Source organism: Onychomys torridus, chromosome 6 (assembly GCF_903995425.1).
Source record: "Onychomys torridus chromosome 6, mOncTor1.1, whole genome shotgun sequence".
Classification (NCBI taxonomy): domain Eukaryota; kingdom Metazoa; phylum Chordata; class Mammalia; order Rodentia; family Cricetidae; genus Onychomys; species Onychomys torridus.
This window is the reverse complement of record NC_050448.1, coordinates 78,118,557-78,240,452: the sequence shown is the minus strand read 5'-3', so window position 1 is coordinate 78,240,452 and position 121,896 is coordinate 78,118,557. Positions and strand designations below refer to the sequence as shown.

Genomic DNA, 121,896 nt, shown 5'->3' with positions numbered 1-121,896 from the left:
AGCTGAATTTTGTTGGCAGTTGTGGGAGATGATTTCCACAGGAAATAAGTAGAAGGTAAGTTAGTGTCCAAGGTCTGGAGGGCTGAACTTGACCTCTAGAACTGTTCTTGGTCCTGAACTAAGGGTCACAATCTGTAGGATTCCCAGTGAGGTGAGGTGACTTTGTGGACAGAATGTGGGCATATGGTATCCTGTGGGAGTCATTATAAGTTTCCTCAAGGGTGGGATCCCTGTCAGCATTACTCAAAGCAATCCACAGCTACATGACAATCCCTATCAGAATGTAAGTGATGTTTCTTAAGGAAATGGAAAGACTTACCCAAATAATAAGTATGCATTTGTGGGACTGAGGACCAAATTCAGAGCCTGATGTATGCTAGACAAGGGCTCTACTGTATAGCTGTAAGTCTGGTAAAAGAACGAAGTTGGAGGAATAATACTTTCTGATTTCAAATCTTAACACAAAGCTATGATAATAAAAACAGCATAGTACTGACAGAAGGACGGATGTGGGACAGTGAAATAGATTAGAGGACTCTGAAACAAACAAACTGCTGCTGCACATGTGGTCAAACGATTTTCATTCACACAATTCAGTGTGAGAGGGTCAGTCTTTTCCACAAATGGTGTTAGGGAAAGTGGGTGTTTGTGGAGTGGATTCCTTATAGCATGCACAAAACCTAACTTAAAGTGGGTCGAGGTCTACATGTAAAAAAAGGCTTAGAGGAAAAACATTGGGTCTGGCACTGATTTTTTTAGATATCAAGGGCACAAGCAACAGGAGAGCCAAACAGTCATCAAAGCTTCATCAAAGTTAATAACTTAGGCATATTAAAGGGCGTGGTCAGTAGCATTAAAGGGCAGGGCCTTCAGAGATGGTTAAGTGGTTAACAGCACTTGCTGCAAAATCATCGTGATGATGGGAGTTTGGACCTAGGACCAACATAACAAGTCAGGTGTCCCACCTGAAATGCCTGTGACTCATCTCTGAGGGAGCTGGTGCCCTCTTCTGGCCCCTGGGTGCCTGCAGGTGCAAGCACCCCCCACCTGCTACCCAAAAGCAAAACCAACAATGGGAGGTCATTTTGTAAAACACATACCTAACAGAAGATGAGTATCCAGAGTATGTAGAGAACCCCCACAGCTCAACAGCAAATGAGCCAATTCAAAATGGGCAAATAATTTGAATAGATATTTTTTCCAGAGATGCTAAATGGCCAATTAGCACATTGATGTTCAGCACACTAATTACTAGGAAATGCAAATCAAAACCATAATAAGGCTGGGGCTGGGGCTCAGTTGGTAGAGTGCTAGCCTAGCACACACCAAGTCCTCAGTTTGATTGCCAGCACTGTAGAAAACAAGGCACTGTGGTGAATACCTGGAAATTTAGTACCCACAGTGGAGGCAGAGGAATGAATGATACATAGTTGGGTTACATGAGACTCTGTCTCAATTAGTTGACTAATTTCCATAATAAGATATCACTTTACATTTAACAGCATGGCCACTGTAAACAATAGCAACAACAACAAAACCACCCTGGCCAAGATGTGGAGAAATCAGACATCTTATGTACCCTGGATGAGGATATATTAAATAGTCCTGTTGCTATGGAAATAAGGATGGTGGTTCAAAAAAATAGATTTTATAATCCTGCAATTAATTCTACTTTTAGGTATACATGAGTTGAAAGTAGGAATTGAAATACTTTTGTATACCAGTTTTGAGAGAAGCATTATTCACAATAGCCTAGAGGCGGAAGTAACCACGTTCCCACTGACAGATGAACGCATAAGCAAAATGTCATGTCTACACATAATGAAATATTAGCCTTAAAAGGAAGCAAGTTCTCACACATACTGCAACATAATGAATCTTGAAGATATGCTAAGTGAAATAAGCCAGCCATAAAATGGCAAACTCTATGATTCCACTCATGTAGGGACCTAGACTTGTCAGATTTATAAAGACACAAAGCAGAGCTGTAGTTGCTAGGCACTGGGGGTGGTGAGTGGAAGGCACTAGGTTTGGGTTTTGTAAGAAGTTCTGTGGGTAGATGGTGGTGACGAGAGCGGCAGACCACTATGCACAGTGGAACTGAACTCTTGTGCTTAACAATCATCAAAACGGCATGGGTTTTGTTATGTATATTTTACCACAGTTTTTAAAAGGCAAGGGCAGAAGAGAGGGGGAAGGGGAGGAACCAGAGTTGCAAACCTGAGTGAAATGGACTTTTTTGAACAGGATTGTGTGTAAGCACCTCGGAGAGCTTGTTATGAAGACCCATCTTCTGCGCCCTTGACCGATCTCTTTTTGTCCATCAGTGCTGTCATTGATCGGTACTTCGTGGCCACCTCTCTGTCACTGTTCATGTTGCTCCCTTCATCCTTGAGCTCTGAGGGTGATGGTTCCTGAGGAACCTGTCTTTGAGGCCCTCCCTGCCTACTGGTACCCACTGAGCGGTGGCAGCTTTTAGCAGTTTCTTTGCATCTCATTCTGGGTACACGAGCATTCGGTAATTAACATCTCATGCCCGACCTCTCTGCCAGGCTGCATCTGGAACCGCAGCTGCTTGCTAAACTCCGCTCCAGCATCTCCAATAGTTTGGCCCAAACAGGACTCTGGTTTTCCCTTGTTCTGCTGTTCCTGGCTGCAGTGAAAGACGTGGATGACTTGGGTCTCAGGTGTATAAGATATACACTAGGAATCCCTTTCCCCTGCCTTGCTTCCGGCTCAGCTCAACTGCCAGCACTCTTTCTTGTCCCAGCTGTGACCGCATCCTGCACAGGCATCCTGGTTTCCCCATCTACTGTTTGTTCTTGGCTCTTTTTCTGAATCAACCGTTCAGTAGCTATCACTCTCCACAGGCTGGTTATGTTCGCTGTGGTCTTCCCTAGGGCTACTCAGTAAATATTTCCTGTCTTCTTCCCTTGTGTGTTCTGCGAGGTCACACGGGTAATTCTAGCGATGAGTTGTGAAGGAACAGTGACATGAGTCACTTTGCTAGAGCACATAGGCCAATATGATGCCAGTGTTCTTTTCCCTCGGGCATGGTAACGAGCAATGTTTGGAGATGTTGGCTGCTCTGTCATCTGGTGCCTCTGGATAAACACTGAGCAGGGCTCCCCTTGTTGATGTGATGGGCCCATAGGAGCGATGAGAGATATGCCTCTGCTGCTTCCGGCCTCTAAGAGCCAAAGGTTGTTAGTGCAGCGCAACCCAACCTGTGCTGATGAACAGTGACCCTGTTAGTTTTTAAGGCTCTAGTTAGAACTGGCGCCTCAGTGCATTCTGCTTGCTTGACCAGATAGGAAGGCAGAAGAAGGCACAGCAGCCTGCTTGGGCATCAGAGCACTTATTCTCAGCACGTGGGTCCCCTATAGAGCAACAGTAATTCAGATGCAGTTGTGCAGAAATGCATGTACCTTCCACTCGCCTCTCTACAGGCCACCTTCTAAATTTAATTACAAGCTTGGGGTAGACAGAGAGGACATTCTGTTAAGTTGGAGTGTTCTTTTAAAAATTTCGAGTCTACGATACTTTTAAAAAGTATTTGTTTTGTTTTTGTTTGTTTGTTTTGTTTTCCTAAGGCTTTGCCAACTTGTACTTTTATGGGAGTTAGGAGTATTTCTCTCCTGGAAATACAAACTACAAAAGCATTGTACTTTCCAGCTAGGAGTGTGACCCATTTCCTCACAGAGGCTTCAGCATCTGTAGAGGCCTCCTGTGATGCTGAATGGCTGAGGGGCAGCCAGGTCCCATGTCCCCAATGCTCTGAGCTGCAGCCTGACAGCAGGCAGGCAGGCCCCAGCCTGTTGTGGTGCCCAGGTGTCCTTCGAGCAGAGTGCAAACCCAATGGCCCTTTGGCCTGTCTCTGACTCTGGAAGTGGCCATCAGCGTACATGAAGAGAAAAACAAAAGCTATGCTGTGCCCTGTGTGTGTGCCGCCTGCTGAATCCGGCAACAGAAAATGACAAGAGAAATGGGCAAGAGACAGAGATTTAATTGAATAAAAACTCCAGGCTGTGACAGGGGTGGGAGACACAAAGCAGTAATTAACAACATAATTTTTTAAAATGATGATACAATTAATTAACATCCTGGGTAAGTGCAGAGGGGGAGGGGAGCATCTCTCAGCCAAGAATCACTGCAAAATGAAGGAAAGGAGAATCTGGTGTCTTTTGCAAACTATGTGCAAATGACCTGGGTTATCACAACTTCAGCAAAGCTTACCGCCATCCCCAAGGGGTTCCTTGCACTAGGGGAAGCCAACAAGCCAGTCAGCTTTGAATTCCAGTCTATTCTGCATCAGTTTCCCACGAGTTCTCATCTGTGAGGGAGGGATCCTGGACAGATGAAAGAAGAAGCCTGTGCATATCATTCATGCTTCAGGATGAGGAGGACTGATCTGGCCTCACTCGGTGGAGACTTGAGGGGAGGGAACCCGGGAGCTAAAAGCCTTCATGGAGTGGGCTTCCATGCCTAATGTATACCAAAGCTGATGGAACTAAAGAGGTTGACCAGAGCATGGTTTCCTGAAACCGTGGGATGTTCACTTATGGGAGAGATTATCTATGACATAGAAGGGTCTCTCAGACAGGCAGTGTTATTCCATAATTCATGCAGACCACACCCTCCTCTCTAAAAGCTTAGAACGGAGCATCCCACCTGCCTGGGCATGCATTTGGAACTCACTTCTGGGAGGATGGAGTGCTCACACTGGGTCATGTTCCTTATGACCCAGAAAACTCAATGGTCCCCTCCCCAGTTGCCCGGCTGTATGGCTGCAATGGTAGCCTCGGTGCGGCCCAGCTAGAGTCAAGAAACTCAATGAAGTGGGACGCTTGTCATGACCTTGTGGGTTTTCTCCATCTTAAGAATACTTCCGAATAGGGGACTGCCTGAGTAGAAAGGCATATCAAGATATTTGGGGAGAAAGAGCTTTACACACCAGCCCCTAGCCCAAGGCTCATACTCAGTGGAGTCTAGACTTATCTACGTTTACTAAAAAAGTGGACTGTTTCTCTTCCACAATATCCTCTTGGCTCATTCCAATCTGACCACTCCTCCGGATAGCAGACAATGGCCTAAGGTTAGATCAGCAGAGAAACTTGGTGGCTTGGCTTAAAATGGGGCTACGTTATTAAATCGCTACTCCTATAGTATGGGGCATATGTAGAGAGTAAGACACAAGGGATGAGGGTAGCTTGAAAGAAAGAAGGGGTTTTCCCCAGCTGACTGGCTTCCTGCAAGTCTTACAGCGCTGAAAATTGGTACCGTGTAGCCCCAAGTTGGAGTGGTAACTCACCTTCATGTGTTTGCTTTAGACTGAGCAGATCACCCTGCTTCCAGGACATAGTGGGAAGGCCACTAGTCACTCAGTAGGAATGTGCTATTATAAATACAGTCATTTGTTTTTGTTTTCTAAACTGAATTTGGCCTAAGGTAGAGATCTAATAGAAAAACAAGCGAAGATCCTCTCACTGAGACAGAAACAAACAACACAGAATACTTACTAGTTAATAGAACTAAAGTTTAAGGTAAGTTAGTGACCCAGAGTCGGAACTAGTCTCTGGCTGACTGGGTTCCAGCTAACAGGAGGCTCTTCACAGACAGGCAGACTTAAAAATGTGGTTTGGATTTCAAAATGCCCCATTCAGATAAGAACACGTTTTCTAGATTTTTCTTTGCTCTGTTTAGGCATTTTAAGCAGCTGCTTGGTGCTTTGTGGAATTATAAAGCTATGTATAACACAGAAATCATTCTGGAACATATGCGCCTCCTTTCTTTACAATGAAGGTTATTTTTGAGAACTAAGCTCGTGTTTTCAAACAAATGTGATCATTAACTGTGGCGTGTTGGAAAACATATGGCGTGGTTAGTTTCAGCGGGACCGTTCCTAAGGAAAGTGCTAAGTTCCCGCGAGGAATCAAAACGTTTCCAGTTGGGGAAAGAGGGGAGCAGAGATCTCCCACAGAGTCACAAACATGGCAGAGGTCTCATGATTTCAACATGGGACAAGAGGACCACGTCTTGGCTTGTGTCACAGCAGTAAAGAGCTCCCAAGAAGAACAATCCACCTCAGACAGGCTCTGAGATTGATAGGTCCCATTCTTGCAGGACGCTGAAAACAGGGTCACAGCTCCAGGGGTGAGCTCTTGGTGGAGGCACACTTTCAGATTCAGTCTGCCTTTCCCCAAGAGACCGCTTGTTTTACATTGCAATTCCCAGAACCCACTTCTGGGCTCTCCACTCTGTTTTATATCTCTAACCATTGTGTTTTTCTTTCTTTCTCGACAGCAGACCCCAACAAAGCGGAAAAACCACGAAAACATCACCTTGGGAGACAGAAAAGACTAAGACAGGTCTGATCACAAAGGACGAGTGTCTCGGCCTTGCCCTGCACGGGAGCAGTGAAGACCATGGGCTGCAGGCAGTGGCTGCTGCGGCGGCCATCACCGAGACTGCACAAACACTGTGTTTAGACGACCCGAACAAGTGTGAAAAGAACGTTGCTGAGTCCCGTTTGTGTGGCTCGGCTGTGCGGCTCATGGTGTCGGAGGTGGTTTCGGAGATGGGCATGAGCTCTCACTGTCGAAGCTGGCAGCTCGGCCCTGCCACTGTGGGGAGGAGAAAGCCCGGTTATTGATTGCTGGGAGGATTGACATCTCAGATTCGCTGGCCCATGCACTGTGTCCACCTCTCCCGGCCTCAGTAAGCTTTCTAGACCTTTGCTGACAGCCATGCAAGACAAAGACACAAGCTCAGAGCTGTTTGCAAAACTTGGTTTTTTAGAAAAGATCTACTGCAGACTTAATTTCAGCTTCCTTTACAATATGGAGAGTGTGTGTGTGTGTGTGTGTGTGTGTGTGTGTGTGTGTGTGTGTGTGTGTTTTAATTCTGTGTTATGACTGAACCATTTCTGAGTGCTTCAGCCATTTTTCACACACTGAAAATCAGATTATGTTAGCAGCAAAGAGAGGCAGCATGTGCCCTTACTGCCAAGAACCTGCGATCATGAATTATGAGTGATTTGTCTGGGAGCCGTTAACACAGGAAAAAGTAACCCTGGTGCTGCTTTGGTTGGGGCTCTCTTCTTCAGTCTGAAGGTATCCTATGAGCTTCTGCACTGGCTTGGGAAGGGGCAGGAGGTGAGGAGACACAGCCCTGCCCATCCCCTCTACATTCCACCTCCTGCCCCTCGGAGCCTGGAGCCCCGTTGAAGTGGGTGATGTAATGAGGCGTAATGGAGTGAAGGAGCAGGCAGAGGATGGATGGACCTGTGCCTGGAGCCATTACACCCTTCTTCGGATGAAAAAGCCAGTCACAGCTTTGTGATGTTTTCTGGGCAGAGATCTGACCCTGTGAATATTCCTGACCTATCTGGAAGGGCTTTAACTTCAAAATGAGTCAGTGTCCACTGTTCACTCATTCTTTTGTGGCTGGGAGAACCAGTACTTTCTCCTTGCCTGCAGAGCAGGCTCCAGAAGGAACGGGGAGAGGGAGAGAGGGATGGAGAGGGAGAGAGGGAGGGGAGGCAAGAGGAAGAGAGAGAGAGAGAGAGAGAGAGAGAGAGAGAGAGAGAGAGAGAGAGAGAGAGAGGACGCTAAGTGGTCTAGATGACTTTCTGAACCACAAATTCAGCCCCTTTCTGCTTCTCATGAGCTATAGGACCTCTTTCCCGAAGAGATGGAGCTGAGGGAGCATGCATTCAAATGCTGTGGGAGGAATCCAGGACAGCGTTCCCCTTTCTCAACAATTTCCAGACGGAGCTGAGATACCTGAGAAGTAGACCGTTTAACTTCAGTACTGCCTCCACAGTAAACGGGACGCCTACAGGGCCAAGCAGAGTCCATGCTTCTTCTCTGGGTTACTTTCTCCTTAGTTCCTTCCTGTACAGTCACACTGAAGGTTTCTACAACCACCTTAAGGGCTGTAGGTGTGGATGACAGCCATGGCATGCCCCTGACCTGAACTATCTCAGTATGTCAGAACCAGGGGTGAACTTGGGACACAAGTAAGCAAACAGAAACACAGAGAAGTCAAGATCCAGACAGTTAGGGGCAGAGCCAGGACCCAGTCAGGTCTCCTCACTCCCGACACACTGTCCTTTCCAGGCCATGCTGCCAAGGTGCTGGCGTGTGACTACCCACTAGGGGAGGAAAGAGACACACAGTATAAGCCGAAGCCTAACCTCTTCAGGTCCACACCAGGTACTTACTCCTAACTCCAGTGGCTGTCTCTCCGCTTGCAGCATCCACGTGAGTGAAATCACAACCGAGGGGTTCCCTGCTGAAATATTTTAGATACATAAATGCCTGGTTCTTGAGCCCCCTGTGACTTCTGACTCCAGTGTTTCTTAACCAGAAGGTGACATGAGATGGCTCCTTGTGTTTCCATTCAGCGGAACTCCAAATCACTCCCTTCCCACCTCTAGTCAGTGCAAGGTACACAGCAATTATGGGCTTCTCCCCTGGGTAAGCACGCCACTTAAACAGCCTGACCCACAGGCCAGGTCAGAGTCGAAAACACGAGATGACTAGGCCAAGGGCCTTGTTCCTTTCTACAGCAGCCCAGAGAGTAGTCACACAGAGAATAGCTGTCTATTCGGAACAAAGGAGGAACACTAGCTCCGCTCCTGGCCCCTGATTTTTCCTAAGAAGATAAAGGGAAGAGATGGGCTTCATGGACAATGCAAAGGGCAGTGATTCCAGCAGACTTATCAAGGTGGCTCTGAAATGACAGAGAACCTGTCCCCAGCACACAGGGAGCTCGCCGTTCTGGGGCAGCTGTGTCCTTCCTACTCAGGTCCTTTGCTGTACTGAAATGGGTAATGTTCCAACTACGATCTCAGAATCTATGTCAGATGATCTGAACATGGTCCTTTGTTGATGAAGCACCTTGAATAAGGTCACTGGTCAAACCAGCTGGGGAGGAGGGGGCGGCAACCGTGACATGTAGCGCTGGGAGGGAAGGGTAGCGGCTATGGCTTAATGGATTTTTATTCATGAGAGATCCAATCAGGGAAGAAATGCCTGTCCAGTTAATTTGTTTCCCTCAACCTTAATTTTAAACCCCAAATAGTCGAGCGCGCAGGGTGCTCTCTGTTCTCATTAATAAAAAAGAAATGATCCCAGCGTTGGAAACTCCACGGAGAGAGGTGTGGGACAAACACACAGGGCTTTGCAGAGATTGGGCCATTCACCATCTCGAAAGCCGGGAAGATTTCTTTATGGGTTACGCAAATACAAGATCTGAGTTTGTAGCTAAACAGTCCCAAAGAGGGCAAGATGTGAGCTCACGGGATGTCTGGAGGACACAGGTGAGAAGAAGCCCCGGGACAGAGTGATGAGGTCTTATTAACCAGGCAAGGCTGTAGACGCAGTTTTAGAAAGGTGCTTTAACTGTGGGTGTTAAGAGGGGCAGTTAAACCACACTGGTGTGGACTGCCGGAGTCCTAAGCTGCTGAGACAAATGCCATCTTCAGCGTCTCCTCGCAGAGAGGAGCAGAAGACAGAGGAGAGCGGGCGGAGGAGGGGTGCTCTCTCCCGGCCGCCAGGTCAAGGGAAAAAAGTAAACCCAAAGGATATGAATCAATTTAATCTCTTTCGTTTTCCATATACAGTTACTTTCCCTTTACTGTCTCATCAAATATTCATTTTCAAGGGCTTTGCTCTGCTTTATCTTGCCTTTGTCATCTGGACCAGACAGTTGGAGTTTCTCAAAGAAAAGGCCCTTGGAATCAATTATCTGGCTTAATTAGACAGTATTCATCATGATTCCAGGATCGGGGCCTGGCATGTCTGGGGTACTTTGCACTTTGCTCCGGCCAACTGGCCGGCCGCTGCTGCTCTGGTGGTGTCTTTTGTCAGAGGCAGGCGGGAGGGCCTGGCAGCGGTGACTCTCTATTTCAGACTGCAGATTAAAGAAACAGCTGTGATTCAACAAGGAGGTTCCTGGGGCCATTCGCCCCTGCGAGTTAGCACCCATCAGAACAGCTGAGATAGGGTGTCTTTTCTTCTCATTTATCAACCCAGAAACCAAGGAGGGCAGTGAACTGCTCAAAGTACGGCACACCAAAGGCCTCTTATGGCACATTCCATGCCAGGCCCCCAAGCGACTTGAAATTCTATTCTGAAATGCCTCCACAATATTATACCATGGGATTAAGGCATCACATCGTGCCCTTGGGTTGAATCCACATGGACTTTGGTGGGGCGTTAGAATGGCTTCAGGTTGGCTAGTGTTTTGCAGAGAGGGCAGGGCTCCACCAAGGGAGGAGGGGCCCTGGAGACTGGTCTCTCTCACTGAAGTACCACAGGTGTGGTAAAAGCGAGGCAGCCACAAGCCTGGATGGGAAGCCCTGAGTCGGCAGGGTCTTTGGCCTATTCCTGGATTCTGCCTTGGGGCTTGGGCAGGTACGCTGGCTCCCTGGAAGCCACCTTCTCCAATAGATTTCAACATGTCCAATCCCCTTAGCTTTTGTTCTTTCTGAAGACGACACCTTGAACAATAGTTGGGACTGCTGTACCCACCCTGAGAAAGGAAGGGGGTCTGCAGGTGTGCCATGCCTTTTCTGACCGGAGCCGGGAAAGTGGGTTACTCTCAGAGGCCACGTGGAAGAAGGGAGAACTCTTTAGTTTGGAATTACTGGTTTCCTATTTTGTACAGTTCTCTAGACATAGTGAGTGCCTACTAGGATGGAGGAATTATCACCAGGCTTTCCAGGATGAGCTGGGTATGAGATACTGAAAAGGAAGCCGAAAGCTTGACTGACCACCCCAGCACCCAAATCCTAGCACATTTGAGGAAAAGCAGACCTGGGGACCACCAAGAGAAGAAAGGAGAGGGGATTTAGGGGGATGGTATTTTAGGGTCCAGGTTATAGGAGGTCTGGACAATGGGAGCCAGTGGTGGTTCTTCAGAAGGGCAGGACCAGGAGCAAAGTGTCCAGGCAGATGTGTCCCGAGTCTGGAAAGAGCACAGGAGCTTTCCTCTGTTGGGTTTGGTGCAGGTTGGACAGACAATAAATATTCCTCAAAGCTGCCATGGAGAAAGGAATGATGGGCTCAGAGGAGGCCAAGACTGGAGGCCTGGCTTTGTTAGAATGCAGGCCTCCAGTTTCAGCCAGCGGGTGTGACACATGACACCATACTCTCTCCTAGCTACTCTAAGAAGCAACGTGCAGCAGATAGAAGCGTGTTCTCTGGCTATCTCCGTGGAAGAGATGGCCTGCCAAGCAGGAGCTGTCTGGAGCCTCGGGGAACTTACTGTTCTGATGGGGGTGGAATTCCTTGCCAATTCTGACCTCATCCCCTTGGGGCTTACTCCTACAGGACTAAATTGGCCCAGGAACTTTTGAAAGCTTTTCAGGCCTGGCACAATGGACTTCCGGGAACTTCTTCAGAGTTCTTACTTTCCATTAAGAACTCGGTGTTGCTTTTGAACTTTGTTATTTTTTGAGGCAAGGTCCTGTGTAGCCCACATTGGCCTCAAACCTGCTATGAAGCTGAGGATGACCTTAAGCTATGAATCCTCCTGCCAAACACTGGGGTTCCAGGTGTGTGCCAGCTCACCTGGCTTTTGGCTGTGCTGGAGATCGAATTCAGGGCTTCATGCATGCTAGGCCAGGAGTCGACTGAACTGTATCCCTAGCCTATCACTGTGACTTCTGAAATGCTCACAATGCTCAGGGACTTTTTGCCAGGCAGCCTCCATCTTCCTTCTCATCGGTGTGTTATACACTGGGTGTTCCCCATGTCCCTTTCCATAAAAGGAGGTGGACTCCCAGCAGCCGTCTGCCATTCTCCAGCCCACGCCATCATGCAGTAAACATGCCAATGGCCAGGCAACCTCACCCACCTCTTTGAAGGATTTCTTTACCTCCACCAAGGAGTGCCAGTGTGCAATAGGCTTCCGTGGGTATGCCAGCATCTCATTCCAGTGGTCCCTGCCCAGGCCTTCAGCATTGATCCCCACTCTACAGACTCCTATGATCTCATTGTGGCCAACTCTGAGGGAGAAACAAAGGTCTTAGTATTGGTCATTCAAAATGCTACCAGAAAGAGGGGTCCTTTGGGAGAGGGACTCTGTCTAGTACACCTAACTCAGAACCATGAGCTCTGAAGATCAACGCATATCAGGGTCTTCATCTGCCGGTAGCCCTGAGGCTTTGCCCAACCTCTTCTGGTAAGGGACTTAAAGAAGGGAGCAAAGGCTACAGACTTACTTGGAATCTCAGGAAACAGCGGCAGAAGGCCCAGCTGGGTGTTAGGAGCCTGACTCTTCACTTATTTGACTTGGGAAGCATGGTACAACCTCTCTGGAGATCCCACCACTTGGAAATAAACCAACCTGCACTGAGCATCATTTCTCCATACTAGTGGCTAGGCTTCGATTTATTCACTCGGCAGGAACATAAATCATCCCTCAAGTATGTTCGTCAAGCACCTACTATGCCTGAGAACTTGAGCTAAAAATCTAAGGTTGAGGCTTTATTGTGTGATTTCTGCATCCTTCAGCTAAAACGATGCTTGGAGAAGAGTCATGGGAGATGAAGTGGTTGAAAATGGATCTGAGCCAGCCTTAAGAGGGAAGAATCCAAAAAAGAAAAGAAAGGGGGGGAGTTAGTGGGATGGTAATTTGGGGTCCAGATTATTAGAGGTCTGGACAATGGGAGCCAGTGATGGTTTTTCAAGAGGGCAGGACCAGGAGCAAAGTGTCTAGGCAGATGGTAGCTGACTTAGGGCCAAGGGTGATGAGGGCTGCAGAGCCATCCTGCAGGAGAGGAGATGCTAGAGAGGCATTTGAAAGGGCAGAAGATGGGGCGGGGGCTTGGCAGGTAGGAGAAAAGTAGTCCGGGATGAATTCAAGCAAGCTGGCAGGGTGAGTCACCCCAAATTCCTATGTGTTTCTTAAGTGGAGCCAATTTGAACTGATGGGCCTGAACTACAGGTCTAAAGTCAAGGGCTCCTATGCCACATTGGAGGGAAGTAACCACTCTCCTCTGGGAAGGCACCTACCTATCATAGTCCATAACGGAGATGAGCAGGCTCACTTGGTCCATATTTTCTGGGGGGATGTCAAAGATGATGGCCTCGTTGTAGACAGGGTTGAGGGTATTCTTTTTTATGGTTGTTTTCTTCTTTTTCAGTCTCCGACCGTCACACAGCAGGGACACTTTGACGTAGGGATCTGTGCCAGTAAGGACAGTGCAAGAACATAGTGTGTTTAACAGATCGTTGTTGTTGTGTTTGTTTGCTTTGCGACACAGGTCCTACTCTGTAGCCCAGGCTGGCCTCAGACTCACAACCATCTGCCTGCCTCAGCCTGCCCAAGTGCTGAGATGACAGGTGTGCGCCATCAATAGACAGATGTTCTTGAACAGCCTTTGCCGCAGAGGGACTGAATCTCTGGACCCACTGCTGCTCATCAGAGGGGATCGGTGGGTTAAGATAATTAAGTCACCTTGTGTTTATGTAGAACACCTGTCTCTGAGGACGCTCCACACTTAATAAATGCAGTCTTTAGCTACCTTTGTGTTCTTGGGAGAATGCCTAATGGTGTGTCACTAATAGGAAAACTAGCCTCAATTTAGACAGGACACTTGTCGATGGTTATGTAGTTCCCAACCCTGAATCTCAGCTGCACCGTGGCTGGAGAGCTCAAAAGAGCACTGAAGCTAATAAAGGCTCTGTTTTTTCACCTATACAGAATCATTTCCTCTGGAGGTTTGCCAGCTTTTTAGCCAAAAGATAAAGGGGGTGAAAATGGGACTGGGTGCTGCCCAAGGAACAGCCACGTGTTAGAATGAAGCCACAGCATCAGTCACAATGCCACTCCTGTCCTCCCCACTCGAAGGCATGATTTTGGGTCCCACTGTCCCAGTAATCTCATTTCCATTTGGAATCAAGAAGCAGGGAAGTGGTCCTGCCCGCTGCTTCCCTGGAAGCCATTTCCTGGCCACTTCTGAGCAGTGAAGCAAGGAGGAACGGTGGCCAGGAGAGTGAGTGAGCAATCCCCAGAGACTCAGGGCAGCTGGCTGACATTTTCTTTCTCAGTGGGATCTTGGATTCTCTCCATGCTGCAAAGAGATGTCTCTTTATTAAACTCCCATGTTCCTCCTAATCTTCTCTCCCCTTTAGCTTTCTGAATGGGTATTTCATGGTCATCTTTCTACCCTGAAATTTTCTACTCATCCAAATGAAGGGACACCTATTATATCTCATAGCACAGGTGTCTCAGTCACCATCATAATTAGTATTTATGCTGCACAGCTCAAGAAAGAAGACAACTCACAGGTAATAATAGCTTTGAGACCTCGATGTGCTCAGACACCTTCCTGTCCAGAAGCCAGGGCGCATGTGAACCTGTTAGGAGGCACAAGCCAAAGTAGCCCCTCTTCTGGCCTTGTAGTTCTGAGGTAAGCAGCTGTGCCTCCTGGACCCCTGAGCACCCACTAGGCCTCAATACTGTTTGGCATCATGTAGGAAAAAGAGCAGATGAAGGTTCCACTTAGAATAAAAACTAGACAACCACGAGATGAGCCCAACCGAGCTCCAAGCCTTGAAAGCATTCTCCTAGACGTCCAAGTGAGCTGCTGACTAACCAGTATGACAGTGGCAGCTGTGCCTTAGCCACAGGGACACTTGGGTTTATGGAGGAGCTGGGGAGACCATGAGGAATTTAATCAACCTTCTGTCCTGACTATACACTTTCAGGGCCCTCCACTCTGGGGAGCATTTGGTAAAGAGGAAGAAGTGTTGTGAGCTTGTATGCTACCATTGTCTGGTTCCCACTACAGGCTCCTTTCCCTAGAGTTATTCCCTCGGACATTGGTCAGGTCACCACAAGTGGAGAGAGCCAAGCCCAAGACCCATCTTTAATACTCAAGTCTTTCCAGCTACACACTGCTTTAGAAAGTGTCTCTGGGTTTGCGCCACCTTGCTCCTCCTCTATTTCTGGGGTCAGACACTCCATTCAGAACACATTTCCATTTAAGGAAAATAGAGGCATAGTTGCTTGTCCCACCAGCCACTGGGCCGGTGCCTTCTTTCTGAGCTCTGTCCATCCATGCAAGGAATATCTGGTTGATAGCATTCAGCGAGCGGATTTCATTCTGCAGGAACTGAGTTCTCACTAGCATCCAAGAGGCTCATCAGAGAGCAGAGATGACTGCTCCCCAGGGTGCTTCTGGGAAATGTTTGTGGTGTTGAGTGAAATGGTGGCCCCAGATGATCCTTGAGGTCTGTTCTTCTCTATGATGCCCTGAGCACCAGGGGCCTAAAACCCAGCACTGTATTCCTGCCTCATTGTGTGGGAGTCATCAAAATTCAGCATTTGGAACATGTTCTTGTGATAAGAGATGCCTATCACCAGGTTTACTTCCCATCTCCCCTGCAAAACATTTATCACTGATATCTCCATTTCATAGGCAGAAAATGGAAGCTTAGAGAGATTAAATGATTTGCCTGGGAGTTGATCCCAGGCCTGACTCCAAAGTCACTTTTGACCACTAGATACAAAGCAGTGTAAACCAAAGGCTTCGGAGGCAAAAGGGTTAATCCACTTCTGTGGCATACTAGTTTTTCTAATTATTTTGTGCCTACTTTTATTCTCATGGTTCTAGGAAATAGGCTCACGTAGTTGATCCTGGGCTAGTTTGGATCAAAGAGAGTAGGAAGGTCTTTGGTTTTAGAGGGCAGTGTCAGACCTCTAAGTCTAGAACACAAATTAAGGAGCTCTATTTTCTTTCCACTTTAGTCCAATGTCAGACCTGTCTGGGCTGAAGGCAACCACAACCTCAACCTCACAAACAGATGAGGTATCATGAGGTGCCCTGGGCATGCGGGTATCCACTTCATCACCTTGGGCCAGACATATATGCTATATGTAAATTCATTTATTCACTGTTCACTTGCTCATTCATTAGTCCACATTTCATGAATGCTTATGATGTTTCATGCATTGCTCCAGAGACTTGCACATATCAATGAACAAAATATGCATCTCTGGTGCAAAGGAGGCCCTTGCATTTACAGAATCCAGCTGAAATTTAACATAGGCTTCCAGTCCCAGGTAGAGATGAGGGGAAGCTGTGAGGGAGAGGTTAGAACTTAACGTTAAAAACAATCCCTTCACCCCAAACCTTCTGATTTACAGCAGTCCTTGTTATCATCTATGGCTTCACTCCGAGATCACTCTCTAGCACATCAAGTTGATTACAACAGAGAAGACAGTGTTGGGGACTAGGGCAGCAAACTCCTATTTCCCTTAGCCGCCTTGAGAGTCCTTAGTGAATTTCTGTCCTCGTGTGCACTTATTTTGGTATTAAAATGAAATCTACATTGGCTGTATTTGGGGGAAGCTGGCTTGCTGTTGCCTGAGAGCTTTTTCCCATGTCAGCAGAGGTTCATGACGCTCTCTGCTGCATCCTGATGTGAGTCAGATGCTTTGGGGGAGGAAGAGCTGCTTGGGGGCCCTCGGTGAGGGCTTTGAGGACTCAAGTGGGCACTGCAGCGACTGTGGGAGGCTGGAGCAGGGACTTGAAAGGATTCAAAGAAAACTCAGTTTCCAAGTCCCCAGGCCTCTTCCTCCATCTTCATAAGCTGTACCTGGGCCCAGATGTTTTCAGCTGGACCATCAGCCTCTCACTCATTTTATTCTCTGCCATGGAGGGTACTGAATCCAAGAAGCAAGTACTCTCTCTAGCACTGTGCTACATACCTGGTTCTTGTGTTTTTTGGGACAGGGTCTCACTACATAGCTCACACTGGCCTTGAACTTGCTATTTGCCTAGATGGACCTCAAACTGAAGTCTTCTTGCTTCAGCCTCCCAGATGCTAGGGATTCAGATGTGTGCCACTGTTTTTTTCCACCATCATCATCTTTTCCTGGCACTTGTAATCATATTTCCAGGAAAATAAATAGTGAACACAAAAGAAACACTTGGAAAATTATTTTCTGTATTTTCATTCAAGGTCAGATATGCCTTCTGTATGGTTTTACCCTGATAGTCAGAATCATTTCAAGAGCCTCTTGGATGGAGGTCTTAGGAAACAAACCAAGCCTCTTCCCATATTCAGCATCCGGATGCAGCCCCGTGTTCTCTGGGAAATTATCTGGAAGGCTTCACTAATACACATCTCAGGGCAGTTTGAACTGACAGTGGGGAAGGAGGTGTCCAGGCCTCAAGCTACTGCTTTGTTAACTCAAAACACAGATAAGTTCCCTGATGACAGTGGTTCTCAACCTCCCTGATGCTGCAACCCTTTAATACTGTTCCTCATACTGTAGTGACCCCCCCAACCATAACATTATTTTCATTGCTATTTCATAACTGTAATTTTGCTACTGTTATGAATCTTAATGTAAATCTCTGATATGCAGGATATCTAATATGCAACCCCAAAGGGGTTTAGAACAGGTTTAGAACCTCTGTCCTGTGGCAACCTACTGAGCGGCAGGAAGGATTGAACCTCTTGTACCACGCCAAGTCTGCAGGTTTCTGCAGCTGCCTTCACACAAGCGTCTCCCCATGGCTGGAACCACACTAGATTTCTATTCAGCGCAGCTGCTGTGGTGCTAAGACCGAGCAGGAGCTTTGCAGGAAAACCACAGATACTTGAACCCAAATGCACTTTGCTTTCCAGTGTATCCACTCCTTTGGGGAATGCAGTTTGCAGACTGTGGCCCCAGGCCTGGGTGAACCTGCTAACACCTACATTCCAACTCCATGTAACTTCTCTAAGTCCTGGAGCCCCATATTAACTGGGAAGACTGCCCTTCCCCGAGAATGAGACTAATAAGAACAGTATCGGCTGAGTGCCTACAAGTGTGTGGATTACTGAGCATATCCTGAATTTGACCAGGGTGCAAGATTGACACTCCCCCTTTTCAGATTTTAAAAAACTGCTGCAGTTTAGAGCTTGAATGTCCCTCCAGGATATTGAAGCCTGGTCCCCAGCCTGTGGGACTAGTCATGGTAGAAACCCTAGGCTCCTGGGGACATGCCCTTGTAAGGGATATTAGGACCTTGATCCCACTCCTCTCTCCTTGTTTCCCAGTTGATACGAGGGGAACAGGCTCCCCTAACAGGTCTCCTTGCCATGAGGTACTGGGCTACCACAGGCTCAAAGCAAGAGAGTCAGATGACTATGGGCTGACACCTTTGAACCTGTGAGCCAAACAATCTTTTCCTCCTTCTAGTCAGTCATGGCAGATCTATGCCTATACAGAGGCAGAAGACCAGTACAGAATCCATATCTTTACTTGGAAGGAGGTGGTAGAGGAGGATTCAGACTCAGGCAGTTTGCCCCCTAAGGAGAGTGGCAACTCTTGCCCTTTCTTCCTGAATACTCTTCTAAATCCTTCTGTTTGGACTTCAGGGAGGCCAAATGATAAGCCCCCGGATAGGAGAGGTACCTGAGTAGCCTGTGATGTCCATTGCCTTGAGATTACGACACTTGATCACTGTGAGGGTGAGCCTGCCTGCTGTGGGCAGGTAGCAGAGCGAGAACATGATCTCTCCCAGGTCCACACTTTCCTGCAAAAGAAGCAGATGAGAGAGCAGGTAAAGCGTCCTTGCTTTCCAGGCAACGGCTGTGGGGGAACTCTGGAGCCCAAAGTGTTTGGAACTGCAGGAGTCAATGAGTTTAAGACCCACGGGACACTTCTCATCTGGGGTAACTAGGAACCAAGGGCAATGATTACAATAATGCCCCTTCAAATACTCACCTCTTCAGTCTCTCTGTCTCTCTCTCTGTCTGTCTCTCTCTCATTGTTTTAAATTTTGAGACCAGTTTGAGGCTCACCTCAAACTTGCTCTGCAGCTATGGATGACCTTGAACTTCTAATTCTCCTGCCTCTACCCTCTGATGCTGGCTGGGCTTACAAGCTTGCATCGTCCTAACTGGTTTCTGAGTTGCTAGGCAAGCACTCTGTCAACTGAGCGGCCCGGCAGCCCATCCTTCTTGCTTCTGATCAGATTCTGGCCCCATCTTTGTATCCTGCTTTGGACACTAGCTCTATGCATGCATGCCATGCTGCGGACCTTTGGTGTTTATATGCCCTTGCCCTGTTACTGAGCTTTCAATGTCCCATCTATGCAGTCATGTGGTCAGAACACGCGCTCCAGCCCCCAGATTGTTCTTCTCCCAGGACATCTGCAACTCTTTTCTGCTCTGTTTCTCAGCTTATTGTCTTTCATGACCCGGCTGCCATGGCCCCAGGCTCTATCTTCCTGTCTAGAAGTAGGCGTGCAAGGAATCGATACCCTGCTGAGGCCATTCTGCCTACCAGCCAGATGTACACTTGCCATCCCGTGCTTTATGACCCGCTTCACATCCAGTTTGTCCTCTTCCCTAAATGTGATGATCCTTCAGAAATACACACGCGCTCTGTTGCCTCTCCACCCCAGAATCATCCTGACTCAGGATCTCCGGAAGCTTCTGAGAGAGCAAAGAGTGTCCCTTCCTAGAAAGACATGGCATCTTTCTAGAAAGGTGGCAAGCATGCCCATCTGTTGTAGGAGAGAGAGCGCCTCAACAGACTGCTTTCTCTGCCTGCTTCTATTTATTGAAAGGGGTACAGACGGCTTAGAATTCAAAGATATGGAACTATCTCCCAGATGTAGGTTAGGGGAGGAGGAGGCAGAGGAACAAGATGATGCCAGAGTTTGAGGTGGTTCTGATTCCAGATGGGGCCTTCTACTTGTTCATTCATCCACACATTTACTCAGTCAAAAATATTTATTGAACACCTGCCAAATGTTAGGTGTTGATTTATAGGAGAGAACAAAGAGACAAAAATCCCTACCTTCACAGAGCTTACAATTAAGGCCATACATACTATATATATATTTGGGGGTTTTGTTTGTTTGTTTGTTTGTTTCGAGACAGGGTTTCTCTGTGTAGTTTTGGTGCCTGTCCTATATCTTGCTCTGTAGACCAGGCTGGCCTCAAACTCACAAAGAACTGCCTGGCTTTGCCTCTCGAGTGCTGGGATTAAAGGCGTGTGCCACTACTGCCTGGCACTATATATATATGTATATATATATATATATATATATATATATATATATATGTATATGTATATATATATATGTATATATGTATATATATGTATATATATTAAAAGGCAAACAAGTTAGCCAGAAGTATTAAGGGGGTTAAAAGTCAGACAGAGAAGGGAGTTAATAAACTACTGTGGGGAGGTGATCCTAGCAGAATTTTTAGACAGTTAAGTCAGGTGTACCTTGACTACATCCATCTGTTCATTGATCCTCCTCCTCCTCATTCTTCTTTTCTCAGATTTATTTTTTTAATTCTTTAAATTTTATAATTAATTTAATTTTACATATCAGCCACGGATTCCCCTGTCCTCCCTCCTGCCACCCCTAGTCTTCCCCACTAATATTCCCATCTCCTCCAAGGCAAGGTCTCCCCTGGGGATTCAGCTTGGCCTGGTAGATTCAGCTGAGGCTGGTCCAGTCCCCTGCTCCCTATACTAAGGCTGAGCAAAATGTCTCAGCATGGGCCCTAGGTTCCTGATTTATTTATTCAACTTTATGTGTGCATTTTGTCCATGTGCAGCATGTGTGTGCCTAGTGCCCATGGAGGTCGAAAGAGAGTGTCAGGTCCCCAGGACCTGGAGTTATAGATGGTTGTGAGGCACCATGTGGGTTCTAAGAACAAGTGCTCTTGACCTTTGAACCGTCTCTCCAGCCCGGGCTGGCCTGATCTTATTTTCTGAATGCTTCCTGGAGACATGCTGCAGGGCTGAGTGGATACTGTCCCCACGCTTACACAGTCAGCCAGTCAGTGATGGTGCTCAAATCCCATCTTTCTCAGGCGTCTTCCTAGACCCTTCATCAAGGGAGGGAGACACAGAAGCTTCCCTATGCCCTGGAACTGTGGGGACATCACTGTCCCCTTCTGTGCCTGGGGTCCATCTGTGTGATCAGTGGCACATCTGGATAGCACACCATCTCTGACAGAAGCAGTCAGTGAGATACAAGGAGTCCCTCTCTCCTTATTTCCCTCAACAGCACTGCCGAAAGTTCCAGAGACTGTTTCAGACTCACTAGGTGCAGTAACGGGAGCCAGCACGGTGTGCTGTCCACTTGCCTGCTGAGTCCTGAGCTGCTTCCTCTCTGTGAGCCTTAGCTAGCACTGCATGGTGGGAGCTCCTAGACCTGCCAGAGGAGATGAATGTTCCTGAAGGTAAGGACTTGCCCGAGGCTGCATGACTAGCAAGTACTTTAGTGCCAGACACTCATAGGTCAATGTCCCTGCTTAAACACCTCAGCTCTTCCCTTGCTCGGCTTCTGAATCAAGACTCCACTTCTGTGTTTGGGGGCTTTCAGCAATGGAGTTCTATCTCACATCCTCATCTTATTCTCTTCTGTATGCCAACTTCTGTTCCACATAACGTGTCTGTCTTCAGTTACTTATGCCGAAATCCTCTCCCCCTTTGCTTAGATAACACCATACCTGATGAATGGCTCCTGGGAATCACCATGTTGCTCACTTCTTCACTTGTGCCCTCCCCTACCATGTAGTAGCTAGCAAAAGGCCCTTTGGGTGGAGGATCCTTGCCCGGCAAACCACCTGTGCTTTGGTGACAGCCAACAGCACACACAAGGAGCTACAGATGCTGGCAAGCAAGGATGACTGCGTTACAGCCATAAGAATGCTGGCAGGAGGGATGTCTGTCCATGCTATAATCAAGGTAGGGCCTTGGGAAGACTTCTGGAAGCCTCTGTGGCTCCTCTCACAGGGAATAAACAAAGGTTGCTATCACCATGTCCCCATCATTGCCATGCCATAGGAACAGGGTGGCATTTCCATATGCTATTTCTTTTAGGGTATATGAGCTGGTTTGTGTATGAACTTGGGAGACACCTACATGGGATCCATCAGGGGAAATGGAGTCTCTGGGAACGGCTCTCAAGGATGGCTCCCTCTGGGAAGTACTGGCCCAAGGGACCCCCTCTGTTTGCAGTTCCTATGAGACTGTGAAGACATGTGGGTGATGGATGTGTGGTGCAGTATGGAATCCCCAGAACCCCATACCTAATGGTGACTTCACTCTCCACTGATGGCCCCGACAGGAACTGGCCCAGAATCCCATTATGATTCAGAAAGGATATGAGTCTGGGGGCTGAAATCCAGTTTCCGGGGCTTCTGCTATGGCAGCCTGGGTCTCCCAGGCCTGCTGGGCAGCTAGCTGCTGGGATTTGGTGAGCTAAGGGATGTTGTTCCACTCCACAGGCAGACAACACAGGGCTGGGTATCTGCTCAAGCCAAGTAGTAAATGGAGAGGTGGGAGGTAAACACATAGCAGCCAGTCAGCCCTTGCTGGTAGTCACCATACCTGGTGGGAAGAGAGGCCCTAGCTGGGCCCCAGCCCTCTCTCTGCTCTGACCTCTGTCTCATGTTTCAACCCAATTCTACACACCTTGCCAGCCTTTTATCCCCATTAGGAGTGTCTGAGACTTTGGCTTTTAATAAAAACCAGGGTGACAGGGGCTGGAGACCAGCTGGTGCCTTGGTGACATCTCCTGATGTCAGAGGCTGCCTTAGGGCAGTAGCGCACTCCCGGTGTGGGAGAGGTCACTGATGTCCACAGGAACCCGCTCTGCCCCCTCTGCAAACCGAGGGGTTGATAGGGCTGTTCCGAACTCACTAGCACTGAGTTTGGCTGAAGCTGGGAGGAGGCTGGCCTGGTACCAGGGGAGGGGAAGCAGAAAATTGGCTTCTGGAGAAACCTGTCCTAAGTGCAACACATCTTCCACCCACTGATGTTTCTACCCATAATAGCAGCATGCTCCCTGGCTTCAGGGTCCAGGATGCCTGGGCAGCAAGATTCTGAGGGCACAGCAAGATTCTGAGGGCACATCCATTGTGACGTTGCTTTCATAGGCTCCACAGCAGCTGTCTGCCATAGATCATTAAAGCATTTCTGTCTCCTTGATGCACTTAACATAAGCCTAGACATAGTAGATGATGATGATGATATAATAATAATAATAATAATAATAATAATAATAATAATAATATATCCTATAGTATGCCGACCAGGAAAGAACAGTGAACCACAATCCAAGAGACCCAGGATTTTAGTCCCTCTGCTGTTTGTTAGCTTGTGAGACCTGAGAAAGTCATTTTACATCTCCGAACTCTCACCTGTAAAACGAAAGGATGGTACTCTCAATATCTATCCTGCAAGCCACAAGACCTAAGAGTTCACACTAGAAGTTCTAATCTGTCAACCATCACCTGCTGAGATGGTTCAAGGATGCTGAACGAGTGTCCGTTGCCCGTCTCAATGAACCTAGCAATCTCGTTTGACAGTCCAAACACTTTCAAACCTCTAGCTCTCACAGTGCCCCCCCCCCCAAAGGTTTTGCTGTTCTCCAGGGCTAATTGTGCTGCTTCCTAAACAGGCAAGGAGTGGCATCCATGCCCTGAGTCTGCCTGGGGAATCCAGGCTGGGCAAAGCAAGAATGATGCTTTCCATCTTTTAGAGAACACTTCTAGTCTCTTAATCATTAAGTAGCTTGTCTGAATCTCTCATCATCAGCAGAGAAGCATCCGCTACACTTTCAGGAGAGCCACGGGAGACCTAAAAAGGCTCTTGGAAACACTGGCCAGGAAGTGCTGTTAAGTTACTTTGGGCCAAGTGGACCTGGAAGGGAGGTGGGATGGAAGCCAAAATGACTACTCTGATGGGTAAAGAAGCATGCAGATTAACCCCTCTGTGCAGGCCTGAGGTTTAGGGCAGAGGCACACAGATGAATCAGAGATAGAGACTGGAGCCTCTGAGCCAGCTAACTCCCCTGGTATCTGTGCCTTTCTCTTCATAGCATGGGTCACAACACATAACTTGAACATTATTTGGGGGATGTTATGATGGATGCCTGTAGGCCCTTTGGGAGAAGGTTGGGGATTTGGTTTCACTTATCATTCACTTTTTCATGCCTAGCCCAGGGCCTGACAGACAGTAGATGAGAATATGGATTTGGGGTCAGGCAGCTCGGGGACCAAGTTCTAGCACGGATTCATGAGTAATACAACTTATGCAATCCTTCATAGACTTGGGGCTAATATCCGACCTACCTCCTAGGGTTATTGAAAAGATTAAATAAGGTGATTCATGCAAAGTGCTTGGCTTTAGTGTTTAGCACAGAGTAAGTGCTCAGTATGGATTCGCTGTTCTAATTACTACTGTTATAGAAACTTGGTGGTCTCCAGGTGGAGACAGAGGAGAGGAAGGCAGTCAGGGCTGGTTTGTGCAATAATATGAGCACAATAACAGAGTTGGGTGGACCTGGGAGAGTAGAGAGAGCAAAAACTCAGGCAGACGTATCAGGGCAGGCTTTCCAGAGGGGGGGTGACATTTGACAGGATCCAGAGAGGTGAATAAAAGGCATTTGTCAGCAAATGGGATCAAGCAAGATCCTCCAGGCATATGGATCTGTAGTATGTGAAGACACAGTTGGACTTGAGAGGTTCCATACAGCCAAAGGGTGTGGCAGGGGAAGGGATGGGGATAGACAGTAGCCTAGATGAGGTGGGAACAGGAGCAGGGCCCATCCCTGAGTGCCTCGTGGCCCACCCATGAGCCTTTGTCCTTGATTCTTCAGGTGACAGAGACTCTACATCTGTTCCTTCTGTTTTCAACTCACTGTCCCCATTCCAGTGTGGGTCTCTTATTCATCTCCCAATTACTCAGTGTGAGTGTGTGTGTGTGTGTGTGTGTGTGTGTGTGAGAGAGAGAGAGAGAGAGAGAGACAGAGACAGAGACAGAGACAGAGACAGTGTAAGACAAAACTAAATCCCACCAGGAGATTATATTGTAGGGGATGGAGACAGAGATAGATGAAGCCAGATGCATCCAAGGAGCCAGGATAGTGAGTGGGGGGTGAAAGGCCATAACAGACAGAGTAGCTTTGAAAGCTAAGGGGACAACAGGAGCCAAGAGTGGAAGGAGATCACTCAGTAAAAAGGCAGCAGGCCAGGAGTGCTGGTGGACTCTGTGCCCAGAGAAGGGGAGGAGCTTATGGGTGCCCGAAAAGGGGTGTGGCTTAGTCCTGAGCATAGGGAGGAAGGAGGAAGAGGATGAGAGGAGACTGTGGAGAGGAGGAGGGAAGCCTTGATAGTCTTTAGGTACCATCCCTCATAAAACGCAGAGTCCCTGGAGGAATAGAAGCAGGTGGAGGGCCTCGGGAGGCATGGAAAGAATGGATGGCATGTAAAGAAGGGAGAGCATGACTCTAGATTCCCACACAGCCTCATGGAAGCGGTGTTGCCTTTCCCCAGCCCCTCCCCCCATGGTACTGTTTTAGTTCTGACCCACACTGTCTCCGGCTTCTGCCACCTTCCCACCCCCTCTGCCCACCCATCAGATCTGTCCTTTGTGGAACCAGAACGTTGCTCTTCTGGTCAAAATTCCTCAATGGCTCCCCATTTTACATATGTTTTGTATAGCTGGACAACCTCTTCTCCGAGTGAAATGTCATTCAAAGGCGCGAGTATAAACAACAGATGAACAGTGGTTCTGACACGGGGCTCTTCCACCTTCTGCCTCCAGCTACCTCCTTGAAGACCCTTTGTCCACAGAATTGAATGGCATCAAGCTCCTTACTGAGCTGGCCCGTGCCTCCTTGCTAGCCCCACTCACCTTCCACAGTTGCCCTACACCCGACCACAGAAACAGAACATTCGTAGAGTATTTACTATATGCCATCCTGTCCTAAGTACTTATGTCCATCAAGCTCCTAGTCATCACAAAAGCCTCGTGAGATGGGTCCTGTTGGTACCCCGCACCTATCTTAGTTCCTTGTGCTGTTGCCATAATGAGGGACCCTGGCAAAAGCAACTTAAGGAAGAAATGGCTGTTTTGGCTCACAGTTCAAGGTTATGGTCCCTCATGGCTGGGAAGTCAGAGTATGAGCATCTTGAGGCAGCTAGTCACATTGCAACCACAGTTTAAAAAAAAAAAAAAAAAAAAAAAAAGGAGAGAGCAATGTACGCATGCCCATGCTCAGTTCTCTTTCTTCATTCTATGCAATCCAGGACTCACGTCCAGGAAATGGTCCCATTCACAGTTAAGATCTGAGTCCTCCTAGGCATTTCCAGAGGCTACATAATCCTTCACAGGTGTGCCTAGTGCCTTGTCTCCTGGTGATTCCAGATTCTGTCAAGTTTGGAATTAACACTAGCCATCTCAGCCCCCTTCCTCCAGAGGTACACGGAGGTATGAAGATGATACACATAGCCCTAGGACACACAGTTCTCAGTGACAGAGCTAGGATGTGAGCTCAGGCTCAAGAGCCCACACTTCCAGCACTGTCCCATGCTTCCTCAATTGTCCCCCTCCTCAGACTTTCCCCAAATCTTCTGCACCTCAATGCCATCACCTTGTTCTCCCCACTGCCTGAAATGAAGCCTCCCTGCTTCTGATTGTTGTCCTGGAGAAGGCTTGTCCTTCCAGGCCAGCTGTCCTGTTACCACCTCTTGCGTCACCTTCCCTGACCTCCTGGCCTGTCTTGAGGATGTGTTCCCATGATCCTAGGGACAGGCGTGACACGTGAATTAATGAAGAGACAGGCTATACCTAAGATAGAAGCAAAAGGATCTGGTGGCCCACTGGATGATGGGGCTAGTGTAGAGGCAAGTGAGTGACACCTAGAATGCCCCACCCCCACATGGCTGGCTTGGCTTCCTGCTGAGAGAGTGAGCCATGGAGGTGGGGATATGTTTCAGGGTGCCAACTGGGGACACCTGCTGCGAGCACCAGGCCCAGGGGATGAGTTGATTCCCTGTGTCCCTCAAGCCTGGGCTTTCACAGCTTCAATGAGAAAGCCCAGCATGGCAGAGGTGGAGAGATGGGCTGTATCTGTTGGGTTGCTGGTTCTAGCTGCTTGGTGCTTCTCACTGGATTTGTTGGGGCAGGTTCTATTTGTTCAGAATTCCCTGCCTGCTTGTCTCTCTCACAAGTGCTTTTCTTCCCCAAAGCCCTCGCCAGGTTATGAATAAATGATCAATTAGAACAGAGGTGCCTTAAAGGAACTCAACACTCTCTAGCTTCTGCTTCAGTGTGGATGCCAAGAGCTTGGGGTGGCTGTGGAAGAGCTGGTGATTCATGGGGAGCAGAGGTGCCAGGAGCAAGATTGAGGTCACCCAAGCTGTGCTTGATCTCAGGGGACCCACTGAGAGACTAAAACACATCAGTGGGGGGCAAATGTTTGAGTATATGGACATCTTGAGGGACACCTAGGAAACCTCCTCAGCCTCTCCTTTGAACCTGCCATTGGCAAGAGGTTCAGAGTTCCACACACATGCTTTCTTTTAGACGGCCATGTTAGTCAGGATCACACTGGGAAGGTAGCTCTCTTCCTAATGACTTCAAGGTGGGTGGAGCTGGGAGAGGGCATATCGAGCATGGGAGGAAGGGAGCTTGAAGAGAGCACAGTTTGGGGAGGTTCTGGAAGGGAATGGAGGCAACGCCTTCTAAAGCCAGTGACAGAAGGTGTGTGTGTGTGTGTGTGTGTGTGTGTGTGTGTGTGTGTGTGTGTCTCCCGTCAGATCTACTGGTTTTTCATTAATGACATACCGGGGTGGCAGGGAAGAGTAAATAGCAAATTAGTGATGCTAATGATGAGAATCGTCTTCATTTCTTGCCTGTGACTTGTCCTGCTAGGTAGGTGGCTGTAGGACACTTGTCAGTTTTCCCAGGGAAGAAGGTGGCATCTCAGCAGTAAGTGATCTCAGCTCTCTGTCCCTCTGTGGTGACAGGGAATCTCTGAAGGATGCTCTGGTCCAAGTAGATAGTACCCTAGGGTGTCTGGGGAAGGTTTCTGCAAACAATTGCCCTGGAGGTGGCCAGTAGACAGAGCTCTGGTCTAAGCAAACGTGCTTCACAGCTTCTCTGACTCCAGCATCTCGAGATTTGGGGCTGGGCTCCCTGAAGGTTTAAGTCTTTACCAACCTCCTGCTTCTCTCACTCCAGAATCTCTTGGTCTTGCTGAGCCTCCTCTGGTTCCCTTCCTATTTGATGGGTTACTCCTCCCCAGCTCCTCTGTGGCTCTTCCTAGAGACCCTGCCTCTGCCTACTGGGTTCTTCTCATCATTGCCCAGGCCTGGGATGTCTTCTCCCCCTCAGGCATCCATGATGCTAATACCCAATACCGCAGTCGTGACTCCTGGGCTTATGGATCCTCCAGACATCACTCCTAGGCTCTAGACCAGCGGTTCTGAACCTGTGGATCTCGACCCCTTTGGGGACTGAACGACCCTTTCACAGGGGTCGCCTAAGACCATTGGAAAACAATCATTTACATTATGATTCATAACAGCAGCAAAATTACAGTTATGAAGTAGCAATGAAAATAATTTTATGGTTGGGCGTCACCCCAACATGAGGAACTGTTAAGGGGTCACAGCATTAGGAAGGTTGAGAACCACTGTCTGGCTGTCTCACAGAAACCTCAGAATTCACAGGTGCTCAAAGTTGAGCTTTCCATCCTTCGTTTACATTCCCCTGTTTTCTCTTTGTTGGTAAACAGCTCTTCCATCTGCCTAAGTGCTCAAGCCAGAAATGAGAACCCAGCATGAAGCCCAGTCACTCTCTTCTTTACATCGAGTTCTTTACCAAGCAGAGCAAATTCTGTCTCCAGATCTCAAGTTCCTCACCTCTCTTCATCTCCCATGCCACAGGAAGCCAAGGCACATCTACCATGCCTGCCTGAGCGCCTTGCTTCCCTTTATTCCCACCTAGGTGCCAGAGTAGTCTTTTCAAAATGTGGAGAGGACTGACTGCTCCTGACCCACTAGCTAGCCGTCCAATGCTTCCCTCGTGTTGGGTTTGAGTGTGAAGTGACCCCATAGACTTGTGCATTTGCATACTTGATCCCCTGAGACTGGTGCTCTCTAGGGAATCTGTGGGACCTTCAGGGGGAGGGGGCTGAAGGAAGTGCATTGTGAAGGGGCAAGCACCAATGGTCTTATCCAGCCCAGCTCTCTGCCTCCTGCTGAGGTGCCCAGCTCTCTGCCTCCTGCTTAGGTGCCCAGCTCTCTGCCTCCTGCTTAGGTGCCCAGCTCTCTGCCTCCTGCTGAGGTGCCCAGCTCTCTGCCTCCTGCTTAGGTGCCGTGTAACAAGCAGCTGCTGGCTGCTGCCCCTCCACAGTCTGCCGCCATGCTTCCCTGCCCTGACGGATGGTATCCCCTCCAACCAGAAGCCACATAAATCCTTCCTCTCTTGTTCCTGTCTGACGTTTTGTCACGACCATGAGAAAATCACTAACACACTTTGCACTAGGAAAAATGCTGTAAACTCTTGCCAAGGCCCGCGGGGCGGGGCCGCATGAACGGTGCTAACTTCAGCCCAGACTATCTCCTGGCTCTTCCCATGCCCAGGGCACTCCTGCCTCAGGACCTTGCACACCGTTCCTGCTTTTGTATGCTCCTAAAGGACAGGGACTTACCATGGTAAGACAGAAGCAAAAGAGGCCCAAGTGAATGAGATACTCACTCTCAGCTTCATGCGAGCCCTGGAGAATGGCTGCTCTTTAGATGCCCCGCCCCCAGCTATTTCATTTGCCTTGATTTTATTCACCACGGTGTTCCCAGGACTGAGCATGCTGCCTGGTATATTACACACGCTGTCAAGTATCTGCTGCACTAATGAGCAGCTCCACACGGCAGGGCCTCTTGCCTGGCTAAGACAGTGACTGGAAGAACAGTTGAGAAGGGGGCTGGGGACGCGGCTCCGTGGTAGAGCACTCGCCTGGGTGTGTAGACCCCGGATTCCATCTCCAAGCAGTGTAAAGTAAAACTAGAGTGGTGACTGGAACAGGCACTTGTTTCTCCTTGGCCCTCCGTCTCCCCAGGAGTGTTGTAACAGAAAGCCCAGGCCTCATAGGTGTTTCTCAGCAGTGGCATGACTTCTGCATGAAGTCACTTCAGGAGGTGGGGGGTCTTAGGGCTAGCAAAATGGTTCAGTGGGTAAAGGAGCTTGCTGAACAGGTCTGGTAACCTGAGTCTGATCCTTGGAACTGAAGGTAGAAGGCAAGAGAAACAATTCCATAAAGTTGTTCTCTGGCCTTTACACACACCCCATGACATGCCCATGTCCATGCCCACAGACATCAGACATTCTCTCTCTCTCTCTCTCTCTCTCTCTCTCTCTCTCTCTCTCTCTCTCTCTCACACACACACACACACACACACACACACACACACACACACACTAAATAAAAATAGTTTTTTAAGAGGTAGCAGATTATTTCCTGCGTGGGATCTAAGATTTCTGAATCAGAATCTCTGAAAGTAGGGTCTAAGTGCTCACATTATTGATGAACACAGCCTCAGTTTATAGAGAAACGGAAGGATAAGCTTCTGAAGCTGTCCTGGGATAGACCCTGTTGAGATCACTGTAGCACAGACCATGGTCCAATGTAACCGAAGCCATTAGACACCAAGGCAGAGCTGAAGTGACCATCCTAACCTAGCCGCTCCTTTGTTGGGCTTAACAAGAGCCTGATGATTGAAGCCTTGACTGGTCCTGGCCCATGTGAAGGAGTTTGCTCTGCCTCACCATGGGCCTCCACCTGTATGCCATGAGGTATGCTGGGGAGTTCATTTTTAGCAAGAAAATGGCTCACCCAAATTTAAAGGGTTTAAAAGTAGTGATGTTTAATCATTATGGTTTGATTATTAAGGTAATCCCCAGCTGCACTTCTTTGATGGACAACATCAGCAGCACTTGGAGCTTCTCAGAATCACCTCTCACCAGTGGGCCGGTCCCAGAAGTCTTTTAACAAGCACTGGTGATGTCAGGGAACTGATAACCATTGCTGCTAGGTAGGGCAATGGTTCTCAGCCTTAAGGCTTCGAACCTTTAATACAATTCTTCATGTTGTGGTGACCCCCAACCGTAAATTATTGACACTTCATAACTGTAATCTTGCTTTTGTTATGAATCATAATGTAAATATCTGTGTTTTCTGACCTTAGGCAAACCCTGTTGAAAGGGTCATTTGACCCCCGAAAGGGGTTTACAGCCCATAGGTTAAGAACCACTGAGTTAGAGGAACCAACTTGAGTAAGGCCATTCTGGCCAGCATTTTGAAGTTTCCTCCACTGCTTTTTAACCTTTTTTTTTTTTTTTTTTTAAATGATAAAAGTCAAAGTCAAGAAAGAGAATTCACAGTTGTGGAGCATCAACTAGGGACCATGCTGAGAAATTAATATGTATTCAGTTCATTTCACTCAGAGGCGCCCACTCTCACGGGCATCTTGTCTTGGAACTCAGAGGAGTTAAATGCCTCGCTACAGCCTGAGTGATCCATTTTGATTTGGTCTCAGATGTTAACTCGGAAAACCTGGCTCTTTGTCATCCCTGCCAGCCTCCTCTAGGATTGCCCAGGTTCCAGCCCACCTTCTGCCCTTGCTCATTGGAGATCAAAGGATGCTAAGGACCCAGGGAGGAGACATTTTTTGGTGTCCTGGAAGCAAGAAGCACTAGACCTTTTTGAGTATCTATCTTCCTGCTGCCTCTTCTTTACAAGGGACTAAAGCACAGTGTCACCCTGTGTCACAGACTCCAAGAGGAATCACCTCCGGGTCACTTGAACAGCTAGTGTGACACTCTGGCTTTAGCCTGTCATTTCCCATGAAAACTATCTGGTTTGTTACCATTATCTCAGATGCTTAACTGTTCCTGTGGTCAATGCCTCATTTTCAAGGAGGACGGAAGGAAGCTTCCAGCAGCAGGCAGAACCCCCTGAGTCAAAGCTACATGTAGTAGGTATGTGGAAAGACCAGAAGCACTCTGCACAGATCTTTCCACTTGAGTTGTTGGGTCACAGCTGCCAGCATTGTGGCAAGGATACCATCAGTGAAGAAGTTCTGAGCAAGTCAAGTGTAGCCTCTCCATCACCCACAAAGCTGGACTTGGCTTTCTGGTTGTCTTTCTTAGGTCTTGATGACATGGTCTGCCATCCCTACAGGCTTCTTGGGAGAGTTGAAGACGTCAAACTTAGAGTTCATTCCCTTAGAGTGTGATCCCTAGTCTGCAACAAGACGATACTCATCACATGTCACTGAGCAGCAGGGGCAGGTAATCCACCAACTCCTCCAGTCTCAGCTGGGAGGACCCTTTCCCACCTTTCCCAGTAGTTTGACACCGTGGAGTTCAAGAAGTCATCACCTTGATGTCCTCAAGAGTGTTTCCGGGGCTGCTTACGCCCTTCTCCTAGTTATCATCCTAATTATGACATTGTGCTTTTTAAAGCCCATATCCGTTCCTTTCCCTTTCATTTTCTGAGACAGGGTCTCATGTAGCTCAAGTTGCCTTGAATTCACTATGTAGCAGAGGATGTTCTTAAATTCCTGATCCTCCTGCCTTCACTTCCCAAGTGCTGGAATTATAGGCATGCACCACCACTCTTGGGTCCTGTATCCATCTTTACTCCATCTACTCTCCAAAAGAAACTGTTGTTTGCCTGGCTTTAAAATTTTCCAGCATTTGATAGCCTTTTACCTGTACTCATACTTAGGTATAAATAATGAGCTCGTGACTTGGAGTTTGGTGAGGAGCTGGGGTCTTGGCCTTTTATTTAACCGAAGGGGAGGAGGGGACCACTGCATGGGAGCCATTGCAAACAACCCGTTAGGGGCCTGGGGTTCTGCTTCCCAGTAGCACAACTTAAACGTCACTCCTCTGGAGCTCTCTGACCATGGGCCATGGGTGACATTGTCATCCTTGAGGTATCTCTCCGTTGGGCAGGGGTCGCAGGCCCTGATTCTGAAGCATATGAGAGAGCCACAGGGGGGGGGGGGCGGGACTGACCAGCTGCTCACAGACAAAGCACTTCTCCTCTGCAGCAAGTGTGCAGTTTGTAGACTTCCTGCCATGTTGGTTCAGGTGGTGACTGTCAGTCACTCCTGGTGGCTGTCCCATCTGCCTGTCCTGTGGGCTAAGGGCTCAGGAGTACGCTATGAAAGTCTGAGTCTGCATTTGGAAGAGGAAGGAGCAGCTGCTTTGGGTAGTTCCTAGGTGGAAGTTGGGAAGGGGGGCATCTTTTGACTTAGGTTCCTAAGGCTATAGCTAGCTTTAGAGCCCCGGGGATGTTATTTTTCAGGCTTCACCTATCAGACCAAAGGAGACTTGCGGGTCAGGCTTCATATTCTAACTCAGGTGCCCCAGCAAGGGATGAACGTAGGGGAAAACATTTAACTGAGAGATGGAGGGTGGGGGACAGGACTAGGTTTAAATTGCAGCTCAGTGCTACCTAGCAAAATGATGTGTGACAAGTCACTATCCTCCGTGAACTGTTGTCCTCAGCTATGAAACAACACTGGACCTTGCCTCCTGTGGAGCGGGGTGAACTGTGTGGCCAGTGAACGGGTGCTTTTGAGACCCTCTACATGGTAGGTTGTATGTGACTCTTCAGACATTCTGTCAAGATTTAGACCCCCACTGCTGACTTGCTGTGGAGCCACTGGCTAGGGGGTGGCTCCTGAAGCCTCTGAGTGGCTCTCTGACAGTCCATCATCAGAAGGTAAGGCAGTCTGCGCAGCAGAGGAAGACAAAGACCTCAGAGGAAAAGGCCTCAGGATCCTGAGCACACCAGAGGAAGGACAAGGCTCTCCTTGACTGAGAGAGCTTGTTCTGGAGCAGGCCCCAGGCTGCCCTTCCCCCTTTCTGTGAGCCTGCCTGGGAGGACATGGTGAAATACCAAATTAGCTCCATTATTGTAACGCCTCCAAAAATTATAGGCCGCATGTTCTGCCAGAGCCGGTTAATGGCACCCACTGGTGAGCAGGCGACACTAATGGTTATTTCCTCCTTTCTAGGCACCGAGTACAGTGGCAGAGTGGTGAGGGACTGAGGCTCAGGCTAGGGGGAAAATGCCCCTGGGGGTGGGGTGGGGGAGCAGCCATGGAGACAGTTCAAGGCTCAGCCTGTCCTAGTACCAGAGTTACAGGTGGAGATACCTGAGAGCTATGGCAAGGGAGAGGCCCCAGAGCTACAGCTGGGGGTGCCTGAGTTCCTCAGCAGATTTCAGATCTTCCCTTCTGTCTCTCAGAGGAAGTTCCTCTGCCCCGACGGGGCATGGAATACCTAGCTACTGGCTCAGGAATGGCGCCAGCCGGCATCAAGGCAGACCATTCCGCAGGCAGGTCACAGCCCTGGCCCTCAGGCTGGCTGTTCCTGGGGTTCTCATCCTGGTTTTCTCCACGGTGGCGCCTCTCCTAAGTCAGGCCCTGCATTTCCTGGCCTCCCACACAGCCACCAGCATTTCCTCTCTCACCTCTTCCTGCCTCCCCCACCCACACCTCCTCTCACAGCCCACCCAGTCATCTCCTGTCAGCCTCAGTTGAGGTGACTTCCTCTAGGAGACAAGGGCCCAAACAGGGGTGGAATTAATTGGTTCCAAGCAGACCCGAGTCTCTTCCTTGGAAGCCCAGCGACAGGGTTATGTGTTCCCAGGACTGGGCTGGTTCGTATAAATCTGTGGCCACTGCCGTCTGCATGCCCCAGATTTGGCTCTATTCCAGCCTAATTTCGTCCCTGAGAAGGGGGTGACAACTTGATCTGTCTCACTGATCCTCTCTAAAGACTGTGTGGCGAGCCTGGCTCTTCCACAGTTGGTAGATTTGGAGCAAAGACTCGTCTGTGGTAGCCGGTGTTGGGGTGCCGGGTTCCTGGAGATTAGAGATTCCTTCCCGGCTTATACATCAGAAGAAGGCTTTGAAGGGCCAGACAGTCCAGCTGATCTGATGCTAGGTGGGGTTCCCATGCTGAAACCTCTTTGCTTATTTTCTAGTCCCATCTCATGTATGTCAATGCAAAGCCACAGTTCAGGGCTTCAGGAGACAGTCATAGAAATCAGCCTGATGGGTAGCACGGGGAAGTTGAGTGGCCTGGATTCCAGGGCCTGTCTGCCTCAGACATAGAAGGGAGATGACCGATAAGTTAGGGCAAACATTGCTCATAGCCAGTGTTTACTTGAAGCTTGCTCTGTGCAGGCTGTAAAGAACCTGGTGTGGGTTCTCCTGCAACTCCCAACATGACTTTACAGAGACTCTTCTTACCACATCTTCCACAGAAACAAACAGATGCTAAATCAACTCGCCTGCTCAACTTGTCTTAAGGGGGTGCAGACCAGTCCAGGCAGCCTGACCCAAACTCCTTTTCTTTAACCCTTATGCCAAAACAGCCAAGTTCTCTGTAAGGTTTTCACCAAGGACCACATTCATTACATGCATCCCCCAAGGTCTGTTGTTTTTGGAATCTGGACCAACTCCATGGACTCATTTTTTTTTAATTTCTCTTTATGATAAACTCATTTGTGGGGTACATGGTGTCAAGGGACCCTTTAATCCCTGCGCTGAGGAGGCTGAGGACGGGGGATCAAGATCAAGGCCAGCCTGGTCTACACCAGCTTTCAAAACCAGGCTCATTTGGGCTGACAAGATGGCTGAGTGGGTGCAGCCTTTGCCACAAGCCTGACAACCTAATTCCAGACACATGCAAAGCTTTCAGAAGTGTAGAACCAACCCTACAAAGTTGTCCCTCTGGCCTACACACACACACACACACACACACACACACACACACACACACACACACACTGTACATACGTACATAATAATAGTAATTAATACTGATAGTAAATTTAAAACCTTTTTTCAAACCCAGCTCATAACTTGGTTGTGACAAATAAACAATTTTCTTTTTTTTTTGTCTTTTTGTTTTGTTTTTTGTTTTGTTTTTTGATCTGGGTCTCTGTGCAGTCCTGGCTAGTGTAGAGCTACTGTGTAGATTAGGTTAGCTTTGCTCTAGCCTTGGCCTTGCCATGATCCTTTTGCCTTATCCACCACGTTGCTCGGATTACAGATGTGTGCTACCGCCCACCTAGCACATGAAACTCTTTTGTTTTTGTTTGGTTGGTTTATTGAGAGTTTCACTGTGTGACCCTCTAGCTGGACTGAAACTCTGTTCATTTGAGTGTGGGGCTATTATTACTCCCACTTTACAGATGAAGAAACTGAGTCTTAACGAGATGAATAAAGTTTAGAATTCAAAAACTGAGCTCTGAACTCAGCCCATGCTGATGTGTTGTTCTTCCAATTGCCTCCTGCTCTAGGACTCTTTTTCCAGCATCTGGTTTATTTTACTTAATGGATGCTGAATTCTGTGCCTATGTTTTCCTCTCTGAATTCACTGCCAGATGCTCCGAGTCAAATGTGAGCCCTCGGGCTCAGCAGTGTTGGGAAGCAGGGCATGCCTGTTGTCTGGGGCCCTGCAGGATTCTACCTGACATTCTTCCACTTACCCCTTCGCTACATTTTTAATCTTGCGATTGTCTTGGGCGCCAGCTACACTGTGACAACAAAATGAACAGAAGCTCTTATTGCCCTGTAAGCTCAGACAACCCAGCCTCTCTCTCCACTCAGTTGTCTCTATCTGCAGAGCTGGGATAAAGCCTTGTACAAAAATTTGCTAAGGACTGAACGAAACAATCAGGTAAAAGGGTGTTGTAAATTCAGCAGTGTGCTAGAAACATAAGGATGTCCTATTAGCTTGTTGCTTCTGATAGCAAGATGTGGTCCCTGTTCCTGGAGCGTCTGCATCACAGCTTGGGGAGGAGGGACAGTGCTGGCTGCTTGGATCCCAAGACAGTGTTGCTGAGAAATTACCCACAGTTGCAAAGAAGCTCAAGGCAGACTCAAACTACCCATTCCCCGCCCACCAATGAAAGCTCCGCCCACCAAGAAGCTAACTGGCTGGAGACAGTTCCTGGTCAGGATGTAGGAGGCCCTCCAGATAGAATTTGGGAGAGCTTCAGCCCTATCACCTGTTAAAAGGAGACCAATGGCCTAACACCTCAAGATTCCCATTACAGGGGAGTAGTAGCTGTGGCCTATGGTGGCCAACAGCCTGGCCTCACTGCCCCACTTCTGAGCCTGCACACCTGCCCACCTCCTTTCTGCTGCCCATCATTCCCTTCCCTCCAGCATTTTTGAGTGTACATGGATGCATGTGTGTATAGACCATGTGTAGCAGGTGCCCATGGAGCCCAGGAGAGGGTGTCAGACTCCCTGGAGCTGGAGTTACAGGTAGCTGTGGGCTGCTGGATATGGGTGCTGGGAACCAAACGCCAGCTCTCTGGAGGAGCAGTAAATGTACTTAACTGCAGAGACAACGTTCTAGCTGACCCCACTTCCTAGCATTTTTTGAGAATTACTTAATTCTAGAATCCTCTAGGCCTCACCTAGCTGATGCATCAACCTCATAGGTCTGGGCCTCTTTCTAGAGCATTCTGGAGCATCTTCCTGACTCTTGCGTTCACACGACTGTTTAGCAACAGGGGATTTTGTGAAAATATTGTCTACCTTCTTCTTCCTCCCCGCTTCTTTCCCTGTTTCTTTCCGTCTTTCCGTCACTCTTTCCAAAGTATCTAAAGTGAGTCTATAACTATTCAACTTGCGCCAAAAGACGATATCAATCTTCTAGAGCATCTAAAGCCATTCAGCCAGGTGTGGTGCCTGTATCCACAATCATAGCACTGTGGGGCTGAGGCAGGAGGATCACTGCAAAGCCTCATGCCAATCTGAGTTATAGAGTGAGATCCAGGCCAGCCTGGGCTATTGAGTAAGACTTTATGAATGAATAAATAAATAAATGAGAAACTGATCTCAATTTTGCTCCTCTGCTCCATCGATTTAAAGCTATGTGGCTCCAGGGAATTCCCCCAGTTCTCATCAATAAAATGGATTTCTTACTGTATTGAGACAGTGAAGTGAGGTAATGCATTTGGGAAGTTCTTTATAAACATATAAAGTATTGTCGCTAGATTCTGGAGCAAGGACCGTGACCGTAACCTGGGGAGCCCCACTCCTTCACCCAGGTTTCCTTCTGCCCCATGTCCCTGCCTGTGGCAGTGGTTGTTTTTGCTCATCTGACTACTGAGGGAATAGACGATGTTATTTTTTTTGGAGACCACATAAGCAAGGGCAGCTTGAGCCCACCACAGCAGGCTCCAAATCACGCTCACCAGAGGTTCTTGGGGGGCTGGTGCTTAGTCTATCCTCACACCAGAATCCTTCCCAGACCTCTCGAATCCGGACTATGGCCTGGCTGACCTTGGCCCCCCTTATCAGCATCTCAGAGCTAAGATGGGGAGGGTAAGCTTTACCTTCCTTCGACAGCCCTTGTGAGACACAGCCCTAAGTGGATGCAGTGTGAGGCTTATAACCACACTCCTGGCTATTAATAAGATGCCCATTTCCCAGCACACAAGAAATTCTCTTCTTCCAAATGTACTTCATTACAAGGACCGAAGTACCCCTCTCTGGGGTGGCTGGGGTCCCCTGGGAGGAGAGGGTGAGACGGCCTAGAGTGAGGCTCTTCCAGTGCTTCCCCAGTGTGGTGCAGATGTGAGAGGTGTGTGTGTGCACGCACCCACGCTCACTCTCCTTTTCTATTTCATGCAAACGGAAGCAGAGTTCAGCCAGAGTTTCTTTGATTAAAAAAAAAAAAATCTTCCAAATCAGGTTGGAGTGTTTTTCCTTAGGGTACACTCATTCCCTGAAGAGAGCTGGGTGTCTGCCCAGCGTTGGATAGGGGAGAGGGGGGGGGAAGAGAGAGAGAGAGAGAGAGAGAGAGAGAGAGAGAGAGAGAGAGAGAGAGAGATTGAGAGAGAGAAAGAATAGCCTTGTCAGCAGGACTGAATTAGGAAAGTATCCACAGTCTGCCTTTCCCTGGTCTAGCTCAAACCTACCCCAAAGCACCAGAAACCCAAAGGAAGTTTAATCTTCATAATTTCTCCCCCTAAAAGCCACCAGAGTCCTAACCCAACACCTGCAGGATGCCCATGCAGCCTGTCCCACCTCAACTTGCTAGCTGCAGAGTGCTCCACATCCGCCGTGGCCTCTGGACACCATGCTGGCTGCTGTGTCCTTCCCTACACCTTCCTGACTGTCTGTTGGCCACCTCTCAGCAGCTGACTGAATGTGTTGATCCCGGGAGGGCAGGGCTCTTTCCAATGTCTCTCTCCTCAGAGGGCCCTTGGGAGTGACTCAGCTGGAGACTGCTGCTGGTGGTGTGGGGGCAGCATTTCCAACTGGGTGCCTCAAGTCACAAAGGCAGCCCTGTCCCCAACTTCTCCAGAAGAGAAATGTGCCTTGCATTGCCATGACACACCACAGAGCTGTTTTCTTCTCCTGAAGTTGGCAGAACCCGATGTGTCACTAAGATGAGTCAGCCAAAGGCGCCAGGAAGATGGGGCCCCTGGCCAGTCCGCTGCATGGGGCAAAGACGACTTCTCTCTACACAGGGAGCCTCCGCTATTCCAGTAAGAAACAGCCTTCCAAGGTCCAGAGAGGGCTCAAAGAGGCCTGCCAGGGTGTGAGTGGCTGGAGCAGCAATCCTTGTCCAACCCGAGTCTCCTTTTGGGTTTCTCTTTGGTTCTGGCTACCAACACATATTCTGTTTTGCAACTGCCCAGGTGTAGACCCCAGCACTTCTTGGGGTTTTTCCAGGGCCCTGGAGTTACCTGGTGGCCTACTCAGTGTATATCAGCCTAGCTCCACACACCCATGCCACACAAGGTGAGTGGCAGCATCACCTGGGGGCTGCAGTGATAGGGACATTGTTTCCTCTACCAAAATCAGCACTGCCCGCCATGCCTCTTGTCCAGGATCTTCATAGAGCGACCACTCCCACCATCCTATCCTCCCCACTCCACTTCCCCAGATCCAAGCCTCAAGATCAAATACATAAACACACAAGACCCCTCTTTAAAGTACCCAGGGTTACTGAGCTTTCTCTAGCTCTGCCCAGGCTCATTTCCAGCCTCGCCTTCCCACATCCAACCAAAACCCAGGGGCATGAAATGCGGTTGCTACCTCCTGCCTTATGCCTGCTCTCCCCACCCTCCCCAGGAGACCTCTGTGCTTTCAAATGGCATTTCTTTTCTCCTGTTGCCTAAGCACTGTTGCAGCTTGCAGGGCCTGCACGTGGGGGAGGGGCCCCTCAATGTGCCTGTGACTGGAGCTGGAGTAGCCACGCCCCGTCTCAGCTTATCCAGTCCTACTGGTGGCTAGCCGTGAGCCTGCTAGTCCTTCTTACCCCTACTGAGACCTGATGGGTTAAGGAGAGACCTAATGAGGTCTTTCCTGGGAAGCAGACGGACTGGCTATAAGGAGATTGCAGACGAATGTGGGGAAAAGAGAGGGTATCAATCCCAAGAATTAGGCAGAGAGCTGCCAGGAGAAAGCAGGAAGGGGCCTCTGAAGGGTCTCACCTTTGCTTGGCGCCCATGGCCTGAGGCCTAAAAGGGAGCTCTGAGTGCTAGGGTGACCGAAAGAAAGTGAGCACAGGCCATCCACGGACAAGAGGCATGGCGGCGGGCAGTGCTGATTTTGGTAGAGGAAACAATGTCCCTATCACTGCACCCCCCAGGTGATGCTGCCATTCACCTTGTGTGGCATGGGTGTGTGGAGCTAGGCTGATATACACTGACTAGGTCAATGAAGGAAGAGTCTTCAGAGACAGAGAAAATGACATCTCAGAAGAGTCAGACAATGGCAGACAGAGGGGACTATGAACAACATACAGGTTGCCATCCCAGGCAGAGGCAAGTATCTTGGGAGAGCCCTCTCCCAGCCAGCTCCAGAGAGGTAGATCAAAGAGAGGTCAACTCACCCAGGATGACTCCTACCACTCACCCTGTAACCCTGAGTGGGCTGTCCAAGTCACTGTACATGGAAACTGGGGGATAACACTGGAGCCTATTCTGAGGTGTTGAGGAGCACACTTCATCTCTGGCATTTAGCATCTCACACTCAGAAAGCTGAGGCGCACCAGTGGTTATCACTAAACCAGTAATCACGATTCCGCACATGCTGGTCATCTGACTTTGTCCCCTCGATTTCCCCAAACTCACTCCACACCCACCACCCAAATGTTTTGGGTTGATAATACACAATAGCTCTTAGAAACCACTCCCAAAGTCACCTACTGGTAGTGTCCAGGCTATATCAGGTTCAGAACATCAGTGGAACAGAATTCTAAAATGACAGACATGGAAGTCCTCTGAGGTAAGCTAGTATCTCTCAGGCCATGAAAACTGAGGGAAAAGCTAGTTTGTGTTGACTAGAAAAGGCTGAAGTCCTTAACAATATGTCTGGTCCTCCAGTTCCAGCCCTCATCCCAAGGCCAAGTGGACTCCATGGAAATCTCTCCATCCTGAGCGTTGGTGTGGCCCTGGAGGGACTCTTAAGACCTTCCTTTGTCTAGAAAGGAAGAGATGAAATATTCATGAAGAATAAGTAGATGTCAACTCAGACATGAGAGGAAAATATATGAGAGACAGATGGGCATGGTATTTGGGGGCATGGCATTTGAGTGGGGGCTGGCTGCTATAGATAGCACATTTTTCTATATTGTTGTTGACACTCAAACACTGTAAAAATATGCTAGCAACTGAACCAGCCTGACCTAGACTCTGCAGCTCATGTGTCACCTTCTCCTTCAAGGTATGAATATTTATTACGAACAAGGGGATGTTTTGAGTCGGGGGTTAGCTAGCTCAGCATCAAGGTACATTGATGAATGGATTCTCTTTCTATCTTGTTTCACCTGCTGATACTGCCTTGTTCTGTGCCCTTTGACAGATCACTATATAGACAGTGAGAGGATGGGGGCCTTGGGACAGAAGTGGGGTGCTATGGAAAACAGGCAGGGCCTGAGAATTCCCTCTGAGAAGCTAGAGTCAGGGCAGGTGGTAGGAAGGACGTGTCTCCTGTCCACTAGCTTATGGAGTCACCTGGGCAGGTTGCGTGATTCTCATGGTCCTAACTTACTTGTCTGTGGCAGACACAAGTTGGGCTGGGTCATCTTTGAGAACTGTTCCAGCCTTGACATTTTCCAAGACCAAGAATGAGAATACGGAGTCAGAACACTATGGTCCACGAGAAAACAAGAAGTCTGCCTCCAAATGGTCCCAGTGCTTCAAGTCTATTGCTATTCTGGTCAGCCTCAAGGCCCTGGTCTCTCTGAAATTGCTGCTGATCTAGGGGACACAAGACAGTCCCTTCCCCACACCACATAAATCCTGGAGTTCAAAGTTGTGACAGTGTCCAGAGGGCCTCACAATATCCCTCCAGGGGAAAATGTCACTGCCGGTTATACTGTGTGTTATCAGGTACCTGAAGTAGTAGACAAGTGTATATGCTCTTTCAGGAAGGTAAAAGGGTGGTGGAGACAGAGTGCTCGTGTTGGAGGAGCAGGGTTTGGGATTGCTGCGGGAGCCAATTGCCTAATGATCTCCTATTCGTTCTTGTGTAAGGCAAAGATAAGCTATTTATACCATTGAGAGGCACTGCATACTGATGAGGGGCACATAGGGCTGGCTACAGGGCAGCATGGGCTTACCCTGTCAGCTCTGTGCTGTAGCAAGATGCAAGGGCAGGGGGAGGTAAATCTGAGCTGTGCTGTGCTGGTTGCCAGTGGGAGCTGGGCTCGGCAATGGGCAAGCTCCGGTGGGCAGCAGGGCTTGTGAATGCTAAGGGACTTGTCACAGGAAGAATGGAACTGTGCCTGCTGTTCTGAGCCTCAGGCAGTCGTGAGGCTAATTCCTCTAAAGCGACAAGGGAGGACCTACTGCAGAGGGACAAGTTTAGGAATAAGGACACCCACGGCCAGTAGAGCCATCATTGAGCAACTGCACTTACGGCCAGGCCACGGCCCTGTCTGGATCTATTAGCTTTGTTTTACAACACCACATAGGAAACCTCCAACCCTGGGTACCCAAGAAAGGCTGCTGGTCCCAAGCAGCCCAGGGGAAGGGTGTGGAATAGTTGGTGCACACCCGTTACCTCTGCAGAAGGAAAAGCTCATAGACGTGGGGCATGTGGCTCACCTCCTGCACTCACCATCACGATCCTAGTGAAGACTGAACATGGGGTGCCGTCCTTGTCAACATCTCTCTCTCTCTCTCTCTCTCTCTCTCTCTCTCTCTCTTTCTCTCTCTCTCCATCAGCCTTTGGTAGACTGTCACTAGTCCTTTGCTTGAGGAGTCTTGGTCCCTCAGACAGTCTCAGAAAAGACAAGGCCTGGACACTGTGAGGTATCTAATACTCCCAATGTGGAAGGTCTGCTTGGCCAGGATGGAAAGACATCTCCTCCCCCTGGCCCGAGGGAGAGGGTGCCCTGAGAGGGGGCTGGGGAAGAGCAGTGCATGCAGCAACTAATGAGGATAATGGGGCTAAGGCAAGGGAGAAGTGGGGTAAATGAGCATCCAGCCAAGGCAATCAGCCAGCCAGCAGCTCCCAATGGGCTGCAAGGACACAAGGGAGTCTCCTGCAGCCCCTGGTGGCCCTGTGGCTTCTGACTTAGGTAACTGTCAGGGACATTACAGACAGGGCTCATTGGGGACTGCTCAAAATGCAGGGCAGGGTAGGGCTGACCACCAGCCTTGTGAATTATTCAGGATGTTCTGGGTGTGGGATTTGCCCTAGGGAGCTGTCTCCATGGCTCATGCAGGACCACTCTGTTCCCTTTGTACCTTCTGGAGCTGCAGTGTGCCCATGATTTTCCCCCAAAGAATTCTTCTGTCAAGCTCTCCCTCTCTGCTTCAGACCTCTGTGCAAGAATTCAGACACCTGGGGGTTTAAGGCAGAATTCTAGGGACACCAAGGCCCTGTGGCAGAGTCCCGAAGAATGGATTTCCTTGGCCTGAGGGGTGGTGAAAGACTCGGGGATGCTCACTCCTAGACATGCCTACACCCGTGCTTTTCTCATCCGTGAGCTGGCCTTGTGGGCTCACTGCAAAACCAACCATCTTGGGCCTTTAAATCTCACGTCCAAGGCCATCCCCTTTAGGAAGCTCTCCTACAATAGCATGCCCTGTCTTGTCTCCAACGAATGGCCTTCCCCAATCAGGCTCTACCAAGGTAGCCTGTGTCCTGGCTTGTGGTGACCTCTTTGATGCTGGGCATCATGGTCAAGTCTCAGTCTACCTTCCTCTCCTTTAATCACAGCAGCTGACGCAGGGGAGCCTCCCTCCTCTTCTGGAAGGACTTCCTTGTTTCCCAAGTCACTGTACCTTTCCAGCCTTGCTTCCATGGCACTATTGCTAGCTTCCTAGCCCCTTGGCTGGTGTCTCTTCATGGTTCCCACATCATTGCCCCAGGGCCCAGTCTTGGGTCCTCTTCTCTCTAGACCTATCTGTACTGGGATCTCAAGCAGCCTCAAGACTTTAGTTCCTTGTACCTGCTGTCTCCTAGATTCATTTCTCACTCCAGAACTCTAGACTCTATATACATCTTCCTACTATCATCTTCACTGCCATCAGAGAGGCCCCAAAGTTCCTTTTCTAGAAAGTTTTCTAGACCATTCTCGGGTGACTGTTCCCCCTCTTTCTACAGTCTGCAGTAGGGCACAGCTGGCATAGCTGTGTGGCCAAGCACTCTAAATTAGTCTCTGGCCAAGCGTGCATTCTAAGTACGAGTGTGTGTGATCACACCAGGCATGCGCTACTGTCCCTTTGCACCTGGGCACTCTGAGGTGGGGTTCTTTCTTTGTGATCTCTCCCCTAGTAGCCAACATGCACTTAGTGACGCTGCTGACTGTTACACCGTTAGCACTCAGTAAGGGTTTAAGTGAGAGAGGAATGATTATCAAAGCCAGTGTCTGTGGGAAGAATACTGGGGAAAAGGTTAAAAAAAGCGCAAATGCACAGCTCTGCCCCTCAAACAATCTGATGTTAAGACAAATGAAGCTATCTAACCAGACCACAGGGAAACAACCAAACAAGACAGCCAAATCTCTTGATGAGCCCCACAATTTCAGGGTCTAGTTTTTGCCCTGAGGAGCGATCTAAACACACTGAAGAGCTAGATTCAAATCTTGGTTTACAATTTTGTCTCTGGGTTAAATTAGCTGGGTCACTTCCACTGAACCTTCATTTCTGTATTCACATGGTGAGGACAATCATTGGGGTATGGTGAGGATCAGCTTGAGAAAGAACATGCTCTTGGCATCTCAGGAGCTCAGGGAGTATGAGCTGCTTTTCCCCAGGAGTGGGGTATCTTCAAGGAGGTAAGTGGGGGGGAGCTGGGGGACAGCTGTGGAAGAAAGTCTGGTGCTGTGGTGAGGACCTCAGGCTATTCTCCAGAGGCTCTGAGGGAGGATTGATGGGGGAAATTGTAGGAGAAGGAGGAATGTCTGGCACATGCCAGTGTACGATTACCCCAGGTTCTAGGCTTCTTCTGTGGAGACCATACAGGTGTACACAGCTCTGTCTCCATGAAAGCAGGTATCTCTAGGCCAGTGCTGCCCTAGATAGCTCAGGAATTATGCTACCATTACAGAACAGAAAAGACAACTTGCTCCCAGACTGTTGATGGTGAAACTGAGTCACAGTCTAAATATGCTCAAGCTCTCAGAGCATGTAAGTGCAGAAGCTAGATAGAATGCACCACAAGTTTATTTGGCACCAAGAGGGAAGAAGCTCTTGCTGCATGGTCCCCCTCCTTACTGTGCTGGAGGCATCCTTTCCACTCTGCATACTGAGTACAGCCTCCCCGGAATTATCATCAGTCCCCCAAATAATCCAAACACACACATTCTCTCTCTCTCTCTCTCTCTCTCTCTCTCTCTCTCTCTCTCTCTCTCTCACACACACACACACACACACACGCACACACGCACACACGCACACACGCACACACGCACACATACACCTGGTAGAGACCCAGGACAGCACCACCAAACACAACATATTTATGGCTCCAATTAGAGCAGGGACAGTGACGGACAGAGATAGTTGCATGCACTGGGCTCTGAGGCCTCTGTAGCAATAACTACAAGACTACAGAGATGTTAGCAAACCCAGTGACAGTGGCTCTATTCCAATGATAAATGCACAGCTTTATATGGAAATAATGAGACAGGTAGAAGAGCGGGGGAGGGAAGAGTTGAATGAGTTTAGTCAATGGGGCCTCTGTTGGAGAGACAGAGGCAACCCCCTAAGATCACCTGGGAGACTGGCAGGACGTCTTCATGTCAATAGGAGTGAGGGCTGCAGCAGTGAGAGCCATGTCCCTGGCTGGAATGGATGCCATGAACACACTTGCTTTCTTTCCCAAGGCTAGGCTTGGAAATCACTGGAAGACTTGGGGGCTCCAACTGCCCCCAGAATATCCCGTCTGCCTGCTTCTCACCCTCCCACAGGCCAGTGCTGTATACAACTGGAGGCCAGGGTCCCCAGGGACTTGAGTTTACAATCAACATAGCTAGACTATCCAGATGTTAACCTCCCTCTCACTAGCCTCCAGCTCTGTAGACACTCAGGAGGCTTTGCTACTTCAAACCAACTTGAGCACTGGGCCAGTGGACCAGCCTGGTTCCACCTGCTAGGGCTGAATGTGATTCCCGATGCGCTTGAGGATCGGCTGGGATAGCATCCATGCCAGAGCACGGTCACAGAGCATCCTTCTAATCCTCCACTTATGATACCTCTCTTCCAACCAAGTTGTGAGTACTGGCTTTCTGTTCTAGTCTAGACTGTCTGGCTAGTTAGTCTCTTCCCCTCACTAGAACAAGCTGTGTCCTTGAACTCTGAGTGAGCGCACAGGATGTCCCTTCTCAAGCTTGGTTGTACCTACTGTAAAAAGATGACTGGAACTTCTCCTGGAAACTTTCCCAGGTTAGCCCAATTCAACACCAGTAGAAAGTCAACTGTAGACCCAGCTGTTCCTGAATCCTCCAATGGGAGACTTTCCAACACAGAATCTGATAGGAGATGTACCTTGGAAACACAGAAATACATGGAAGAGGCAGCTACTATGGCACCAGATCACACGGAGGTGCTGGAAGGTGGACTGGTCTGGCAGAGAGGTAGACGACAGATCTGTGTACCAGTCTGTGATGGTTAGTTCTTGTCAACCTGACACAAACTAAATGCTGGAAGAGGAAACCTCAATTAAGGAATTGTCTACACCAGATTGGCCTGTAGGTGTATCTGTGGGGCATTTTCTAGACTAATGGTGGAGGGAGAAGGGTACAGCCCACTGTGGGTGGTACCACCACTGGGCAAGTGGTCCAGGGTTGTACAAAGTGAACAAACTATGAAAAGCAAGCCAGGAAACAGCATTCCTCCATGGCCTCTGCTTCAGTTCCTGTCTCCAGGTTCCTGCCTTGGCTTCCCTTGACCATGGACTGTGAGCTATAAGCTGAAATAAACCCGTTTCTCCCCAAGTTGCTCTTGGTCAGCATTTTATCACACAATAAAAAGCAAAGTAAGCAGGGTGGTGGTGGCATCCGTCTTTAATTCCAGCATTCGGGAGGCAGAGGCAGGTGGATCTCTATGAGTTGGAGGCCCGCCTGGGCTACAGAGTGAGTTCCAAGAAAGGTGCAAAGCTACACAGAGAAACCCTGTCTCGAAAAACAAAAACAAAAAAAACCCAAAAAAACCAAAAAACAAAAAACAAAATCAAAGTAAGACAGAGCCCTGCAAACCAAGGCAGGGCTGTCGGGCATATTGAGGGACCAACCAGGCTGGAGCAGGAAGACTGTCATTCCAAACTCAGGTCTGAAGTACAGCTCTGAGGACAAAATCAAGCACAGGGGAGAAACAAGACCTGGCTGTTGGCTGCACTCATCTGCCCTCCCCGCCACCACCCCTGCACCGGCTACTGTTTTTCATACACTCTGAGTGCTCCGTCATTCCCTGTGACTGTGACTTGGGTCTCCCTGGTCCCCAAATAATTAAATTTCACAGCCACATCATGACAGAGGTAAAAACCACCAGCCTGTCTGCAGAACTCTCCTTCCTCCAGTTCTTGTCTGCGAGGTCTGAGCCAGTTCTCCATGCCCATGCTGACTGGGGAGCTTTTGGGCTTGCAGGATCTCCATGCTCCTCACCTGAAGAGGAAGCCCAGCTCAGAGAGACTGCAGGCAAGTCCAGGTCTGGTACCCAGATCTGCAGACCTGGAAATGCCTGGGCTGGCCTCCCTCTCCTCCTCACCTAGAATACCCGCACTGTTTTTGGCCTGGTGGGTTCTTTGTGCCCATCTTTCCCCAGCGAGTTCAATCCCTCTCACTTAGAGATCTTCCCCACTGTCTTTCTTGCTCATGGCTTTGGAGATTGTGGTCAGTAAACAGTCTTATCTGCCCTGCAGCTGCTGAGTATAAACTACCTGTCTCTTTGGTTAGATTTTAAGTTCCTACGAGTCAAAAAGGTTGCCATTTACCCCAGCCCACACTCACCCGGGCCCCCGCATAGTCCTCTTAGGATAAGGAGATGGAGGAAGCTTCTTCTCACACTGACTAGGGAGGACCTGCCTTCTTCTGACCCTGGGCAGGGGCGGAGGCAATAGGACTGGGGGAGGGGGGACAGCTACATTCCAGGAAGTGGAAAGTCACATACTGGTGAGGGATGTGCTTGCACATAGACTGCCTGTTCAGGGACGAGGCTGGCTCTTCGTCCATGACAGGAAGGTTGGACTCTGTTCAGGGACAGAGGAGGATCCTAGGGGACAGAGTGGACCAGAGCCCCTGCCCAGCAGCGACAGACCACAGAACCAGCATCATCTGTGAGAACTGAGCGGCTGCAGCCACCATAACGAAGCCCCGCTGTAGGAGAAGCCAGGGAAGAGATGCACCGGATGTAAACTTCAGAGAGATTTCTGCTGCACAGCTCCTGGGCCCCCACCCCAGAACCAGTTTGTCTGCTAGCCAGGCTGGCTGCTCATGCTGTTCCTGGGAATGGCATTTCAGGAAAGTAAAGGATTGTTATGTCCAACAGTGAGACTGGAGTGCCCCCGGAGTTCCTTCCTGAGGCAAAAGTAGAGTCCAGATCAACTTTCTGAACATATCATGTCTTTATCAACCAGTGTGGGGCTGGTTTCCCCAGAACCTTTTCCTCTTCTCACAGATTCCACATAATGATGTTAAGCATGGACTGTTCAAAGGTGGGGTTTGTGTGTGTGTGTGTGTGTGTGTGTGTGTGTGTGTGTGTGTATGTATGTATGTATATATGTATGTGTGTGCATATATGTATATATTTTTGCATATGTATGTATGTGTGTATGTATATATATTTTTGTGTATGTATGTATGTGTGTGTATGTATATATATGTGTGTGTATATACATATATATTTTTTTGAGTATGTATGTATATATGTATGTGTGTGTGTGTGTGTGTGTGTGTGTGTGTGTATAGTCACCTCTGCTAAGGTACAATTCAAGAAACATCCAGGGAGACACTTCAGCAGCTTGCACTAAAGTCAATTAGAGTTTGGCTAAATGCCTCTGCAGACTTTCATCCACACAGCTGGGTGCAGAGGGGTACAGCCTAGCTCCATCTGCAGGATGCCTTAAACAACCCCATCATCTCATGCTGTCAGTGTTAACAAAAGCTCTGGGTAGGCCTCAGTAGGTCCTGTACCCAGAGTATCCTCCACTTCTCTTAAAAACCCAACTTGAAGGGGCAGATGAGATAGCTCAGTGGTGGAGTGTACACTGCTCTTGCACAGGACCTGAGACTGGATCCTAGCACCCCACACTGGGCAGCTCACAACTACTTTTAACTCCAGCTCCAGGGGATCTGAGGCCCCTCTTCAAGGCTCTGTAGGCATTGCATGAACATGCACAGACCTTCCTTCAAACAGACACATGCATATACACAATTAGATTTACAATTGGATTTCTGAATCTAAAAATGAATGAATGAGTGAATGAATGAATGAAATTAAACCTTGACTCTTTGAAACCTTCCCTGGACACTTTCAGGTGATTGCGGACAGGCCAGGAGTCAGGGCTTGTGTGTGAACCCTGCCATTCTCTTAGGCTAGCTTCCTGTATCTCCCAGACTAGCGAGAGGACCATGGCGAAGATGGGGGACTGTGCTATGTGCTGTTCCTATGCAGCGGCAGCCCCCCTCCTTGACAAATAGGGTTGCTTTGCCCTTGCCTCCTTGACATTGAGAACTGCTATGCATCTTGCTTTGGCTAACGAAATATGAGTGGAAGTGACACATGTCACTTTTGTCTGGAAGCATTAAGGCATACCGCCTGCTTTGCCATAGCCCCTTCATCCCGACGTCTAACCGTGAGAGCATACATTGACCTAGGGCTCTGTTGGCTTGGCTCCCTTGGGGACAAGGCCCAGTAGAACCCACAGGCAAGCTGTGAAGCACATACAGCACAAACAAGAAATAAACTTGAGTTGTCTTAAGCCACAAATTCCCAGGGTTGTTTGTTACTTCAGCGTGCATGACCTGGTTCATACTGATTGGCACAGTCTGGTTTGATCACTGACTCCAAGCTTCTAAAATACATCAATAATTACTAGACCCTACTTACTAGTTCAGTATGGACTTACCTTCAATCTAAAAGACTACATAACATGATTTTACAGATAACAAACTTAAGGCTTAGCAAATAGAGAGAAACACCCACACAACCAAAATCAAAAGACACAAATTCTCTTCCTTCCTTACCCCATCTCAAGGGCTTCCCCAGAATGAACTGGGCCACTAGGAAGTCCCCATCATTTTCTATGTCTCTTTAGAGGGACAGAGATCTGAGGACGTGTCTCCCACCCAACTCAGACCTGCCAAAGACCGGGCAGTCAAGGGAACAGGGCTGTACTCACACTAGTGGCGTACTGGATGTCCTTCCAAATGGAGGTCTCCCGGGACAGGTCAGAGGCCTCAAAGAGATTGTCCAGGATGACCTCCCCAATCATGTCATGGCGGGAGAAGCGGTCAAAGTCAAAGACACTGAGATGCAGCTTGCGGTCAGCCAGCTCCTCATAGGGCACGGGGAAGTGGAAGTTCTCATCAAAGGTGGGGTTCAGGGTCTTGCGGTGCACCCGGGTCTGCATCTTGCACTTGCGGTCGGGTAGGAGGTAGATCTTGACATAAGGGTCAGAGCTTCCACAAAAGTCCTTGGCAGGGAGGTCAAAGGCCTTCAGGATGCGCACAATCAGGGTCTCACTCTCGTAGTCATAGCGGAGGCTGAAGTTGATCTTCCCACAACTCTTGGCGGCCTCAGACTTGGCATCATCCCCATCCACTGACTTCTGCTTGTAGAGCTCAGGCTTGATGCGGCCAATGCAGGTGGGCTGCTCGGCTGCCGGCGGAAGCTCGTTACCGTAGTCTACACTGGAGACGTGCATTTGCCGTGGCAGGTGGCGCTTGAAGGACGTGTGTCTGGTAGAGGACAGGAGGCACACACACACACAAATGTGTGTCAGGGCTTGGGAAGGAGCAGGGTAAAGGCAAACCCACCCCTGGTGCCTCATCCTCCCCCTGGTGGGGCCCCCTTCCTTCCCTCTCATTGACCCCACTTTTCCTAGTCATACACTTTGTGCACTGAGTGGTTGGAAGCATTGTGTGTCTTAATATATGTAAAATAGTTGGAATGGTGCCTGCTGTACAGCAAGCTCAATAAATGTTAGCCATTGTTTCAATCGTTGTGCCTGCTCTTCTGACATCTGCTTTCTAGGTTTCTTCCCTGGTAGGCATGACTACTTTCTCCATCAGAGCCTGAACCTCTGTAAGAGGAGGACTATCCTTCCTTCTGCCTGCATCTTCATCTTCATCATCATCATCTTCATCACCATCATCATCATCACCACCACCACCATCATCATCACCACTGCTGCCACTATCATGACTACTTATTAGGAATTAGCACCCAGCAGACAGTCATGTAGTTAAAGGAACAGGCTTTGGAGCTAGGCCACACAGGTTAATTTGGGTCCTGCTACTTTGGACAGGTTAGTAAATTCTCTGCACTATGTAAGTAAAGATAATAACAGTAACAACTGCATAGCATTGTGTGAGGGAAAAATAGATGCATACAAAGAGCTTGGAACGGGGCCAAGTGTGTGATTAGCAACATGGGTTAGCTCTCAGCAATATCACATGGACTCCTTCATTGGTTCCTCACAACAACCTCAGCAGAGTCATTTGCCCTAGTTTACGGTTTAGAAAAGTGAGGCTTCAAATGAGCTCTATGGCCAAGGCCAGATGGCAGACTCGGCCTGTGAGATCTTGCATCTTCATACCTGTCTTCTGAAGACCATATCTCTTTCCCTTAGATTGGTGTCTCTGAGCCTAGAGGAACATTGCAGGGATCCAGGAATTCGCAAGAGTCTCAAATTTTGAGTAAACACAGTGCCTATCCACATCTTTTTTTAGAGGTGTTTCTGGATTTCGTTAGAGTAAGCAGGCAGCCATGGTGTTTGTTGCTGGTAGGCTTTTGAACTAGATGATGCCAGGTTATGCAACTGCTGCCATGTAGGGAACTCAAAAGTGTTTTAAAGAAAATCTGGTTCTTAAAAAGCCTGGACTCTCTTGCTTTACCTCCAATATATGTCAGACTGTAGCTTTGAGGCTTCATTGACCTAGCCCTTAATACACCATGAACTTTTATGTCTCTGGGCCTTTGCATGGACTCTTCCCCCTGTCTGAAGTTTTTCCTTGCCTCAAAACTCTCAACCTAGCATCTAGTCTGGTCTTCTGTGTTCTCACATTCGCAGCCATGTGCTTACCACATGCACAGCATCTCACCATGAAGGTTTCCCTTCCATCACACCTATCCTGATGCCACCTCCCCTCTTGATTGCTACCATGGATCACACCATCTGATCTGGTGCTCAAAAGACACATGCCATCACTTCTGGACCCTGATTCTCAGAGGCTGGAATCTCTTTGATGCACTCTATCAGAAAGTATGGGTGTGTGTGGGTTACAAAGGGAGAGATGCACCCTTCACCTGGTGGATGATGCTGGTTCTGTGGTCTGTCGCTGCAGCCTTGTGTGACGCATGATGTGCTCTTTGACTGACATCTGCACCTCTGCTGGGATATCTGGGGAAGTGTGGCTGATCTTCACAGCCGCCTCCAGGAAGCCCAGAGCACTGGGGTCCTTCAGCTTATCTGCCATGTTGCGTCTGGAGCTGGGACTTGGGAGGGTCTCTGAAGCAGGGTTAGCAGAAGAGGGGCTGGAGGCCTCCTTGCTCCTCCTGGGCATCCAGCACAGCTTCCAAAAGAGAAAGAGAAAAACTGCCACCAGGACCACACCACACACAATAACTACCACGGCGAGGAGGCTGACAGAGGCGCCTGCCCTCGGCGTGAGGCAGGCAGGGAAGGACAGAGACAGACAGAGGTGGGGACAAGCAGGTGAGGTGTTGGAAGAAGGCGCACACAGAAGGGACAAAGACGGAAGAAGAGAGAAGAACGGTCATGAGCAAAGCTGCCAAGTCACGGGAAGAGGAGTTGGTTTGGGGGGTTGACCCTTGATGGCCTGTGTTGTCAACTATCTGCAGCCTGGTGTTCACCACAGTCTGACTGCCTCAGCATCACTCTGTCCCCACCTTTTCCCAGCTTGGGGAGCACTGGCTGCGTGCCCTACTGCTCCTGGCTTGTGCCCAGGGAGGGCACAGTGATTTAAATGGGAATCTAAGCAAATGTGCAAATTCCTGAAGCGTTCATATTTGTATTCTGTTTGAATTTCTATTAGAGCAGTTACTGCGGACAGACTTCTGAGTGTCTTGTTTCTCTTTCTTTACTCTTTTTATTTGGGTACTGGGGATGAAACCCAGAGCCTTGCCCTTGTTATGCAAGTCATCTCTCATTGGACTTTATCTCCAGCTCCCTACGGTGATGTTTGCACACAACCCATACGTCTGTGAGGTAGGGGGCAGATACCGGCTAACTCATGCTCCCTTCTTTGTCCGGGTTCTGGTCTTGTTTGATCCGGAAACAAAGCAGAAATTCAATAAACACCCAGCTCTCTCCTGGGAGAGGAGTCCAGCCCCATTTCCCTAAGGGCAGGTGTGTTAGCCTGCTTCCCTAGAGTTTTCTTCATGTTGTAGGCTAACCAGGTGCTTGTAGTAAGTTGGAATCAGATTACAAAGGTCTATATAGGTCAAAGCTAAGTACAAAATACAAATGATTTCCGTCACTGTCTTCTTCCATTCTGTGGTTCTTTGGTAGCTTTATTATAAACCAAGTATTTGTGATCAGTGTGGCTGGGTTGGAAGCAGGCACTGTAAGCCTTAACTTGCTCCTGTCCAGACCCAGGGATGCCCAGCATCTCAAGACAGTTGTGAAGAATGCCTCCTCATATGCGGAGTCGGTATGCAGGCTCCTACCCCACTTCCTCTCCCCAGATGTGAAGATGAATCTTTGAGCCTGAGGCAGAAGTCAGAAGGCTCTGAGCCAGAGGTATGCCTGGCAGAGCTGTCACAAGATCACTTGTGGATGAGCCAGCATAGGAGTTTGGTTTGGTTAATATTGCGTGAGAAGCTATGAAATTCCATAACTGTCACTACCCCAGATGTTTGACTTTTCTTCTGGAAGATGGCCAATGGCTTGCTAACTGGCCATTGGCAGACTGGTGACTCTCTACATGGATGAGTCCCATCAGCTCAACCCTCTGCTGTCTTTCATTTGACTGATCCCTGCAGACCTGGAGGTTGGAGCCTCTGGACGGGCTGCTAACTGCCTTACAAATCTTAAGACTTACCGTGTGCAATTAGTCAACAAGTACCAAGGCAAGGCTGTCTATTTAAAGATAGCAGCAGTGGCCCAGAGGAGGGGCTTACAAGAGGCCACAGGTTAGTCAGACATAGAACTTGGACCAGACCTGAGTGTCCACTATTCTATGATATGTTTCCATTTCTATGATATGTTTGTCCCAGATTAAACTCTAGACTCCTACCGGTTCCAGGTATAGTGTGTTTTCATTCATGAACCAGCTTATAAGCAGGCATACATTAATGAGTTACAATTCTTTCCTATTTAAATTGAGCTATGCCAGATTGCCAGATTCGGAGCTAGGCTTGGCAAAATGCCTAGGTCTCTCCAGGTACTTTTACTGTATCCAGTCCTAAAAGAAAGCTACCCTACATCCTGAGGAAGTAAGAACTTGAGCCATGCTCTCAAGGAGCCAGCTGCCTTCCAGATCCCTGTCTAGTCCCTGCCCCAGCAGCCAGGTACCTCCATGAAAAGAGAAGAGAAAATTGTCTGCAAGCCTCTCCCACCTCTGCCCCACTCAGCCCAGCACAGGGACTTCAGCCCTTCTCTAGCTAAGAGCTAGCACTAGAGAAGAGTGGTTCTCAACCAGTGAATCATGACCCCTCTAGGGTCAAATGACCCTTTCTTAGGGTCGCCTAAGACCACCAGAAAACACAGATATTTACACTATGATTCACAATAGTAGCAAAATTGCCGTTATGACGTAGCAATGAAAATAATTGTGTGGTTGGGGGTCCCCACAACATGAGGAACTGTATTAAAGGGTCGCAGTGTTAGGAAGGTTGAGAACTACTGCTCAAGAGGCTACCAGGTCTCCAATGAGGCATGCATGTATCCCAAGAGAAAAAAAATTTCCAAGATATTATAATATTTATTATGTAATATAAGTAGTCCAAAAGCCATTTATGGGTTGATAGTTATAAGTATTTTATTACTGGATTTAGTCAATTTATTCAACATCATGATGTCCAATATTAAAATGGTTTTTATATATCCAATCATGTGGTCCTCTCTAATGAAACAGGTGAAATTATTGATCTCCCTTTGCATCTAGTAACATCCAGAGAATTAACAGGTCACACAGTCAGTAAGGTGGGTCTAGTCTCCGGCCTCGTCCATAGGGCTCAGCAATAGCACTTTGGTAAGAGTATGTATGTAGTTTGGAGACAGATAAACATATGTTGGAAGTACTTACTCAATTTTTTTCCTGTTGTACATTTATGATTTAAATGGCTTGGAAGCTGTCTTTCCAAGCCCTTACCCTTCTGGGTGCATTTGGAAAGCTACTATAGATATGTATGCCCTTATTCTAAGTGTCTGGACCCTTCACATCTGCTCTTTGTTACAGTTGCTCTGGGCCCATTTTCTGCAGTGAGTCACTTGAAAACAAAAGGTATTTCTAGGGCTGTGCTTTCCTTTGATCATACATTTTACTTGCTCTGGTAATAATTAGAATTTTAATGAGAAGGGAGGAGGTAAGGGGGGAATCCAGAGAGCATAGAGTGCATGTAAATGTACAGCTTGACAAAAAAAAAAAATTCTGAATTCATAAATGAAAGAAAGGTGGGGGAGGGAGGGACCAGGGGATTCTTCCCCCTCCCCCTTTGTGTAGTTGCTATTGCAGTTGCTTCTCCATGTGACCTCCAGCTGCTGTTTCCTTGGCTCTATGCTTAGAGAAGACAGAGGGTATGAATGACTGGGAATCAGTTCCTAGCACTCAAAACTGGTTATGAAAGAGCAGGAGGGCCACCCCATGCCTGGAGAATCTTCTCCCAGGACTAAAGAGCCTGGGTGTTGGCATCTCACAGGCAGGCAATGCAAAGAGAACTAGGCTCTAGACACTGAAAGAGTTCATCCATATGGGAGGCATAAGGTAGTAAGTAAGAAAGCAAGAGCAGGCCGGGTGGTGGTGGTGCACACCTTAATCCCAGCACTCGGGAGGCAGAGGCAGGTGGATCTCTGTGAGTTTAAGGCCAGCCTGGTCTGCAGAGTGAGTTCTAGGACAGCCAGAACTACACAGGGAAACCCTGTCTTAAAAAACAAACAAACAACCCCCCCCCCCAAAGCAAGAAAGATATTGTGGGATATTTGTACACTGCTATGATTAAGGTAATTAAAAGCTGAATGGCCAATAGCTAGGCAGGAGGTATAGGTTGGATTTTCTGGCAGAGAAAGGAACTAGGAGGAGGAATCCAGTCCCATGAGAGAGACTTGAGGAGACACAGAGGAAAAGGATGAGTGGTATGTGACAGAACGTAGATTAATAGAAATGGGTTGATTTAAGTTATAAGAGCTAGTTAAAAACAAGTCTAAGCTAAAGCTAAACGTTCACAATTAATAATGTCTCTGTGTTGTTATTTGTGAACTGGCAGCCCAAAGGAGAAATCTGACTACTGAGAAAGAGAGAGAGAGAGAGAGAGAGAGAGAGAGAGAGAGAGAGAGAAGAGGACAAGAGGAGGTGGTAATTGTAGAGGACTTAAAATAACTCGGGTGGTCTTGAACTCAGCCAACCTTTATCCCCTAGTGTGCGAGTTAGCTCTCTGTCATTCTAACAAACGCCTGAGATAACCAACTTCTGAAGAGCAAAGGTTCATTTTGGCTCACAGTTCTGGAAGCAGCAGTCTATGATCTACCAGTCCCATCATTTGGCCCACGGTGGCCCATCACAGTGGACAGGTGTGGTGAAACAAAACCTCTTCCATCATGACCAAGAGGCAAGAGAGAGGAAAAGAAGGGGAAAGGACTGGGGGCTGCTACCACTGTAGGCCTCATTGCTGGACGATTCCACCCCTCCCAACAGGCCAACTTCGGGAACCAAGCTTACAACACATGGGCCTTTGGGTAGATGCTACCAATCCAAGCTATGGCACCTGCTTTCAGACCATCCAGCCACCTCTGGGAGAGAAAACAATGGGTAGATCTATTTATGCTTTGGAGACATAATCCCAAGGACATTGTCTGGAACAAAGGCATGTGGCTTTAATCCTAGCTGGGGACCTGGACTTCACAAGGTACACAGAAACATGGCAGGTATCTCGGGAGGTGGGGGGCAGGGGGAAACCAGTGAAAAGTGCATGCCATCCACATTGCTTTCTCATGGTTCTTCCTACCTTACTGGATCATTATGAAAATCGAATAAGCACAGCCCTAATATGCAGAGTGTTCCCCAAACACAAGCTGCTATTATCCCCCAAGACTTGGTTATCTTTTTTGGTTAAGTATAATTGTTTGCTACATACAGCTAGGCCTCTAGAGCAGAAAGCAGAGACCCTAGGTCAGAGAGCAAAATGGCAAAGTGGCCTCAGTTCCCTCTTCCCTCCTGGGAAATTAAGATCCCCTTGAAGGTCACTAGGGTAGGGCCTGCTTGGTCACCTTAAGTGAGACTATCTGGTAGGGTGATGGCTCATGGCCTCCTTCCTCATCCAGAGATGCTAAGTTATTCATTAGCATCCCAGGGTCTGCTTGTCTTCCCTGTGACACTTCATTCTCTAAAGGCATACCAGGTGCCCCTTCCTCTTCCCTCCATCCACAGTGTTAGGATTCATCAGTAACTCTTATTGCTTGCTATTGTTCCCATTTTTTTCTAATGTGTTCTCATGTCAGGGAAATCCATTTTGTAACCACCACAGTCATTTTTGCTAAAAGATTGTAATTGAAAAGATAAACTGGAGAGAGACATAGCAAAGAAAGGACAGGTTCCCAGATCATTCCAGTACCAGAGAAGCCTGGCCCAGGGCCTGGAGTTGTTGCTGGCCCCTCAGAAATACAGATGCCCAGCTGTGCTTATCTTCACATCTTTATAGAGACATAGGTAAACCACAGCTCAGAGAAGAAGGGATACATAGGTCCAATAACATGGAAGGAACAGCATTTAGTCCAGGGAGGGAAGACTCCAGGCAGAATCATTCATATTAATATTAATGATCATATTTGCTGTTCATTTCTATGCGGCAAGCATTGTGCCTTTCATATCATCTCATTTAATCTTTGCAGCCTCCTGAAGAATTCATATTCACTTCTCACAGATAAACCAAGTATAGAGATGATAACCAAGTCACTTGCTCAAGGGATACAGTGTGTGAGGCAGAAGAGCAGGGATTTGAATGTAGGGCTTTCTGACACCCAGGTCCAGGCTCTTGAACCAGGCATCTCCAGGGACTGGAGGTGGGACTTTAGACTCAAAGCTGCACAGCAAAGCCAGGAAAGCATTTCTTCCCTGGAAGAATCTGGAGATTCTTCCCTACCTGGCATCTGGCGAAGGTGAAAGTGTTCTCTACTCTTTGGTCTGATCTTTTAAACCTGGACAGATCCCTGCAGTCTTGGGTTGGAACTAGCCTCCACCCTGATTTTTCTTCTCTGAGAAGTGCATGTCCTCAAGTTACCCACGAACTACCAGACAAATAGCTAGTGGCTCCTGAAAAGTCCCATCCAGCAATATCCCTGGGGAATACCCATGAGTGTTTGTGTGTGTGTGTGTGTGTGTGTGTGTGTGTGTGTGTGTGTGTGTGTGTGTGTGTGTGTGTGTGTGTGTGTGTGTGTGTGTGGTGTGTGTGTGTGTGTGTGTGTGTGTGGTGTGGTGTGGTGTGGTGTGTGTGTGTGTGTGTATTGAGAAAACAGTAGCTGGTCCTTACTGAGGCTAACAGACATGGTCCATTAATAATAAGCCCTGCTGTGGCTTGTAAATTTATTAGGAGAAGTGGGTGTAATTAAATTCAGAGTCAGGGGGAGGGGGAGCAGAGGGCCATTGCTTCCTTTTCTTCTTTAGAGAGCCGTGCGAGCTACCGATGGGGATAATTAGCAGAGTCCAAACAGAGAAGGAATTAATGCTCCTGAAAAAACTGTGATGAGGAGAGACAATGCCGGGCTAATTATGGCCGCACCGAGCTTTATGACTGGGGGCCTGCTTCCACCATCATTTGAGGATTTAGAGATAAATTGGAGGCTAATGAAGAATGTTATGGTGAAAAGAGCTTTGGCACTAATTCAGCTTACAATTTTATTATTATTATTATTATTATTATTATTATTATTATTATTATTATTATTGCTGCAGATGGTCACTGTACCTTTCTACCCATGGTAACCCTGAATGGGGAATTAAAAGTTTGTGTGGTGGAGGGGAGGAACAGTCAGCCATTCTCTCCCTTCTGTTCTTGGCCCCAGTTTATAGCTGCACTAGTGAGAGGAGAGAGCTGCATGGGATGTTGTGGGGAAGGAGTTCAGTACCCCAGAGAGAGTTGAAGGATAAGGTGTCATTTAAACCTGAAGTGTCTGGACTGGATGCCCAGCTGCCGCAGCTCAGAACATACTTCCTAAGAGGCTCAGTATTAGAGGTTCCTCCTCCTAAGTCCAACCTGTGGGGGTGAGGCTGAGCTCAACCGGATTTTCTTACCATGCTCAACCCAACTCAAGACAACCCTAAAGGTGCATGGCCTAACACCTGGCCCCAAAGTTAGTCCTCATCATTTACAGCCCCCCAGCTAAGTGGGCCAAGAAGACAAAGAAATGTTTGAGCAGTAAGAAGAGAAAACACAGCTTTTGCACAGAGCCTGAAGGAATGAAGCACACTGGAACAACCAGCCCCACTTGGCCCTGTCACAGTCAGATGGAGAACAGAACTCCCAGAGACATCTAGAATGCAAGGGTGCCACAACTGTTAGATGTTGGACTTTGAGACACTCAGAGTGCATTCTGATACAGGAGGACTGTCACAAGTTCGAGGCCAGCCTGGGCTAAATAGCTGGATCCTGTCTCAAAACATCAAGAGAGGAAAAATAAAATATACTAGTATTGGAAAACCATCACACCAGTTGTTAGAGTGGTGCGTAGCTTCCACAAATGTAAAATATATTCCTTCCTTTCATCTAGAAGCCAGGGAGTGTCTGATTCTTCAGATGAAGAAATGGGACTCTGTTTTAGAGAAATGTGCATTGCATTTCATTTGCCAGCATACACAGGGGGAAAAAACATTCTCTAGGCTGCAAAAGCCAACTTCAAAACCAGGTGGTTGGATCACAGAACATCTCTAGAGTCATTAGTAAAGCTAACAAACATTACATCCATCTAGGGCCATAGGTAGGCTGGGAACAGCCACTCCTGGCTGCCAGCCTGCAGCACCAGGCAGCTTGGGTCCGATTTCAGGTTCCTGAATATTCCAGAACAGTCAGATTTCTGTTGCACACTTTGCCCTGTGCAACTTGGACAATATATAAAGTTCATTCACCTCAACAGGGAAAATGACTGAAGGTCAGCCTGTTGGTGAGTATTTGAGTGCATGGGGCATATAAGGAGTAAATTAAGAAAGAAAGCAGACCTTTTATCCTCAGGGTTTTTAGAGAAAGTGGGAAAGTGTAAAGTTTCAGTATAGACCTTTCCAAGTCAGGGTCTAACTCATGGAGATTTCTGATGCAATTTCTTACCCAGACCCTGGCCTTAAACGGTAGTGGATTCTGAGTCTCAACTGTTGAAGCTCAGGGTATTACTGGGAATCCTGGGAGCTAGAGACGTTGGAGCTGGCAGAGGGCCAGGAAAAAAGATAGGATGGAAAAGGGAGCCGAGCATACTCTGCTCACTTGCATTTTTTTCCCCATAAAACTGCAGATGAAAAGATCCAGCATTGCTTTGGTCAGAGGATCAGATCCTAGATGGAGTCTCTGGGGTGCAAGAAGCAGGCTGGGAGGTGGAAGGTCCGCACCCTGGCCTGAACACCACATCTCTTTCAGTGCTCACCTAAACCCCCAAGGTCCTGGAGCCAGCAGAGCCAGTGATGTGATCCAGCCCCCTGACTACCTGCATATCTTGTTCTGTCCTGGCCCTAGGATTTGGGGGCTTGTGACAGACATAGTTAAGGCTCCTCAGGGCCAGGGCAGTTTGTACAACTCAAACTCACCTTAGGCCAGGGTACTGATTCAGCTGGTACCCTGCCTCTCGCCCAGGCTTCACTTGCCTCAGCTCGGCCATTCAGATTAAAGGAATCTTTCGGGAGCTGGAATACCAGTGTCTCCCCACAACACACACACACACACACACACACACACACACACACACACACACACCAGCCTACCCTGCCCCCAGCATTTTTGTGGTGGACTGGTAGTAACGTAGAACTCTGTGGATGTGTTCTGGACCTCCATACTCTGAGGTATCAAGCCCAGAGGGAAGACTCCACTGCAGATGGAGCATTTGAGGGAAAGATAGGAGGGAGCTAATGGAAAGGAGGGAGGGAGGAAGTAACTGACTTGAGGAAATTTCTGTCTTGGAAGTATATGGAGTTGGGGCTTGTGGAAAGAGATGACACCAGAGAAACGGTGTCTAATGACACTCGAATTTGTCCTGAGAATACCGAAGAGGGAGAGCAACTTAAATCATTGTTCTACTCACAAAAGTTCTTTAAGTCTAGTCTTGGTCTCTTCTACTGTGGTCATCAATTCATTGATAAAATAGTGCCAGAGAAGGCCAGAGAGAGAGAGAGAGAAAGAGAGCGGCGTCCCTAATGACTCATACAGATGTGAGGTGGGCTCCACTCACACAAGGCTGAATACAGCCTCCTAGAGGATACACACAGCCTTCCCCAGCCTCTCGACTCCCTCCCTCAAAGGCTCTATTCCTAACCCAGAATCTACCTCTATCATTGACCTTTAGCCTCAAATGGAAACAGGGTCCTGGAGTCTGAGGTCACTGGGGAGCTTACCCAACCTGCACCTGCTCCCAGAACCTATCCTCTGGTCCCTGGCCACTTGTCCCTGGGGACACCAGTGGGGACCACATTCTTGCCCCTAGCATTCCCCTCCTCTCTTTCCCGCGCCAGCCATATGGAACCATGAAACGACTCCCACTTAAGCTTAGGCCCAGAGCCACTAGGGTCCGAGTCCGGGTCTCGGTTGGGGACAAGGTTCAGTGAGTCTGCGGAGCCCCGAGGAACTCCAGCGCCTCGGTCTCTGCAGGATCTCCCCACCCCCACGCCGCATTCACTCCGGGCCTCGCGCTGCCCCGGGCCCTTCCATCCGAGGGGACACGACCCATACTCGCTCTGTCCTGGACCCTCCTAATGGTGGGACAAAGGATCCCGCCGCAGCGGGCGAGCTTGGCGGCAAAGACCGGTGCAGCAGGTACATACCCGGGCCGGTCGGCTGCCACGCCGCGGACACTCCCGCGGCTCCCGCCGCCAGGGCGCGACACGCCACCCCTGTTGTCGCGACTCCCGCGAGACGTCGCGGCTGCACGCGGGACCCTCCCCGCGGGGCTCGGGCTCGGGCTCTGGACTCACCGGCTCCGGTAAGCTTGACTTGGCTCGGGCGGCCGCCCGGGCTACGTCCGGCGCAGGGTCCGCACCGCCCGGGCAGGAGGTTCCCGCCTGGCAAAGTCGGCTCAGTTGCGCACCCGCCCGGAGTCCGAGTGAGTCAGAGAGAGACCGAGGGAGCGAGTTATAGGGGTGCCCGGGGGAGGGGGGGTACGCCACGACACCCTCCCCGCCCCCCCCCCCCCCCCCCCCCGGCGAGACGCAGACAGCCACTCGCTGCTGAGAGACCTGGACACAAAGACCGCGTGCCAGCTGCAGACGCAAGTTTTTCCCAAGCCCAGGGGCTCGACCCGCCTTCACCCAGTCACTGAGGGGCCCTGGACCCTGGAATCCCCGGGGAGCTCAGGCTTTCCTCCACAGCCAGGATGTCTCCCTCTCCACGGCCCTGGCCGATCGCCCCTGGGGTGAGCCTAGAGACATCAGGGAAACTGAGGCCCCAAGAGTGCCGCATCTCGGAGCTCTCCCATTGGTGTGACCCGAGGGGAAAAGGGGTTCTCCTCCCGGATCCCCTTCGAATTTCTTCCTGCGGGCGGTGAGCCAGGGGACTGGCCCAGGCTGGGACCCTAAGCTAGACTTCTGAGGTTTCTGGGGCTCTTGGACAGGTGCCTCCGGGAAGGGAAGCCACCGCGGTGAAAATCCAGGAATGGAGGGGGCTCTGGTCTCCCGGTACCTGAGTCGGCCGCGCTCGGACTCTGCTCCGGGGGCTGCAGCTCGAAGCTCCGACAAGTCTCCACGTCCAGCCCGAGAGGGGGTGGCCGGGCCCGGCACAGAGAGGCCAGGACCGCGAGCGCCGCCTGGCACCGAGGCCCTCCGGCCCCCCAAACCCCGCTCATGCCCCGTACACTCAGACCTGCGGAGCAGTGGCTCGAACCCCAGCCACTACCGGACTGGGGCGGGGCAAGGCGGCCCCAAGAAGACCCTCCCCGCAGCGGCCCCCTGCGGCTCGACTGTGCTTTTAATCACTTCCCCGCAGGGTCCCCGCCCCTCACGTGGCATCCCGCGGCAGCTGGCAAGTCTGGCGCCTCTCGGCCGCCCCCTCCACAGGCAGGGACTTGCATGAGTCCGGGAAGGTTCCAACCCCGAGGTCTCAGGATTCAAGGCTACTGCGGATGTGACCTTGGACCTTTCTGGGACTCAGTTTTCCTCCTCGTAAAAGAGGTGTAATGATTACTGGTGCTTCGTGAGCTCCCTGAGAATAAACTGCCACATGCCACACAAGTGGGCACCGCAATAACACAACATAAAAAGGGATGGCCTGACTGTACAGCGCGAGGACCCTGCCGTGGCTGTTGACAGAAGTTAGCCAGACTTGCCGGGTCTCAGATTCGGAGACAGAAGACCCCAAGAATGCAGTGAGGGGAACTGTAAAGAAGACTTTCAGAGCCCCGCAAGCTTGTGGTCCAAGGCACCCGTACGTTGCTATAGCGACGGAGACAGCGGCCGTCTCTCTCCATGGCAACGGGAGGAGAAAGTTTCTGGCGAATAGGAATGGGGAGCATTTCAGGAAGGGGTTCGGTTCCCACCAGACCCACCTTTACGCATCAGACCAAACCCACCAGAAATAATATATTTTTCTATGAAGCATGCATAACAAGAGCCAGAAAGACCGAAAACTAAATAGGAGTCTCACGTCACAAAGCCGTGACGTGAGACTCTGAAACAGGATGGCTGGGATGCTTCACTCAGCCCTGGAAATCTAGCAGCCATTGCTAACTGCCAGCGGACAGAGCCCTGTAATGTCCTATCACGGTAGCTTCCTGCCCTCATCTATTATCAATGTGTCGCCTTCCTAAGGTGGGATCTGGGAGAGAAACTTTAACGGGAGCCCCTGCACCTGCCAACTACAGGGCTGATGTGTGCAAGGGAGAGTGGTCGGGGAGGAGGGTCTTTCCTCCGAATTAGCAAGCTAATTGGAAGTGGCTTGGGCTGTGACTCAGGTTCCGGAGGGAGGAGATTCGGAGCGCCAGCTCCAGGCGATCCCCATCGTTCACCATCTGCACCAGCCTCTTCAGCTGGCCCCTACTGTTGCAAACCCCAGACAGAAGGGCGGGATAGACCAAGGGAAAGGCTGAGGCCCTGTCCGTGGTGCTGAAGCTTCGGTTGGTACAGCCAGCCTGTGCGCACCGTGTTAGGGAAATAGGGAACAGTGGGGAGGGGCGATTAATTATAGCCGGTTCGCAGCTTCCACCCGGGTCCCTGGAATCTGCCTTTGAGAGATGTAGGATTTCGGGCGGGAGGGACTGAGGCGGCTTGATCCATGGGCCCTGTGCAGTCTGGACCACCTTCAGCCGGTGGTGCTGGGTTGCTGTTTCAACAACAGGTAAGCTTCTGCCTCTCCACTTGCCTTCAACTCACCTGAAGAACCCAAGACTCTCCGTCATCCTACCCTCCATTGCCAATGCAAACCTCAGCCCCCAGGAGAGATCGGAGTTCCGAGGCTCCAGGCTACGTGCTCATTAGCAGCTTCCCAAGCGGGGGTTTGGTGTTTATGTAAAACACAAATGGAGAGCTGCTCCCTGCCAGTGTTTACGGCAACTCCGCGGCGATTTCTCCCTCCCCCTCTCGAGTTCCTGGGGACATTTCGCAGAACAAAGCGCCTTGTTTTGTCTTTGCAGAGAATGAAAAAACACAGGACCAACTTTCCAAGGGCCCAGGTCTGTGATGCAGTGAAATCAATATTTTGCTTACGCTGAGTGGGGGAATTTGCCTCTAAACTAAAGGCAAAGGAGCCTATTTGGAGCAGAGCAGGTGGCAGGAGCTGAGAATTAACAGATAATTTCTCATTGTTCCCGGATCCAGCCTCCACACTCGGCAGGCAGCTCTGCGTCTCTGGCATTTCTCAACCTAACAGAGCGAAAGAGGTTCTGCCCTGACAGGGCTGCAGGAAGAGGCCGGAGCTCCAGGCTTCTGGTGCCAGAGTAACTGCAGGAAAGAGAGAGACACTGAGATAGAGGAGACAGGCACAGAGACTGTGGGTGTAGGAGATACAGAGAAGCCTAGTCAGACACCTACAAAGGCACACATTCAGAAAGTGTCACAAAAGATACTTTTTCTTACACTATGACAAGCTTCACCCTAGCTGGTCTCTTCCTGCCTCACCATCAGCTGCTGATGCCACTGTGGTGAATAGCCAGTATCAAAACAGAAGAAAACCTCCTCCAGTATCTCTCAAACCCTCGCCCACCCCCAATTCCCAAACACATCTAAAAGTCTTCCCATATGAAGAAACCAGATTCAGACTCCCAGGGCATCACCCAAATGCCAGAGGGAAGAAGGTTGAAAGGATGGAATTGTAGACCATTCAACCCTTCGGAGAAAGACTATGCTGAGTGTGGGCTCACACATGGGGAAGGCGGGGGGGGGGGGGGGGAGCACGGGAAATATGGCCAAATGCCAAACAGGGACATCAGACAGGGTAGTAGGAGGCCTGGGGCAGTCACAGCCACTGTCAAGACTTCAGTGTCCCTGTGAAGCAGGGGCTCTTCAAGGCTACAGGCAGCAGATGATTTTCCATGTGCCCACCTTTCCCTCCCCCTGGCTCTCTTTGGCCAGAACTGTCTGAATCTGGGGTCCCTGGACCACGATGCTCATAAGTACAGAATGGGTCTAGACAAGGGGCCTGAGGCAGAATGAGAGATCTGAAGCAGAAACCAGAGGTCTCCCACTCCCAGGCCCTTGTCATCCTCTCCCTAGATAGCCAAAGCACATTCCCCACCCCCATCCACATTCTCTGCCCATGGGGCAGGCACCCACACTACTCAGAGCAGTGGTGTCTTGTTGAATTAGGCTACAAATAAAATAAATGAGGTCCATATATAATTTTTTTTTTTAATTTGAACCTTGGTAAGAAATTGCTAATGCTGTAGGCGGGAAGAGTGAGCTCCTTTGACATGAACTGATGTGTCATACCATCTTTCCATCTCAGTGCAGTTTCTAAATAGGGAGCCCTCTCCCGAGCCCCGCCCCCAGCCTCTCCAGTCCCCGGCAGAGATGCAAAGGTGGATGGATAGTCTGACTTGCAGAGAGAGATAACAGGGAACTAGACACAAGGAAGCTTTGTCAAGTAAGTCAGAGCCACAGGGGGTCCCTGACCCAGCTTTGAGGGCCCCCTCTGTTCTCTCTACCTCCCTTTTCCTGTGGTTTCTGAGGTATTTTCTGAGATCAGAGAGGGTCACCCAGGAGGCATAGTGTTCAAAGGCTAACCTGTGCTCATTGGCTAAACTAGTCCCTGAAAACAGCCAAGAAGGAATTTATCTCATTCAATCCTCACTGTTGTGAGAAAGTTGGTTCCCAGACCCTCTAACCACAGAGTAATGCCTCTTCCTCCTTCTTATTGAAAGAAGGTTGGTAGGGTTGTGAAATTTTTATATTTTCCTTTAAAAGGTTATGATATTTTAAAATAGACCTTCTTATATGTAAAGGGTATTTATAAATTAATTATAGAGGAATGGGAGATTCAGTTCTGTGTGTCTTTGCAAAGATCTCTGGGACCCAGGTGCTGGCTTGGAGGAAAGTCAATGTCATTGATAAAGCACAGAGTCAGAACCTGGGATGGCCAACTCCTCCTCAAAACATGCTTGACTGCTTGACTTTGAGCAGAGCTGGGACTCTCCAGAGAGCCACTTGGAGAGTCTCTGCTACATGTGGGATGTGTGCAATGCTCAGAGCCCAGCTTCCAGGAAAGGACCTAGACCACAACCTCAGTGTTGGGAATTCTCCCTGAGGAGCCTGCAGAGAGTTTGTAATCTCAAGACTCTGGCTGTTCTACTAATGAAAGAAAACCAAATAAAATGTCAAAAGTAATTAAAGTGACATGTTAGAAAAGGCCTGCCAAAAGATGTCTTAATCCTTGATTTCAATAGAATCCAGACAGCAAATCAAAGGCTTGAAATCTCCCACGGAATGAAGGGGCCAGAGCCCCTGGAAAGAACAAAGCTGTTTGCCAAATTATAGTTTCCCTCTACACTGTGGGATAAGATTCTTTTCCTATCCAAGACCCCAGGTAGCATCTATGTTTCTGCTGTTTGCTGGAGTATAGTTATAGTGACTGGCTGAGGTATCACCTCTTTCCTTTACTGACACTTCATTTGTAAGGAGAGGTGTTGGACACAGCAGTCTCGCTTGTTAACTTCTATAAGGGAGATGCCCTAAGAGTAAGGTCTATTAGTTAATCTCATCTCACTGGTGAGCGCCCCATACCTAAGAGAGAGAGAGAGAGAGAGAGAGAGAGAGAGAACAGGCCCTGGGTTCTCAGCCAAAGTCCTGGCAGAACCAGAATTGAGCCTGTGTCTTCATACATGTGTGCCCTCTCTCAGCATTCACTAAGTCTTCACTGAGACCCAGTCTGCAGAAATTGAGACATGGTCCTGTTTCCTGTACAAGGCAACCTTCAAACACACCACACTATATGCAGATCCCTGAGCCCTGCTGCAGGCTGCTCTCCTGAGGGAGAGCACTGGATGGCTGTGGAGAGAGGCCACGAGTGAAATGGATTTAAAATGAGTTATCTGACCTCTATGCTGTTCAAATGCCCATGTCTGCAATGACCAGGAAACTTCTGTGGCTCAATTCTCTCTAACTTTCCATACTTCTAAGTTCTCCGCTCTCAATCTTTCCATTTTCTCCAGGGTTCAGCTCTCCTCTTGTGTCCCTGTACACTTTCTCCAAGTGGCCCACTCACCTCTTGAACTACAAATGTTAAACAATACTGTTTTTGTTTGTTTAGCTTAGGCTAGCCTTCAACTGGATATGTAGCCTAGGGTGGTCTTGATCTCCTGATCTCCCTGCCTCCACTTCCCAAGGACTGAACTTACAGGTATGCATCATGCCAAGCAACAATACTAATATCAATAGTAGCACTGTGGGCTGGTGAGATGGCTCAGCAGGTGAAGACTTATTGAGAAACCTAGCAACCTGAGTTGGATCCCCAGAACCTGTGTGGTAGAAGGAGTGAATTGACTTCTGCAAGTCCTGCAAGTTGTCCTCTGACCTCTAGGTGACCACTGTGGCACACTTCTGTGCCTTACACATACACATGCATGTGCACATGAAGTAAGTAAAATCTAACACACACACACACACACACACACACACACACACACACACACACACACACATCAAATATTCCCTGGGCCCTTAAGCCAGTCTGGGCTCTATGCTGTTTCCTTAATTCTCACAATGGCCTTATTAGCCAAAGCTTCCAGGTGCCAAGTGACCAGGCTGGAGCTCAGGTCACCTCACTCCAGAGCCCACATCCCAAGGACCTCTCATTCTGCTTGCTTCTGCATATGCATTTTAAACTCCCAGTTCTGAACAACTCGACCTTAGGTCTCTCCCATTCAGAACATCCAAGCTGGTAATTATATTTTATTTTGTGTACCTGATCTTCCTCCTTAAAGAAAGACAATAACTGAATTGGAGTCTTAACTGAGAGTCCTCCTGATGTCTCCTCCCTTGTCCAGGTTCACACAGTCAATCACTGGGCCTCCTTAATCTCTAAATGTTTTGAAGCCTTACCCTGTTCTGATTCTCCTAAGCATCCTCACTACCCTAGTCTAGGCATTCAGCATGCTTCCTCGAGATCATGGATGCTGCAAGACATCATATGATTATGCCACCCTCATTCTCAAAATTCCCCTGATTGTCTTGGCCCTTTGTGTTAACTTCAGCTCTCTCTAGGAGGGCAGACAAAGCCCCTCTAGAACCTGGCCTTTTTCCCTTTGTCCCTCTGTCTAGCTGCTTCTCTACATACACTGGTGTCCTCCATAGGCTGCCTGAGCTGTGGTCTCAAAGGAACAATCCCTGCCTGCCACCCCACTTTGCATGATTCTATGTTTCTTCGGCTGCTCTAAGCTCTGGAACTTTGTGACCAACGAATGATATAATATTGGTGCAACCATGGGTCAGTTGTTAAGTCTCTCTGTGCCATTGTTTTCTCATTAATGGAGTGGAGATGCTAGAAGCTGCTCCCCTTTCTTTGGTACTGAGAGGTTGCCATGAGTTGGTAAACAGGCAGAGGACTTCTGGAGCTGACTTGGGTGTCCACTTTTTTCGTTATCCCACTGCACGCTGTGTTCTCCTTTGGCATGACATTTAACAAGACACTTCCTAGCCTGTATACTTAAACCAAGATTTATCTGTCCTTTCGCACCTTCCACCACACTCAGGAGCTGAGGACCAAACCCAGGGCCTTGAGCTTGCTAGGCAAGCACTCTACCACTGAGCTAAATCCCCAACCCCGATTACCTGTCTCACAGTCTTCAAACCCTTAGTGGCTCACATCAGGTCCACATCTTGTGTAGGGTGAGGGTGTGAGTGTGGGGGGAGTCCAAAGTGATTTCCCAGGCCAAAGCAGGCAGGCTTCTTGGAAGGGAGCTGTTTCGAGTGCTCTTGCTTTGCCAGGCGTCTTGAGTTAGAAGGAACTGGGAACATTCCAGGCTTAAACGTTTCAAGCCAAAACAAATACTTTCTGGAAAAGAGAAGGCAGCAGACTTCCCTTCCAGAACCAAGTGAGAGAGGGGACCTCAGGCCCTCAGATATTTGGTGCTCAGGCTCCCTCAGCTGTGGGGACGTCTCAACCCAGCCTTCTGCCTCAGAGTAAGGTCCCCACAGGAGGCTGGAGGCACATGCTCAGAACCTCTCAGCATATACAGCAGAATTCAGGGCTCAAGAAGTTTCTTTTAGAGACGAAATTGCTCATTCTCTTGAGTGTCGAGCCATCGCTGTGAGGCAAGTGTGTGTCTGCTGGGGCAGCTGACTGTTTGCCAGGATAAATTTCTGATAATAACACAAAGTCATTACTGTGCAATTAGTGCTGCTAATGAGGAATGCAAAATTGCCTCCCACCCACCCCCCATTTCTACCTCTCTCCACATATATTCTTCTCAACCTCTTCCTTCCCCGACCTGGGGGTGAGGTGGCAGAGAAAGCATGGGGAGGAACAGCATAGGAGGGGCCTGTCGACAACTACATTTTGACTCTCAGTCACCCCAAATTAACAAAGCATCCATGGGGCTGGGAGAGTGGTAGATAATAGAGGCATGGGAAAGAGAGCATGCAGGCCTGGACATGAGCAATGGTAGTATCTTAAGGGGCCTCAGCAGTGATCCATCGCCCAGGAGATCCTGTCTAGTGTCTGCGCAATAGGAGTTCTGCCTCAGCATGGAAGAGGCAGCCAGAGTCAAGGCTGGGTAGCTGTGCTGTGGAAGGGTGATGCTGTGTTTGTTTCTAAGAACAACAGCTAAGCTTGATGGGATAGACTTTGTTTCTTTCTGAGTAATTATTTCCCCTAACACACACACACACACACACACACACACACACACACACACACAAATTTTCGGTCACACTCCTGAACATATCTGACAGATACTCTGAAGTTCTCCTTTAATGGTGCTATCCAGCTTTTGGGAAACTTTAGCATCCCCAGGAGAGTGGAACGGGGCAAGGTTAAAAATTCTGAGATAATCACAGAGACCTCTGTCCCTAAGGGTGCTTCCTCAGAGTGGGTTCCTCGGGCAAACAGGAAGCCAGTTGGTGGGTGGAGCTCACCTTAGCCCCTAGGGACAGGGCAGAAGACTTCCGGAAGAGGACAAGAAAGGAGGAAATGGCTAAAGGAGGAAATGGCTCTACGAGGCAACCGCAGGGGAGAAGGTTGGGAACCAGGGCCAGGATTCCAAGAACCCTTGCAGAGAGAGCAGCAGGCACGGAGGTGGCTGCAAGCCACAGCTCCAGAGCCCAGGGAGACTGCAGAGAGTCTGAGAGCCTGCCACCCCAGCAGGAGGTGGATTGGATGGCCTGTTTGCCTCTATCCAATTCTTTATCATTCTTGTGCATGAAAATTGCCAAAAACCAATTGTTTTCCTCACAGCTGTGCTCACCTGGGGCAGGGAGCGAGGATGGCAGGGGCCTTTCATTATTCATCCTACTAAAATGCTGGAGCCAAACAAAGAAAAGTGTTTGTTTTCCCCAGAAGCCATTCCAGTAGTGAGTGAGTTGGGGAGGGAAAGGCTAGCCTGGGAGCCTCTGGGCTACTGCACACCAGCACCTGGCTTCTGGGTTGTGAATGGTACTTGGGCAATGCTTTTCTTGGGTTTCCTCAAACTTCCTTAGGACAGTTCCTTAGCCGAGAAAACATTTCTACAAGATCCTCCATTCCAATACTCCCTTCTTCTTCCCACAGGGCCAGACTCAGAGACAGTGCATGGGCCTTCCTCCTTTTGACATCCTCTTTGAGTTAGCCTCCCCTAGAGGATGCTATTTCTATTGGTGTAACTGTCCTGGCCCAGGACCCCAAAAAGTGACTGGGTAAACAGTGTCCGTTGCTTAGTAGGTCGGTACTCAAGCAGTTTCATCAGGGTAGCCCAGCCAACATGGGAGTTTCAAAGTTTGTGAGGTGGTGACCGTGTCTAATTAATTCCTCCTTGTCAGGAAGGGAAGTGGAGGCCCCCAAGTATCTCAAGCTGAGCCGCTGTGGGGGAGGGCTGTCTCCCTCTTCTAGCAGACTTTCTAAAGCTGGTCATATGTTAAGAACAGCTGCTTTGAAGACCCTAGGCACATCTTGGAGCTCTTCCTACAGAGCTCGGCTACCTAGGTTGACAGACACACCCCATCTCTATCTCCTTTCTTTGGCTCCCTGACATTGGCACTACAGACCCCCAGATCGCTTCTGGCCTGTCACTGCCCAGTGGGCTCCATGCCTGCAAAGCATCTTCCCTGAGTTAATGGCCTCAGTTGCTTCCATCTGAGTCACTTCAGGGTCCTGCTGCCACCTCCATGTCCTTCCCAGGGCATCTGCTCCATCTCTTAGTTCCCCCACCCAAGTGAAGACCAGAATCCTCTTCCTTGATTTTTCTCAGCATGCCACCGCAAGCTTGCGTTAGAAAAAAAATTCCCGGAACTCTGAGAAAAGCACTACCCTAGCCATCATTTCTGGATCTGTTTCTGACCAGAGAGAGCAGGTCCCACGCCCACAGACCTTTCCTGGGCCCAGGCCCCTGTGAGGATGAGCCAGTAGGCTGCGTCCTCAAAGTACCCACTAAACAACCGCAAGAGGGTCCCTAGAGTTTGCCACAAGCTCTCCAGCAACAGCCAAGTGGTGGCTTGTGCTATACAAGGAAGCCAAATGTTAAAGGCTCCTGGACACAAAGGCAGACACGAGGAACAGGTAGAGTTGGGCCAACACAAAGCAAGTCAGGTCCCAGGAAATAATTGCCACCAACACCTGTGAAGGTTCAGAAATGCTTATAGGGCTGCTGGCGTGGTGCTGTGCTGTGAGGGCCCTACATGGGTGACAGCAGAGGGTTCCAGGCAAGGCAGAAGTCCTCACTTCCTTCCAGCTTCTGCCCGTTTCCAGAAGAGTTGAGCAAGTCACTCACTCTGACTTCTCCGATAACAACTTAGACCACAAGGAGCTCACTCGGCATCAGGTGGCTCTCCTATTAAGTCCAAGACAATTCTAGTTGGCAAAACACAGAGAGACAGATCTAAAGCCTGTCTGTTTGGTTTATTCAGTGTCTATAACCCAGCTGAACCTCCATTTCCTAAACAGTAAAATGAAGATTATATGACCACTTACCTGAATTGGAATAAGTCCTGGAGAAGGTTGAGTATATATTAAGTGTTCAGTAAATGGCAGCAATGTGATTATCACTTGGGTTTGATTATGGTCTATTGAATGACCTCAAATTCAAGAGTGTGACCTTGATAAAGTCCTCTCTAAGGGGGAACACCTTACCCACCTTTGAACAGCAAAGACTGACGCAGAAACTGACCTTGTCTGCTCTAAGGGAAGGATACAGCCTTCAGGTGGCCCTTTTCCTTCCGCACTGAGGTGGACACTAGTGAGGAAGTGAAGAGGCAGCTGATGATTAAATTGAGCCCTGTAGACATGAATTATGGATCGATGACCTTTCCTGGCTTAATTACTCCCACTGCTGTGTGGCCTGGGCTCTGGTGTGAAGCCCTGGAGGGGAGCAAATTCTGCTCACAGCCAGCAAAACCCAGAGCCCCAAGATCCTGCTTTTATCTACCGTGGTTCACATGGCTATTTCTGTGGCCGGGAAATTCTCTTACTGTGATGAAGGTCATGCCCTAGTCTAGGGGCAGACCTCCTCTTGACTCTCCTAATCCTTTTGACCTTTATAGCATCATCTTTTTAAGCTTACTGACATCAGCTCACTTTTTAAGGTGGAATCTGAGGGTTCCTAATGAAGCTGTCTCACTGACAGATCTGTGGGTTCTTACTGCGCTGGTACATAGAGAAAGCTCAGGGCACTGGACGGAGGATGACCCCCACAGGTCACTGGACAGAGGGTGACCCTCACAGCTTCATGAGGGGAGAGAACAAGTGATTGAGTTCTGCTTGATAAATGTTTTCAGACGTACAAAAATAAAAGGAAAGAAAAATAAAATGAAATCCCACATACCTATCACCTTCAAAATATATTGGTATTCTAATCTTGTTCATTTCATACCTCATCTGGTTATTTTCAAATGCCTTAAGGAAAATTTCAGACATTATATTAGCATACCTGTCAATTCGTCGGCATACACTTCTAATATATACATGTATGTGTATACATATATGACTTCGCATATATATGCAACCATCACCCCCCAAAAACCTAACAAAATAATTCTCTTATATACAATATATAATTGTTATCCAGTTGTCTACAATGTCTTATAATATTTGGCATATTTTGACCCAAAATACATGGTGTGTAAGTGTGTGTGTGTGTGTGTGTGTGTGTGTGTGTGTGTGTACACATGCCCACATATGTGCACATGAAGGCCAGAGTGGGATATTAGTCTTTCTCTCTCATTCCCTGCCCTGATCCTTGACAGAGGGGTCTCTTACTGAAATGGCTAGGCTATTTTGGCTAGGCTGGCTAGCCAGCAAGCTCCGGAGAACCCTCCTGTCTCTGCCCTACAATGCTAGGGTAACAGACATCCATGGCTATTGGTGAAATTATTAAGGCCACTCCACGTAGTTAAAAGGGAGGTTTATTTTGTGGGTAACTTACAAGTGAAGGGATAGTTTACAGGGTCTGGGAAAGGTATGGCGCAGTCCAGCGGTGTTCTCTGGAGAACTCTGCTCAGTCTACCTCCAGTGTCCAGGGTCCAGGATCCAAGATAGCCCATGCATCTGGGTCTTCAGCATCTTTTCTCAGGCTCGCCTTGTAGGCAAGACCATTACCGAAGCCTCAATGGGGGTTGGAGCTTCCAGGTCAAAGCTAGAATGGCTACCCACTCCACATGGCCATGCTCAGCTATTTACATGGAGGCTCCTCAGCCCTCATGTAAACAAGGGTTTTTAGCCACTGAGCTATCATCTCTACTCCAGTACATAGGTTTTTAAGCAGTAGTGCCTGAATTTCTTCATCCAAAGCTGATGGTCCCCAGTAGAACCACCTAGACAGCTGAATATGGCCAGTCAACTCATTAGTGGAGAGGTAAAGATGAGGACATGATGACTAACACGCCTTTCAGGCTATGTCTCTTACGATCATTACAAAACTTGACTTGGGACTCTGCCCAAGTGTACATGTTACCCTGTCTCCCAAGTTGTAGCCAGCTGTTCCACTCATGGGCTTCTTGGACCCTTATTCTGAGCTGAAAGTTGAGGGGACAGATAAGGAAGAGTCTGGAAGCCTAAGGAACTTGCTGTCCAATACTGTGACAGCCTGATGTCTTGAACCTGTTGTCAAGCATGTACAAAGAATAGTAGGCTAGAGAAGGGAGCTCCAGTCTCTGGGAACGAGGGAAAGCTTTCGAAATGGCGGCATTTTGAGGTTGGGGAAATGGCTTCATGAGTAACAGTGGTTATCTGCAAGCATAAGGACCTGAGTTCGAATTCATAGCATCCACATAAGAAGCCAGTCATGGCTGTGTGCCTGTAACTCCAGCATTGGGTAAGGGTGAGGGTGGGGGTTGGAGCCAGGTGAATACCCTGAGTTCATTGCCCAGCCAGACTGAAACAGTGAGTTTCTCATTCACTGAGAGGCCTTGTCTAAAAATTATAAAGTAAAGCACAACAGAAGAAGATGACGTGGAATGTCTTGTTCTGGCCTCTACAAGCATACCCATGGGCACTTACACAAATCACACACACACACACACACACACACACACACACACACACACACACACACGGAGAGGGAGAGAGAGAGAGAGCGCGCTTTTTCTTTAAAGAGTGGCATTTTGAACCACAAGTGCTACAGGTGTCAAGGTCCCCAAGAGAGTCACATCTCCAGATTCTTAGGCAGAAACAGACACAGAGACCAAAGAGAGATCAAATATCTGCTTTCTTGCAGGTGAAGCTGAAAAGGAGAACACAGCTTAGATCTGAAGCCCAAAGGGACCCCTTGCTCCTCATCACAAAAAGAATTTAATTAATTGAGGCAGGGCACAGAACAGATGTGGACTCGAGAAGGACACATTAGACACACAGCACACAGTTAGGAGAGCATCACTGTCAACAGGCCAGCACTTACCAGAACGGGCCTTGGAGAGGGATCCTGAGAAGTTTGTCTTAGGCCAGATGGTCTGTTGAGAGCAGCTGTGGTTCAGCTTCAGGAGACCTTATGTCTGATGGGAGAGGATGCTTCCTGTCTGCCTGTGGTCTCCACATCCTCCTTCCAGGCCCTGACCTGGGTGCTGTGCCTAAGACTTCTCAGCCAAATCATTCCCCACATGGGCTGTTCTCTGGAAGTGTTCTCATCCTTCACTTCCTGCTGTCCGTGTTGACCTCTGTAGACCACACTCACACCCTGACTCACCCACAGCCTGCTCAAACACCTGCCACTGGTCCTTAGGCCTTTGTGCAGGTTCCTTCATATCACAGACATCCCCAACATCAATAGCAACTCAATGCTTGGGAACTTCTGATAGCTGTCTGCCTCTTTTCAATACAACACCACTTAGGTGCTTACTCTTGGCCAAGGCCTGTTTTTCTAATGAACACATCAGCTGCTGACTGAATCCACAACTAAGCATCGGATGTACTGTAGCGAATGGACTCAGACTCCCATCCCTCAGAAGCTTATAAGCTAATAGATGAGAGGGAGGAGGGAGGATGAGCCCGTGTCAGGCACTCACAAATGTCAGGATGAAAAATTAGGCTTGAGAACAGAGATGGAGAGCCACAGGTGATGTCTTTGTGGGTAGATTGTTCAGGAAACAGTTATGAAGAGATGACATTTGACCAGAACAAAATGAGGGGGTGAGACATTTGATAACCAGGACAAGAAATTCCAGACATCTAGAAAAACAAATACAATGGGCATGATGTGCTTAAATGTTCAAGGAGCATCAGGAAGGCCAGTGTGCCTGGAGCTAAATGAAAGAGAAAAATGAGGCCAGAGAGCTGGCTCAGTGGCTGAAGGCACTTGCTGCCAAGCCTGAAGACCTGAGTTAGATCCTTGGAACCCAAATATTGGAAAGAGAAGACCAACTCCCAAGTTGTCCTCTGACCTCCATGTATGTGCTGTTGTGGTACACCTGCTCTTACACACGTACAAAATGAATGAATGAATGAACAAATGAATGAATTGGAAGGAATGGGACTCCATCTCACAGTGGAGTATTTGTCATGTGGAAGGGTGTGCACTCAGCTTCTATTATAGAAAAGCACATGAATGAATGGGTAGGAGGCAAAGTCCGGGAGGAGGGCTGAACTGTCCAATATAAATAAACACATGTTGCTATTTAAATTTAGATTAGTTAGCATGGGATAAAATTTAACATTTCTTTTTTTAATCAAGAGGCTGGAGAGATGGCTCAGCAGTTAAGAGCACTTACTGTTCTTGCAGAGGACCTGGGTTCAAGTCTCACCGTTCACATTGTGCAGCTTACAACCACCTGTAACTCCAGTTCCAGGAGATGTGATACCCTCTTTGGTCTCCTTGGGTGCCTGAACATACATATAGTCAGGCACAAACACACACATAAAGTAAAATTCAAAAGTCCTTTAAAAAAAAAAAGATGGGGGAAAATGTGGCTCTGGCTAAAGCTGGGGACCTGAGTTTAACCCCCGGCATCTAGGTGGTGGGAGGGAGAGAGAACTAACCCCTGTAAGTTGTCCTCTGACCTTCATGTACCATGGCATATGCGTGTGTTCACACAATAAATAAATGTCAAAACCTCCTTTAATTCAAACTCAGCTTCTCGGTTGCTGTAGCCTGCTCAGAAGTGTTGACACCTGCCTGTGGTGCCGCAGTGGCCGGCAAAGAGGGGGATGCTTCCATCGCTGAGAAAGCTCTGGCGGACAGAGCCCACATGGCGCTTTGCAGACCTCAGTGAGAACGAGGGATTTATGCTGAATGACCGAAGGATGTGGATTTGGACAAGAATTCTCATGAGCTGTTTTACATTTCCAACTAGATGGAAGAAGTCTTCAATCCCAGCCCTTGAGAAGCAGAGTTGGAAAGGTCAGGAGTTCAAGGCCAATCGCAGCTGCATAGTAAATTCAGGCCAACCCCAGCTCTGGGCCACCCTGTCTTGTCTCTGTCCTTCTGCTTGTGTGGCACATACAGTATAGGATAAGGGTGGCAGTAGGGACGTCACTGAGAAGAATATTATAATGCCGGAGAGACTGGTAGTGGTGCCTGAACCTGGATGAGGATGGTAGAGGTGGTAGGTTGGAGTTGAATTTTATTTATACATATGGCTGTGTTCATGGGTTAAAACCTTTACTTCATTAATCAGTGGATTAACCTACTGATGAACTCATAATTTCATGGCATTATTAGAAAGCGACAGAAACTTTTGGAGGTGGTGTCTGAGGAGTAGGTCACTAGGGACCATGTCCTGTGGGGGATATATCTTGTTACAGAGCAGTCTCTCTTCTCTCTCTCTCTCTCTCTCTCTCTCTCTCTCTCTCTCTCTCTCTCTCCCTCCTCCTCCCTCCCTCCCTCTCTCCGTCCTGTCTGCCATGATATCAGTACTCTCCTCTACATAAACTTCTGATGCCAACATGTTCTGCCTTACTGGTATGGGACAGAAAAGATGGCTTTTATATTCTTTTTTTTGTTTTGTTTTGTTTTCCGAGACAGGGTTTCTTTTCTATTCTGTATTATAACAACACACCTACTCCGTTTGGTATAAAAGGATGTGCACCTGCATCTTGTTACGACTGTACCACCTACACGCTAACTGTTGTTCAGGTTTAACTCTCTCACCACCAGCCAGCCAAACCAGTTGCCCCTGGAGGAATACAAGGTGGACACTGGCAGCCACGATCCGGTGTTAGAAGTACCTGAGCCCAGATATCCACAAAGATGAGGTAGAAGGCAAGGATAACAAGAAACGAACCGGCATCGTAAGCTTCAGAAATGTGCCTGACCACCTGACGAAAGGGTCAGCTGCTTCTGGTCCCCACCCCCCACTTCCAAATAATCTTCTGGCTGCAGCTGAGATGCAGGCAGTATGTTTAAGACATTAACCCGCTGCCTTGGGTGCCCAGCTTGCTGAGTAAAGTGCGCTTAGAGACTCAGTCCTCGGCACTGCTCACTGGCCAGTCCGGTCACAGACAGCTCTGGTAAACTCTGGCAACTAACTAACTCCACAAGGACGGCTACAGGACCACCCAAAGAGTCCCCAGTCAATGAGGCATGGCCATCGATGCCTGGACACCGGAAGCCGACTTCTGGGCTGGAACACTCCTAAGTGGCTCCACTGCGGAGCTTCCTGGTTCCCAGGACCCTGGCGCATAGACTATGTCGCTTTCACTTCACAAAGTGAATCATGGGGCTTTCTGGTTCGGTGCCTGGATTTCAAAGTGTATTCTGTGCTGTCTTCATTCCCAGGTTATGGGCCGTGTGGGCGCGTGTTCCGTTCTGTTCCATTCTGTTCTGTGGTCCGGCTTGTTTCGGAGCTCTGACATTTTAGAATGGCTGACAGTCTCATTTCCGGAAACAGCCTCTTGGGGTATGTTCTGATAAATTGGTCTGACTGTGTTTATACCTCTATTTTTAAAAAGTAGCTGTTTGTGGGGTTGGGGATTTAGCTCAGTGGTAGAGCGCTCGCCTAGCAAGCACAAGGCCCTGGGTTCGGTCCTCAGCTCCGACAAAAAAAAAAAAAAAAAAAGAAAGAAAGAAAAAAAAAAAAAGTAGCTCCTTGTATGTCCTCCAAGTCATCAGGGGAGCAAATGTCTTTTGTATCCCAAACGGTAATTACCGAGTTAACACAGGAAGATTTTCTGTGTTTTCTCTCTGTTTGGCCTGTTTTCTTATATGGGGGAGCTTTCTGTCCAGTCTGCCGTTTTGGCCAGCTCTCACTGGAATATAATATTCTTTCACTCAGACTTTTGTGTAAAGAAAGTGTGAGAGTCTAAAAAATATAAGTAAAGTCTGCTAGGGTTTACAACAAACAAGAAAAGTGTTGTTTAATGATGTGTGAACAGATTATGTTAATTTGATAAACTATCTAAAAAATGTAATTTGGACTCAATTCCCTTTTTTGTTTGTTTGTTTTTGAGACAAGGTTTCTCTGTGTAGCTTTGTAGCCTGCCCTAGAACTCACTCTGTAGCCCAGGCTGGCCTCAAACTCACAGAGATCCACCTGCCTCTACCTCCCGAGTGCTGGGATTAAAGGCGTGCGCCACCACCGCCCAGCCTCAATTCTCTTTTACTAAAAGCAGGAGAATTTGTCTCTTATGTCACTCTCATGATATTATGGGAAGAAATACAGAACAGAGAAAACAGCAAGTGAGAAAGAAAGGTATATGGAGAAGACTAGTCTGAGGATATACTTTTTGGTAAGGAAAACTGAGTAGAAAAAGAAGGATTTTATATGGCTAAATAAAATTTTCTCCTTAGATAAAATGACAATAATTTCCCTAAATGCAAAAGGAAAGATGTGGACAAAGCCACACCTGAGCAAATCACACAAGGCTTGAGAAGGCAGCAACTGAAAGATGGTCTGTGTATGCTGACTAAAGGTTAGTAAATTCCAAAATTCAACACATGGACACACGACTAATGCTTCGAACAACCAGGTCAGAACGAAAACAAAGTCAGGCTGGGTATTTGCACGGCTGAAGCAGGGAGGTTATAAGTTCAAGGCTAGCCTGGGCTTCGTAAGGAGACCATGTCTCAAAGCCAATAGCAAAAATGGAGTCGATTCTCAAACCATTTCAAAAGTAACCAAGGCTGAGGGGTTATAGAGAAATAATTTTGCCCACAGCTACCTGATGCAGTGAATGTCTTCTAACCTTGGCTCTTACTTTTGTTTCTGGCGCACACTTTTCTTAAATAGTTTCACACCAAGTCATACCTGCTTTCTGTGGCATGTGGAGTACTCTGATATGCACAACTTTTGTGCTGGAGAGTTCCACTACTGGTAAGAAATGTCAGTGCGCATGTCTTGCATAAACTGCAGATCTTGTAGGTCAGAGTCACTACTGGAGTGGGGGATAACAGGGGACAGGTAAGGCAGAGAGGAGCAATTTTGCATTTTGTATTATTGTAGTAGTTGGAATGAGAATACCCCCCATAGGCTCATATGTTTGGACACTAGATGGGACCATTTGGAAAGGATTAGGAAATACGGCCTTGTTGGAGGAAGCGTGTCACTTGGGGATGGGCTTTGAGATTTCAAAAGCCCATGCCATTCCCATCCTCTCTGCCTCATGCTTGTGGATCAAAACATCATCTCTCAGCTACTGCTCCAGTGCCATGGCTGCCTGCTTGCTGCCATGCTCTCTGCCATGATGGTTATGGTCTATCTGAAACTGTAAATCCCCACTAAACTCTTTCTCCTAGAAGTTTCTTTGGTCAAGGTGTTGCATCACAGCAATGTAAAAGTAACTAAGACAATTATAAAGACACTTTTGTACTCCACATTGTAAAAGGGAACTTGTGTGTACATATTATTTCTAGCTTATTACTTACATACTGTCAATGTTTTGTTTCTGAGTTAACCCCACTCCCTAGGATGCCCTGGAGGAGTACAAGGTCGATACCAGCTGAAACACCCACAGAATGAAGCCAGAGTGCAAAGGAGGATAACAAGAGAAGCATGGACATCTCGAATCTCAGGACTGTGGCCAGCCTCCTAACCAGAGGCTCAAAGGGGAGCCCTGAAATGACAGATCACCTTTTTCTCCAAAGCCCTTCTCTCTGTATAAATAATCCTGGCTGGAGACGAGAGGGACGGCTGTTTACTAAGGTCTTAATGCTTCTCGGGGGCACCAGCCTTCTGGAAAATGCTGTGGATATCACTCTGTATAAATAAAATGCTGATTGGCCAGTAGCCAGGCAGGAAATATAGGCAGGACAAGCAGAGAAGAGAATTGTGGGAGGTAAAAGGCTGAGGAGAGAGATACTGCCAGCCGCCGCCATGACAAGGAGGATGTAAGGTACTGGTAAACCACGAGCCACGTGGCAAAGTATAGATTAATAGAAATGGGTTAATTTAAGATAGAAGAAGTAGATGACAAGAAGCCTGCCACGGCCATACAGTTTGTAAGTAATATAAGTCTCTGTGTGTTTACTTGGTTGGGTCTGAGTGACTGTGGGCCTGGTGGGTGAGAGAGATTTGTCCTGACTGTGGGCCAGGCAGGGAAACTCTAGCTACAGGAGAAAGCACAACTTACGGAGTTAATTCTACAAAGGCTCAGAGTTAATTCTACAAAGGCTCGTTGGCCTTTGTGGTGACAGCCGCAGGGCTCTCTCTGTAAGAGAAGCCAATGGAGCCAGCTGAGCATGGAGCGAACTCTCCTAAACCGTGAGTCAAAACACAACACTACTCTAAGTTTTCTCAGGAACTTTGTCATAGCAACAACAAAATAGAGCACCACACAGATACCTGCCCTAGGAATGACTTACAATGTGGCTGTAATCTAAAAATTCACAGTAAATTGAAAGTATGAGCTCAAAACAATTTTGGGTTTGTTTTTGTTTTTTGAGACAGTGTTTCACTGTGTTGTGTAGCCCTGGCTGTCCTGGATCTCACTCTGTAGACCAGGCTGGCCTCGAACTCACATAGATCTGTCTGCCTCTGCCTACTGAGTGCTGGGATTAAAGGCGTGTGCTACCGCCTCCAAGCCTCAAAATAGTTTTAATACACCTGATCTACTCCACAGAGCTGAGCAACACCACATGCAATAGAATCTGGACGGCTTCCCCAGCATGATGTCCTGGGTGACTGAGAGATGAGCCTTGGTGCTGCGGTCAGTATTGTTTTCTGAGAAATGATCAAAATTCAAAAGTCGAAGGACAGTTTTTACTAAAGGTTTCCATTGCTTTTGCACCACTGAGGAATCATCAGTGAAGGCACCTTAAGTCATGACTGTCTGTAATTTTTTTTATTATTTCTTTCAGTTTAGATACTCGGATATAATTACACCATTTTCCCCTTTCCTTTCCTCCCTCCAAACCCTTCCATACATCCCTCCTTGCTTTCTTTCAAACTCATAGCCTCTTTTTTCATTAAGTTGACACATGTGCCGTGGGAACTCGTTCCACCAACTAGCTTTGAGGTATAAGTCTTAGGGCATGGTTTCTGATCCGATTACGTGATTGCTTAAAAGGGGGTGGGTGTGTCTCAACCTTTCCTTCTTTTCCTTCTCCTCCTCCTCCTCTTTCTCCTCCTCCTCCTCTTCTTCTTGGGGTGGATCCAGACAACTGATCCATTCGCTTCCAGGTGGAACAGACAGCAGCTGTTCCCCTGGTTCTGTGTCCCCAAGTGTTTCTTCCCCTTTATTACTTTAATAAACCCTTGGTACCCCCTTAAACAGACTCAGGTGAACACCTCGTAATACACATACCCATATGTATATGTATATATACATATACTCCTAAATATAACCCACTCAATATGTAGAATGTTACTCATATGTATGTTTTCAGGGATGACTGTTTGGCATTGAATAACCAATTGATGTGCTCCCTCCCTGGGGAAGATTATTTCTCCTGTTCTCACCAATCCTTGGTTGTCTGTAGTTATTTTTGTAGGGTTGAGGCCTTGTGGCCTTTGGCCCCTTTACTTGGCATGTCTAACTTGTAAAGTCTCACCAACATGACTGCTTACACATGGGCTGAACAAGGGCTGTCGGAATTTTAAAGGTGGAATTGGAAAGGCTGCCGATGGATTGAATATGGGATGTAGATGCGAGAGGTCAGTAATGACTCACAGCTTTTTGATCTGAGAAAAAGAGGCTGTAATATCAACAACAAAGCCGGGACTTCCTGGGAGAGAGTGGTTTGGGGGGAAGTGAGGGTGGTGTGGAATCCATGTGCTCAGTTTGCATCTGTGATACAGTTTGAGATTCCTATTACCATGCAGAGATGTCAGGAAGGGGTTGGGTATCTACATTTGGAGTACAGGGCAGAGGTCAAGGCTGGTGATAACAATCTGAGAGGTCATCCGTTCAGGGCAAAGGTTGTTTTGTTTTCATTTTATGAGACAGGGTCTTGCTTTGTAGCCCAGGCTGGACTTGAACTCATCCTCTTTCTGCCTCAAATTTCTGCATATTGGGAACACAGGTATTTGCCGCCACATCTGACCTGGGAAATGATCTTTAAAGCTATGAGACTGAATAAGTCCATCCAAAGTGTCCTAGTCTAGATAGTTCTTCTAAAATTTATATCCTGGAATCTTAAACTCCAGGGTGATGGCTTGAGGGGGTGGGATTTGAGGAAAATGATGAATTCATGAGGATTGTACTCTCAAAAATGAAATCAAAGCTTTCGTTAAAGAGGTCCCAGTAGCCAGTCCCTTTATCACATGATAATCCAGCTGGGAAGCACATCCTATGAGAACCTGATCCTTACCAGAAACTAAGCCTGTGGTGCCACCATCTTGCACTTCCCATGGTTCGGAACCATGAGGTGGGGGGTCCTTTGTTTATAGGCTACCCATTAATGGTGTTTTTCACAGGAAAAGAGTGACAGAGCATAGAGAGGTGGTCCAAGACTGAGACCTAGGTCTGCAGTTACACTGGAGAGGAGGAGCCACAAGGATTGTTGGAAAGTAGCAGCCCATGAATGAAAGAATAGAAGAGGAAAACACGTTAGAAGCAGAGTGGAACAATCACCAAAGAAGGATGAGCCACTCCAAAGGGAGATGAAAGGTCCAGAACAGGAGCTCTGAGGCCTGGGCACTGGATGTGGCAGAGGAGACCTTGGCAATGGTTCCACCCATGGAGGACGGAGCACATGACTAGACAGTATGCAAGACAGAGTAGCAGGTGAGGCTGCAGAGATAACAACTGTAATTACACTTTCCAAGGAGCTTTGTTGTGGAGGCACAGAAACCAGTTGATGGAGTGGATTGTGTGTGTGGGGGGGGTTGTCAAGGGATGACCTTATTTGAAGATGGGAGAGATTCTAGCGTGTTTTCCATGCTGATAAGCATGATCCAGTAAAGAGCAGAAAGGGACAAAGCAGATGAAAGAGGGGTCGGTGCAGGAGCAAGGACTTTGAGTAGGGAGGAGAGATATACTTCAAGCTGAAAGTTTGGCCTTTGATGGAGGTGGGGACTCCTCTCTTCCTGCAATAGGAGGGCAGCACACTGTGCAGACTCAGGGCACTGGCAGATTGATGGACATGGTGGAAAGTTCCCTTGACTCAGTGAAATAATACACAAGGTCATCAGCTGGGAGTGGGGAGAGGATGAGAGAAAAGGAGGCTGAGGAGAGAGGAAAAGGTCTGTAACAGTTCTGGAGAGGAAGAGCCAATTAACTAGGCGAGCAAAGGCACACTTCCCACAGCATGGAGGGCTCCCCTGAGGCTCATGACCATGAATTTAAATGAAACAAATCAATATGGGTGTGTGTTTTTCCCAGTCATGATTGTAGGTGAGGAGCAGACAGTGAGTTGGATTTAATCAGGACCAGAATTTTGCCAGGCAAACATTAAGAAAGAGGCAGGGGCAAGGGAGTTGATTATAATGACGCCAAGAACGACTATAGGGATGGGTGTGGGAGTCTAAACCGGTGTGGAGGGAGGAGGGCAGAGTATGGAGAGTGCAGGGTGGCAGCCAGATAAGGTGGCAGTCCTGATTAAGTATGCAATGACATCACAGGTAATGAGGGGTGGGGTTAGAGGAAGAGGAAAAGGGACAGGAGAAGGAGGAGGAGGAAGAGGCGGAACAGGAGACTGGAGCAGTGAGGTCAACAAGCTGAAAGGGCACAGTGTTTCTATGACAACAAAAATCGTAAGTGTCATAACAAGTAGGTGATGGGGTAACATGAATGTTGAGGAGGACAGGAGGTAATGTCACCAAGTAAAAGAACCAGGTAGTATCATCTGATCCCTGTGCCTCAACGGAGTCCAGGAATTACAGCAGAGCGGGAGGGAACCGGAAGTGGCCAAGGGCAGCAAAGGCACCAACTAGACAGGTATGTGAGTTGTGATTCCTGGTGCTGGGAATGATCTAGGAATCAGGCAGACAAGGATCTGATTTTATGGATGTTATTCCCATTGAGGAAGCAACAGAATGACAAGACACTGTTGGACAACGAGGCTCTTTAAGGGAGAATACAAAATGAAAGTCATCCTCCGTGTCTGGCCGTGGGGCTGCCTTAGATCAGGCAGACTGGATGAGCCGGCCTTGGTGTCAGGCAGAGGGGGAAGGGATCACAACAGCAAGTTTTCAAATCCAGGGGTCAGGGCTGGGGAAATGGCTCAGCAGCAGGCAAAGGGGCTTGCTGCTAAACCCAACAACCCAAGTTCAATCCCCAGGCCCTACACTGTGGAAGGAGAGGACTGACTCATGCAAGTTGTCCTCTGACACATGCTGCATGCCATAGCATGTGTTTACACACACACACACACACACACACACACACACACACATACACACACACACACTAAAGGAAGGAAGAAAAGGAAGGAAGGAAGGAAGGAAGGAAGGAAGGAAGGAAGGAAGGAAGGAAGGAAGGAAGGCAATACAGTTAAAACAAAACAGTATTAAGAAAGACTGACTGGACTCGTATCCAAGTTAGAAAGACAAGAAATAAGAATCTGAACCATAATATGTGTTGCTCCGAAGGAGACATCGGCACTGGGAAGAATGTTCTAGTGGATCTTTTTGTGTGGCCAGAAAAGTTACAGCACTTTCAACACGTGCTTCCTATAAAACGATACATCTTTTTTTCTTGTGCCCTTAACCAAATCCCTCTTCCTTTGTCTAAAATCGAAGAACATTTTAATTCTGTTGGCGTTGTTGGCGGAACATTAAAATCACATCATGGCTTTTCTTTCCCACTTGTCCTCATTTTTTTAATTTTATTGTTATTCGATGCAAAACAAAGAGCTGCGATCAGATGGAGACAATAGGGAATGGCTGGAGGAAGTCTGTAGAAATAACCTCCCTCCCCCTGGAGTTTCACCGCTGCGTGCGCCTGAGACGTTCATATGCATAAAAAGGCCAGAGATCTATCACAAATGGCAGAAAATTGCGCAGCATTAATTTCAGAGCCTTTGACTCTGACAGCTCAATCTTCAAGAGTGGTGCTTCTGGGATGTTCAAGAAAGGGAATAAAAGCTATTTTGCTTATCTGTTTCATATTTTAGAAGAATATATTCCGCTGCATTATCCGGGGAGATTTTGCTCAGAATCTCATCATTTTGTTTAGAGCTCGCTTGTACAAGCTCTTGACTTCAACTTGAGGGCAGAAGCTTGGCAAGTCTGGGTGAGGCTGGTGAAAGCCGGGCCTTGCAGGAGCCAAATCAAGGGAAATGAAATGCCTTTCAAAATGAACCTGACTACTTGAGAATCAGATGCTGAAAAGAAAACCCGGGTTCTTGGAATCATCACCCCAGCTGCTTCCCGGGGCTTTGCTCATTCATCCTGCACTAGATCTGTCTGTGACAGGGAACTCGGGCCCCTCTAAGAAATCGTTCGTCTTCTGTGGCATAACAGGAAAGGTTCTTCCTTGGCAAGAGCAGAAGCTCACTCCTGGTAGTGTTCACCTATTGATCCTGGGTCACCCCTCTACAGCCTCCCACAAATTCCTTCGGCACCACAAAGCCAGATTCCTGTCTGCCTTGGGTTCAATGTCTCGAATTGCTTTCCCGTGGTGGGATTGCCGCCCAAGGGGATCTCTTTTGCAGACCACTTCCCTCCAAACCTGAAATGGTTAGTTAGGCTCCCACGTTGGGACTCACATTCAGATATACTTTTCATCACATTGTCCTTGAGAAACTGAGACAGGTGGGCACAACAGAGGCCGAGGGATGGACACTGCTGATACCCACAGAAGCTCCCATCCTTTCTTCTCCTCAAGAACTAAGGCCGGGCATCGCACAAATGAAGATTTGTGAGTGTGTGTGTGTGTGTGTGTGTGTGTGTGTGTGTTTTCATTTAACATATATACATTTCAATTACATTTACTTGTTTATTTATTTATTTGTGTGTTTGTGCACGCATGTCCGAGGACAACCTGAGAGAGTTGGTTCTCTCTTTTCACCAATATGTCCTAGGGACCAAGTTCAGTTCATCAGGCATGGTAGCAAGAACCTTTAACCCAGTGAGCCATTTTGCCAGCCCTGTGAGTCAGTCTATAAAGGTGACCAAGTTATGGATCTCATCAGATTTATATGTTTAATTAAGAATCCCACATTAAGCCTGCACCCTCCCCAACAAGGTGAGCCAGCTTCATTTAAAAAACTCTGCCCAACCAGGCGGTGGTGGCACACGCCTTTAATCCCAGCACTTGGGAGGCAGAGCCAGGTGGATCTCTGTGAGTTCGAGGCCAGCCTGGTCTACAGGACAAGATCTAAGACAGGAATCAAAACTACACAGAGAAACCCTGTCTCAAAAACAAAACAAATAAAAAACAAAAAACAACTCTGCCCGGCCCTGAGCATGTCACAGAGTTTTCAATAGAAGACCTGAAGCAAGTCACTCCTTCCATTTGTCCTTTTAATCAAGTTGTGCATGTGCCGTGTGTCTCACAGGCCAGGGCCACCGCTCTGAACAAGCCCCATCTCATTCTCAGGGACGTCTTGGTTGAGTGGGAAGAGAGCAGGTCAGCAATTACATTTGCACAATTACACTGTCATATAAGCATGACAGCGGGAATGAGGACCCCACAGGCACAGGGCTGAGGGACTCTCTCAGCCTTGAGGTTTCTGACGAGACTCCTCAGAGGAAGCTGCTGAGTAGTGGAATACTTTTATATTAGATTAGAAAAAGAAAAAAGTTGTTTTTTAATCCCAGCTTTGACACTAATTTAATAGGTAAACTGGCCACATTCCCAGTGCAATGTAATACTTCAGATCCCTCGTTTTCTGTGCTCTGGGCTACCACCCCCTAACCTCGAAGCAAACACTCCAGAACCCTCTTCTCTTCACCCACCAGCCTCTCTTCCCTGGGCACACGGCAGTGGTTTCTTGCAGCTGCTGCTCCTTACAAAATCACCAGCCCCCAGGCAGGCAAAATTGGGACACAACTTGAGTCGCTAATGAGGAGATGATGTTCCTCTAATGAAAACAGGATACGGTGCTGGGAGCCCACCATGGGTGAATAATTACGTCCTAATTAAACACTGCCTTTTGATTTGCACTTATGTATTCACTATTAAACGTGAATGAAGTTGGCTTCGTGCAAGACTCAGCTCAGACACTTTCCTATGGAGTCACCAGGAAGGCATTTCTCCCACAGTGCTTATTATAGCACTGACATTCTTTTTAAAAACTGACAATACCTAGGCCTAGAGAGATGGCTCAGCAGTTAAGAGCACTTGTTGCTCTTCCTGAGGACCAGAGTTCAGTCCCAGCTCCCTGTAGCTACCATTCTGGCCATCGTGGGCACCTGTATTCATGTGTACATTCCCACACATATACGCATAATTAAAAATAAAATAAATCCTTAAAAAAAAACTTAAATGGAAAATATTCTCTGTAGCTCTGGATTTTCTTCAGGCTGATGATCTCTGGAAATTTTTCTCAAGATTGATTTATTTATGTGTATGGTTGTATATGTACTTGTGTGTGTGCGTGTGCGTGTGCGTGTGCGTGTGCGTGTGTGTGCGTGTGTGTGTGTGTGTGTGTGTGTGTGTGTGTGTGTGCATGCACCCACAGCTGTTCTTGGAAATCAAAAGAAAGCCCTGGGTATCCTCCTCTACTATTCTCCACCTATGTCTTTGAGACAGAGTCTCCCTAAACCTGGGGATATTTTCGGTTCTCTTGGCTACCTTGGGCATCAGCAAGACCCATTGATTCTCTTGTCTCTGAGACTCCCCCACCCCTTGAAGCAGGGATTACAGGTATGTGCTGGACACCCACTTATTACATGGGTGCTGAGATCCGAACTCTGGTCCTTATAATTGCAGTTGTAGTTCCACCAACATGGACCCCTGGGTGACTGTGATGGGCAGACCTAATTCTCTTAAGATATGGACGTGTGGACGTGTGTTTATTGCAAATATGTACTACATAATTAATTCATATACCGCAAGGTCTTTAAGGTAACATTTATTCCTAATAAAAGTAAATGTAAACTTACAATTCAAGAAGTGTTTCTGATCATTCTTTTTTCTTTTTGCCAGAGTGTCTTGTCAGCTCTGATTAGAATATCAGTGTGTACTATCTAGCCCAGCAGATGCCGCACTTATAGTAGAGGTAGGAATATCAGTTCCCTTTCTTTAAGACTGCTCATTTGGGCTTGTGGTACTAGTATTAACTTCAAATGACAATGATCCTTTTAAGCCATTTTCTATTTTATGAGGAGTACATTGATTTAGAGCTAGATTACCTAATCTCTAGCAATAAAATGTAAAAATTATAGGAATATAAAAAACAGTCCACTGATAAGAAAGGTTAGCAAATCAACCCTTGTGTGTTTGGACTCTTCCTGTTGCATCTCTCTGGGTCATGCAGCCAATAAGTGACCAAGTGTCTTAGCTATGGTTTCCATTGCTGTGAAGAGACACCATGACCATGGCAACTCTTCTAAAGGAAAAACACATACCTGGGGAGACTTCCATTTTCAGAGATTTAGTCCAATATCATCTTGGTGCAACATGGTGGTGTGCAAGCAGACATGGTGCTAGAGCTGACAGTCCTACATCTTGATAGGCAGAGAGCAGGAAGTGGTCTCTCTCATTGGGCATGGCTTGAACATATATGAGACCTCAAAGCCCACCCTCACAATGATACATGTTCTCCAACAAGGCCACACCTACTTCAACAAGGCCACCTCCTAATAGTGCCACTCCCTTTGGGGGTCATTTTCTTCCAAACTGCCACACCAAGTAAGGGCTCTGAAGGTCTCTTGTCAGTCCATATCATAAATGTTGGCAAACGTTACTTCCTGTAATTTTTAATTACAAAATGAAAATTCTATACTTTACTGAATCAAACACATGCATTTTCATCGTCTAATGGCTCTGAAATTAAGATGCATCTCACCTAGTTTCTTTGAAGAAAAATCCTTCCTAATGTATACAAAATGGTAGCAATCAATGGAATCTTTGGTTAAACAAGATTTGGTAAACATTGCTTCCTGTGTTGACCACAGTGTGTTATTTCATAATCACTTTTAGACACTGATGCTCTCAAGTCTTGCCTCCCAGAATGCAGTTTTGGAAGAGCACCAAGGGTGTTTCTGAGAGGACTGTCAGCCCCTACCCTCTGATCAACTCTGGATTTTAATTGGAAACCCACCTCCAGCTCCTCACCTAGAACCCAGAAACTATGTGTCTTACTCAGTTTCTATTGCTGTGAAGAGACACAACACTCCATTATCATCATGTTGGGAAGCATGATAGCAAGCAGGCAGATGTGGTGCTGGAGTTAAGTGTCCTACATCTTACAGGCAACAGGAAGTCAACTGTCATACTTGGCAGTATCCTGAGCATAGGAAACCTCAAAACCTGCCCCCGCAGTGACACACTTCCTCCAACAAGGCCACACCCACTCCAATAAGCCACACCTCCTAATAGTGCCACTCCCTATGAGATTATAGGGGCCACTACATTCAAACAACCACACTGTGTGAACAGGAGTATTTGAGAAGCCTGCTCTCTAGGCACTGGAATTCCAGACTTGCCCAGTGGGAGCTTACACTGAGAACAGACAGCCTTCAGAGGTGAATGCACCACCTCACTGGTACCTGCTTCTTCAAGACTCAGCTCCATGGGCATCTTGGCAGTGGTGTGCTGGAAAGCAGATAATTTTGACTCTCTGAAAAAGCCAAGAGCAAAGGAGCAAAACCCACCAAGCTGATTCAGCACATTTTCCAATTATACATTATATATATAATATAATATGTTACACACACACACACACACACACACACACACACACACACACACACACACACACATCCTCCAGTGGCTGATTTAAATTCACCAATGCTGTCCTGGGTAGTATTCCTGGGAATTTGCCAGAAAACTTTCCAGAGCCAATGAAGAGTCACTTCCAGCACAGTGCCCAGCACTCAGGACACCTTTCCTTCTGATGCTTCCCATGTCTTTTCAAAGGCAAGCCTTTTGGGGTTTGGTTTTGTTATTTTGACAGTGTCTCACTCTGTAGCCTTGAATTCCTAAGCACCTCACCTGGGCAGTTCTCCAGCACGGCAGAATCAAACTATACTACTTTGCCTGATTCAGTGTTTGCATGAAAGCCAAAATGATGGCCCTGCCCCTAAACCCTCCCAGGCCTAATCCTGGAATGTCTGAAAAGGCTGGACACTATTGCCCATCAGCTGATCTTCAGCTGGAAAAATTATCCAGGATTATCTGAGAGAGTGAGTTGTAATTGCCAGAACCCTGGCAAATCAGAAAGACCTGTTCCAGGGATGCAGAGCGAGAAAGACTTCATTACGGTGGATGGAGGGCCGGGAATCAATAACCAGTGCGGCCAGAGAAGCAGAAAAAGAACAGAAGCTGCTGCCCTGTTCACACCTTGATGCTAGTGAAATTGAATTAGGGAGGTGGCTTTGAACTTCTGACCCCCGGAACTTTAAGAGAATCAATCTGCGGTGTTTTAGTAACTCAGGGATAATTTGTTACTTCGTCCCTAGAAGCAGGCATAACTTATTTTGGCAGATCAGTAATGCTTAATCTTAGCCTTGCACTAGAATCCTTAATAGATAAAGTTACAGATGCCAAGTCCCCGAAGCAGAGATTCTGATTTCATCGTGACCTCGGCATGGAGGTTTTATTTACTTTAAAACTTTTTGAAATGTATATTTTATTACACTTATTTATTTATGGGGGCTGCATACTCCACCCTTATTTACTTATGGGGGGCTGCACACTCCACACTTACTTATTTATGGGGGGCTGCACATTCCACAGCTCGTGTGTGGAGGCCAGAGAACAACTTGTGATAGTCACTTTTTTCTCCTTCCACTATGTGGGTCCTGGGAATAGAATCAGATCCCTGGCTTGGTGGCAAGTGCCTTTACCCACTGAGGCGTCTGCAAGGCCAACTTTGGGATTTTAAAAAGCATGATCAGAGAGCCCTGATTCAATTTGAGAACTAACTCTGTAGAGCCATGCAATTCTATTTTAGAAATGTAGAGTTTAGGCACTAATCCCATTGAAGTAGTCAAACTCTGAATTTTACCAAGATCCCTGGGTGGTTTGGAGATGTGCTGAGTTCAAGAAGTGCTGCTCTACTAGAGTTTAGAGTTCCTAAACGTCCAGAGGGCAGAGTTGGGTTTCCTCATGTGGTACCCTAGCACCAGCAGCACCTGGCACAGAGTGCTAGAAATATGAAGGGAACGAATGGCTGCTCCCTTAGCCACCTGGAAAGCCGGGTGCCGGAGAGATGCAAGAATAAATGGATGGCTTCAGAAAGGCCCATATTTTATTTGAATATATAAGACAGTTAAGAGAAGCCCTAACACCTCCCCATCTTTTTTGTAGTCCCCCAGCCCATGGATGGTGGTGTCTCCAAACTCAGAGAACATGCAGCAAACACATTGCAGAGAAAAGGATGGGAAGTGCCTGGGAAGCAAGATGCAGGAAGTTGTGAGCATGAACAGGTGGGTGGGTGGCATACTACAGAACGGTTGCTCCCTGTGTGTGGTGATATTGTGTTCCCCAAAATATTGTGCACACTAATAAACTTATCTGGGGGTCAGAGAACAGAACAGCCACTAAATACAGAGGCCAGAAAATGGTGGCACTCACACCTTTAATCCTATCACTTGGGAGGCAGAGATCCATCTGGAGTTAGTTTAAAGCCACACTGGAAATAGTCAGGCATAGTGACGGCATGCCTTTAATCCCAGGAAGTGATGGCAGAAAGCAGAAAGGTATATGAGGCATGAGGACCAGGAACTAGCCTGGTTAAGCATTCAGGCTTTCGAGAAGCAGTTCAGCTGAGATTCATTCTGGATGAGGACTCAGAAGCTTCCAGTCTGAGGAAACAGGATCAGCTGAGGAACTGGTGAGATGAAGTGGCTGTGGCTTGTTCTGCTTCTCTGATCTTCCAGCATTTATGCCAATACATTACTCCAGGTTTATTTTCATTAATAAGACCTTTTAAGATTCGTGCTACACCCTGTGGGTGGATGTACAGACCAGAAAGTTTGAAAATGTGCTGGAGTCCAAGGTGTCAAGCTGATCAGACCTCGGCAAACAAGCAGAGGTCAAGGGCCAGACTGGGCAAATGGGCAGCTGTCAGAAGCAGACCCAGAGTCTGTGCATCCAGACGGAGCTTAGACCAGGTAGAAGGAAGCAGGCTTCCGTGTGCCTTCTATCCATATGTCACTGAACTTCAGATTCAAGTCCAAGTAGAGTCTGCTTGGCCTGATTTGGGGCCCATGCCCTGGGGAACAGGCCACCTGCATATACAGTCTTATCAAAACTGTATCTAGGAGTAGGGAAGCAATTCCCCCAAAAGGAAATCAAAATGTGAACAGACCATCATGTCAGTCTTTCAAATCAGAATAGACATTCTGGTTGGAGAACTAGTCCCATGTGTGCATAGATCAAAAGCCCCGCCTCATCTCAGGCCCCATCTGTAGGCTCCAGTCTAGCCAGTCCTGACCAGAGGGAGCACAGGGTCTCCCAAGACAACCCCATCAGTGGCACTGGTGTTGATTTTGAGCTATTCATAGTCTCTGTCCCAGGCACCAGAGCCTCCCAAGATGACATGCTGTCTTACAGAACACCAGCCTCTGCATCAGATGGCCCTGGGTTCAAACACAGGGCCAGTGCGTTTGGAAGTGAGGAGTAGGAGATGGATCAGGGAGGAATTAGGGAACAAGTGTGTGTGGGGTACATGATCAAATACATTGTATGACATCCTCAATTAATAGAAATATTATATATATATAATATATGTAAATATATGTTTATTTAAAGCCATGTATAGTGGCACATGCTTGTAAGTCCATTACTGGGGAGGCAGAGATAGGCAGATCCCTAGGGTTCCCTGGCCAGACAACCTAGTCTACTTGGTGAATTCAGGTCAATGAGAAACCCTTTTCCAAGAAAAAGTTGAATGACACCTAAGGCAGAACACTAGGCTGTCCTCCGGCCTACCCCTGACACCCACATATGAATGGAAAGGAAGGAAGCAATGGAGGAAGGTAGAGGGAGGGTAGGAAGACAGCACATCATTGCCAGCCCTCAGCCGGAACCTTTTACTAAAGAAAGGTTGGTCTCTGCATCTTGGCCCAAGGCAGCTGCAAGGCTGGAGTCCATTACCAAGTGTATCTGAGTTGCCCCCTCCTTATGTGTCTGTGAATATGCAAGAGATTTGCTAAGACTGATAAACAGCCCAACACTCTATAACTCTACCCAGGCTACTCCTACTACCAAGATAGTTTTAATCATCCCACAGGCTTCCCACAGTCAGACACTCATTTCCAGATAAATTGCCACTTTAAAAATTGTCTGTGTCCAAAGGACTTCACCCCCATGAGGAATGGACCATTAAAAGAGAACCGGATTCCTACGAGACAACAAGAGCTGCCCTTGACGTGAACCTCCAAAGTGCTAATGAGCCCCTTCGCTGAGGGGTGAGAGGCACAGTAGTATCACAAGAGAGGGAGCCAGGGAACACATTCTCTTTGAAAGACTTCTCTCTGTAATTCAGAACCAGAGCTGGGGACTCACACAGACCAGGCCTTTCTTCAGCCTCTTGGTCCACCACAGGGCCATTGTCAACTCTCTGCCCCAATGTCCTGAGGATTATCGATCTGATATTGAGAACTCTCATTATTTCTGTTCCTTGGCTCATTTGGAATCTAGTTCATTATTGTCCAGTGGTGTGGGGGAGTGGATTAACAAGGACAGTAGCTCCCACTGGGCCACTACCATTATTTATGAGAAGTTGACACACACTGGGAAAGTCCCTGAGCCTGGGGTGTGTCACCTCCCGAGATGTCACATGTACTGCAGGACTTAATGAGGCCAGTGTGCAGTGAATAAGAAAATTGGTTTCTTGCAAGTGTGAACATTTGCCTATCAGTACACTGAAAAGGCAGGATGGCCTGTTGAGTAGCGTAGATGGGCAGGCCGAGGAGGATGGAAGGACAGGGAGATGGGGAAGGTTTGTGTGAGAATCAAATTTGCCGGCCCACTGGGTTCCCAACGTGTCGCTGGAGTTGCTAGCTTCTTGCTCTCTGTCCCAGAAAGGAAATCAATGCAGTAGAGAGGGGAGGTAGGGCTGCAGTGAATGAGTGACTCCTGAATGATTGAGCTCAGCTTCCCTCCTCCTCTCACCACAGAAGGGGCTCACAGGCTACGGCTGTGGCTTCTGTCTGTCCATCCCAGGCCCTGCTCTGCCATGGTTCTCCCTGAAGTCAACTCAGCTAGGTAGAAACTTTGGTAATGGGAGGGAAACAAGGAAAAGATGGGCCCACCCTGCGCTGTAAGTCACCACTGAGGGAAGCCAAAGGCAGGAAAGAGCTGCTGTGGCTGGGAATAATGTCACTTCCTTTTCTGAGCCTTACTCATGGGTAGGCAGTCCTTCCTTGCCAGGAGCAAGAATAAGTCAGGCCGAAAGACCCAAGTGCCACCCCCCCCCCATTCAGTCAGTGGGGAGCCCTGCCCATCCCCATCAATGCTCTTATACACACTTTAGAGTGATTTAGTCTCTATAGCAACCCCAAGGGGTAGGACTTTACATTCGTGATTCACACATGATGAATATAAAACTGAGAGGAATGAGGAGCTCTGAGTAAACCTTGCGTACAGCCATGGACCCAAACCAGCTTTGCCTGTCTCCCAAGCTGGCATGCTTAAAGGCTCTTCCCAGGTACCCACTGAAGGGAGCCCTATACACAAGAGCCAGGTGCCTGTCAAAGCACTTTTGTGAATGCATAAAAAAAAAAAAGCATAACAAAAATGTCAGGAGGCAGGGGAGGTGGCTCACCTGCTAGGAGTGTGAGGCTCATGGGTTAGGAGTGTTGGCTGCTCTTCCAGAGCATCTGAGTTTGGTTCCCAGCACCCACATCAAGCTGCTGACAGCCACAAGTAACTCCAGCTCCAATGGGATCTGGTGCCCTCTGCTGGCCCCCACAGGCATGCACACACACATGTGACATACTCATACAGTGGCAAACATACACACAAAAATAATAGTAAAAATAAAGCTTTAAAAGTAAACAAGGCCCGGATTTCAGGAAGCAACAGCAAGAGAGTTTGAGGCTACCTCAGCTACATGAGCCCTTGTCTCAAACACAGAACTAAAAGCACAAAATGCAAGCTCTCTCACTCAGGCTGCTTCCAAGGGCTGGTGGGAAGTCCACGGCTTTCTGGGCTGATCAAGGGAGATGATTGTTATGCAAATGTGTGGGCCAGGCTATTGTAGCTGCTCTGTTCAAGAAGTAAATAATTCGTTCAACTGGGCACTGTATTATTAGTAACAAATTATATGCAACACTCACATGTAATTGATGGTGACATGGGCCCAGAGGTTACCAAAGGCAGTGCTGTGTTAGAAGCGTTTTGATGAGGGCCCTCCCCACCCATTCTGACACAGACCATCTGGGACTCCACACCTGAATTCTAATTGTCTTCCAGAGGATGCTGAAGTTCATAGGTCCCGCTAAGAAAGTGGTTCTCAACCTGTGGGTCACGACCCCTTTGGTGTCAAATGACCCTTTCACAGGGGTCGAATATCAGATATCCTGCGTAGCAGCTATTTACATTGACTCATAACAGTAGCAGAATTACAGTTAAAAAGTGACAATGAAAATAATTGTACGGTTGGGGGCCACCACAGCAAGAGGACCTGAATTAAAGGGTGGCGCAGCCACGGCTCTGGGCTGAGGCACTCTGCATAGGGCATGCTGACTCTTCATCAGGTAGTGAGCTAGGGTGGGAAGGGGAAGGGTCCCGGGTTCCAATCACAGACCAGCAGCTCCCCAGCTATGTGGCTTTAGGCTGGTCTCTCTGGGCTTCAGTTTCCCTAGGACCCTGGATTAAATGATCACTGGTACACCCTCCACCTCTAAGATGAACGATTGGAGGCAGGGTTTCTCTGAAAGGCACAGAGAGAGGGGGCTGACAGAGTAGCTGAAGAGGGAGGAAGCTCCACGGGTACTCTGGTTGTTTCTGTCACCATGAGACAAGCCAGGATTGCCAGAGAAGAGGGGACCACAGATGAGAACTCGCCTCCATTAGACTGGCCTGTAGGCAAAATGTCAGCATCTTCTTGATGGGTGACTGATCTGAGAGGATCCAGGGCACTGTATAGCATGCTAGCCCTGGGCAGGTGGTCCTGGGGTGTATAAGAAAACAAACTGAGGAAGCCACAGGGAGCAAGCCAGTAAGCAGAGTTCCTCCATGGCTTCAGCTTCAGTTCCTGCCTCTAGGTTCCTGCCTTTAGTTCCTGCCTCAACTTCCCTTCATGATGGACCATGATCAGGATGTTAAGCACTGCCCCCCCCCCAAAAAAAAACCAAAACACCCTTTCCTCCTCAAGTCTTTTGGTCATGAAGTTTAAACAAAAGGCAAACTAAAACAATGGGCCTGTGTAGATCCATTGCCCTGTGAACGTAGCAAGGTGCTTCACTGTGACCCCTCCTTGTCTCCAACCTAGATTCTTACAGACTCAATGTAGCCCAAAGAAGGAAAAGTGCCCAGGGTTCTAGCAACTCCTTCTGCACAGATTTCAGGGCTGTGTTGTGGGACTATTTGTTTACACTGTGTGAAGGGTTTTGCAGTCCAAACAGACTTGTAAAGTTGACAAAGGCCTTTCACCTGCTCAAACATAGACCAGAACATCATCTTTAGCTAATTTGTGCATACTACACATTTCATACTGTGTTAATGCAGATGTGCTACCTTTAAAAGTTTGCATGCTGGGCTGGAGAGATAGCTTAGAGGTTAAGAGCACTGACTGTTCTTCCAGAGGACCTGAGTTCAATTCCCAGCACCCACATGGTGGCTCAGAACCATCTGTAATGAGATCTGGTGCCCTCTTCTGTGTACATAACAGATAAATAAATCTTTAAAAAGTTTGCATGCTTTCAGAGAAAAAAAAAAAAAAAAGAACCAGACACTAATGAAAATGAGCAGCCCGGGTGATCCAGCCTTTCAGAATGCCTCTGCTGCAGTTCCTCAAAAATCTACATCCAGGACAACTTCAAATCTGCTAGCTGAGAGGGTCCAGCCTCAAGCACTACTCCAGCCAGGGCTTCAGATAAGCCATGCATTTTCTGTTACACAGAGACTGGACAACTATTCATACAGCTAGCTCTCCCAGGATTTGACCATTATCCCAACTTTCTCAGAGTCCCCTAAAGATGATGTCACTTTCAGAAAACAGAAAGTAATTTAAGAACATGATGCCCATATTGTCAAGAGGTAGGGTGGGTGTTTTTTGGTTGTTTGGTGGGTTATGGATGTTTGTCATTGTCTAGGGGGGTTAATTGCAAGTTGTTATTGGTCATGGTAAGGGAGGAAGTTAAGCAAAGAAGATTAAATTCAAGAATCTCTTTTTGAAAAGAAAATAGGGGGATTTGGTAATATGATAAAAGGTAGATTATTGAATCTACTTTTAGACTAAAAGCAACTACTAGTCTCAAATATCTTACATTGGTATGGATTTTTGTATATTGATACAAATTTAAGGTTATTTTTGTTATATTGTACATACGCTTCTACTCTTGTTTAATGTATTTTTGCATAATGATGCAAAATTAAGGTTATTTTTGTTATAACATACTGTATATATCTTTCTATTCTTGTTTAGGGCATTGTACTTATGCAGCTCATTTAAATAGGTAATGTAAAGTTCGAGTCCTTAAAAGCTATTATTACAAACTGTTTAGGATAATTAAGAAATGCAGACTAGTAGCTAGTCATCTGTAACAATCAAACTTGTAGTCAGGTATGTTTTCAAGATATATTTTAGATAGATAGGTGATCTTCAAATGCTTCTAAGACCTACAAAATTTGGCATTAAGTTTTAGTAAGATGAGGCTTTTCATGAGAGTGAGATAGGTCTGTTCCTAGCAGCACCAATCTACTTTTTTTTTTTTTTTTTTTTTTTTTTTTATAAAAAGCATCCTTGGTGTTGAAGAACCTCCATATGGAGTTTGCTTTCAATGTGGCAAAGCTAGCCACTGGGCAAGAAACTGTCCTTGACTCAACTACTGACAGTATCCTGCCCTAATTGGACAAGCAGGACACAAAAGAAGGCAACTGCCAAACTTTACCAAGACAAGGTGGAACAGTTCTTCAAAATTCCTGCTTCACAGGAAAGTCTGTCAGATTTTCTAGGCCTGTAGGCTGAAGATGGATGCCCCAATGTTGCAGAGGAATCTTGGGTGACTGTCCAGGCAGCCAGATGTCTCTATCATTTCTATAGTTTCGGAAGTTGTTTGCTCTGCACATCCTGTTTACTTAGGTAATATTTTAATCCTTCTTGGGTCTCTGATGGGTTTGAAGACCAGATAGTTACACCATTTTCTTTGTTACCAAATTCAGAAAAGAAACTTACAAAAGAGACATAAAGTTTATAAGATTAAGAGACATAAAGCTTAAATTGTTTACCTTTGAAAATGTTTTAAGGTCTAAAAAGATATTTTCAGCATGGTAATACAATTTATGATAGAAATGGTTTAGGTATAAAACTTTGGACTCACTAAGATAGAATAGATAATAGAGCATTATCTCTGAAATTGCCAAATACAAATGGACTGGACAATGAATACAATTCTTACCTGATTATTATTTTTATTGTATATAATTTTACTGTGTTAGAGTTAAACCCTTTCCTTTTTATTTAGACAAAAAGAGGGAAATGTGAGGAATATTTGTTTACACTGTGTGAAGATGTGACCAGTTTAATAAAGAACTGAATGGCCAATAGCTAGGCAGGAGAGACTAGATGAGACTTCCTGCAGAGAGAGGAACTCGGGATGAATCTAAGTGCACGAAGGATGCCAGCAAGACACTGAAGAGGTTGGACACACGGTATAGAGGAGAGGTAACCGAGCCACATGGCAGAGTGTAGATTAATAGAAACAGGTTAATTTAAGTTATAAGAGCTAGTTGGGAAAAAGCCTAAGTTAAGTCTAAGCTTTCATAATTATTAATAAGTCTCTGAGTCATTATTTGTGAGCTGGCTGCCCAAGGAAAGTCTGACTATAGAGGTGCAGACTAGGACCCCACTCACCAGCTGAGAAGGAGTCTGGTGAAGGGAAAGCCCTCAGGTGGGAGTCTGCAACTTGGGTCCTCCAGGCTGCAATGCTGAGTCCTCTCCCTCTTTGGGTTGCAGGGCCATTCCTTAAACAGGCCCTGGGCTTAGATGCCTGGGACTATGATTTGATGATTCTGAGGCCTCACTCTTGTCCCGCAGTACCGTATGTCCACCAGAGCCTGTCTCTGTCACCAGGCTGTTGAAAGCAGCCTCACATGGTGCTGCCCAGCAAAGGTCAGTGAAGACCAAAGGGGGAAAACCATTGTAGCCTTGATTCTGTAAAGTGTCTCAGCTCCAAATTATTGGTGAAATTATTAAGGCCACTCCACGTAGTTAAAAGGGAGGTTTATTTTGTGGGGTAACTTACAAATGAAGGGGTAGGTTGCAAGGTCTGGCAAAGGTATAGGGTAGTCCGGCGGTGTTCTCTGGAGAACTCTGCTCGGTCCACTTCCAGCGTCCCGCATCCAGGAACCAAGAGAGCCACCTCTTCCTGCTCCTCAGTCTTCCGCTCCCTCCTCTGCCCTGCCTTGTGGGCGTGATCATTACTGAAGCCTCAATGGAGGTTGGAACTTCCAGGCCAATGCTGGGATGGCTATCCACTACACCAAATTGCCACTTGTACCTCTGCACATGCTTAAAGTCAATGTGCCCTTACTATTTGATAGTCTGTTTCTAATACTGCAGCCCAAATCACTCTGCTTCTGAAGCAACGTGGCAGCAGGGCACAGCACCAGCTGTGTTCCAGAAAAGGCTTTTGTGTTGGAAATGATCCTCTTCTTGCCACTGTTCATCTAAGTCTCAAAGAAACCAAGGGTCCACAGACTTCCATGCCCTCAACACTTTCCAGGCTTCTTAGCCAACTTGGGAAGTGGTGGGGACAATGGCGACTGTGTTGTGATAAGTGTCTATGGCCCAATGTCAGCCTGTGTCCTTGCCATCACATTACTGGTCTCTCTGTCCTTTCATACACCAACTAGGTAGTTTCACAGACTGGTCCATGCACAGGGGCAAAAACCACAGCTAGGACCATTAACAGCCATGCTCCAATGCAGATGTTCTCAGGTCCTGTGGGTGCTGGGTGGGGGAGGGTCCTATCAGAAGCATTCAGTCTTTCTATTTTCCATCTACTGTGGGAATCTACAGTGCAGAAGTTCTCTAAGAGGTGTCTAGTTTCTCTTTGAGCAATGGTGTACTTTATTGAGCATTATTTTCTGATTTGTTCTCACGGCAGGTCCCCACTCCCCTTTTTCTGGAGAAAGTACTTAGCCCTCAGTGACCTCTTGATAGAGAGGAAATTTATTTTGTAAGATCAAATTATCGCTTTGCCTTTGGCTAGGAGAAGTTTTGTCGAATCCTAACATAAGGAAGGAAAAAGGTAAGTGCTTTTGCCTGGTAGAATAGGCTGGGGGATAGAAGCAGAGAGGAACTAAAAATCCTCCAAGATGAAAAGGGACAGAGGCCAGGAACATCTGGCACCAGACAGGGCCCCTGGGGAACCCATCAGGATTCAACAAGGCAAATGAGGAAGCAGGTCTCTCAGAACTCAGGTTCGAGGCCCAGCCAAGCTCCCTATGGCCAAGTGTGACAAGGAGGGCAGAACATTCACCTTCCCATGGCAGGCAGGCCTGGGACAAGGGTTCATGGAGGAAGCCACTCCATCCTGGGCCCTGAGGGTCCCACTCTGAGCCATACCTCAGAATACAGCCAACAGCTCTAGAGAGGCAAGGAGAGGTGAGGGCAGGGTCAGGCGGAAGGCTGAGGGAGGGACTTCCCATTGGCCGAGTGGAGAAGGGGCCCAAGTTCAGAGCCAGTTGGACCTTAGGACAAGACGGTGATGTGATAGTTGTTGCATGTCCAGCTTCGAGTTTGAAGTCTCTGTGGAGCTTGGTAACTGATGGTTTATCCACAGAACTCTATCCTAACACCTCAAAGTTATGTTGGGACTGCTGACATTAGGTCGCAGTTTGGACAATTCTGACTTTAGAATATGGCTTCCCTGTCTGTGACTTAATCTCCTAAGAAGGATGCAACCAAACAGACCAGTGCAGAAGGTGGGAAGAGTGAGCATCTACTGTGGGAACAGGTGGAGGGACAGGCAGGGCCCACACCCTTCTGCCTCCTCTCTGCTTGGGCAAAGGGTGAGCTGATGGGATGCCTCCTGGTCCTTCTTCAGAAGCTCCTCCCCTTCCCTTTTGGGGCCTCCAGACAACATGCCTAATAAGCCCATTCTCTCCAGTGACCTGATTGGTTGGTTAGCTTTCTGGAAGGCCAAGAAGGGAAGACTCTGATTGTGGAACTCTTAATGGGGGGAGAGAGGTGTCTAGGCAAATAGCTTAGGAAGAAAAGGGATTAAGTCTTTTGTCCAAAATCTCTTGGGTATTTTCTGAGAATGAAATTAATGACTAAGGTTAAAATGTGAGTACTGACTGAGGAGTTGAGAGGCCCAGTAAGCTGAGCATTAGGAAACTCACTACAGACCTGCTGGGCCAGCTGGCTGCGGCACCTGGAACAGGTCATTAATCCAGTGCTCCTCTCCATGAGGAGGTGATGCTGAAGGATTCAATCTAGACGCTTCCTCTCAGTTCTACTGCATCAGTCAGCATTCTCCCTAGGAACAGAACAGATTGAACGAACATATATCAAAAAGGGATTTTATTAGATTGGCTTATGTGATATGGGTTATGTAGGCCAACAATGGCTATCAGAACCCTGCAGAGGCTGAAAAGCCAGTCGCTGCTCAGTACATGAGGTTAGATACCTCAGCAGTCCCAACTGTATTGAGGTACTGAGGGCCTGGAGGAGTCCTGGAGATCCATTTATCTTCAGTCTTAGTCAGGGTTTCTATTGCTGTGATAAAACACTGACCAAATGCAACTTGGGGATGAAAAGGTTCAGTTTTTTTGTCTGACAACTCCCATATCATAGTCCATCACTGAGGGAAGTCAGGGTAGGAACTCAAGGCAGGAACCTGGAGGCAGGAACCTGGAGGCAGGAACTCAAGGCAGGAACCTGGAGGCAGGAGCTGAAGGAGGAGTGCTGCTTACTGACTTACTCCACATGGCCTGCTCAGCCTGCTTTCTTATCTACCCCAGGACCACCTGCTCAGGGGCTAGCACCCCCCACAGTGTGCTGAGCCCACTCACATTGATCATTAATCAGGAAAATGTTCCACAGATTTGCCTACAGGCAGTCTAATGGAGGCATTTTCTCAATTGATGTTTCTCTTCCCAGATAACTCTAGCTTGTGTGAGGTTGACAAACCAACCAGGACATTTTTAACTACTGCTGGAAGGCTGGAGAAGCTGGCTTCTGCAGTAGATGAACTTGCCATCAAGGAGCAAAGACAATGTGCATTCTCTGCCCCCCACCCCCCCCCCACCGCCAGACCTCCATGGGAAGGGGCTGCTCACTACAGGAAAGGGTCTTCCCCCTCAGCTGATCCTTTCAAAAAATACCCCTTTTGGAAGATGCTAAACCCAGTTCACTTGACCTCCTTAACAGCCATTATTTCTACAACTGTGAAGAAGCATAGAGCCAGGACTCCCAGTAACAACGGATGTCACTTAAAGCTAGAAGCAGGAAATACACAGGCACCTTGCTTTCAAAGCTGGGAAAACCAGGTACTCAGGGTTCTCTCTCTCTCTCTCTCTCCCCCCCCCCCTCTCTTTCTCTCCCTCCCTCTCTTCTCCTCCCTCTCCCTCTCTCCCTCTCCACTCTACCATTTTTTAGCCCTTTGTTACTTCTATGTAGCTCCATTATATTTATGATCATTTTCACTTATTTTGTGTGTGTGTCTAGGGTGTATTGTGGTGTGTGTGTGTGTGTGTGTGTGTGTGTGTGTGTGTGTGTGTGTCTAGGGTGTATTGTGGTGTGTGTGTGTGTGTGTGTGTGTCTAGGGTGTATTGTGGTGTGTGTGTGTGTCTAGGGTGTATTGTGGTGTGTGTGTGTGTCTAGGGTGTATTGTGGTGTGTGTGTGTGTGTCTAGGGTGTATTGTGGTGTGTGTGTGTGTGTGTCTAGGGTGTATTGTGGTGTGTGTGTGTGTGTGTCTAGGGTGTATTGTGGTGTGTGTGTGTGTGTGTGTGTGTGTGTGTGTGTGTGTGTGTCTAGGGTGTATTGTGGTGTGTGTGTGTGTGTGTGTGTGTGTGTGTGTGTGTGTGTGTGTGTGTGTGTGTGTACAGGTATGTGTGTGCCATGGAGGTTAGAGGACAGCCAGCCCTGGGTGTGGTCCTCACTTCCCACCTTATTTTGGAATAGGCTTTCTTTGTTTGCTGATGAGCATCCAGGCTAACTGGCCTGTGGGCTTCCAGAGATTTTCCTGTCTCTCCTCCAGTATCATTGTAGGAATGCTGGGTTAGAGACAAGTACTGCTGCATCTGGCTTTACATGGGTTCTGGGGAGCCAAACTTTACTCCTCATACTTATGTAGTATGTGCATGACCCACTGAACCATGCCCCCAGCCCATGGTTCTAGTCTCTAATGCAGCCATTTCCCATGTGGTAGGACAGATGGATGGATGATTGTGTCCCTAGCCTCCTATCTGCCTCCTTTAGAAGCACCAGATAAGGTGTCACGCTCAACAGCCTCACCTAACAGATCTGATGGACTAGACCAGTCCCACACTCCTTCCTGGATCAAACTCATTGGACAGGGGATGCAACACGCTGGTCTGATACCTGGGTCCTATGCCTCTCTGTCATTCATAGAAGGAAGTGGAGCGTTGTTCCATGGGATGGCTTGCTGCTCAGCTCTGCAGCTCTTCCTCTGCCTTCCCCTGGGTGGAAGGTTTTGGAGAGCCTGAGTACCACTCCTTACCCCACCTGGACAGAGCTCACAGAATGCAGGACGGCTGAGGCTCATCACTCAAACACTCTCAACCAGAGTGCGGGTCACCATTTGTGAGCTGTGCTACAAGTAATGTGTTTTATTAATAGCTAAAATAAGGATATTCACGAATGTTTTCTTTTTCAAACAGTAAAGCAGAGAAAATCAAAGGTTGCCTCACCAACAACACCCATTGTGTTTGCTTGCTGGTTTTGAGGAGGAAGAGGTGGGGGGATAAGAAAGGATGTTTCACAATCCACATATCTATTTCCATTCCACAAGGTGAAGATATAATAGTTCTTAAAACTGAAGCTACTTGAAGAGAGTATTCAACACTCACACATTAGTGCAACTTTTTTAGGATACCCTTGTTCAAGAATAGAACATTCTGGAGAGCTCAGATGAATGGGGACATTTCTGAATTTTGATAATAAAAAACTTCTGAAGACCAAAAAAAAAAAAAAAAATCAAACTTTCAAGCGAAGCTTTAAATAGAGTTGAGAGCTTCGAGCTAATAGCTAATTGTATGCAAAATAACTTTCACACTAGCAAGCTGCTTCCAAAATGAGTGACAGTGTAGGCAGCTGGATTTTTTTTCCATTGTGGCGAAGTGGAGCTTTATTCTCTCAGCATTTTCTTGCTTCTGGATATGCTTAATGTAGACTAGCACAAGAGAGAGCAAGAGCGGAGTTCATTACTCACAGTAGCCGGGGGAGAAAACCCTAATGTCCACTGCGGGAGGAGGGACAGCCGCAATGTGTTTGGTGCGCATACATTGTTTATCTGCCTCTGGCTAAGACTGAGTGTGTGCTGTGTATAACGGAACATTAATCCACCTTAAAAAGAAGATGTTCTGACATGGGAGCTCTAAGTGACATAGTCTAGCCACACAAGACAATACTGCACTTGTCCTGGTTAGATTTTTTTTTTGGGGGGGGGTCAGCTTGACACAAGCCAGGGTCATCTGGGAAGAGGAACCCCAGTTGAGACAATACCTCCATCAGATTGCCTGTGGAAGGGGAGGGCAGGGTTTAGTCTCAAAAGCAAATTCTAGGAACATCTAGGAGTCCAAAGTGACAGGGGACACTGTAATAAAGAATAAAGACAAGTCTACATGGGCTTTGTTCATTTTTATTATTAAGACATTACAAAAAGAAACACTCAGCAGTTACAGCTAAAAACACAATTTTCAACAATGCACACAAATAACAACTCAGTGACATCATAGTGGACAGGATTGGTCAGCACAAAGGCCCTTCCTGTGGCTGGGAGGGAGGGCCAGTTCATGCTCTATCGAACCTACATCTCAGCAATGACAAGGTGAAGGATTGGGAGATTAATCAGTTTTCTTTCCTCACATGTCCATATAAAAGGGAGGGAGACAAGGAATGAATTTAAGACTCGGACTCCTCTGAAGAGAGACAGGCCAAAGCTCTTATGGATGCCAAGACAAGAGGTAGCTGGATTTGGTGGCACACCCCTAGAATCTCAGAACTTGGGAGGTATAAGCAGGAAGATCAGGGGTTCAAGGTCATCTTTGGCTACATAGTGAGTCTGAGACCAGCTTTGGCTACATGGAACCCAGCAGCACTGGGGGAAGCTAGCCTGGTCCAGGCTGAGTCATTGGCCCTGCCCACTCTGAGGAGATCCTTCAGCAGTGGTTAACAGCTCTTCCCTACTCAGATTCTGAAATGAAAGTTCTGGGAAGTGTTCTTTAATTTACATTTCAGAAGATAAGACAAAGGTTAATTGAGAATGGCTGGGTCTTATATTATGTAATGAGAACTGCCTAAAATTTATTGTAGGGCTCTGGGCAGCTGCGGCTGGATTCTCTTGTTGAGTTCCAAGCCCTTCAGACTAAGGAGGCGATGGATGTGTTGATTGTATCTCACCCGTGACTGGCTGAGCTGTGTCCCCCACCTAATTCTCTGTTCATCCTGATGTGGGTTCAGATAATTTCTTCTTTTATCCCGGCTCTTGTCATTAATTGCACGGAATGCTCTGTCTCTACATCTGTAATTTCTCAGAGTTCAGATTTTAAATAAGAAAGGCCACACCAACTGCTATCTAGAGAGGCCAGTCCCTCCAATGTGCTCTGAAAAATTTCTCTCACCAGTTATTAATACCCCCAAATGGCTCCCTTTTCTATTTGTAACACGAAATCTGTTCTATCTTTAGGTCTGCTCCCCTCTGTTCGGCCAGCTCCTCGGTGGGCTGGGGTGGAAACTCACTCCTTCCTGTGGCAAGAATTTGCTTTCACACTAAAAAACTTCTTTGGAAGGAAACTTGGGTTGGAGCCCATTTCCTGAACGGTCCAACCCACTCTGGCTTCGGCCAGTCTTCGGATTTTCTTCCCAAAGTACTTCCTGTGTATGGATGAGGGCAAGGAAGACATTGAGGACTGTGCCATTTTGAAAGGATGAGTTTATATACCATTCAGAAGTGCCAGCTGAGGAGGCAGGTGGAGCTGAGCTCCAGTCTCAGGGATTAGAGGCTTCATCGTGACCCACAGGCAACACAACCACGCCACATGCTGGGAAAACTGTGTTGGCCAGAAAGGGTCTCTTCTTCAAGTTTGCACACTCTGCAGGCTGCCAGGCGCATTGCTGAAACAGATGCTGTGGGCCGGGGAAAACCGGGTTTTGAAAGAGCCCAGAGACAAGTTCACAGGATTATTTATGGAGGAATAAAGGCAACTTGATAAGAGCTGTTCAGGTGGCTCCATGGATAAGGATGCTTGACACCAAGCCTGTTGACATGAACAACACATGATGAAAAAGGACCAACTTCACAAAGTTGTCCTCTGACCCTTACATGTATGCCATAGTGTGTGTGTGCGCGCGTGCGCGCGCACACACACACACACACACACACACACACACACCCGTCCCCTAACACATATCACACATGTGCACACACACACAATTTGAAAAAATAAACAGAGAAGGGCTAGGGAGATGGCTCAGTGGGTGAATTGCTTGCTGCCCACACATTGAATTTGGATTTCCAACACCCACACCAAAAGCTGGAAGTAGCTGAGCGTGTTTTCAACCTCAGCACTGGAGGGGAGGAGGTCTGGTCTCCATATGCACATACACAGGCAAGCATACCTAAACACACACACACACACACACACACACACACACACACACACACCACCCTCTCTCTCTCACACACACACACACTCACACACATCACAGCTCACACACACACATATATATGCATGCACACACATACACAACACATACACACACCACCCCCTCTCTCTCACACCCCCCACACCACATATCTCACACACACCCCCCCACACCCCCACACACACAAAGTGTCTTAGCCTCTGTTTCCTGCTGATTCTCCACTGGGAAATACTCCACTTTCTGAACTTCACTCTTCTCCTTCCCTGTCACTTGGTTTCTAAGATGTAAGAGCTGCTTTTTCTACATGGAGCGTGGAGGGAGAGGAGGGCTTAGCTAAGGCAACAAACACCACAGTGCACAAAGCCAGTCAAAGGCACCTGAGACTCCTCCACCCGGTACACACCCACTCACCCAGTCCTATTACAGGCGGTCCCAGGGAAGGTGGCAGAGGCATTGTGGCAGACCCACACATAGCACAGGGTCGGCTTCTGCAGCCTCCCCTCCTCTCCCATTCTGCGCACACTCTCTCTTTCTGCTGGGGTTCTGTTCTGAAGTTCCCAGTGCCTCACAATTAACGGTGCCTTGCTTTGATGGATGGTCTCTGTTCTTTGTGTGAGTGGAGTGGTGCTGAACAGAATAACTCTACTCGCTCCTGTTCGGGCTCAGCAGGAAATGTGGGAACTGAAGTCTTTGAGCATCTACTATGAATACATAGGATGTGATTCCAGGCACTGAGAATACAGTGCTGATCAAAATGGAAACCCCAGGGGTGGAGAGATGGCTCTGCAGGGGAGAGCACTGGCTGCCCTTCCAGGGGACCCCTGTTCAACTCCCAACACTCACGGCCATCTGTAAATCCAGTTCCAAATGATCCAATACCTTCTTCCGGCCTCCCAGAAGGTAGACATGGGATACGCAGACATACATGCAGGCAAAGCACCAAAATCAGAAATCCCTGCTCACAAGGAACCACATTCTGTAAGGAGTGAGTGCTAGAGAGATGATAAGTGACATGGGTCGGATGTGTAACACGTCGGAGGTTGAGAGGGCTTGAAAGGAAAATGGAGGAGGAGGAGGAGGAGGAGGAGGAGGAGGAGGAGGAGGAGGAGGAGGAGGAGGTGATTTGCCAAGAAAATCTGGCAGGAAACACTTCTGATTAAAGATGTGAGCTCAGGGGTAAAGGCACCTGCATCCTATCCAGAAGACCTGTGTCTGACCAGTAGGACCCACACAGTAGAATAAGTATCTATTAGGTTACCCTGGGCTAACATTTACTGAGTCAGATTAAGTGTATTTATTATCAGTTGCTACAGAGCAAGTTACCCTACCGTTTAGTGGATGTAAAATGACAAAGCTTTATGATCACACAGTGATTGCGAGTCAGGAATCCAAGTGTGGCTTGCCTGGGTCCCTTCAGCTCAGAGTCTCCCACACAGTAGAAAGAAAAGTGCTGGCCGGGGCTGTGGTCACCATCAGGTTTGGGTTTAAAAGGATCCACATCCAAGCTCAGGTGGCTTGTGGTCCTCACTGGACAGTAGCTAGAGAGGACACTCCCATGCCACTCTCCACAGAACTGATCACACAAAGATGCCAGCCAAAGTGAGCAAGACAGAGGCCCCAATCTTTTCCCAATTTAACCTTACAGAAGCTTATGGCATGAATTTCACCATATTTTGGTCAAAGGAAGCAGCTAATCAGGTCCAGGGAGTAGATGGCAGAAGGGCGGAATCCAGGAAGTAAGGATGCCTGTGGCCATCTTGGAAGCTGCAGGCTGACCAGTGAGCAGAGCAAAGGTATGTGTGTCCTTTGGTGGGCCCCCAAGATACACTCCCAGGTTTTCCTTGTAGCAAGCAGCCAGAGAGGTCCTTATGAATACGGGGGATAGAATACCACTATTCACTGCAAGTCCTACATTGCCTCAAACGCCAACACCCACAGTTCATGAGCTAGCTTCTGCCTCCCTCTCCTTCTCATCCCACCATCCATTTGCCTCATGCTGTCACAGCCAAGGAGTCTCCTTGCTTTTCCTTGGACCTACCAATCCTACCCCTGACCCTTGCTCTCTTCCCATACGTTCTTCTTCCCTTCCTTCACTAGGTCTTTACTCAGGTATCGCCTTGGTGGGACTTCTTGTGACCACGTCCTTTAGAGGATCCCTATCTTCAGCCCCACCCCATTCCTCTCGGGTTCCCCCTATCACTCACCACTTCTTGGATGAACATCCTTTTTTGTTTTCTTGTCCATTTCACTGACTATAAGATAGGATCCATGAGAGCAGACACTTCTGTCTCCCTTGTTCACTGTTGTATTCCTGATTCCTGGGACTTAATGTCAAAAAACAAGCAAATGAACGGATGACATTTGGTGGTGCTTAAAGGTAGAGTCATCTCTAACAGAGTAGTAATAATATTTCCATCTGGGCAGTTTATTATATCCTAGACCCAGACCATTTGCAAACACAGTTCTATTTTATACTGTTTTGTTTTATTTTTAGATAGAATCACCTTATGTTTTAGTCTGACCTAGTACTTGAGATTTCCCTTCCTTTACCTCTTGAATGCTGAAACTACAGGGGTGAAGCACCACATGGCTTCCATTTAGTGTATGTTCAGTGTGTGTGTGTGTGTGTGTGTGGTCAGCATTGCATGCCTTCCTCTGTTGCTCTCCACCTTATTTTTTGAGGCAGGGTCTCTTACTGAGTCTAGAGCTCACCAACTCTGCTGGACTGGCTGGCCACTGAGCTCCAGAGATCTGTCTTTTTCTACCCCACCAGTACCGGGTTTACAGATGAGCATCACTGTGCCTGGCTTTTTTACATGAGTTCTAGGGGATGCAAATACAGGTCATCATGTTCCTGAAGCAAGCACTTTACCCACTGACCCATCATCTCCCCAGCCCTTGGCCTCCCTTAATCTTAACCAAAGAGGCCAAGAGTAGGCCCTCCCACTCCACTCTCATTACAGAAGAGGACATGGAGGCTTGGCAAGCCAGGTTGCCTGTGCAAGACCACACAGTACATGAAAGAGCTAAAACCCAGGGGTGTCTGACTGTATAGCCCACACTCTTCACCCCTGAGCAATGCCTGTTCAACAGCCAACAACCAAGACAGTGACCACTGTGCTGGTCCAGGGGTCTCCTGGAGGGTGCAGACCCATCACCATGGTATTATGGACCTTCTAAGACTATTTCTAAAGATGCTCCCTAGAAAACCCTGATGTATGGCCTGGGATAAGAATCTTTTCTCTTTAAAAATGATACCTTGCCAGGCAGTGGTGGTGCACGCCTTTAATCCCAGCACTCGGGAGGCAGAGACAGTCGGATCTCTGTGAGTTCGAGGCCAGCCTGGGCTACCAAGTGAGTTCCAGGAAAGGTACAAAGCTACCCAGAGAAACCTTGTCTCAAAAAACCAAAAAAACAAACAAATAAATAAATAAAAAATAAATAAATAAAAATGACACCTTATACTTGCAGATCTAGTGAAGCCAGTGATGTATGCCTGTAATCCCACCCAGCTCTAGGAAGGCTAACCCAGGAGGGTGGTGAATTTGAGGCCAGTCTGAGTTGCAGAGGAAGAATTTATCTCAAAGAAAAGCTTATAACAATATTAACACAGAGACTATCTAAGTCTATAACTTAGCCTAGCCCAAACTGTGGCAGCCAGCCTGGAGTGCCCATAGACCCACTGAGGCTTAGAGAGCCCCAGGTTTCTGCCCTCCTAACCCACACTTACCATGCTGTGTTCTCTTCCACAAAGTCCTAGGCTGCTGCCAGTCAGAGGTTATCAGTCGTCCCTGCCGCCATGGGCTATACTCACAAGCACAGTGGGCTCCCACCTTGTAGCCCTCCTCTCTTCCTGCACAACCACAGCATCACACCACCCAGAAGGCCCTGCTTCCCAGCATTCCTTGCTTCTGCCACTCAGAATTCCTTCAGCCCCTGAACTTGTCACACTCTCTGACATAGCTCATGTTGTGACTCTACCTTAAACCGTCTGTCCTTCTCAGCACCTTCAGCCCCATTCTTGCTCAGGTCCCACTATAAATGTCACGTCCTCTTGGAAGGTTTCCCTAACTCCATCAATCCCTGCTCACATGAGCTCCTCCTCTGCTCCACTGGCCCCCTAGACTGCTTGGTAACAGTACTGTCTCGGGTTCATAATTCCCCAACACTTCCACAGATGTCCTGGGCTTGGGAGCTGGGCCTGATGGGCACCTGTGTCTTTTTTTGGCACTGGTTTTCTCTTTTCTGGAAAACACTTCACCCAAATTCCCTCTCAGAAACCTTCCCTTCCCGGCCAGCAGTGTGATTTCTGTCAAGTTAACATCATCACCCAGATACAGCTGTAGATTAATCTAACCTCCATACCCACTGCCCTCCTCCCACTCAGTGATTGGCTCAGGGTTGGCATGTGACTTGGGTTCTACCCAAACACAGAGAGGTCTTGATCCTTTCTTCCCAGGCCGGCTCTGCATCCTCTTGAGAGACGAGAAGACACCAGGAAAGATGGAGATAATGGATGTGGTGGCAGAGCCAAGCCTGGGGCTCCAGCAGCCATGGAGCCAAGCAGAACTAAGAAATGGGAAGAGATGGGATGTTGGTCATATAGTTGGAGCCGGCTGGTCAAGCATTGCCTAAAACTAGAGGGTGTTGGTCTCTTTTCTTTTGTAAAGAGCACAACAAGAGACGCTGGGTGGATTGTAAAAAAAGAGCTTTATTTGGCTCACAGATCTCGTCCAAACTTGAGGAGTCACATCTGGATGTGATCGTCTTGCTGGCTGCATCCTTGGGTGACCCAGGAGATCACAAAAAGAGAGAGAGAAACAAAAGCAAAAATATGTACATGTGTGCACACACACACCCTCTTTCTGTTAAGTCTTCTATTTAAGATTTTTGCGTGTATGATGTCTGTGAGTGGGTACATGACATGGCGCTTGTGTAGAGGTCACAGGATGACTGTGGAGTCAGTTTTCTCCGTCCACCTTCATATGGGTGCTGGAGTTTGAATTCAGGTCAGCAAGCTTTCCCTTGGACTCCTTTACCCACTGAGCCATCTCCCTGCCCTTCCCCTTTCTTAAAATGGTATGTATATTCAGCTGCAGAGACTCCAACCCTGTTGACTTTACCTAATGCGAATAACCAGAGAAAGACCCTCCCTAAACACTTGTCAGACTAAGGTCCACTCACAACACCTCACAAGGAGACTACCTCCTAAACCATTGCACGGAACTGCCCCTAGTCTCATCGGCTACCGCAGACCAACAATTCCCCTTTAGAGTTAAACAACCTCAAGGTTTTGTTTCTTCTTGTTACTAGCAACTAAGAGACGTCTTCATTTTAAATTCTACTTAATTCATCATGGCTCCCTCAGCCTCCCGCACAGCACCTTATACTTAGTCATGGCTGAATGAAGAAATTCCTTCGCTCTGGGTAAGAAATCTGGAAACTAACAAGCCTGTCAGGGCTGGCACAGGGCAGGTGGTGGCAGCACTCTGGCTCTCCAGCTGAGTGTCACAACACCAGTTCTACATTTTACTGCCCTGCTCCCACACAGAGCCTGGTCAGAGATCCACCCCCACCCTACCCCCACCCCCACCTCGGAAGACCTGAGAGCCTTTCTCTTTGACTGCTGAGACCCAGTCTCAAAGTCTTGCCTCCGTTTATAGAAGCGTCCCAGACAAGCTTTATGCAAGTCCTTAGCTTGCATTAGCAGGCCAAGGTAACCCAGAGCCGGCCATGGCATTAGGGCCACCCAAAGCGCAACTTCGGGTCCTATTTGTCATCTTTGAAGAAAAGTCAGGCTGTGGAAGGTTCTCACTCTCAAACATCAACTAAACTCTGTTCTCATCTCTGTTGATGGAGTCACAGAATCTGAGATGGACAGGTCATCTAGTTCAACCCCACTCCCACAGTGTCCATGCCTCCACTGCCGGGGTTTAGCCCGCCTTGGCTTGAGCACAAGGGACCGGCTGCTCCATCCTTTGCGGTACGAGTGCACTGCCAGACAGCTCAGATTGCTAGAAAGTTCTTTCTGAAACTGAGCTGGAATCCACTTCCTTGTCACCCCACCTAGTCCTGGCTCCACCATCTGGAGTCCCTGGCATCAGCCTGATCCCTCCCCAGCAGCCATTGAGATATATGAGGACAGCACACACGTCCTTGAAGTCAGCTTGACTGTAGGCAAAGCATTCCTTGGGCCCTTGCCTGGTTCTTCCATAGCTTAGGTCCCCAGGGGTGCATTCGCCCATTAGCCTCTGAACAGGCCCACCTTGTGGTTGCCCAGTCCCTAATAACAGGTGAGGCGGTGGTCAGAAAGTGAATACCCCTGCAAGGCTCATGCATCTGAACAGATGGTCACCAGCTGGTGGCGCTATTTTGGAAGACTGTAGAACCTTCAGGAGGCAGAGCCTGGAGGAACTGGGTCAGGCCGTGAACTTTGACAGTCCAATCTCACTCCCTGTCGTCTCCTTGCTTCCTGACTGTAGACACTGCATCACTGGCTGCCTCAGTCTCCTGCTGACGTGACTCTTACACCATGATGCACTCTATCCCCTCAAACTGCAAGCCCAAACCCCTCTTCCCTCAGCCTGTTTCCTGTCAGGTGTTGGTCACCGCAATAAGAAAAATAACAAATGAAACCATCTAGAAATAGTCTGTCCAGCACCAAGTACTACAGGCCTGAAATGCCTTGTTCTGGACCTCCACAACTCTAAGACATATTGTGGGGGGGGGGTTATACTGTCATTTTTACAGTCTCATCATACCACTGGCTCAAGGCAGTCTGAGACAGAATGAAAGCCCTGCATTGGATTTTCCATATTTGAGCACCTGATATACATGCTTCATGGCTCTGCATTGATTTTCCTTCCATCTGATCTTGCCATCTTAAGACTAAGCAGAAGCACTAAGGTGACTGTAATTTATCATCCAAATTGTGACAGTTTCAACACTGAAAGAAGGAGCTGTCTTGCCATTAATAAATATATCAAGACAACAGATAGCACCAGGAATGATGTCAGCAACTTACACATAGGACCCCACTAAGCAAATTGTCAGAACCCCAGAATCCCTCTCAGATGCCAGGCTACCACTGACTCTTTGTGATTCTTCTCAACATTTCTGTTTACCTGGTTTGGAAAGAGTGAGCATATTCCTATTTGAGCTTCAGTACGATCCTGTGTAGAATTCATGTGGTTCACACTAAGTGCTTAGAAAGTGCCACCTGTTATTTTCAGCTTGTTGAGAACTTTGTGAATTTGACCAGGAGCTCTCTGAGTATCATGTCATCTTTAAATCTGGTGAAGTGTAGCCTCCACAGCTTTGCTGCTTAAAATAACCCCTTGTCAAAGTTCAGAAGCCTATATGGTATGACACTGGTGTCTTCCTTCCATGCCAGTGTTGAAGTATGGGTCACATCGGCTGTTACTCTAACTACACTGATATATATATTGAAGGGAAGTCGTGTCAGCAAAGAGACCTCTGTGCAACTCAAAGGCTTGATAGATATGCAAGTTTATTTCTCTCTGCTGTGGCTTGATGTGTTCCCTAGAATTTATATGCTGGAAATGCAATCCCCAGTGCAGCCAGTGTTGGGGTGAGAGATTCTGAGATGCCATGGCTTAAGGTTCATCAGCATACAAATGAGTTATTTTTTGGAGCACGTTGCTATAAAAGCTGATTTAGATCCTCACCCCCTTGCTTGCTTTTGCTCATCATATGCTCTTCACCTCCTACTGAAAGGTGATGTGGACCTTGGCCAGGTGCTCATGCCATCCTCTGGGACTTCCTAGACTTTGTCATCAAAAGCCAAATACATTTATGTTCATTATGAACTATGTGTATGATGTGCCATTATGGCAACTTAACACAGACTAGCCCTCCCATCTACACAGGTAACTCCCTCTTAAGGAGGAGGCTTGAGACTGTCTCCCCACCCCCAGCCATGGTTGACGTCAGCTCTTCCATGCCCAGCATGTGGCATCCTAAGTTGATCTGAGGACCATTTCGTGCAGTAGGAAGGGGAAGAAGATTATGGAGGAGTAAGTATGGGCAGCTCTGGGCTGGGCTGGAGCAGAGCTTCCCTTCTGCTTACACTCTGGGAAGAACCTAGACACAGGTGGGCCTGCCCATGTGGGAAGTGGGAAGCACAGTGGGGCTGTGGCTGTACTCCTGTCCTGTAAGACAAAGAAACTGGGGACTTTCTTAGACAGCCAGACATCTCTGCCTGTCTCACCCATCTAAGGCACTGTCATTTGGCCCATATTTTCTGTCTTGCCCTTGAAGAAGTAAGAGTCTACGAATTACTTCCTGAGGTCAAAACCTCCATCATTCTGCCCTGATGATAACCAAGACCCAATCAGAAAAGGAAACCATATCCATGGCCTCCTAAGGAGACGACACTTGGGGGTCTATGTTGTTCTGTCTCTAAGAAACGGTTGCACATTTTTGGAGGTGAAATTCATTTAATTCTTCCATTATTATGATGAAGAAATAACCAGGACACAGAGCATAGTGGAATTTTTAAAAACTGAAATGAAATTCCAGGCCTTATGGAAAAGTCAAGTAATTAATCTAACCTTATGGGACTGTCAGGATGGTTCAGTGAGTGGGGATGCTTGCACATAGCCCTGATGACCTGAGTTCAGCCTCAGATACCACAAGGTAGCAAGAGAGAACTTACTCCCAAGAGTTGTCCTCTGACTTCCCCACCACACACACTCTAAAATAAGATTTATACAATGACCTTACATTGTATCCAATATTTTTATTTCCTTTAGTCTTTCCGGTGTTAGAGATCAAACCCAAGGCCTTGTGTATAATAAGCTCTGTCCTCACCTCATGGTTTCTCTTTCAATAGCCTTAAGCTGCTGCTGCTTCTTCTTCTTCTTCTTCTTCTTCTTCTTCTTCTTCTTCTTCTTCTTCTTCTTCTTCTTCTTCTTCTTCTTCTTTCCAAGACAGGGTTTCTCTGTGTAGCTTTGCGCCTTTCCTGGAACTCACTTTGTATCCCAGGCTGGCCTCAAACTCACAGAGATCTGCCTGGCTGTCTCCTGCTTGCTGGGATTTAAGGTGTGTGCCACCATCATCTGGCTGCCTTAAGCTTCTTAAAGGAAGATTCAGGGCCTGGGCCCAGTAGCACATGTTTGTAATCCCAGCATTCAGGAGGCTGAAGCAGGAGGGTCATGAGTTTGAGGTCAGCCTAGGCCAGATTAATACTGTGTCATCTCCCCAACCAACCCCCCCCCAACAAAAAAGAAAGGAAAGAAAGCGATTGTAAGACTCAGAGATCTGTCTCAAGCCACACCAGCATTATGTTCCGTTCCTCAGCAACAGCTAATAGCCAAGCCTCTGATAAACCTCCTCAAAGAGAACTCATTTGTTTCCTCAACAAACATCAACATAGAAGCCTCTCAGATGCTAGGCACTGTACAGGGAATAAGAAGTAAACAATCTGTGGCCCCTGCTCATTTAAGATCTTTCAGACTACAGAATCCCAGCAGCAAAACCTGGAGACTAACTCTAGGCAGAATTTCAAGCTGGCGTCTCAACAGGTCACTGGTTCAAGTGTGTGCCTGAGTGGACAGCAGAGCCAGCATGGTCTCTTCTAGATTAGTTCTGCAAAGTGTTTGGGGGTGCGAGAGGGGTTAATCCTAGGTGCATGGCTCCCTGAAGATTTTGTTACTTAAGTAATATTCTTACATTCACTTTTCTTCTTAAAACGCTGCCTTGGAATCCCCCAGGAAGGCAAGAGCTCCTTTGTCATTCCGTTAGGCAGGTTCCCCCCACTTTGCATCACTAGCTTCAGGTTCAGAGTCCCCCATGTGAGTATGTGTGGTACTCACCTGCACTGTACACCTAGCCACCAGGGAGGCTGAGAAAGGACATAACATCCCTTTGAGGTAGGACATGGGGACAAAGGAGAATTTCCCTGATGATCAAAAAACGAAGTCAGTGCCACGGCAAGGTGGAAAGCACAGCAGGTGCATAAACTAAAATGGAATAGGCTCTTCCTGAACAGTGAGTGACAGAAACAGAGGCCAGAGTACAAAGCCTAACCTCGGAGGTCAGCCAAGAATTCACCGAGGCAATCTCCACCACTCCCATCGTCGTGTAGATGAATTATCCGTCTGCTCACACTTTCTTTCTTGTGCTCTGGCTCTTGGAGGACGAGTAGGAACTTCCTGGAGAAAGGCTCTGAGGAGAGGCACTGACCGCAGAGGAAAAGTCAGGAGCAGAGGGAGGGACTCTGAATGTCTGCTGAGAGGGCCCATGAGTCAGCCGCAGATGGGCTGAGGGATGGCCCAAGACCAGGTCCCCGAAAGCCTTGAATGATGAGTAGAGGGTATGAATGAAGGGTAGAGGGTGTCTACTTTATCGAGAAAACAGAAGGATGGAGATGATATTATATTACTGAATCATTTTGTTTTATTTTAGTGTGTGCATGTGTACAAGAGCATGCCATGTGCATGCATACAGAGCCTAGAGGAGGTTATTGGGCATTCTGTTCTATCACTGTCCACCTTACTCCCTTGAGACAGGGTCTCTCGTTGACCTTGGAGCCCATTAATTGGATAGACTGGCAGGCTAGTGAGCTGTACTGGAGCCACAAGAGTGTGTGGCAATGCAAAGGTTTTATGTGGGGATCTGAACCCAGGTCCTCATACTGGTGGATGATACTTCCCACTGAGCCACTCCCCAAGGCCCTGATCTGCTTATTTTTAAGAAGATAACTGTACAGTGTAGAGTGTGGGTGGGATAGAAAACAAAGTGAAGATGATGGGGGTCCTGAGCTGGGGCCAAAGACAAGAAGAAGTTGTGTACCCCTGAGTTCGGGAAGTGATAACTGGAATGAAGGGAAAATTGGATCTGGGGACTCCCTCCAAAGTAACAACATGCAAAAGAAAACCAAACTGTGAGTCTGGTGACACAGACTTAGGGATCATTAACTTCTAGATAGTAGTCAATAGAGTGAGAGAGGACATAGGAGATGAACAGGACATGTCTGGGAACTCACAGTTAGTCAGTGAAAGCGTAAGTCACATTCATCAATTGTGACCTATGCTGGATATCAGTGGGCAGATGGGGGAGATCCTGGGCCCAGCTTCCTGAACCTCACCGACATGGTGACTGCACAGAGAACATTGTTTTGGCTCCCTAGAATCTGCTTATTGAATGAAGCCTGATTTCTTTAGGAGAATGATCTGGCACCAACTCTAGGCAGTCTTGGGGCTGTTAGTGAGTGTACCCAGTCTACCCTAAGAGTGTGCATGAGGCTCAGAAATCAGACTGTTTTCACTGAGAGCTTCTGATTTGAATCTAAGGGAAGCAATGCTGGAGAGGGAGTTTGGGAGCTGGGCATGGTGGCCAGGGCCTGGAACCCCAGCACTTTGGAAGTAGAGAAAGATGGGTCAAGGGTTGAAGATTGAGGCTGGAGAGATGACTCAGCAGTTAAGAGCATTGGTGGCTCTTCTGGAGAACTCAGGTTCAAATCCTAGCAACCACATGGCAGGTCTCAACCATCTATAGCGGGATCTGATGTCCTCTGCTAGCATAAAGATGTACATGCAGATAGAGCACTCATACACATAAAATAGATAAACAAATAAACAAATAAATAAATCGAACTTTAGAAAAAAGAGTTCAAGATCACCTTTGGTGTCTTAGAGTTTCTGTTGCTTTTTCAGCTTACAGTTCCACATTAGTCTGTCATCAAAAGGAAGTTGAGGCAGGAATTCAAAAGCGGCAGGAACCTGGAAGCAGGAGCTGATGCAGAGACCATGGAGAAGTGCTACTTACTGGTTTGCTCCTCATGGCTTGCTCAGCCTGCTTTCTTATAAGCACCCAGGACCACCAGCCCAGGGGTGCCATTTCCCACAGTGACCTGGGCCCTGTCATATTAATCACTGATTAAGAAAATGTACCAAGGCTTGCCCCCAGGTCAGTCTCATGGGGACATTTTCTCAGTTGAGATTTCCTCCTCCTTGGTGTCTCTGGCTTGTGTCAAGCTGACATAAAGGATTCAGCACACTTGGCTACACAGTGAGTGGAAGAAGACCAGCCTAGAAACCTTGTTAAGAATTGTACAGAGGGCAAAAGGAGGGAGGGGGAGGGAGGGGGAGAGGAAGGGAGGGAGGGAGGGAGGGAGGGAGGGAAGAGATTGGTATTGGTCCAACTCAGGAGCATCTTCCTGATCTTCCTGAATGACCCCTGCTATTTCCAATTCCATGGCCTCCAAATTAGCCTAGCTCAGTCCTTCCTTGAGTCCGTGTTCCAGTCTTCCAACTGTGTGAACTCAGACTCCCCCTTCTGTGTGACGGAGAAACAAATGGTGGCTTACCGTTGAAGAGTCTCAGTGGATGTAAAGAGTGGCAGACACTCATGTGGACTCGATAGAAGGATCTTGGCACAATAAACGGAAGAATGGGCCCTCGTGCATAGATGGGACCTTCCTCACCTGCTGCAAGACCTCTCTGCTCCTCTGTGCTTTTTCCCCTA

The 121,896-nt window shown here is 48.0% G+C and overlaps 1 protein-coding gene across 10 annotated transcripts; it reads right to left on the bottom strand.

Annotated features, from left to right (window-relative positions):
* Positions 1–3,986: 3,986 nt before the first annotated feature.
* Positions 3,987–64,111, bottom strand: Syt6 (synaptotagmin 6). Of its 10 annotated transcripts, none has more exons than XR_004945218.1 (8): positions 63,551–64,111; positions 52,814–53,079; positions 50,685–51,243; positions 18,427–18,547; positions 13,026–13,197; positions 11,866–12,016; positions 8,225–8,292; positions 6,561–6,623 (listed from the first exon to the last, which is right to left on the bottom strand). XR_004945218.1 is itself a non-coding variant. In XM_036190374.1 (7 exons), exons 2-7 carry the CDS (start codon positions 53,068–53,070, stop codon positions 6,552–6,554), a joined length of 1,332 nt encoding a protein of 443 aa, XP_036046267.1. In that variant the 5' UTR covers positions 53,071–53,079; positions 63,551–64,110; the 3' UTR covers positions 3,987–6,551. The 10 variants fall into 10 exon arrangements, 5 of the variants coding, with proteins under 5 accessions (XP_036046267.1, XP_036046264.1, XP_036046269.1 ...); XR_004945214.1 differs by having other exon boundaries at positions 8,225–8,295; positions 52,814–53,162; positions 63,551–63,804; XR_004945215.1 differs by having other exon boundaries at positions 52,814–53,162; positions 63,551–63,804.
* Positions 64,112–121,896: the final 57,785 nt, after the last annotated feature.

Bases quoted from the DNA above. Each gene is read 5' to 3' on its own strand.
- Syt6 (XM_036190371.1), bottom strand. From the start codon at position 63,713: ATGAGCGGGGTTTGGGGGGCCGGAGGGCCTCGGTGCCAGGCGGCGCTC. The intron at 13,198-18,426 runs GTACCTCTCCTA...TTACTGGCACAG, and splicing joins GGACATCACAGGCTACTCAG to ATCCCTACGTCAAAGTGTCC. The intron at 12,017-13,025 runs GTAGGTGCCTTC...TTTCTCCCTCAG, and splicing joins TCCGTTATGGACTATGATAG to AGTTGGCCACAATGAGATCA.